Below are 100,973 nucleotides of genomic sequence, written 5' to 3' on the forward strand. Positions count from 1 at the left end.
ACACAGGGGAGACTGGCAGTGCAGGCTTAGAGCCAGAACAAAACTCTCAATAACTCAGCATGGGACAGCCTCAGGCTTGCTCAGCGGATAGAAAACACTAGCAGGGAAAATTCCTCCAGCCTACTGGAGTCACTCCCCAGCAATTTCAGAGGCCCGATTTCTTATGGGAACAGTGTCAAAATGTACAAATACGCAAGGCTTTTGCACCTACATATGCAGACTGGCAGAAAGGCAGGCTTTTTACAAGTCGCTGAAATAAGTAACGGAGAAACCTATGTGAAGGATGGAATTACGATTTGGGGAATGGGGAGAGAAAGGAATAAGTAAGGATACAAGGCTCTGCTGATCTGGGAAATGTTTGTGCTGGAAGCAAGCGCACTGCCAGCAAAGCCACAAGTGCAGAACCAGGGGGAAATAATGCCATTATATGGGAGATAGATGGCAGTCCTCTGTGCACAGTGAATTCATCTTACATGTACTTACTTTGCATGTGTGCACATCAGCACCATATCTAGACTCCTGGCAGCCCCAGGCTACTTTTAGTATTGGGCCCCCCCTCACCAGAGATGATGATGATGATGATAATAATAACAATAATAATAATAATATTGCCATTTTGAGGCCCCCTTTCTGTCCAGGCCCTGGGCAGCTGCCTGGTTCACCTATGCCTGTGCCCAGCCCTGATACACATATGCATATACATGCCCTCCTTTCTTTTGCTGGATACCACCAACACTAATGTTACTTCTTAATACTGTACCAAGTTTCCAGATGTGTACAGGGACAAGACCCTTGATCATCCAGCGGCCCTGCCAATTCTCTCGGCACTTTCCACAGGTCAAACCCGGCTCTGATGAACACCCTTGTAGCCAAATGGTGTCCAGGGTATTTTCACAGAGTGCAACTTGGCAAACGTTTCTTTGATGCCAAGAAAAAAGGGACTCTGCCTCACTTGTTTTTAATGACATTGTCAGAACTAACAGGGGCAATGTGCTATAAAAACTAGCCTCTTCTTCAGAAATGGGCCATTTAATCACTTTATCTCAGAATGACACCCATGAGTCCACTCCCTGGAGGTGTTGTAGACCACAGGCTGATGCCAGATACTTCATTATTTTGCATCGTTACTTGAGAAGTTTGGGGGTTTGGGGGGTTTTTTTGGGGGGGGGGTGGTTGCATCATTTTAGGAAGCTGCGGACCCCTTGTTGGTTGTTTGTGGAAAAGACATATTGTGTTGCCAGGATCTTTCATGAAATAGGGTGGGCCCTTGAGATAATGAATAAGCAAAAGCAAAACAGAGGGAGGAAAAAAGAGCACAGTACTGTGTTGATTGCTATGAGACAAAAGATACCACCAAAAAAAAAAGAAGCCTGTTATTGCCAAGCCGTTTACTGAAATGCGATTGCCCTCTGGTGGTCATTCATCTAGAAATACACAGGAATCACGATATTATCTAGTCTATACCCCTCTTTCACAGTATCTTATAACAGATTGAACACAAAGATCCTGCCTCTTAAAAAATGCAAATCCATGAAGCTCACTTCGTGGCCCATATTTGCAACAAGGAAAAAGGGGTCGGAAGGAAGAAAATTCAAACGTAGAGCAACGGATCTTCTAAGAACCATTGGCAAAAGCGAGAAATTCAAGTCAGAGAGCATAAGGGCTACAAGGAGCAAAAGACCCCGAGTCTGATTATTTATGTAACAGAAAAGAAAGGTGTTTAACTGCATCAAAGGCCATTAAGCAGAGAGATGGCCTTGTTAAAGGCTATGCTGTGGAATTAAAGTAGCAATAGTTCCTAAACAGCATTTATTGCTGCTAGCAGCGGGAGCCCCCTGGTGGTTAATTATGCGGTCATATCTTTCTGCAGTGCAACAAATCACCGGGGGGAGAAAATGTAAAAGAACAAAACCCGGGGGGTACTGGGAAGGTGAGAGAAGCAGCCTGGATGCAAGGCTTTTGAGCAAAGCATTGAGTTCAGCCTAAAACAGCTGAGTTCAAATGAAGAGTAACAACTGCCAAGAAGGATAATCATTCATGGCTCGGTCACCAAAATCTGAAAAGAACATAACAATATGGGATGATCACCGCATGAGCAATCAACATTTGCATCCTCATACACTGTACAGCAGACACCTGCTCCCTGCCCAGGTCTTTTTTGAGTTGCGTCTTGAATTAACATTTTCAAGGCACGTTTTTATTTCTGCCAATGACACAGAATTAGGAGGCAGGGGAGATTTGCACTTTATAAACGAGCCAAAGTAGATATGTAGGCAATAGGGCAAAGCAATATAGCACAAACTTCTGCGAGCTGAAGCTCCCTCCATCTGATGCATCTGATGGAGGGAGCTTCCGTTTATGAAAGCTGGTGCTGTGTATTATACATACACATTCTAGTTAGTCTAGAAGGTGCAAATCTACCCTGCCTTCTCCTTGACTTCAGATGAACATGGCTAACTATGCCATGATGACACGGGATTATCACGGCTGCTGTTATGCCTCCGACATCAGCAGGGATAGCCCCACCGCCCTCTTTATTCTCTTTAATCTACTGACGGGTCAGAGATTATAAGGTCAAGAAGGGACCGTCATGTATTTTTAGCGTGGACTCCTTTATAATGTGGACCATAAAAAAATGTCACCCAAAGAATCCTGCTTCAGACCTAACAAGGTGTGGATGAACCAGAATATCTCTTTTAGCAATCTGTGATGACGTAAAGCAGACAGAATAAAATGCTATTTTCAGTGAAGGTTTTCAGACCATAAGTCGGGTCGCCGAGACTAACAGGTAACAACCCTGTCTGGGGTAAGTACATATGTAACCTAGGCGGTACTCCAAGAGGTACCCCCTCTCCAACTCAAGGGATCAAAGCAGGTTCGCAAGCACAGTGGGAAGTGTAGGGACTCTCCCCCTATAGAGCAGAGCCAGATCACCAGTGGGGACTTAACCATATACCTTTTAATACTGTGAACATCACGGGCATAAATCAGAGGGTATAGTGGACACTACAATGCCCCAAGGGGGCAGGATCCAACAAAGGTTAGACACTCACCATCACTGACAAAAGACAGGGTTAACAAAATATAAAACACGAACAGCAGAAGAAACAATATGGGTTGGTGAAATATAAGAAGGCACAAAAAATGAAAAATGTCAAATGACAAGGAAATATAGGACCTTGGTACCTGGAGGGGGAGAAAACACAATTGCCCCTTTCCACTGCAAGAAGGTTTGCTTCTTGTTAGCTCACTCACCTCAGCTACGACTTGAACCCAGAGCTCCCATATGGTAGGCAGGAATGCTGCCACACCGCCACCACTGGTGGCACTGCTCCAGCCTGCCAGGGGTCTTGACCTTCCTGGAGCCCTGGCCTCATGTTGAGCTGCCTGGCCTCTGACTGGAGGAGCTGGAAGCAGGGCTGGTAATGCCTCGGGTCGCTGGTCAGATCCTTGCTGGAGCGGGAGAGCCTCTCCTGCTGGCTGCAGCCTCTCCCAGGGGATCCTGGAGCCTCTCCTGCCGGCCGCACGCCGCGCTGCTGAGGGTCTCACTGTTGCCTGCAGGTCCTGCTCTTTCAGTCTCTTCCGGGGCACTGCTCCTGCTCCGCTGGCTCAGCTCTTGCCAGCTCTGTGAAGCTCCTTCCTTGCTGTCCCTCGCTGGTTTCTCCTGAGTCAGCCCATGCTGCCCCTTTTAATCTCCCTCCAGGTGACTCAAGGGGCTAATCAAGGGACACTGAGGGTGAGTCTCTGGGGCCTGGTTGGTGCAGAAAGGGAATCCCAAGTCCTTCAATCATCTTTTGCCCTTTCAAAATCCCTGGGCCAGGTCACTGCCAGCCAGCCCATCACATCCTCCCCCACAGAACCCTTCACCGTCCCTGGTGAAGCGCACACCTCTGCTTGGGGGACTACTGGACCCAAGGGGCAATGATGGGGACCTCCCCCTGCACCGTAGGTGAAGCAACGGACTGGCCGAAGCTCCCGCTCTGGTCGCGGGGTGCGGTCTGGGGCAGGCCTCCATAAGGGCCCCAGCGGCTGAGGTTCCCTCTCACTGGAGGAGTCTGCAACACTGGCAGGCAAAGGTGTGGGGATGTTTTTTCCTTTGGTCTCGCCAGGCAGGGCCCCATGAGCAGCAGTCTCCGTCTCCCCTTCGTCCTGAGGAGTGGCAGGTCCTAAGTGCGGGTGAAAGTCAGCAGGGTACCACCAGTCAGAGTCCAAGTCCCCCAGGGGAGCTGCAGGTACAACTGCCAGCTGGGTGGCGCAAGGCCTCCATCTATGGGGAGACCTAGGCCTCTCTTCTCATGGCTCTCTCTTGGGAGGAAAGGGCCCCACCAGTTTGTCAATAGGCAGCAGGAGGTTCCGGCGGACCACGCGACTTCGACCCGGTCCAGACTCGGGGGAGATTTCATATGCTGGGAGGTCTCCCAGTTGTCACACCACTGTATAGGGTTCAGCCTGCCACCAATCAGTGATTTTGTGTCTCCCGGTTAGCCCCAGGTTTTGCAGCAGCACCTGGTCTCCTTGTAACCCTTGCTCATGCACGCAAGCATCATAAAGCCGCTTATGGCATTGCGGGTTTTTTCCATCAGTTTCGGCTGCCAGTCAGTGCGCACGACGGACACGATCCCGAAGCTGTTGTGCATATTGACCATGAGTCAAATATTGTTGGTAGCCTCGTTCTACCCCCGAGCACAAATCTGTGGGTAACCAGGGCTCCCTCCACATATAAGTGCCAAAGACCTGGCTATGGAAACAATGTGGAACAGCAAGAGGCCTTCAGCACAGAGTTTGTTTAAAATTAAATCACAAAAACCTTTAACCAGATTTATGAATCTGCACAAAAACTTTCTTGGGAATTCATAGCCAAGTAGAACGAACCGGGCTGCATCTTGTCCTTCAGAGGCCAGCATCCATTATTGATTTTGGTGGAAGCCACCTGAAAAAGGGAATGATACGGATGATGAGAAGCAGGTCTTTTAGGAACTATTCAGAATGGCAATGGCCTTGGGCATCGCAGGCTCCAAGGGGAAATAAGGATTAATTGTTGCAAACGCACTCCTTCACCAACTGCCGGCACCATCGTAGTTCTCTGTTGGCCTCACCAGTTTGGTTTTCACTACTGTCTTAATTTGTGCTTTGGGAGAAGTGAGTTGCACACAGAGAGTCCTTCAGATGTGGCCTCAGCCTTCACCTCGACAGGTCTGAGATCAAAAATCTGATTGCTGGATGCAACCGGACAGTGCAGAGAAGAGTCTGCAGGATTACTAGGTCAGAGTCTCTATTATTACTGGCTATGATTACAGGGGTATCTGGGGACCTTAGTGAGGATTGGGCCTTCATTATGCACGGTGCCATATATTGGGAATAAGTTCACTTTCTGACCCATTTCTGAATCCAACCTATTTTACAATCTAACGTATTTCTGAATGTCTGTAGTAATAAGAACCACATGTAACAACTACTAGTTTGTTTTATTGCTGAATTACCATGATTCCTAATGCCAAGTTGCAGCAAGGGAGGGAGGGAGTGTGAGTGTGAGTGTCCATTTTCTTCTGGATCTTCTAATTTCCTTTCCCTGTAAATACCAGGTGCTCCATCTCTCATCTCCATCGTGCATAAATCACACCCTCTCGATTCTTCTGCACCATCAGTTTTCTCTGGTCCGCTCCTGACCTGTCCTTCCAAATATTTCCTGTAAACCTTTCCAGCTACTTTTGAAACCAACTTGTCTGGCATGCTTTCACCTATCTTTTCTTCCCATTGCCCAGCTTTCTTTCTCTTTTCCATCACAGGCTCATCAGTCATAGGATTTCATAGATTTCATAGACATTAGGGCTGGAAGGGACCTCGGGAGATCATCGAGTCCAGCCCCCTGCCCAAAAGGCAGGAAGTCAGCTGGGGTCATAGGATCCCAGCAAGATAAGCATCCAATTTACTCTTGAGTAACACAGACAATGAAGGCTGGAAGGGACCTCAGGAGGTCACATCTAGTCCAACCCCTGCACAAAGCAGGACCAGCCCCAACTACATCGTTCTAGCCAGGGCTGTCAAGCCAGGCCTTAAACACCTCCAAGGATGGAGCTTCCCCCACCTCTCTAGGTAACCTGTTGCAGTGCTTTACCACCCTCCTAGTGAGAATTTTTCCTAATATCCGACCTCAACTTCCTTTGCGGCAACTTGAGCCCATTGCTCATTTTTCTGCCATCTGCCCCCACTGAGAACAGTTCAGCTCCATCCTCTTTTGAACGCCCCTACAGGTAGTTGAAGGCTGCTATTAAATCCCCCCTCAATCTTCACTTCTGCAGACTAAATCAGCCCAGTTCCCTCAATAAACCCAGTCGTGCCTTACTCTCATTCTCACAGTAAACCTTCAGCCATCCTGCCTGTCCCCTGTTATTGAGAAAGTGCTGAGGAGTTGGGCATTTAGGTCAAAGACTGATCAGGGGATGCACTTGGCTGTTTCTGAAGGCAGAGCAGATTGCAAGTTTGCAGCCATAGGCCGGGTGAGGCGAGATGACTTCCTTTTGTCAAGCAGGAGGGACGAGCTGTCACTCGCTGACAGTGTTTGTCCAATTCCCGTAGCCTCCCCAAGGGTCAGCGGGTTTGGAGAACTCCAGAACTAGCCACCTTGGCTCTACCATGTACTTGAAGCGTCCCAAAAGGGTATTTTCAGTCCAGATCCTCTGGCCCCTCCCACAGCTGGAAAATAAGAAAATGTTGATTCCCCCCCACATGACTGACCACACAACTATTAATAACAGCGCCCTTTGCCGGCTCAGCTGGACACACTCATTCCCTCCGGGGAGCAGGAAACCACTGCTGCCTTCCCTTCCGCAGGGAAGTGATGTGCGACTGGATGGCCAGCAGCTCGGCTTTGGTGCGGACCATGCCTGTTTGCTGACCGAAAAACGGTTCTTCCTGGGGAGCGCTGGCAAACATGAAAGGCTTGGGGTTGCTTCTCGCTTGCCTGCTTTGCATCTTCACAAAGGGTGAGTGCTGAACGGCTACCAATTCCTCTGCTTTCACTGCTGTTCCTCTCCCTGCTCCGGCCTGGTGCCCATGGGACTGCCCAAGGCAGCTAACTCCCTAGGACTTGTGAGTTCATCGTGTTGCTCTGCTGCATCCCTCAGTCCCAAGTGGCTTCCGCACTCCTGGCTAAACACGGCTCATGACCTGTGGAAACAACAGGATGAGAGTCCTGCCTGTGCGGCTGCTCGAGACAGTTGCACGACTCTCCCTGTGCGCGCTGTCACAGCCAGCTGCAAACTCAGCCATTTATAATGATCTAAGTTTCTCCTGCATTTTCAGTTGGCTATAACATTTTTCACTGCTTGTCCTGAAGTGCTGTATAGTGTTCTCAGGAACAATTGCACAGCAGAGGAAGTTTGCTCCAGAGCTGGGATCACAGCACTGCATCCAAATGCAGGCTTCATTTTAAATATGCCTTTAAATCTCATGAAAAATCAATGGTATTTTGCATGTACACATGTATTTTTGAAGTAAGGTTTTTTTTTACTGTGTCAGGACCAATACCATCATTATCAGTGTGTATGCAGATCTCCTTCTCAGGACACAAAATGAATGTACATACAGTCCTTTATCCTAGATTTGGCTGCAGAGTCTGCAACACAGCAGACACTGAAGTATAAAGCATGGGGGTGGGTTGTGGAGTATGGTTTTATAGAAATACTCACAGCATCAGATGATCTCATAATGCCATATAAAAGACAGCTCATTTAAAAATCCCAGACATGCCTTTGGAAACTGATCCACCATGTGACTTGTACTATGAAATAGTCCTTTAGCTGGTAGTTACAAATGACATTCCCTCTTCCCTATGAAAATGTGCAGTCCAGGGGCACAGCACAGCTGGGTAAAAAACAGGAGCTGAGGCAAGATTGACGTGATAGGCTGTCCTGGCAAGATTTAATTGTGAGGGTGTGTGCGACTGCACAGGGGACAATTAGTCATACACAAGACACTGACTGTTATCTACTAGCAGCACCTAGGGTCTGCAGTAGTTTCTGCAGACAGGGACGGAGCTTAGAACAAAAGAGATAAGTGCTTTTGATCACTAGTTCTCACTTTATAGGGGGGAAAAAAAGGTATACTTGCTAGAAGCACGGTCATCCCTTACCCTAAGTCTAAAACTGGCCTGTGCTAAACAAAAAGTGGTGGTATAGGTGGCGAATCACATACAGCCAGATCAGTTCCTCCATTCAAATTAGTCTGCATCTGCCACTAATGATTAATGCTCCATAGCATGAGCTACACACATACAGAGTGACCAGTTATGTCAATCCCGCACACTACAGATATCTGACACCAGATACCTAAAGAGGCGCACAATCAGTGAGGCTGTCAGTACACAAGTGAGGCTTCTTGAGGTCCCACAAACCCTCATCTAACCACACAGAAAAGAGATGATTATGTAGTATCAAACTCACTACCACAAGGCAGAGAGGCAAGTTCATTAGCATGGATATTATAGGCCCTCTCTGCTTAGAGCCTGTAAACTTTATGGACTCTCAGCTTCCCTCTTTGGTCACGTAACCTGGCTTATTGCATCAATGCAAATATTGCACCATGTTATTATACAAAACGCTTTTGCAACTGTGCTGGAGAGGTTTTAATGTGCTGGCATGTGGCCAACTATAGGTAAAGAGCTTTGCCTAGGAGAACTGAGTCCTGTATTGGCCTTTGCCCATCAGAAAGCATGCAGTACACCAGGGCTGGGCAGGATATGGCCCACCAGGCCATTCTACCTGGCCTGTGGGGACCCTAAAAAATGTAGAAGATAAATATTTATCTGCCCCTGGCTGCCTGTCATGCAGCCCTCAATGGCTTGCCAAAACTCAGTAACCAGCCCTCCACCCGAAATAATTGCCCACCCCTGCAATAAACCCATGTCATCTGCACAGTCCCAGGGACGTCTGCCAAGTGTCATGGAAGGACACCATGTGTACCAAAACTTAGATAAACCACTGATTATCTCTGTCTAGCCTTTTATCCCACATTCATCACTGTGGCTTCTGAACACCCCAAAGAAGTCAAGCAGAATCGCAGGAGCTCAGCCTTTTAGAAAACCAGGCCACTAACTTTTTCCACTTGTTCTGATGCCTAATAGTCAAGGAAAGGCTACTGCTGTAATGAAGTTGTCAGGACAGGATTCTCTGTCCTGAAAGTATTACCTGGTGCCACAGCTGTTGCAGTTGCCACCAAGGCACAGCACTTCTCAGAAGTTCACTTTGCAGAAACTAGCAGGTCTGGTGAGGACAGCTGTGGGAGATTTTGGTTCTTTCACATATTCCACAAGCAGGACCTTTTTACTCAAGTCAAATCTGATTGATGATGAGACAGAAAGATCAGATTTAGCCCTGATATAAAGGCAGTGCACTGACTGCACTAGTTTTCCAGGGTGGGATCTGGCATGTGCATCAGTAAGAGAACATTTAATACCAAAGTCATTGAATAACCGTAAGACCTGCTGGCGACTTCTGCACTGGAGAATTCAGAGCCCAGCTCATGGGAAAGGACCTGCTTATGGAAATCGGTGGTTGCTGTGGGGCGAGACAATATCCCATGCTGTGGTGATGGAGGTCTGTTTCTAATCGTGCCAGTCTCAGTGTCAGAAGCCCCACCGCCCCTTCAAGACACGTGTCCACTCCAATCTGCAGGATTCGTTGAATCGGCACAACCAGCATGTCGGGTCTAGTTTACACCACGAAGCTTTGCTGACCTAGCTATGTCAGGGACAGGTGTGAAAAGCTCGTACTCCCTATGCTGGCAGAACCCAGCATGGATGCAGCCCTGCCACTAGGAGAGGACTTCTGCCAGCTTAGTGTTGGTTCAGGGAAGTGGGGTAATTATAATACAAGAATTGTCTCTCCTGCCACATCTCCAGAGTCCCTACCATGTCAACAGAGCTATAGAAAGCGCAGCTCAAAACGTGCACAAGGCTTTACTCTGCTTTTACATCCCATTGGAAATATGTTACTTAACAAAGCTACAGGTCTTCCTGTGTTGAGATAATATCAAAAGCCATAAAATAAATATTAACAGGATTTAAAGGAATTGGGTAACAAATAGGACGACATGCCAATGCATGCATTCATACTGACCCCCCTGGGGTTAAGCACTTGAGCATGATCAAAATACTCTTCTTGAAAAAAAAAAAAAGTAATATTTCAAGTTTTAGACATTTGCAAGATAGCTTGAAGAACAAAAAAAAGAGAGTGAGAAAAGAAGTAGGCATGGATCCTACTCAAAGGATGGAGTATCCATTTGATGAGCAAGAATGGATCAGGTAAGACAATGACTCCTGATCTCTCTCAATGGTTCAGTTCTTCAGGTTTGGTATACTAGCCTTCATGGTCTGACAAGCCTCTGAATTCGATTCCTTTATTTCTAGGTTTGCAGTTCAATGGCTGGTCCATTAAGGTTCCATCAGATGCTACCGGTGAAGTTGGAAAGAGCGTTGTTCTGCCCTGTACCTTCACACACCCCCATAAAACCTTTGACCGGACTCTCACAGCCATTTGGAGGATCAAGGAGCCTTACAACGGGACAGTGGTTTTCAAGTGCGTGGCTCACAGTTCAAGCGAACTCTGTAAAACTGCAACCAGCTACAAGAACAAGTACAAACTGCTTGGGAACCCAAGGCACAACAACCTTTCCATCAAGATTGACAATCTGACGTGGAGCGACAGCAACAGATATTTCTGCCGGGTAGAGTTTTCTGGAGATCTTCATGACAAGTATGAAGGCAGAACTGGGATCAGGCTCCATCTGATCGGTAAGAAAACACTAAATACAAAAGTAGGCTGAATAACCACATAAGGAAGCTAAAGAGACGGAAAGATTTGGATAGTGGAGATGCTACTCCAGACTGGTTGCTACAGAATTTGATAGACCACACTCTGCCAAGGGTACTGGACTCTCCAACGCTGCCTAGTTTTGAGACTGTATAATACCAGAACCAGACACTTTCCTGAGGTGCTATGGAAAACCAGATACTTTCAATAGCTTAGGTACTATGGGGATGAGCATGGAATAGGAGCTAGAACAGAATGCCACGTAACAAAACAGAGTCCATAGGGATGGTGGCAAGGTAAAGGGTGGGTTTACAGCCATAAGAAGTAAGAAGAAAAAAAACAGAAAAAAGTTTACCCAAGTTGAATAGCCCACCAGGCTCATGTGGTTAAGGCACATCATTTCCCACAGCTCATGGCAGGTGGTATGTAAGGGAGTAAAGCAACTACCCCATCCTGCCACCGTGGACTCTCCAAGCCTGGAGACTCTTCAGCCTGGCCAGGCTGCAGTGAGGCTTCAAACCCCTTCTGGAGTCATACAAGGTTACTTGACCCTCTCTGTCATCATCTCTATGTACCACAAGAATGAATCAGACTGGAACTACTGGATAGCACCAGTCCTGAACTTCACTGCTATTTCCCTGTAGTGGAAGATTTGCTCCATCACCCCCTCCACTGCATCCTATCCTCTACCCCACAAAAGAGGTGTGCACATTGAGGGATTTGGTGGCTCACAGCACTCACAGTAGATAACAGAAGGGCCCTGTGTGACTGATACGGTCAGTGGACAGACTAGATGGGGCTCAACATCCATTGGGGGGTGGGAGGGTTGTCTTTGCCAGGCCTTACAACAGAGCCAGGGCAAGAGATTGATGGGTAAGAGGACCACCTACCAAGACGCTGGACAGGGGGAGAGCCAAATGGTAGTAGTATTTGCAGATGTGAACATGATTTTACACCTTAAAAAGTGATCAAGGGCATGAGGATATCCTAGATTACCAGAAGGTAAGTTGGGCTGTGAATACGGAGCTTGTCATCTACCCCATGGCAACTGCCCACACATATGCTCTTACCTTATGGTGAATGTGAGTGAGCTTACCTCTTGGTGAAAGTAGTGTTCATGCATCGACCATGGAGTCCACAATTTGTCTGGGTCCTGAAGCTATGGAGAGTATTGACAGGGAGGGAAGGAGCCATCATTGTGCTGTGTCCATAAGGTGCTTAGTCTTTTCCCAGCTGCATCCCAATACCACAGCAATATCCAAATAATGATCCTAAACTTGGTATTGGATGGTAGCCCTTCAAGCCTCAAATAAGATGTGAGGTCCATTGTGCTAAGTACTGTATTTTCCCACATACCACCCCTCTCCCCCCACAAACAACATGTGCTCCTTACTTTGGGACAGCAGAATGAAAGAAAAAAATTATTTTTCCAGTCATGTCCGAATGCTGACTGCAGGGGATCCTGACTGCAGTGGCTGTGGTGGTGAGAGGGTTAACACTGTAGGTCTGGCCCTGAACAGTAAACACCACCTCCTTCATCCCAGAGGCTAGCAGAGGGAGAACAGCAGTGTCTCCCTGCTTCTATTCCAGCAAAGAGATGTCATCTTCCCCTCTTAAGATATATGCCCTAATTTTGGAGGGCTGATTCTTGGGGAAAGGATGCATGTGGTATGCAAGTAAATATGGTACTATGCAAACACATAGTAGAAAGGGCTTTCAAGAGCCTACAATCTAACCAGACATGATAGATAATGGGTGGGATGGAGCAAGTTGTCAATGGTCACACGGCATCAGTGGCAGAACCAACGTGCAGAATCCCAAGGCGAGGCCTCACCCCGACCCACACTGCCTTCATGGAAGGTTAGAAAGCTTTCATAGCACACGAATCCAACGCAGAGAGGTCAGTGGTGTATCGGGGCTGTGTTTTCTTTCAGCTGATAATTTGGGAGGTAAAATAACGCCCTCTCTTCTAGTTCCTTCCCGTCCCTCTCTACAGTGGCTATAGCATCACTGGTGTGAAATGGCTACACCACTTTTCCCCAAAGGCTACCTAGACTTCAAACAATAGACGTGTGATCCTGCCATGGGGCGCGCACTCTGCAAAGCAAAAACAAACATTCGGTATCACGAACCATTCTTAATATAGCAAGCATGTTATAGAAACACATAGTAATGGTCACCTCTCTAATGCTTTGCCTCTGTGGAAAGTTCTTTGCAGTTGCTAATTTATTCACGCAATGCCTCCACAGAGAGCCAACTAGTAGCTCATTCAGGGCAGCAGCATGAGGAGAACCAGGCAGTCTTCACGGTACAAGCTGGATGAAATGTTCATACTGAACCACACTGCGGGTGGAAGGGGAATTTGACCATTACAATTTCCTCTATTCCAGGGGTGGGCAATTATTTTGGGTGGAGGGCCACTTACTGAGTTTCGGCAAGCCATCGAGGGCTGCATAGCAGGCAGCCAGGGGCAGATAAATATTAATTTTTTAAGTTTTTTAGGGACCCCGCAGGCTGGATAGAATGGCCTGGTGGCCAGCATTTTACCCACACCTGCTCTATTCTTTAATGAGACCAGTAACGAGGAGATGGAAAGAGAACCCAGGTCGCCGCATTCCCAGGCCAGGGCTCTGTTCAATGGGACATGATGCTTCTCTCCAAATTGTGGGCATGATGGGAAAATCTAGCAGATAAGAGAGGGGAGGGAAGGAGAACGTGGAGGGTGACAAGGGGATGGATGCCAAGGTTACAAAGTCATAACCCTGTGTGACGCCATTAAGAGCAACAGTCGTTCTCAACGCTGAGCCCGAACCAACAATGGATTTGAATCTGAACTGTGTTCTTCATCCCTTCTTGTGACCTCCACAGCTGCCCCCAGGATCATTAACATCACAGTAAGCTCCAACGAGGATCATACCTTCAAAGCCCTCTGCACAGCCGACGGGGAACCACTGCCCTCTCTGACATGGACCGGCCCTCTGTCCAGCAATTCCTCCTCTGTCACAAGCATGAACCACCAGATAACCAAAGAGCTGCACCACCTGACTCACGATGGAAAATACGTATGCACCGCAGCGAACAGCCACGGGAGGGCGGAGGGGGCAGTGTACTTCTATAAATTCAAAGGAGCAAATAGCAACTCGATTCTGATCTTGATTTGTATTGCGCTAGGAGTCAAAGCGCTCTTGCTGCTGGTGATAGCAGGGATTGGTCTTCTGTGGAAAGGAGGTACACACAGTTAGCTCTTTCCCTCGATCTCCTAAATTAGCACCATGATGCAGCATAAACATAAGGCAGGTGCTATCAGCCTAGATCATTTTTCCCTCTGGGAATAATGGCTATCATGGAAAATCAACAGAAAGAAGGAGAAACAGGAAACTCCCTGGTGACTAGTTATGGGGGTGAGGTATTGAGTCCTTATTCTCCAACGCATTTTTTTTAAATATGCAGTGGTTTCAATGCGTCTAAAGAGATCAGTTTAGGAATTTGCAGATTCCCAGCTTGAAAAGGCCATTTTTAATGTACAGTGTAAAATATTTTAAAGTAGACTAATTTATACTGCTTCATACTTGCCTCCTGTGTACTCTAGAAAGCCACTTGGGCCTTATAACTGCCTCCTCCTCATTTCATAGGTAACAGGATAGAAGCAGAAAGGTTAAAGGGCTTCTTTATGGCAACAAAGGTCCATTTAGACCAGCTATTCCCAAACTCTACACACCACCAATTCAAAACGATACGACCTTAAGTACCACTAGCAAATTTTTCAGTTCAACCTTAAGTACCATCAGCAATGTTTTGTCATATAAAGTAATTATAATAAATCTGTTAACAAATACCACTGATGGTACACATACCACAGGCTGAGAACCGCTGATCCAGACCCTCAGCATTGTAATATCCAAGTGGCCCAGCATCATTAACAGATGCTTGACCCGACAAAGCCGGCATAAAGGCATATTATCTCCATTCTGCACAATGGGAAAGACGACAAAGTGATTCTCTCGAAGTCACACAAAAAGACTGTGGCTAAGAAAGACAAGGTTCTTTGGGTGAACCTGATATCTTTTATTAGACCAACTTAAATAGTTGGGAAAAATTTTTTAGCAGCTTTCGGGTTTAAAAACCCTTTGTCAGGTTAAGGAAGTCTCTGCAGTGGATGGATGGAAGAATACAAATTAACTTGCTAAAAAGTTTTTTTTTTTTCCAACCATTCAAGTTGGTCTAATAAAAGCTATCAAATTCACCCAAAGAACCTTGTCTGCCTATGTCCTTAGACTGACACGGCTACAAACTACACCCCCGTGGCTAAGAAAGTAATTTAACACAAGTCAGCGGTAACCTGTCCTGTACAGTGTCTGTACTGTGATGCATCAAAGCTGGGATTAGACCTGAGAAATCTGGCCTTTGTCATCAGAGCAAATCATACTTCACTAATTGCTGTATGTACAATTACTGTCTTGGACCGAAAATTGGTAGGAGCCACTCTTGAAAGATAAAAGGAAATTATAAAATGACATCCAAGAATAGGGTAGAGAACTACTTTGCCTTTTATAACCAGACATGTCATTCCCACTAGCCTGGCAAGCTAATCACAACCCAAGTGTCAGAACTTCTTCTCATTTGCTTTGCTAATTGTGTACACCAGGTAGGGCAGTTTCTCAAAACTCATCTGCATTGCCAATTTCTACCCTACTCTCCCTGGTCGGAAGAGACAGAAAAACTAACTCTCCTCCTTCTTCTCATTCTACAGATTGCTTCAGTGGTCCGGGCAGTCTGTCTCGGTAAGAAGGTCAACACTTTTACCATTTAACTAAGTTCAGGCTTCCTATCGGCTAAGGAAACAACTGCATCTTTTCTTGGAATTTGCAATGAACTTGTAGTCTAAGAGCTATCCCAGACACAGCTTTACATTAACATAAAGGTGCTTGTATCAATACAAAAGGATAAGCTATACTGATAAGAGCATCGTAATAATGGTATAGCCATGTCATAGAATCATAGAAAATGGGGGTTGAAGGGACCTCAGGAGGTCACATCTAGTCCAACCCCCTGCTCCAAGCAGGACCAGCCCCAACTAGATCATCCCAGCCGAGGCTTTGTCTATCTGGGTCTTAAAAACCTCCAAGGATGGAGATCCCACCACCTCTCGGTAACCTGTTCCAGTGTTTTACTACCCTCCTCATAAGAAAGTTTTTCCTCATATCTAATCTAAGATTCCCTTGCTGCAACTTGAGCCTATTGCTTCTTGTTCTGATGCCCGCCTTGCTGGGGTCATCTGATCCCAGCAGTCTTTCCTGCCCAAGTGCAGGGGGGCTGGACCTGATGATCTGTAAGGTCCTTTCCAGCCCCTAACAACTATGAAACCTATGAAGCCTGTTATCTGCTACCACTGAGAACCAGCTCCATCCGCATTCAATCCCACCTACAGGTAGTTGAAGCTGCTATTAAATCCCCTCTCCACGTTCTCCTCTCCAGACTAAATCAGCCCACTTCCCTCAGCCTCTCCTCAGAAGTTATGTCCCCCATCCCCCAAACCATTTTTATTGCCCTCCACTGGACTCTCTCCAATTTGTCCACATCCTTCCTGTAGTGGGGGGGGCCCACAACTGGACACAAGACTCCAGATTTGGCCTCACCAGTGCTGAATAGAGGGGAAGAACCACTTCCCGCGATCTGCTGGCAACGTTCCTACTAATGCAGGCCAATATGCCATTAGCCTTTTTGGCAACAGTCACACGATTGCCTACATACAATATTCACGTTGAAGAGTTTCAGTGATGTAACCTAGATTAACAGCGAGCCAAAAAAAACCTGTCGTCCAGCCCTCAGCAATTGCCAGCTACTTTAGAAGACGTTTTGCAACTGGAGCTGCATTCACTCAGTCCCCTAACAGAGATGCTATGTGCTGACAGGAGGTCGTCTTCTGATGCAACAACCCCATTACTCCAATGACGTTGGCTAACTTCATGTATGTATTTGTGGCACGCAGGTAAAGGCGCAATGGGACCCATGCCACACATGTATGGCAGAAGGTGCATCCCACACTTGCACATTAGATCCCATGGTGCCTTCTTACCCGTGCAGGGGGTGCCTGAACCTGGGCTCCCCCTGCACTGCAAGAAGCAAGGTCCAGCAGCTGGGAGCCCCATGCACCTCAGCTGAGGGATCCCTAGCCGCAAAGGACCCCTACACACCCCTAGGGTGGGGAAATCACTGCAGGGGGGATCCTCCCATCTCAGGGATTTCACATACCTCTGGGCCAGGGTGACAGCCAAGAAGCACACTGTGGGGACCCAGCATCTGCAGCTCTGCATCCACAGCTGCTGGGGCTGAGAGGCCTAAACAGCTGCAGGACTGGCAGCTCCATCTGGGTATGGTGCACCCCTGCAGCTGGGAGCCCTGGGAGCTCATGGGGCTCACCCAGCCACCAGGACACCCTGCTACACGAGCACATTCAATCTCATAGATTTCACAGACATCAGGGGCTGGAAAGGGCCTCGCGAGATCATCAAGTCCAGCCCCCCCCCCATTGGCAGGAGCAACCAGCTATAAAGCTCTCAATAGCAACCAGCTATAAAGTTAGTGCACATTTTCAAGGTCTAACTTAATAGTTGGTTGGAGCTTTTTATTGAGTGGTAACTACTTTGCACATGGTAGCTGGTCTTGAGGTAACTACATAATTAACCACTTAATTGTGCAATACATGTAACATGTAGAGCAGGCCTATTTGATTGAGGTGCTGCCCTTCCCAGAAAGGCTCAGAGCCACTTACAAACCTTGACAAACACCCCCTTTGCCAGCCTAGCTGCAACTTCAAAAGGGGTTTTGTCCACACAGCTAGACCAGCTTAGGGGTGTGATCCTTTCACATGTTCAGTCAACACAGCAGTGCCAGGCGACACCCAGTGCTAAATTTTGTGACCTAAAGTTAATCTGTGGAATTGAATGCATTTTAACACCTGCTTTGGGCACCCCTGGAACATTTCTTCCAGATCCCAAACCAACAACTGTTCTTCACGGGAAGTTGGAGTCCTCATGTAAGCCAGGCAAGGTTGTTTGGGTAAATCTGATATCTTTTATGAGACCAACTCAAATAGTTGGAAAAATTCTTCTTTGTAAGCTTTTGGGGATAAATACCCTTCGTCAGGCTGAGGAAGCATCTGCAGGTGTCGGTGTCCATGTCGTGTCCTCCTGGATGGAATGACTAGTAAAGAAGCCAGAGGCTGGTCTGCATGCAAGAAAGCCATGCATGTCTGTGGCATGGAATAAGTTTTGGGGAGGGGACTAGTGTTAAAACAAAAAAAAAAAAAAAAAAAAAAATCATTAATTGACCATCAATTAGTCTGAAATTAAAAATTCTGTGTAGCCATATTCCAACAAGCAGGTAAATAGTTTAGGCAGTGTCTATACTAGGCATGCTTTACTGGGATAGGAATCCTGCTGGAGTCCACCAGCAAAGCCCTGCTCATGTGGATGCAGCCAAATCAACAGACTGGACTTAGTGCTGGGGAAGTAACCAACATTTTCTCAAAGAAAAAGAAGCCATAGTGATAAAGCACAATTTGGACAGGATACCTGTGCCTGCACTGGGGGCCACCCTTTTTGGTAAATGTGTCAGCAATTAGCCCTACATCCTCCCTGAGTACTACTCTGATCCCCTTCCCTTGCCTGACCTGCTGCCCTGTTTTCTGCTGTCTTCCTGGTGCTCCCTGCCCAAACCTCCGCTCTGCTTTTGGTTTCCTACCTTATCTGCTACTGTGTTGCTGCTCCTTTTCCTGATCTCCCTCATGCCACACAGACTGCCCATGCCACTTGGCCATCCCTGGTCTACACTATGCTGGTGAAAGTCTATAATGCCTCTACTGTTTGAAGGCTTGGTCTGTTCTTGAAATGTTGCTCATGTAGCTATCTATGTCACTTATCATAGAGCTAGGCTAGCAAAAACCCTAATATAAACACCATTACAATGGCAAAAAACTCCCTTCACTTGTATCACCCTAGTCAGCTTGGAGAATTGCTTTAAGCTATAGCAGCAAAAGAACTTGTACTGGAAAAAAAATCTTCCAGTAAATCAGCAAAACCTTTTACATATAGGTAAGCCCAACTTGGATGCCCAGGAAGACAGTCAAATCCCATCAGAAGTGGTTATCCGTTGGATCTCGTGAAGTCTCTTAGTCTGGGTACCAGCTTGAGAAAAAAAAAAAAGTCTTGTGTGCTCTGTGTATGAAAATGCCTGTCCTATAGCTATTCTCCTAGCCCAAGAGGTTCATGCCTAGCTATGTTCTGAGGTTCAGGAGAAAGCATCTTAGGTATAATATTACATCACGCAGAGAGTTTAGGAAATACTGTTGGAGTCTTTCGGATTAAAAAAACGTGATCCTAAAAGGAAAATTTTGGAGAAGGGAGACTGCTTCAAATACAGCAGGTTACCATCACTTTTACTCTGATGCCTTGTAAACTTGGAATGATGTCAGCTGAGTCTTCAAAGGTTATATCGACTCTGATGACCAGGTAAGTCACAGGAGCCTTTAACGTACCTCTTTTATTGCCAGGCAACCAATTCAGGATTCGACATATGAAAATCTTGATCGCAGGAACAATTGTGGGGGCATTCAGAGTTTGCCAACGCACTGAACTCTAACAACTCGCAGGTTTGAATTAGGACCATAATGCTTTCACACATTTCCCTATTTTCCCCTCCCTTTTGTTACCTTGAGAGCAAAGCAGACCACAGTTGTGAGCCTTTCATCCGGCATGTGGATGTGTAACTACTGACCCTCCAGGCCACAGAGGATGGCAGACGGGTCATGTGGCCCCTTTTGGCTGTGAAAACATAGACCTCATTGAGAGAAAAGGGGGGAAGAGAATAAAAAGAGAGTTAGAAAAGGAATGTGATATCCACAGCAAATGAGAAGAGGCGTTAACATGTCTGCACCAATTGACCCGTGTGGAGCCTGCATGACACCGCCGAGTGTTAAGCAGAATTTTTTATTGTGTTGGCTCTCTCCAGCATTTTCCAGAAGTTGTTTTAAAACTATTTCCCCTTGCAAAACTTGGCAAAGTGCATGCAATTTAGCAAAGCCACCGATGCAGTAAGTTTAGAGATTGAACTTCAGCGGTTTTTCAGATGCGTAGAAAAAGATGGTTGGAATTTTTTTGAATGGGAAAACATTGTTTGTTTGTTTTTTAACTCTTCTGTCTTAGAAACTTCTGAAGGTATTTTCTCCAGCTTTAAAAAGAAAATCTCCCCTGAGGCAGAGAAGGAATTTAAACCCAAAAAGAAGCTTTCAGAAAGGTGCGGAGATGGAGCACAGGAAATTTGAATGGAGATCTTCTTGTAACCATAACTATAGTAGTCACAATTGTTGGATATTGTGTATAACCACACACACGCACACATACACAAATGCACACATGCGCACGCACACTGAACTCATTATAATAAGTGGATGTACAGGCTATATTACAGTAAGAGTAAACTTGTATTATTTACTTATTTGTTTATATACTTATGTATTATTTATAGAGATAGAAAAGTATAGCTGGTCAATTAAATCTTCTGGTATTTCAAAGAACCACAGCTTTTGGACTAAATAGAAATTCTTGCAAAAAATATTCACACCTCCAAAAATTAGAGGGAGATTGTCAAAATACTAAGAATTGGAGGGGAAAAGGGGCAGGGAATGAAAAGTCTTTACGTTATCAAAAATAAGACTGTTCTTTTCTTTAGTGAAATCTCAAATCCTGTAAAAAACTTCAATTAAATGTGTCAGAGTAAAAGAAAAAGAAACAATCATTTGCTAACTATAATATATCTGTATTACATGAAAAGATTCCACATACTCACCCTGAAAAGGACCACAGTCAAGAAGATACAGATTTTTTTGCAGCGACTCAGATGCACCTGTTAATGATACACTTCAATATCATCATGCCTAAAAGCCTCGGATGAGAACCTGCAAGATATTCTGTCGGTGCAGGGAACCGGTTCCATTAGTTCTACAAAAAAGATACACACAGAGAGGGGAATGGTCCATTTTCAGTAATTTCTGTGGCTTTTCACTATTGACTTCATTTGCTCAATGACTATTTACCACATGCACTCCCAACATCCCCTTTATTTCTCTAGGCATATTTTATTGCCCATCTCCCCACAAAGAACTGCAATGTTTGATCATCCTATTTGGCTCAACAACAAATAGCCAGATGCACACCCTTTCTAGACATGCAAAACACGTGCACGTAGCGTGTGACAAGAGGACTAGGCCATGGATTCTGAGAGGTGTGAGATGTGCTCCAACCTGGAGAGAAGTATTGTGATTTGGGTTTTCTGCTTCACTGTATTAGCACAAATAGCTGCTATTCATACATTAGCATTAGCAAAGTCTATGTCCTTCTACTAGCTATTGAGCCTTCACAAAAGTTAAGTCTCTATTTCATTGCAAGAGAGGGAACAATTAGCTACGAATATTGTTCAGGTTTCATAGTTGCTACGGGCTGGAAGGGACCTTACAGCTCATCGGGTCCAGCCCCCCTGCACTTGGGCAGGAAGGACTGCTGGGATCAGATGCAAGGCGGGCATCAAGATGGTTTTGGAGGGTTGGGCTTTTCAAAAGCCAGAAATACTGATACTTAGTCAGAAGTGTACAAAACTAAGCTGCTTTTATTTAGAATTATATGAATATTGAATATTCAACGTTCACGCCTTCCCCACATTTCTAGCTTTATATATTTATACTTCAAGTACAGCTTTCTCCATAAAAACCCAGAAGTGAATAAGGTACACTGCACATTATTCAGAAAAGCGAGTGCTATGATTGAAACGAGCCATATGCGCGTTTGTGAAGAGGATGCCTGTAATTTCTGTGCATCTTTTACTGTAACAAAAGTGTGCCACCCATTTTGGGGGAAAATTCAGGATTGTTTTATGAAGAGGATTAGAGAGATCTCAAAGCAGGTCAGAGGTGAAACGCAAGAAAAATGCTGTGCCTATTTTTAATTCTCTGACTGATAAAAGTGCGCATCACAACAGCATCAGGAAATCTGTTCTTACTTTAGCCTACAATCATAAAGCAAGGCAAGCAAAAAAGTACACTGCGATTGTCCTTATATCTAAGTTACCATTTGCTCATATGATCTGGTCCAATAATCAGGTTTTATCGGCAAAGCATTCATTGCAACGAAATTTGCTTAAAGCACACACTTCCAACCCGACTGTGCCAGATACCTCTCCGAGTCCCGGTTCTCTCCCTGCTACCCCCATGATGGACCTTCTGCTGACTTACTCCAGGGGCCACCTGAAACCGCCCTTGTGCTGACTCCCTTACATCCTCACTATGATCCGCCAGTCCCATGCTCCTCTGGTCACATTTTGGGTGAGGAGTTATAGCAGGCAAGCGGGGCAACACCAAGTCATTGCAGTACCTCTGGGAACCCCAGGGGCATCAGAAGGGGAGCACTTATGCCTATGCTGTCTGCCAGTAGGCGGCTTGTGACCTTAAGCCCGACATCCCCCTTCACAGGGAAATTCTCATGGCCGTGAAAAGACTTCTGGCTGTCAGTGCTGAAAGGATCTTTGTTCAAACATTTCACAGCGAGTCCAGCATGAGCGTCCGATTTGCCATCAGCCACGATGTTTTGGTGGCGCTGAAGTGATAGCTGTGAAAGTCCCAGAAACATGTGCAGCAAGCATTTTCGTCGGCAACATCTTTTATTGGCATAAAAGCACAGTTGCAATAGACTTAAAACAAGCTTTTGGGTATCATTGTCACCTTTCCCTGGGTAAGCCCCAAAAGCTCATCTACATTTATCCCTACCATGGAGTTAATCCAATAAAAGATATCATGAAGAAGGGCGCGTATGCCCAAAAGCTTGCAGAGAAAGATCATTTTGTGGTGATTTCTTAGTTGGTCTAATAAAAGGTATCATATCTCTGAACCAAGAGCTTGAGTTCTGCATTTCTTTTTGTTTCAGACCAACACGGCTACCAAATAAATCCCAGATATCACCCACAAAATTCTTGCCCATCAGCCGTACGTCAGTCTGATCCATTGCTTGGACATCTATGCTGGACTCTCCTTTTACTGTCATAGGTACAAAAGCAACAAAAGTGAGAAAATAACCCCCCTTTGCCATCCTTATATGGCATAGTCAGCCTGACATCCTTTGCAATGTCCACTTTCAGGGGAAATTGAAACAAATCACCTAGCCTCAAGCACATTTGCTGAAACAAAGTTAATTATAGTGTATGTTACCACCAAGCAACACAGGGCTTTACCCACAATTTCCAATGCATAAATATAACCTACTTCCCTCTGGTCGGCTATACCTCTCACTGACAACCTCATCCAGGGGAAGGGCTATTATTATAGTAAAATCTCATTAATTTGTCCCTCCAGGGGGATTGGTAGGGGTGACTAATGATCCCTGAGTGACTAATTACCAGTAGTTAATGACGACGTAATAACTAATTATTAGTTGACTAATTACTAGCACTTAGTCACTTTCAACTTTTCACGAGATGTGTTTTGCACGCCATGTCAGGACAGAAAAAATGATTTTTGAGAGGTATAATGAAGAAAAATCTATATATTACAATTTGCACTTGGAACTGTTGTAAGCAGCCTGGCTCACCATAGGAGAATTGTGTAATTATACAGGTGGGTAATTAATGTACAGCTTCTTGCCAAAAAAATAAAAAAAGCAGAGTGCCTACTGATTGTGACTGGATGATTACGATGGAGTACACTAATTGAACATTTTTGCCTTGCACTCTCATGTGCACATTGCCAATATAGAAGCTAATTCACCAGACCGGAACAGCTATCCAGTGCTATCAAAGGTTTGAGCAATGCTACGGAGGGTGCAGGTCTGTATATTTTCAATGCGCTGCTGTATTTTCTTGCATGCCACATGACCCCAAATAAGACACACACCTTGTTTTTGAAAGGCAAAATGTAGAAGAGATTTTTCCCGTCATGATCAACCACGTGACAGAACACCTAGAAAGCGTGGTACCAGGAGACGTACTGGTGTAGCAAGACAGCGACAAGGCAAGGCCCCAGACCCTTTTCAGGGCAGAAGGAAGACTTACTTCTTTACTGTAAATAGTTCTTTATACAAGTTCCTGTAAATAGTAAAGTGTTGTTTCCATACCAGAAGCCTCACCCAGATGTTACAGACTGCACGCAGCATCTCACCTGTCCTAAGCCAGCTCAATTGCTGCTTCAGGCACAAACTCCAGTGCTCAGGCACTAGCTCTTGCAATTCCGTTGCAGCTGTGAAATGGTTAACACTGGACTCCTCCCCTTCTGCTTGTTGGACATTTTGGTAGCCATTGGAACACAGCATCTCCACGCTTCTAATCCAGAGAAGAAAAAATCAGCTTCCTTGCTTAAGACATGCACACCCCAACTTTGAAGAGCTTTTTTTTGGAAGAGGAAAAAATGTATGCGATATGCAAATAAATACCGTATTTATCAGGAGCACACATAGGCATGTATACTTGGAAGGACTATGCTTTTACTGGTGATACATTAACCAAATCAACAGGACTCCGTTGGGGAGCAAGCACCAGCAGCAGTAATGAGTTATCCTAGTGACTGCCGACCCAAATTTTACTGTATTTCTTGAATGCCCAGCCCTCTGCAGGACTTTTCCCAGCAGACCCAATCATTTTAAAGGCAATAAGTTGTGTGTTTGCTTAAAGTTCCAAGAAGTATGAGAGTTTGATTAGTTGCTTAGTGTTGAAAAAGCATTAAATTCTGAAGACAGACACTAACAGTACAATCAGCATCACAAACTCCAGGAAGACATGGAAAAACTGCAGCATTTTCAGAGCAGTAAGTCTGGGAGGAAATGAATTCTGGAGGAATGTTTTTAAAAAAGCAAACATATAGTAACCTCATTAGGTAATAATTACTCATAGCCTTCATCAAACCTGAAGGCTGCAAGTCTGAAAAAGGGAAAGGTCCTGGTTAGGATTGTGCTAGGGAATACACAGTTTAAAACGTCAGAAGACTTGGGCATTAAGGGAATATTTAGAGGAGGAAAGGGAAGTCAGGAGCTTATGGTGCGTGGGATCTAGGGGTTCCTTCCAGCTATGCAGAAAAGCTTAAGAGATCATAAAGAGATCTTAGGAGTGTACACACAGGGGAAGCAAAACTTCAGAAAGTACGTCCGAGGATGTAATAGAAAGAGACATAAGTAAGGTCAGAGCTGCAGATAAAGATGAAGCAGAAGGTAAGAAGCTAGGGATGGCACTTCTGAAGGGTGAGTGACATGACCAGTGCACCAAGAGAAAAATCAGTTCCATAATAACAGCATCTTTGATGGACAGGAAAAGGGAATGGTGGGACACAGGAAGACCAGGGTAAAGACTGCTGAAGTCAAGGCAGGTTATGAATAAGCCTGAGGTCCGTGTTCTGGTAGGGACACAGGAAGAAGGGATTTTGGTCTTAGCACAGATGAATGGCAGAAGTCAGCACATCTGGATGAGATGGATGGGGGGGGCGAAAAAGGCAAGCGTGACATCAATGAAACAATCAAGGTCTGGAGCATTTTACTGTGATGGAAAAAATAGTATTTCTGCCCTTCCATTCCTGGGCTTTTGCCACCCACATAACATAGTATTGTGTGATGTAAACGCAAGGAATAGAATACGGAAAGAATTAATCCAAATCCAGTAGGGGTACACTGACAGATAAGAGACTTGTGGGACCTATACTAATATCTGATTTTTAAGGAGGCGTATTGGCTGACACGATCCGATTTTGATACCAGAGGCAGCTCTCCACGCTGTAAGTCCGTTGTGGTGGAAGGGGAAGGGGGAAGGGGCATGGGGGACAGATCAATGCCCCCCCCAACCCCCCATGGTGTGGGAGGGGGCAGGGGCAGGTGCTGCCCAGCCAAGGTGGGGCAGGGCGCTCACGGTGGGGAGGGGAAGGGATGGCTCCCACCACTGCTTGCACCCCAGGAGGGCAGTGGGGCATGCCCCTGGATCCGCACGGGGCGGGCAGGCTGCAGCTGCGGGCTGAAGCCAGGGCTGCGTCAGGCTCTTCTCGCGGGGTTATGGGCTTGGGGCGGGGCTACAGAGGTGGCTGCGGCCACCCCAGGTTTCACCATAGCTCCCTCCTGGCGCAGCCCTGGTTCTTCCCAGCTCAATCCCCACCTCTCACCACATGCTGGGAAGAGCCGGGGCTGTGCTGGCCATGCAGCAGCAGCAGCAGCACTGGGAGGGAGCTATAGCAAAATTTAGATTGGCTACAGCCCCCTCCATAGCCCCCTCCCCGAGCCCATCCCCCAGCAAGAAGAGCCCAGCACAGCCCAAACTCAAGCCTGTCTGCTTGCCCCACACAGATTTGGGGGCACATGCCCACTCCCCTCCCACCCTCCTGGGGTACAAGCAGCAGCTGGAGCCACCTCCACCCCAAACGAGCACCCTGCCCTGCCCCCTCCCTCACCCCAGGGATGTCTTGATCTGCCCTCCCACAACCCTTCCCCTTCCACTACAACAGACTTACTAGCTGAAGGCAGCTCTCCATGCTGCTGGGCTGCAGCTGCATGCAGGCACGAGCATTTACCAGCCAAATTATCACCCCCATTGGGCTGATTTCCGATGCAGCAAATTTTCTTTATATCAGTACTTATCCAATATTGAACCGATACATCAGTGCACCTCTAAAATCCAGGATGTCAGATATCAGAAACTCCCAAAGTGCCCATCCAATTTAGTAACAAAGAGCTTTTACCATGAAATACACTTGCATCTCCTGGCTCCTTCCTGTGGCTTAACAGAAATAGCTTGAATTACTTGATTTTCAGTGTTTATTTCACAGGGTCTTTACAGACTTAATACATTATAAATACACGATTTGTAAAAACTCAACAGCTGAAACAATAGTTTCTTTTAAAAGTGCGTGTCAAATACATACATAATATTTCTGTGCTTTCACATTTGTCTGACTGATTGGAAATTGAGTCTAAAGAAAGCTATAAAACAAGTGCCTTAAGTCTAAAAAACAAACAAACAAACAAAAGCAGCAGAATTTGTTTTTCCAGTTGTGAAGCTTCCAAAAAGGTAATGTATTGATATCTGGCTAATGCACACAATGAGGATCATTGTATATATGGACTGGTAAACTGAGAATAATACTAAGTCCTTGTGGAGAGCAGGTATGGTCTAGACACTCAACTGACAGCTTGCAAAATATGGCAAGAGGAAAGAAAGGGAAATAAAAGAAATGAACTGACTAGTTTTCTAATGCTAAAACCAACCAGAAGTGCAATATTTGTCAGCATGCTGATGATCTGTGAAGATGATATAGGTAGTACATATCCTTTATCAGGTGATCAGAACTGAATGCTTTAAAATAAGATCATATGTTAAACACAAAAAGCATGAATAAAATCACAGAGTAATTGATGGGGAAAATGTGTTGAGGTTCACTGGCAGTGATGAGATTCTTAAGGCCATTTGAAACAATCAGATGCTATTCAGGAAAATAAACTGGCCAAAGTAAAGCAACCACAACCTGGAAGATCCATTCTTCGCTTCCCTAAAGGAAGGAAGCTTTTTTAATAATGCACTCAAAGAAGGCAATAAAAATGATGATCATTCATGACACTGACTGAGACAAGTTTACAGGCCCAGGGCTCATGCTTTGGCAATGGAATCTTAACGAGTAATCACCAAATTAAGAATCGGTGCCTCTCCCAGTGCCATCTTAAGCCCTCCGCTATCAATGTACCCAGCTAACAGGGGAAAAAAGAGCAGTTTCTCCAGGTTGGTGAACTCAGGCATAAAACCACCAGTCTACTCAAAATTAAGGAACTGGTGATTTAACATGAGCACCCCCCTCTTTAATTTCCTTTCTACATATCTGAGATCTAGAAACTTAAGTTCTAGAGTTTACGTGAAATAAAGCATCAGGGACTGAAAAGGCTCATTTCCAGGTAACAATATGGAAGCAGATGTATTTCTGGAAGTTGGGGAGAAATCCCAGTGCTTAGTTAACACTTTAGCCGCCACTTTTATGAAATGGGGAAAAATGCCAAAGATTTCACTCAACTGCAGAGGTCTGTGACATCACAGAGAAGTTCAATTTCTTTTTAAACACTATATTCATGGATATAGTGAGTTTTCAATTTTCGGGGTCAATAAGAGAATGTTTACAGGCAAAATGGTTAAACAGTAATCTGCAACTGCTTTACATGCAACCTTCAAGTTTGGATTGGCCCAAATAACGAACGCACTCTCAGAAGAAAAAGGCACAAGGCAAAAAGCAAAGCAGCAAACAGATTGAAGAATAAATGTTTTCGCTCGATCTGAGCCTTGAAGAGGCCGAGAAGCGATACATCTGAAACAAAGGCAAGCTATGATGTCTCTCAAAATCCATACAGCCATTCTCAAGTACATCTTAGCCTCATATTATGGACAGAAGTCCATTCCAGTGTGTTTACCAGACACAAACCAAGTAATTCCATAGGCTTAAAAAAACAAGTGCATGAGCTCACAATCAAGTTAGCTTGAGGTGAGCCAGGACCTGAATTCAGTGCACCAGTTACTCTGCAGCAACTGCTGCATGCATGTTGTTACCCTGGAATTGTACAAGGTAGCTTATCCTTAGTGGGGTAAGAGCATATCCGCACAGCACTTACCACAGAATAGCCAACAGGCTGTAAAATTCACACACCTTAGCTTGGCTCGTGGTAACTTGTCTTTGTGCCCAAATCCTAAAAGAGTCTGAAACATGCAAATGTATGTTCCCTCTTTCCTCCCCCAACCCTTTTGATTCATTTTAAGCAATTTATTTTGATTTACTTTAAATGGAGCTCAGCAAGTAAAAATTACTTGTGTAACAACAACTTCAAAATGTAAACCAAAGTAGTCCAAAACTGCAACAAGGTTTGTGATGGTCTCAGTTCTTGCTATCGTATGATGTCCAGGTAACGCACTTCTGGGTACAGCGTGTTAATAAGGAGAGCCAAGAGATTTTTTCCATCTTGAAGACAATGACCTGGATGCTTGATAAACTGGGAAGCTTGGGAGAGCTGCTCTTGATATTCCATATATTGTTTGTTGGAGCCCATAGATTCAAGAGTATTCAGTGCCTACAAGTATAGGGGAAAAGTCAGTTATAGTTGAGTATATTCTGTCCCTGTTTCTGCAGTTATAACGGGGCAGGCCCTGAGTTGGTATCAAACACTTCAATGGAACATCAGAGAAACTAAACCAGCTGAGATCTAACCCTATACCAAGTTCTTAATAAAACATTTGAAAAGCAGGTCCCCATGATTATGTAATAGTCGCATATATTGCGTGTAGTGCAGTAACAGCAGATTCAAGTGACAATATCGTACCAATGTCGCTCCCTCTAAAGCAGATGTCATGTTTCAACGTGCATTAAGCATAATTTATATTTCCAGCATGTGGCAAAGAGCTGTTCTTCACATTGGTTTTAACTATCAGTGTATACAGACACACACAGATACGTACACACCATGTGCATATCAACCGTTGTTGATTCCTTCTCAAATGATAACTGAAATATATACATTTCAGCCTTCTTAAAAGGCTCATTGGGTATATGTGATATCTTTTATTAAACCAACTAAAAAGTTGGAAAAAAGCTCTTTGCAACTTTTAGGGCACAAACACCCTTCGTCAGGCATTGGGAGACTGCTGGTGTTATATGCTCACCATGGTAGAAAAGAACACTTGACATAAGCAATCTTCCTATGCCTGATAAAAGGTGTCTGTACCTGACAACTTGCAAATGACTTTTTTCCCCAACTTTTTAGTTGGTCTAATAAACGATATCACATCTACCCAAGCAACCTTGTCTGCCTGTGTCCTCAGACCAACGTGGCTACAACCAATAGCCCTGCAGCCTTCTTTAAAAATTTTCAAAAGGACGCTGTTGAATTAAAAACCAGATACTAAAAAGAAGTCTCTTGCTTAGACTAGCAATTGCACACATAATTGATTAATGCCTGAAGAATTCCCAAACAACCACCTTCACTTTTCATTCTTTCTGGGGCAGGAAAATGGATTCGTCAGCTTCATTTTCATTTCCAGTCCATTCACTTTCCAGTTCTCATAAATTAGCACATCCATGGCAATGTAGTAAAAGATACTTCTATTAGTCTAAGCCCTTTAAATGTCTGTTTTCATAAAATATAACCACTTAAAGTAGCTGGTTCTCAGTCTTTCCCCCCTGGCACCCCCATAGCTGGGCTTGTAAACTCACATTTCTGATCTGAGCCTAACTTCTACAACTGAATTCTGATATGCTTATGGCTCGTTTCATTATGGGCTACAATGCCATACTGGATTCACTCATGTGGGTATTGCTGCTTTAAAGCAACACTGTTAATGGATTTTTTTTTTTTTTTTACCTCCTGCTACTTTATATTACTGTGTTCAAATTTCCCTCAACTCAGGGCTTGATGTTATGAAAAAGTTGCACTGCTTTGGCTAAAAGAGCCATTTCAAAACACTCTGACTGAAAAAGGCAGTGCAAATGCACTTAACTGAGTTTAATCCAGGCATCTGTTGCTTTAGCCAAATATTAATCAATTTTATCAAAACCAAAATAAGCCATTTCAGAACAAAAATAAGAATGGGCACAAAGTGTATAAAGTATCCACTGACTTAACTACAACTTGAAGTGTGTTTTACATAGGTGCAACTCTGAGAGAGAAGCTCAGAACAGCTCTAGGCTGTCAAATACATGGAAAACAGAAACATCTTTTGTACTTGAAGTCCTCTGAAGAGTTACTTTTGACTCTCATAATTTAAGTAATTATAATTATAATTATTGTACTGGTAAAACAGCTCACTTCTCTCTCTTCTCCTTTCCCAAGGAAGTTCTCTCTGTCAAGTTCCTTTGGTTATAATAGCTTACATATATTTTCACTTACGCATTTAAGCTTCCTACTAAAGGTTCTAAGACTTGTAACAAGGCAAATTATTCTTGCTATAAAACAAGGGCTGAGAAATCAGCTTGGCCGAGGAAACTCACTTCCCTGGCCTATGTCACCTTCATCCTGCTCTCTCTCAAGATATTGTTCATTTACCTGCTTATTCATTTGCTATACATGCTGTTCTTCAGAACAAAGGCAGAATATACGCTGTTCTTCAGAGAAGTAACATCAAGCAGTGCAATAGCTGGTGATACAAACATCCCCCCTGGGCCAAAAATGGGATCAGCTAATTGCTTTTAAAATTCAGAATTTAGACACTGGTGCAGATTGAAAATAACAGGAGGTCCACAGAGGGCTATATCTGAATTGGTATCCAGTTCCCATTAAAATCTGGCCTCTCAAGGGAGAATTCAGCTTGAATGCAGATTGGCAATAATTCCTACACGTGTTACACTGCAAGCTGGTTGGCAAGTACAGAGGAAGAGGGCATGCGGTGAAGCTGGTGACAATCATCTACCTGCTGGGCTTTCTGTGACAGGTGCAGTTCTGAGCCAGGCTTCAAACGGATTTGATTCTCTGTAGGAATCTGCACCAGGAGGAAGGCGGACATGCTGCGGGTGACCACGCGGAACCTTAAATATGAAATGAGCATCGTAGTTATGCCAAAAGTACCACCACCTAATTTCTTTCGTGAAAGGGGGACGGCAGAAGGTTTATTCTACTGATTATTATACTGCAACTGGTGTCTGCTTTAAAAGTATTACAGATAAAACTGAATAACCCATTAGTTTTAATAATAGCCTCAGATCACACCAAATTCCTTCTCCTCCTTCATTAACATTTTTTCGGAGATCTGTATTACTAAAAAGACAAAGTACATCCCAGACCCATTCAAGGGCATGAGAGTTTGTCACCAGTTTCAGTGGTATAATATTTCATCCAAAGAGACTCCTCACAAGCACAAACTTAACTTAAGCTTAAAGTACTCTGCCTGACATTTTTTCAAGGTTTTCTGTATATATTTCTGTCATATTATTACCAAGCTCACTCTCTCTGAAGAAAAGAAATTGCTTAACTTGTAACTTCTCTATTTCTTTGAGCCCGTTTCAAATGTATCCCAACTCCGCAAGGATAACATAGGGGGAAAAAAAGAGCGAAACAATGAATGGACACAAGCTGCTAATGAAATACTCTGGCCAATTTCTATAGACAAAGTAAGTGAGCCAGGTGCAAAAGTGTTTCCTCTTGATGGAGCTTCTGAAAATAAAATCCGAGAACCAGAACCACAACTACATTTTCCCTTCCTTTTTCTACCATAAACCAAGCTTATATCCTGGTCCTAATCTGATCCCAAACTCTCTACAGCATCTCTAAAATGGGTCCAAAATAACAATGCAAAACTTTGAGAAAGCTTGCATCAGGTGCTAACATTGCTTGCATCAGGTGCTAACATCAGGTTCTATCCATTCATAAAGCAAACAGATTCTTACCTTGGCGATAAAGGAGACCTCCTGCCCAGCCCAATGGCACCCAGTATCCCAGAACTCAGCCTCTCTTCAGCCAACTGATTCTGCCGGCCTTGTATTGAGAGCAATATCCGGATGACGGATTCGATCAGGATGGCATCATTCTGATCCGTCTGGATTAAGGACAACTGCAGGGCTTTATGCCACCAGAGAAACAGCTTGGCCTCTTCCGTCACTGAGCTTTAAAACAAGGAGGGGGGAAAAAAAAAAGGGGGAAGTAGAGTTTAGAAACTTCAATTTTCCTGTCCCCTTGGTTACAGAACTATCCTTTTCCCTGCTAGCCCACTAAAGTGTTTAGTTGAGACGTCTGGCAAGAACCATTCAAGACACGTTAGCCTGGAATCACTATATTCTTACACTAGTCACTGTACTAGTCAACCCCAAAAGTTATAGGCAGGATACAGAAGGTTCAATGGTCTGTAGGTGGTCAGATTTGATGATCAGAATGGTCCCCTTTGGCCTTAACTTCAAGAATAAGTGGAATTGCTAGTACAAAGGGTGACACCAGTATACATATTTTGTGCAAGAGCAAGAATTAGGCTTTTATTACTTGTTCTTTGCTTTATTTACACAGATTTTGAACTTTAAGAAGGAAGAGACTCAGGCTTTTACTTTAACCGCCAGCAGTGGAAACACTGAAAGCTGCTGCTGAGCAGCGCACAAATAGTTCCTCTGTGGTTATATTTTTAAGTCTTTCCCAAGTAGTCTGTGGTTGCAGCCAAAATCAACGAACTCAGATTTTCCACAGAAGGCATCACATGAGATATCTGCATCAGGCAGTGCTTAAATAATTCTGTCTAGTCCTTCTACCAGTCCTTCTACAAATCCTCAGCCAAGCTGAGAGATGTGGAAGAGGCTTTCAGCTTTGGATCAAAGACCAAACCAGCCTCTCATCCTACCATCTTTTTCTCAAGTCAGCAACAAATGACTAGACCTAGAGGGTCCTGAGGATACCACAGAGTGAAAAGACTTACTGAAGTATATTAATTACAAAGAGAGGAGCATGAGCTTTAGTGACAGAAAGTCTATCACATTATATTCTGTCTCCTTAATCACTAACAAGTTTGCCAAAAGTCTGTATATATGGGTCAAACAGCCTGCAGTACCCTGATGCATTCTACATTTGATTAAAAAAAGAAAAATGATAAGCTAAGATCTCACAAGATATAGCACTGTGGGGCACTTAACAGCTTCCAAGTTCTCAATTATTTAACTCTTATCATAAGCCTGCCACATAGCTTTCATCCATGTTTTACAGAGCTACAAGGAGAGAAAAGTGGCCTTAATTTCAGATGCCCAACCGGAAACATTGGGAGTGGATCATCTCCAATTAACATACGCACCTTTAAAAAGAAAAAAAAAAAAAATCGGCTGCATCAAGTTTAGTATTCAGAATGTGACAAATCCCCCAAAATAAGCTAAAAATCACTTGCTAAAATGTCTAGGAAAGAGGAAACTGAGGGAGGGTTGTTAAGTCTTCAATGACCTGAAAAGTGGTTATGAAAAGGATGGCAACAGACTATTCTCTGTGGCTGCCTGGGACAGGACAAGATATTATAGGCTTAAATTGCAAGGGAAATTTAGGTTAGATATTGGGAAGATCTCTCTCATTATAAGGGTAGTTAAATATTTGAACAGATTAGCTAGAGAGCTTGTGGAATTGCCACCCTTGCAAGTAGTTGGAGAAGGTTAGATAAACTTTTGTCTGGAATGGTTTAGACAGGGGTGATCCTGCCTCAAGAAGGGCTAGGGACTAAATGACCTCTTGACATCCTTTCCAGCCCTACTTTTCTATTGTTCTGTAGGTCAGAGGCTGAGCTGGAATGAGAAAGTCAGGTGATACGCTTGTACCCAGACCAAACGGCTGCACTGATTTTCTTCTCAAAACACATTGAGATCTGCTGATGAAAAAGCACGATATAAGAGCTGGGCATCATTACTGTCAACCAAAAAAATTTAACTACCTTGGATACACTTGCTCCAACCATTTGCTGACAGTCCGCAGCATTTTCAGTTCATTGGTCAGAGTCTGGTCAGTGTTTAAACACTGAAGCATGTAGACATACAGGGTCAGATAGCTCCCCAGAGACAAACACTCCTGTAGAAATTCTTCCATTGTGAGTTCAGGAACTTGAAGGGAAGCGAGTATGGGACCCCAGCCTAAGTTCTGGTTGAGAGGAAATTCTTAAAACAAAGTGAGAGGAGAGAATAAATGCAGAGTAAGATGTATTTGCTAAACTAGTTCTAGGACAGGGTAAAACTTAAAATCTGACTATATCTCTTTAAATCAAAAAAAAAAAAAAATGCACAGCATGGCAGCTGTTCTCCAAAGCTTCAAAATACCTAACTCGAGGCAGCTGGAGATGAACACAAATTAGTAGGCTGGTGGTGTTTCATCTCACTGAGGTCAAGTTGGGACATTTTCTAGCCTCACACCAGTAATAATTTAATAAATTCTAGAGACAGGGTAACAGGGGTCTAAGGATCTCTCTCAAGTGAAGTTAAAATTTAGAGCGCAGAATGGGATGGCAGTCACTCTGATTTCAAAGAAATTACTTTAACAACCTAGAGAATTTGATAGAGCACAGACGCTTAGGATTTTTTTTTTTTAACCAGCCCATAAAAACCCACAGAAGGGACGTAACTGCAGGAATAGCTGTAAAAACTTCCAGAGGCGTTATCCTTCTCTATTAAATCCCGTATTTTTTTTCCATAAAAGATTCTCTGTAATGCAAAAAATTACTCACCCCTAGGAAAAAAGAATAGATATCTATCACGTAGAACAAGCTGATTTTACTAAGTGGCTCATGGACAAAAAAGCAATTCTAAGAAAGTGCCAAGTTAAGACTAAAGGAACTTCAAAACTGAACGCCACCACTTTCCATGACTTCTCTGTCTGGGTTAGATGCACAGATGGAGAGTGCTTAAATGAAACGAAATTAACCCAAAAATTAAAGCTATTGAGTAACCTGAAGCTATGACCTGAGAAGTTATTTAGTAGACATATGAAAATGACTACTTAGTCTTAGCTCAGAACAAATCATGAATGACAGAGCGAGAAGTTGTCGCTTACCTTCATTGAAGTAAGCTGCGATACAAGCTTCGGTGGTCTCTGCCATATGGCGGACTGATGCCAGGCTCTGACATGCAGCTGTGAGAAGGGGCAACACTAAGAGACCATGCACTTTCGTATCAGTCCATCTTCGTAAGCTGCCCCGCAGCGACTCTGCGGTTGTAACGCTGGCATTGTTCATCATCATCAGGGCTTCTGTAAAGAGGCTGCTAAGTGCCATATGACGAGTCTGCATATCCATGTCTGACAAATCAGAAAAGGGGGAAGAGGAGAGAACAGGAATAAGGAAGGTCTTTTGCCTCACGCCTGAACTGAGACCCAGGCAGATCAATTTTAATTCTTGCCGTTGCAACAGATTTACTGCATGACCAAGGACAAGCTCCTTACTTCAGCTCCCAATCTATAAAATAGAGATGATAATCCTTCCCTAGAATACACTGGCATTCCACAAATCAGGGCATACTCCTTCAAGTGCATAAAGCTTGTGATTCTTATCCCTGAATTGTACTTTTCACATCAGGAAATTAAAATGTCATAAAGTCATTTTTACAAACTGATACATACTAATGCCCTGGAAGGAGTATCCCCTTCAGCCTGGTTCAGCAGGGATGCAGCCAGCTAGGTCTGGAAACACAGGGATTTCCAGCTTCACAGTGCTGTGCTCAGACCGCCACATTAAGGCACGAGGATTTTACCAGACATCTGCAAGCCGTGAGCAGACAGGAAAAACAAAGGCTCCATCTGAGCAACGTTTTGGGGCAGTCCAGCTCTCCCCATCCCAGCTGCTGGGAAAAGGGAAGGTGTTGTCATTGGAGGCTCCTCTAAGGAAGTCCACCTTTTTTCTATCGCCTTCTAACTTTCAGATGTCTCATGAATCAGATCACACCACCTTGCTTTTCACTTGTGAAAAGGTGCGTCTCTACACATATTCCAACTGCCCTTTCCCAATATCCCCTTTTCTGGTGGGTGCTGCAAGAAGTGGATATCTCGCTCCTCCTGCCTCCAATAACTATCCATGTGCGTATGTGCACGCAACCCTACCTCTTCTATGATGTCCGGTTTATGGGCTCTCTTTCCTATGCTTCTCTGCAAAGCTTCCAACCCCCTTTAAAGAGGGCAGTTTGCCTACACTAGTATAAAGTATGGTTTGCCGTAAAATGGGTAGCCAGTCCCTGGGTATTTTGCTGGTGTGGTATACCGTACAGTACTATCCACTCTCATATTGCAGATTCTTTTACATTTTCCTGGGTGTCTTCTGTGTGGAATTTTTTTTCTTAAAACTTCATCTCTTCCAGGTATGAGGTGATTGGTTATATGAGGGTTTCAGTGTTCATTTAAAAACATACAAAAAGGTAGCTTGAAACCACGAATGATAAAGGTTTGAACACCAGATAGCAAAGAAAAACCCTGCAAAAGTGCTATTTTCTACATCTCAAGGTTTTTAAGCTGATTTTTAGCTTCTCATTCACCATTTCAGCACTTAAAATTCACCACAATGTACATTTAACAAGACCCATACCAGATCATGGTCTTCTTTCAAGCTCTACCTCCAATACAATTATCTGCATCCATCTGTTATCTCCTTATATACAGACTATAAGCTCTTGGAGACAGTGACTATCCTTTTGATCAGTGTTTGAACACAGATGTAGTCCTGGTCTACTGTTAGGGCTCCTACGCACCACAGTAATACAAATAACTGGTGAAATTACACGGTCAAGAGAGCCAAACATCTATGGTGGAACTATCCAATGTACTGTAAAAGCAGTAAATAGTTTTAAAATGTAGCTACATAAAAATGACATATCCTGACAACCTTAACAGTCCTGCTGCTTTCTTAATACCTACCCGGAGGGTTAAAGATGACAATATCATCTAAGACTTTGAACATTTCTTGCTCCAGAATCGAAAGGGTTATTTTCCCATTTTGTTCCAGGATGCTGAGGAACTGGACCACCTGCTTAACATAGGCTCGGCATTTCAGTGTCGCATCCTGTTAATATTTTAACAAAAGTAATTACACCCTCAGTACTACTCGTATGGAACACAAGGCCTCACATGAGAGACCACTAGAATATATTCCCAAAGAGGCCAGAGACTTTCCAAAGTCATCTGTCAGTACTTACAAGATGTATGTGACCGTCAGAAGCCGAACCAAAGCCAGCTGAGATTTTCAAGAGTTTCACTATCAGCTCAGCTGCAGTGTCCTTGGTGAGAATGATGGAAGGAGGATAATGACTGCTAAAGTAGTTGATGACGCTCTGATAAGAGGCAATGCCCACAAGTTGCCAGGGAAGGGAGCTTGTCTGTCCAAGGAGGTTAATTAGCGGAGACTCCTGAAGATTGAAAAAAAAAAAAAATTAAGGTTATGCATTTTTTTTTTTTTTTTTAACCAATATTCATAACATCAGTAGAGTAGAAATCAATCTAAAACATTTAGATTAGATCAGAGGGGATTCCCAGAGTGAAAGTAGGATGCTATCACTAACAAGGATACTTACACCAACTGCCCCAGAACTTGGCAGAACCCCTGAGGGCTGGTTTGCATGCACCTGCTATATTTTACAGTTTAAGACAGACCTGCAAAATGACAAAATAACCAGAAGGACTGCAAGACTGTGTTTTGTTCCAGGACTTTTTTTGCAGTTGGAAGCAGAAGCCATGCTGACTGTGTAAGCCAGAACACCTCATGCCACCAGATAAATGGAAGACTGATCTCTGCAGAGAGCTGACCAATAAGCCATGACAAAACTTCTGGGAGATTCACAGTGCCCTCAAAGGTAAAGCTCAAGAGCTACAAAATGAATAATGGGTTCTGTGCAAGATTTAGCCTTACCAGTCTTAGGGTTCTGCAAGGAACCTTTCAAAACCCACTGCTGCTAAATGCAGTGCTTGCAACGCACTTCTTTTCTCTATCAGATAAATAAAGGCAACCATAAAGTAGGACGTGGGTGCTGATGGAACATCAGACATGAGAAAATCTCGAATATCAGACACAGAGTAAACTCCAAGACAGCCGGTTGGACAACATTCAAGAGATGCTGTGACCTCTGACAAAGGAGTTGCACAGGCAGCTGGGCCAGCTTGGAGATGCCAGTGGTCTTGGAAGTGCTGCATCACTGTAACATGCTGCTACTTACCCCACAGATGTCGCCTTGGGAAGAATGTTATGGTCAGAAACAAGTATTTGTAGAAGCAGCTGTATGTCTGCAGCAAAGGTGGTTGTAAATAACTTCACAGCAAACATGCCGGAGCCGAGGAGCAGATTTTTTTCTTATATCATGCTATAAAAGCATAAAGGTTGAGTTTATTTATGTCTAGCTAGTGAAGAGATCGTTCCACATTTATCTTTTATACTTCTTGATGATTACACCTTGGCTTCTACATTGGAATGGCTTGCTTTTAGGTCCTTGTTTAATAACATTCTCCTTCTTTAAGCAGCCCTTTGTCTGGGATGGCTGCAGGTGTGGGCAGTATCCAGATCTGGCAGGCTAATTAGCCTATCATGAACATACCACAGGAAAATGCAAATAATAAAAAAAGTTCAGACACATTTTTAAATGGAGTGGGGGAAGCATCTCCAAGAAGAGCCTTCTGAAGACTTGAGGAAGACAAAGATCCACTGGTGGCGCCAGGGAACATTTGAGCCCACAAGATCGGAATCATCAGTGCCTGAAAACAGAATTTTTACAGTATATGGAGCCTCTGCTTCCCCTACTTTAACTAGAATAATTGTAATCAAGAGAAGTCCTGCAGCCAGGCAGGTCTGCTGTGCAGTCGCTACAAGCAACCTGGCCTGGAACCAGCCCTCCAGGGTCATAGCAGGAGGTTGAACAAAAAGATCAATACAGACATCCAGCCAGAGGCACAGCCTTTGCACGAACAAACAATTCTACCACGGCAATCACAGGCCTGTGCATATTTGCGTTTATTACTGAGACAGCCCAGCAGGGACAGCCAGGATTTACATGACTGGTCCGGTCCCAAGCCCTTCCCTCACACGGTCACAGGTCAGGATGACTAAACATTAGGGCTCTGCGAAACGACACCGTTCTGTTCCGACTTGCGTTTTGAGGTTTCCAGGGAACAGCTTTTCATTCTGAATTTCATTTAGATTTTGTCAAAACAGTGAGGCTGTTTCGACGTTTCACCCATAGGCTATAACGGGGAAGCTCGAAACAGCTTCTCCTCCAGCAGGCAGATCAGGGGGCCGCAACCCCAGGAGGACTGCGGGGGCTGTGCCAGTCCTCCCGGGATTGCGGGCCCCTGATCTGCCTGCTCGATGAGGGAGGGAAGCTGAGTGCTGCCACCAGGGACCAGGGAACTGAGTCTGATCGCTCAGTTCCCCTCCCCAGCGCTGCGATCCATTAGGCTGGGGAAGGCAACTCAGCCCAGCTGAGCTGAGTCCTGCGCAGGGTCCAGGAAATCAGGTTTGTACACAGCTACTCAGACCCATCCTGGGGGCTGTCACTGACTATAGGTGGAGACCATTTAAGGGATTTTTTGCAGAAGAATTAGTTCCCTTCTGCAAGAAAGTTATATCAATGCCTACCAGGAAGATCTCCCTCATCCTACACTAACCTGAATACCTGTATGCCTCTCTCAGGTGCTGAAGACGCCAACTAAGTCCCTTGAAAGCTCTTTTTGAAGAGGCTTCTGTCTCCCTATTTAAAAAAAAAAAACCTGCACGAGTGTAACAGGGGGCCTCCTCGCAGCCGCTTTCCCTGCGGCCTGCCCACCTCTTCCTGGGCTACCCGCCCACGTTCTCGCCTGTCACACCTTGTTGGTAAAATTAATTAATGGATGTTAATTAAGCAGGAGGCTGCCCATTTACTACCCCGATGCCAGGGGGCGCTATCTGTGGCTCCTTTCCTCCCCTACACCACAAAGCTCACAGACGGCATCACGATGTTCTCACTACCATCGGCCCCCGCACTGGGCCCCACAATCCTCCTAACTGAACCCCACCTGGATTCCTCCCCTCAGGCGGTCTCTTCCCCCATTGTACCAGGCAACATAGCTCCCTGAGCTGATCCCCTTCAAGTGTGGTCCCCCCCAGGACCTTTGGTTCACTAGCCCTGGCCCACCTCCAGGCCAGCTGGGACCCCAGGCCCTCAGCTCTTAGGCATCCCTTGCAGTGGGCCCCCAGCCCTTTAATCCTTCTGGTCCTGGCCCCAGCATGGCCCAGTCAGGGCAAACTTAGACAGGCCTCAGTCTATGGCCCTTACTCTTTCACCATGGGGTCCACCTTCCTGACCCTCTAACAAAGGGGTAACCTACCCAGTCATGGGGGCTAGGGGTTAAGGTGCCCCAACCCGCCTTTCACCGGGGTGGTAACTGGCCAGGCATTTCCTGGGGGCTCCTGCGCCACTGGGAGCCCCACCAGGGCGCAGTTAGGTCATACCTAGGTGCAGTTAGGTCGTACCCAGGACCAGGAGCCTCCAATCCATCCCCTACAGCTCCTCCTTCACCTCCAGATATCAGCAGCCCTCCAGCCAGGTGATGTTGTTGCCTGGCCTTCAGCAGCAGAACTGCCCCGTTTATATGGGCAGCCCTGCTGCCCTCATTAGGCGTGCTTTTATCATTATTTCTCATTCGTTAAAAATTATGAATGGTGGGCTATGGGTATTCACCCCTGCTGGCTTCCCCTCAAAACAGCACACACTAACCAGTCTGGCAGCTGGACTGGTGCGGGTATGAATACCAGCAAGCAATTCCGCAATCAAAGTAAAAAGTGGTCCCTTGCCCGGTCAGCTGGTCTTTTGTGCCAGTCAGTGTAGAAGGAACTTTCTGATTATGAGAGTGATCAGAATTGGAATAGGCCACCTAAAGAAGTTCTGAAGCCTCCACATCCTTGGAAACTTTCAGAAGCAGGTTTGATACTTGGCTAGGATGGTTTAGTCGCAGATGATTCTGCCTTGAGCAGGGGGCTGGACTAGATGACACTGTGAGGTTCCTTCCACCTCTACTCTTCTTTGATCCTATGATCCCAGGGCTTCAAAACAAACGTTGCCGTTTCGCTTTCTATATATTCCTGCTGCACAAGAACTCTGGAAACGATACATTTAATGTATATGCTTGTAGGGCAAGGCACTTCCATAAACAGGGATGCAAAGGTGGAGAGAGACTCATTTAATTGGGGACTAAGCTAAAGAGCAAGACTAAAGCCATGGGCAGACATTCATTTCTCATGGTAAGAATTTCTGACGTGAAATTCCTACCACCAGAAAAACAGCTGAGGAATTGGAGCATCGAAGTTCCAGCCCCAGGCTGGACAGATACACAGGCAAGCTTTCCAGCCACAGGGCACCATGGGGCTGCTCCTTGGGTCACCTGAACCCTTAGGCTTTTCTCCCAGCATAAAGTGTAATGCCTGTCTGTGGCTTAGTATGGCTACAGAGGATCCCAGACTTCACAAGTAAGGATCCTAAAACTATAAAAAGAAAAGCAATGACCGAAGCAGATTTATACAGTTAAAGTTGTTCTTTCATCCTCTAATAAAACATACTTACGCTCTACAACTCTGGGAAAGCCACAGAATCCTCAACCACTCACTGCTTTTGCAACCACTTCTTAGCCAGGGAAGGAATAATTGTTCTCTTGTAAGCAATGCACAGTAGCCTGACAAGTTTTGGCACTTTCTGGAATACTGCTGTGTCCTACTTCTAACTGTAAAATTCATAGCTTCCCAAGTGAGAAAAATCTGCAGCCTGTCTCCTTTACAGAGGGGAAGGCTGGTGTTTTCTTCAAAAGAAGACAGACTTTTCTAGCTGGATATATCAAAGTTTGCCCCCCTCTAATGCTGTGAATGCAGGTGGATTAAAAATAATAGTAAAACTCAATTCAGAGACATCATGGGGCTTTGTACACACCACATTTTTTGCCCTTTCTTGAGCTGCAATGGCGTGACTGTTTACACAAGTGGGTTTTCCAGGCACTTTAAAAGTCTTTCTGGTACATTAAAGTAAAACTCCTCAGACATAAGTTAATTTGGCTCACTGCAAATTAAAGCGTCACGTCCATGGATATGTTGTGTGCAAACACAAAGGCACTCAAAGACATGTAATAAGCCTCAATGTCCACCAACTGGCACCAAGACTTTTTTGTACTTCATCCCTTCAAATTGCTTCCACTTTTGAATTGCTTCTGCTTTATGGGTTTTTTTTGACTGTGCCATTTGCCAGCTCTGTGCTCCCACACCTGCATGGCACGGCATAGGGTGGGAGGAGCAGCACTGGATCTTCCTGCTGTCTTGTGGCACCGGCTGGGGACTGGACTTAATTCATTTGAAAACCAAGCGTGTGGAAACACTGATGTAATGCTCCAAAGCTTAATTTGTCTGAAAAACTAGCGTGTGCAAACACTCATGCAACACTCTAAAATAAACCTGTTTAAATTTTATAAACCTATTTAATTTAATGAGGATTAAACCCCCTGGTGTGTACAGATGCCCCATGACAAATGCAACACTGATAAAATACAAAAACATATCAATACTTATTCTCACAGAACAGACCATAATAATGAAACATTCTAATTACACATGATATAGGGAAGACTGTGGGGGAATATCTGGACAGTTAGCACACCCCACTCAGTCAGACTCTTAACTCAAAGGTGTCCCGAGAGATGCTGTAAAGGAGATCAGAACACTAGCCTGCCAGCTAGGTAACCCAACTTCAACATCTTGTTCTACCACAGACTCCTTGTGCAATGGTTTGTTTCAGTTCAGTATTCAGAAGTCAAATTCACTCTGAAGTGAAACAGTTTTGACATAGTGAGGTACTTACTTTATATGATAACAGAGGACAGATAAGTAGCTACAAGAGAAGAACAATGGTGAATGGTCTAGAAACAGTTTGTAGAATTTCTTTTACCAGAACACTGTAGTTCAAACAGGTTTTGAATGCTTGCTTGATTGCTTGGTAATGACAGCTAAGGTGGAGATCAATGCATACAAGAGCTCTGTATTACTTTATCTCTGCTGAACCGCTGTCAGTGCCCTACAGGGCACATTTTCTGGTCTTCAACCATTAATACAATTACTGTTAAGTGTCCCAGTCATCATCTTCAGTGACTTCTGCGCATTTCTAATCCTTGTATCTTCAGGCAAAACCAGGTCAGCAAAGTAATCTGATCTGCTTAAAAAAATCTTTTTCCAAATTACCTCTTTGCTCAGCAGTTGCTCCTCCTTTGCTAGCAGGACCATCATATACAGCAGACAGACAATCATGCTGTGCGTTTCGGGGAGTGGGCTGGGATTCCAAGCATCTGACAGGACACTGACCCAGTTTATTTCACATAAAAGAGAACCCAAGAATAAGAAACAGCTCTTGGGACTGCCTCTTTCCACCTAGGAGAAAACAGATTGGGACCTTTATTTATTTAAAGCTGAAACAAAAAGACGCCCATGCACAGCATCAACTATGCAATTAAACAGCAGGAGCGTTAATTGAGCTAGTTAACAGGAGCTCAGCCAATCTGCTATATATATACACATGACTCCTTTCTGCCCTTTACTGTCCAGAAAGCATAGCCTCTGCTTGCAAAACTTCCCACAGAGAGATGGCCCAGGTCACCAAGATCAGGCAATTTCTTATCAAGGGGAATTATTTGGATTATTGCACACCTTCAGCTGCAAAACTGCTACTGCTGGTTACTTCTTTTTAAAGAAGGCTAAGATATGCGGTTATGATTTTAGATGTGTGGGGATAAGCCAGTACCCATAGAAACATGGTAATGCCTCAAAAGGAGATAATCCAAGCCCCTCCCACCATCTGAACTCCAATTTTATAAACACGTATTAGAGGCCGCCATCTTGGAAATGAAAGATGCCATGATCATCAGCTCAGTAAGGATAATATTAATTTTATACCTCTGTGGAATGATATTACTTGCATGGCCTGCATTTATAAAAAACAAAAATCAATGCTTCTTTTCTCAACTCATTTTAAACTACGCATTATAAATCTGGATCTTGCATTTAAAGCCAGTTCTTTCCAAAATCTTTGCTATATTACCAACATAATCTGATTACAATCCAGTGTCACATTTTCTACTTCTCATTTATCAATCTTCATTGCTGTGCTATCTGAAAGCCTAGATCTGAACTGACGGTTAAAAACTACATCTCAGTTTCTATACTGGGACAATGATTAGGCAGCTTGCGGGCTGAGGCTGCTGCTTCCCTGCATTGCATCTTTACACTCTCCTACCTGACTGCTGCACCTTTGATCTTATGCTTCAGCTGTAAACTCTCTGATGCAGGGATATTTTTTACTGTTTGCTCAGTGCCTAGTACAGAGGCAGCCCAGTCCACGACTAAGGCTCTAAGGTTGCTACTACAATGTAAACAAATAAAAACAATATCAAGGGAAATGAAGGATGTTCCAATGGTTAGAGCATTCATCTGACCTACAGAAGAACCAGGCTTCATCTCTCTCCCACCGCATCCATGCTGTATGATCTTCCATATTAGATAGGCCCACATGCATAGAATGGAATTGGCTACAGTGGTGCAAGACTTTCAGAGTGGAGTCCAGAGCTGGAGTTCAGCACCTAAGCTCCCTATAAAATGCATGGGATTCATAACTCACAGCCAAGCCTCTGAGCAGGCGAATACCTAATCTAGCCAAAGCAAAGCACTGACAAAAGCGGGCTGGCTTTCAGACATGCTCTCTCCAAAGGCTAAATACCTCCATGCAACCCTGAGCTATATATTTCATCAAGTGACTTTTCATGACCCTCCATAGCATTAGGACCTGAACCACTGTTTTGATTCGACGATAAGAACATAATCTAATACTACTACTAATATTCTACAATAAACCTAAAGGTGTATTAATTGGCCCTCATTTAATTTCAAGTCTTCATTAACCAAGTTGACACTGTTTTCTTTCAATCCACATTAGATGCTTACTTTAAAGAATTCTTCCATGAGCATCTGGTCTGGGTGCATTTCCTTCCACGGAAGTCTGGTGAATTCAGTATGGAAGGTATAAAGAATGAACTCTGGCATTTTGGGAGCTGTGCACGATTCACAGTAATGCATCAGATGTAACCAGAGAGCCCCATGATGGCTCGGCAACAGCTTATCTAGATCAAAAGGAAACAGAGCACGTAAATAATGACTCCAGGGAAGCCAACCACAGAAGGAAAAAAAAAAATCTGATAATAAGGAAAAGAACACTAGACAGTTTCTCAGCCTTTATTCTTTCAATCCATTACTACAGCTTTTCATATCCTCATTGCTCCTCTTTAAAAAAAAGTTTATTGGACCATTAGAATATGTCATGGAAAGTTCGAAAACACTTTCGATAGACCCCGTCTGGTTCTGTGGCTCCTTCGTAGTTAAGGAATTTGAAACCTCATAAAAAACACTGCAATGTTTTTTTTTCATTTCTATGATGCCAGTTTGAATCTCACTAAGCCATCCTTATGCTGCAAGTGTGTGATAACCACTCAAATAAACCGATGGCCACAGTGCCATTCATGTATTCTCATACATATAACACCTAAGAAGGCTGTGGCAAGGCTCTAGGTAGTCTCAGAGATGCTTTAAAAATGACTGAGCTCTGGAATAAATTCCCCCTTTAGACTAAGGGTTTAAGGTATATTAGCAAGATAATAACAAGAAATCTGCATTACTGTTTCCCACACTGTGTGCTGTGGATAAATGGAGGAACTGAGTTTTCAAGACAGAACCCTACACCATCTTATCAGCACTACCTGCATTAAGACTTTTAGACAAAGAACAAGCCTGTTTTGTCACTTATTCTATGGCAAATACAACTGAAATGTCTGACAGCCACAGCAAACAATTCTTAGTAAATGCCAGTATGTTATAGATCAGAGCGAGCTGCATTCACAAGTGTACACCAAGTGGCTCCCTACATACCCTTAGGATCTGCCAACCCCAAAGGCTGACCACGCTGATCCCATAAGATGGGAGAGTAATGTAGAAACCTGAACCTTGCCCAAACCTTTCTCCTTTCCAGCCCTGAAGTAACTGGACCCTCTTACTTTTTTTGCTATATCACCTTTATGACAAATGCCCAGAACCAGCTTAATGCTAAACCCTCCCAGTTCTCAGATCAGTTATAGGGTGACCATACATCCCATTTTTGCCATGACTGTCCCGTTTTAAACACCAGTCCCAGGACAGCCTGCCTATTTGTTGAGATGAACAATTCTGCCTTGTTTTCAAAACCCTCCAGCAAGGAGTAGCAATATGACGTTGCTGGTCCTCTGGCATCCCGCAATGCTCTGCTTCCCCCATCCCAACTTCCGTTTTGGCACGTGGAGCTGGGACCACAGATCAGAGAGAGCTAAGCATGCCTGAAAGCAGGGGCAAGCTTGAGTTGTGAGATGTTACAGGACCCTGGGAAATGAAGCACTTAGGTAACACCCCCCAACATACATGCATACTTTTCAGGTGTCCTATTCTGATACTCATGAAATATGGTCACCCTACAGTATTTCAGAGAACTGGTCTCCACACCCAAAACTCTAGAGCCTGCCCTCGCATGAGGAAATTCAGAAATGCCTAAATACCACTAATCTGTCAGCGGTTCAGGACCAGACCTAAGAGGTCCCAAACTACACCTGTCATTGAAACAAAAAACAGCCAGTGAAAATATTTATTTCTCTCCCCTCTTCTCTCCTCCTCTTACACCCAGGTCTTTTGCAAAGCCTTTCTGCTTTGCCTTTTAATGAGGACATTGTCAAATACCTCCAAATCTACTACTTTCTCCCTATCCATACCACCCAACCTTTTTTATTTCATGAATGAGTTTAGAGGGCAGTGAATATAACATAGTGCAGCCAGAAGCTTAGCCAGAAACGTACCCAAAAACATTTTAAAATGGTCTTAGCTGGTAGAACAAAGTGCTAGTCAGTAGAAACACCACAATTTACCAGAAGCTCGAGATCACCCACCTTTAAAGCTCTGATGTAAAATCCCAATGCAATCTGTAAACAAGTGTACCATACTGGAGGCTACTGGAGTGTCACTTTCCAACCAAGGGTAGCAGCGCTCATTACTTAAAAGCACAAAAGCAATTAAACAAGGTCAGTCCATTTATGAGTTACCAGGGGTAGTAAATATTTATGCAACTTAGCAATCTCTCTGCACAAGCCATCTAAACATATACTGGCTGCTACAAACATGGGGGGTAGGGACCCAAAGAAACAGCACTTAAAGCTCAGTGTGCCCATGCACCAAGTACAGCGCATGCACCAAAGAGGCATTGTGTTAGTTGGACCCAGCTTGCCCAATGTCTGTATAGACCAGGGGCTTCAGCAGGACTTTTTGGTGCTTTTATCTAATAGCCGACTGAATCAGCTTTAGATAAAAGCGCCAAAAGCCCTGCTGAAGTGCCTGATCTACAGATGCTGCAAAGCTGGGTTGAACTAATGTGCTTCCTCTTCCAATAAAGCACTGCTTTTTGGTTTTTCATGTGTCAGTGATAGCTGGATGGATATATTTCAGAGGCATACAAGTTCATTCAAATAGCTGTTTACATTTATTTTCTTCCTTAGAATGGATACATATGTTGAAGCCATATTTGAGACTACAGTACCATTTTGGTTGGCTAACATCTCCAGAATCCTTTCACAAGTGCCAAGCTACAGTATATTCCAGCAACATTAAACTTCCCCATTGAAGATAAAAGATGCATTCACAGCTCAAGACACTAAGCTAAGATGTTCTTCACTATGTGAAAACTCAGCTGTACTTGAAAAACAAAAGCCAACAGCAGGTAGAAGATTGCAGTTGATGCTGACCAATGTTTTGTTTTTGTTTTTTTTTACTTTCAACCAGGAGTCAAGTTGCTTACTGAAAAATGGCACACAAAGGATCAGTATTATGGAAGCTGAATGCAGAAATCTGAAAATCAGGTTCCAACCCATTTCTAGTACTGATTTCCAACAATCACACTTCCTTAGCATTATCTCCGGTCCTAAACAAGATCTGAATCAAGCTTGCAAATATCAAAAGGACTGCCCTGGTAGTGGATTATTACTGCCAAAGAGCCCTTGGTCTAGCACTGAATGTGATGGCAAACTAAAAACTAGAAGAATTTGTTTCTTGTGCAAAAAAAGTCATAGTTTTGATAAGGGCACATCTACACATATCACTATGGCAATGTTGTTACTGCGCCATAGTAACAGTCCATACTGCGCCATGTGGTTATTTTTAGCAGCTACTTCGGCGTAGTGGTACGCAATAACAGGGGAGCATGTCACTATGGTGACATAGCTGCTGGTCATGTATAGACACCCACGGACACTACACTGCCATAGCACATTGCTACAGCAACATAGCATCATGTGTAGATATGTCCTAAGTGTTTTTTCAGATTTTCTCAAAATCAAATCAAAACAGAAAATAGTTAGAATTAGGGACAGAACTGAAACTGCTTTTCTTAAATAAGAGCATTTCCTTTAAAAAAAACAAAAAAACAAAAAACCCAAAACCTTATTTAGAGTTCACGGATTATTTCTGTAATTGTCCTAATGATCTGATGCATTTTGGAAGAGGTGTTTATATTTTAAATGAAACTACTACTTGATAATTATGCTACACTAATCAAAATAAGCCCTTGGTTTACAGCAATTTAACAAGTCATTTAATTCTGACAAATGGAACTAAATTAATGTTTACCTCACATCATCTTTATCCAAGACCAGTATCCATGGTTTAAAGAGCTCAGCAATAACTGCATACAAGGACTGCAGCGCTAAGGAAAAGAACATGCGTGTCACTCAAGTACAACAGCAGCACCAAATTTACAAATTTCCAACCCAGATAAAAGACCTTAGCTTATTCCTAAAGCTAAGTCAATTTTGTATGGGAACATGAAAACTGGAAATACATTAATGAGTGCTTTGCATCTTTCAATTGATTTAAGCATTATCTCAGTATGAGTCTGGCAAGCATCATTTGCATTCTGCAGATAGGTTAACTCAGTATTGCCAACTCTCATGATTTTTGGCATTGTCCTTAAAGTCTGCACTTCGGGAATGTGAAAAACATAGCTCTTTCTTTATACATGAACAAGCTTTATAAAGAGCCACATTTTTCACATTCCCAAAGCACAGACTTTAAGAACAATGCCAAAAATCATGAGAGTTGGTAACACACTAAACTGACGCAGAAGAGGCAAGAGATTTGCTTATGGCTAGAACCAAGTAGGTCTAACGTCCCAGCTCATGGCATAAGACTGTTTATTCTGTCTGCAAATAATGAGAATGACATGAATACACCCAAGAGTAAAACATAGTGCCAAGAAGCATGCACAGACTCACTATTTTAACTGTTTCGCCTAACAGTAAGAGAGCAGAGAAGTTGTGCAGCCTTTGTGTAAAATACTGCATGAACAAACTGGTTTCCTTACCTCTCTCTCTCACCCCTTTAATTCATCAGACTTTTGCCAAATGTAGGACTGCCTCCGCTTTCTAGATTCTGGAGAAGTTTAAAGCAAGCTACGGTGCCTGTGTATACTTACTGCAGCTGCAGTGAACAAAGGCTCAGGAGCAGCATTCAGTGTGACAGTGTTCCTAAGCTTTTAAGACTAAAGCTACACTTTTCCAGTGCTCACAGATGGAGAGGAAACCTTAATAAGGTGAGGACTTGACTGTATTTGTGACTGACTGAATATTTCTTCAAGAGTACAAATGAAAGCTCTTTCTTAAAAGTATTTGCGTTTGTGTATATTACCTGATAGAATTCGGCTGCTGCCCACTGGCTCTCGCGCTAAATTGACAACTTCTGAGTCAATGAGCCGTTTCACAAGGTACTCGAGGAATATATTCATTTCAGCCACGTAAGGACTCCATTTCGAAAACAGGCCAAAGGTCCTGAAGTCCAGCGAAGCTAATCGTAGCTTGCTAAAAGAGTTGGAAAGCCATTCTATCGTCTCCATGACCTGTAAAAAGCAGAGCGCTATGATTCAATCACAGAAAATTGCACAGTACTATATTACTGATTGATGGCGAATATTAGCTCCAACTGAAAAATATTACAGATCAGCCACAAAATGGGTTCCCACCTGCTCTATGGACAGGAGAAGATTTGCAGAGTTTCTTAGTACTGCACTTTCAGTGGAGCCACTCTTCTTGAAGCTTCCTTGTTGTGAGGAACAGCAACCCAAAGTTTTAAGCGACACCTTCCAGCATTCGGGGCTCAGGAGCTGATCTGAAGAGCCTTTAGGCAAAGATAAAGTGGCTTGTGTTTTTTATTTAAACAAAAAAAGCCCCACACTTTTATAATCATACTGCCCACTTTAATTCCTCTTTCCTATATTAGCCACAGGTGTTCTAGATAGTACAGAAAATAATAAGACTGCATGATTTGAATTTTAAAACTGTACAAGCACCACTTATCAAAAATGTATCCATTTCCCAAACAGGTATTTTTACGTTTATTTTACTCTCTTCTATTTGTAGGATGAATACAGGCCTTCAACATGGCTTGTGCTAGGCACTGTGCAAGCCTAGTAAGAGAATGTGCTGCCTTAGAGTTTCTAAATCAACAGACAAGGCAAAGGTTGAAAGAAAGGGAGTACTGTCACCCCTATGTTACAAAAAAGAATAAAAGGTACAGACAGATCAAGGGAACTGCCTGATGTCAAGCAGAATCCATGGCAGACCAGGGAATCAAACCTGGGTTTCAAGGGTTCCAGTTCAGTGCTTTAAAATGCAAAACCAAGCTAAGATTTGTCAAAAACAAGGATGTTATAATTGACATTAAACTGTTCATTAATAGAAGATATTCCAAGTCTGCCAATGATAAAAAACTCTGCTTTGTCTCCTTGCACAGCAGCACAGGATGAAAGTATCTCATCACTTATCTACAGAACTTGATATGAAGCTTTTTTTTTTTTTTAACCTAGGCTAAATGGTTATTGTAGAAAATATTGCACCTACATAATATGCAGTCAGTAATCTAGAGAAAAATTTGAAACAGCATTTTATTTTCAGTTTAATTGTGCAACTGCAAATAAAATTAATTGTGTTGCACTCCTTTTCCCAAATACTAGGGCAATAAATCTTAAGGCAGTCTAGTACAGTTCAAAAGTAGCAATTATTTTAAAAAAAAAAAAATCAGTCCAAAAGATCTGTTGGTTGACTCTGATACTTACTTTGTAGAAACAGCCTTAGAAAATCACTGTAATGATCAGGAAACTGATACCGGATGAGGCAAGTCCAGTGCTTGCAGAAAATATTAAATGGCATCAAAATGTCTTCTTCAGGCTCAAGACCACATGCATTGAGAGCCAAGTGAATGGACTCCAGAAGCCTGGTGCGTTCAGACAAAGGCGGCTTAGTGATGTTTAGCCATTGTGGAAGATCAAACTAGAACAGGAGAGAGCCAGCATTCAAGTAATGGAAACTTCACAGACTTCAGTGGGGTTATCTACATCCTTAAGCTTAATTGCATGCAAACACCTTGATGAACTGGAGCCTTATAAGCATAATGGTTCAGACTGCAGGCATCTGTATGGTTTGACAAGTTTGAAAAATGGGATTGGGAACCCTTCTACCTGTAGCCTAGGTCTTCGATTCCTATCCAACCCAAGTTAATAGTAAAATCCCCATCATCACCTCAAAGTAACTTGGCTGTCTACAAGAAATATAACTGGTAGTTTAGTTATGTTTCCAAAACTATGTCACAGCTAACATTATCTGCCAGCCCTCTAAGTTTTCTGCAGAGGTTCACAGACCGAACTATCCTTTGACTCAAGGATAATCAATAAAGCATGCTGGGGTGGCAGTACTGGAAATTCAGTCACTGCTGCTGCCAGCATCAGGAAACAACATCTCCATAAAGCCCTCTGCATTGTTTTCATCTCCAGTCCCTCTGCAATTTATACACAGTAAGCACTATGCTATACTAGCAAATATGTTCCCAGAGAGCAATTTAGGACTTTTTAAAGAGTTTGATTTGTAGTTCTTTTTCCATTAGTCTGAATTCATATTCTTTAGTAAAACAGGCCATCTGTAATAGTATAGCACAAAAGTTCAAGGTTTTACCTTTGTCAGCAACATGAAGACAACATCACTGTTATCCTCACTCAGAAATGCCACAACTTTCTCATAGAAGTGCACAAACTCATTGGGAGAGGCAACTGGTGTGAAGTAAGGAGAGAGGAGATTACAGAGCCTCCGATTCTGAAGGATTGTTTGGAGAAGGAGTCTGCATTCAGATTTGGTCCCACTGATAAACACCTTGAAAGAGATACAGAATTAAAAAAAAAACTCCAGAAGGTGGTTTCCCTGTATGCAACAGGGAAATTTAGTTTGATTCGAATGCTCTCAAAAACAGATAATCTATTCAGATAGATTTCATCTGGGCTTCTACCCAAGTAAAGTTCTAAAATGAAAGTTTTAAAGATACAATATAAACTGAACCCAGCAATATCAGCTATATGAAGATTCATTCTCCCAAAATCTGAACGTGATCTGCCACCCTTAGCCCAAATGACCAGACAAACTTTACACCATGGTCTTAGCAATCAAATGGCTGCTGGGAAAATAAATCCCCATCGCAAGAACCCTGGCGGCTGGTATTATACATGTCAGTACGGGGACAGGTAGGAATCTCTCTTCCACTCTTTTCATGTGGGAGTGATGCATGGGGGAAAGCAGTACCTAGAATCCAAGTTGTGTGACATTTTATAGATCAGTAACTTGATCTTTTTTCCAGAGTACTGGTATATGTTCCCTACAACCAACATTACCAAGTAGTAGGAAACTGCTTTTCTACACTAGCTGTAGCCTCTGAGTAATCTTCTATCTAAAGCATAATGCAGCAATTTAATCAAGAGGTGGCAAAGCTATGTATGCCTGGTACAGCTCATGCAAACAAGGAAACAATTAATGAACAAAAAGCAGAGGAGCATTAAAATACCCTTCTAAATACTGCAGCTACCAAGAACTAATAAGCAAACTGTGGATCCAGACAGTTTAACTGCCTAATTCACTTATTACGGTGAGCCCAGCTAACTGTAATAGGCATCTTAGAACAACAGATATTACAGAGCAGGTATGCGAAACCCCGCTGAGGTACTATACAACGTGGTGGGAGAATAATAAAATGGAAGCTTTAGCAATGCCTTGGTCAGGCTTTTTGGAGATAATCGACTTTCAATCTACTGAACAGACAAATTGGAAGAAAACAACAAATATTATTAAGCATACAAAATCAGGAAGTTATTAAAACTTACTTGACCTAGGATCTCAATGCAGGAGGTAAAGAACTGCTTAGTCGGGGGGTGGCGTTGAGTTTCCGCACACACAAATTCTACTACTGCAAAGAAGAGACTAATTCCTACTTTCTGAATTCCAGGCATAGGTTGCACTTTGTAGATATTGATCAATGCCCTGTAGAAAAGTTCAGGGAAAACTGAAGTCTGTGCACAGATTAGAAGAAAACCAGTTGTTATTTAGGGATTCAGAAAGGCCTTTATCATTTAGGGACAATTTTAAAGATTATTCTTTTTTTGAAAAGAGACCTCAGTATGTCAAGTAGCACCTCTAAACAAAAAAGATCATCTTGTCAACCCAACTATGAGACTGAGCTAAAGTCAACTCCTTAGCATCACAAGAATCGTTTGCTAAGTTCCAAACAGTTGCTCCCTTGGTAAACCTACAGTTCGCAGACTGCACAAGTGCCATGAACAGCAACATTTGAAGCCAATGATGTTGCAACAGATGCAATCTGAGAGATTTATTCTAGCTACACATGTTTCTTAGCAATAAAGAAATGGAAAAAAGATCCCAAGGGGAGGGAGGAGAGGGGGTGAGGAAGCCAGAGTAACATTTTGGAAGAGCATCTTTTTCTTTGCAAAGCAAGTGTATTTGATATAAAATCTAACCTTGTAATGTTATTTTTACAGACGCTTTTTTCAGGATACAGCTGCAGTGAATAAAATATCTGCTGCAACAAGGCTTTTTAAAAGTAACTGAACTATTCCATCAGAAATTTTGGATTTCATAGCCGCTTTCAGTATTGTCAAAACATTTGAAAAGATGCCTTATTTGTTTTGAATCATAACGCTTACTGTCAAAGCACTGTCTTCATTAGTAGGAGCATCTATAAGCACTAACGTTAAAAATGCCCATTTAGCAGCTGTAAAAGTTCGCCATGAGCCAAAATAAGCACTGCATGTCACAGCACAAAAACAGCATTACCATTTACTTTTGCAGTTACAACCTAGCGATTATTCTAGTACAGTATACAATAAATGAATGGGTAACATTTGGTGTCTTCCTATATCTGCTCCAGGATAAAAACGTACTATTCATGGTAAGCAATGGAGTTTCTCTGTTAGCTCATATGGTAATGATATGTGCTATTAATACTGAGACCCCAAAGTTCAAACCCTGCTGTCAGGGTGAACTGTCATGCATTATAAAAGCATGTAAACAGATTTTACCTGATCATTTTCATATTAAGAAAAAAACATTAATGTATATAGCAGCAACTAAGCATCTTACGTTATAAAGTTTTCCACATGGACAGCTGCTTCCACAACACTCAGAGAAGGTGGTTTTGTGGCTTCTGCTTGTAGTTGTTTCACTTCCTTACGCAAAGCATGAAGCTGCTGATTTATTGCTTCATTTTTATGCTTCCCTTCAAACTAAGGGAGATAAAACCAGTTGCTAAACCAGAGAAAAACAGGACAAGAGCAAGATGTTTTTCCTAAAACTCTTCCCCCCCTGAAGCCAAAAAAAAAGTAGACCCCACTACTAGTGTCCTGAGTTGGGATGTTTTCCCCAACTTCAGATCTAGTTGGGGAAAACATCTAGATCCATCTTCACCATTAACTGCTCTGGTATTTTTAACAGGTATAACCTAGTGCAGCAGTTCCCATCCTGTGGTACAGGTACCACCAGTGGCACTAACAGATTTATTATAATTACTTTATATGACAAAAATTTGCTGGTGGTCCTTAAGACTGTATCATTTTAAATTGGTGGTGCACAATCTCTCAGAGTCCAGGAACCACTGAACTAGTGAATAAAGACAAAAATAAACTGCAGACTAAGCAATCAGTGATGTCACCTATAAACATCCCATCTTGATATGGTACTCTCATCGATAAGCATGATCTTACCACTTTGTGCACTGTCTTTCAATGTGACTTCCCTAACTTAAACACCACCTTTACAAAGGGACCGATCCTTCAGCTGCTGAAAAGCAGTGACATCTGGAATGATGTGTAGCAGCTGGGAAGTAGTGCTGCTGTGCAGCAGTAAAACACATAAGACTCCCAACTTGGGTAAACACTAAGTCAGTGTGGACTTCTCTAATGACAGCTGTGACTCAGAAGCAAGGATGTGGCATCCCATCTCTAACCTGGACTGTTACAAAAGCTGCCCCCTGGCAACTCTTATTGGAACCACCCCGACATTCAAGCTTGAGAGTGATCTGCTCTTCTCTATTGATGTAGAGCTTGGGAATCATCTCCAGTATTTCACTGTAGAAAGCAGCGTGCTGGGACTCCCAGAGAGCTGCAGCTCTGCAAAACATACGAGAGAAATTATCAAAATTTCTAGCTTAGGGAGAAATGCTGAAAAACCGAACAGCAAGAGATAAAATGTAGCTACGTTCTTTATCCCAAATATTTTGATTCAGACCCTCCCAGTTTCAACCCTGAATATCTACAGCAGTGGTTCTCAACCTCTTTGAATGAGGCACCCCTCCATAAACTTTTGTGAATCAAGTGGCATCCAATTTCAAAAACTAGTTAATACATTACAGTGCTTGTTCTCCTTCCAGGGAGGCCAAGCACTGGGGTGAGGGATTGGCCTGATAGAGACAAGCTGGAGCCACTCCTTATCTGCTTATCTCCTCACACCTCTCTTATCACCTCGCACCTGGAAGCACCCTTCAAAAGGATCTGGCAGCACCGGTCAGTGCCATGGCACCCTGGTTGAGAATCACTGCTCTAGTTTCATTCCTGCTAGGTGGCTAAAATGAGGAAAACAGTTTACTTCTAATTATTCTTTTTTACTTTTGTTTGGAACGCCTGAAATTCTTCAGCTACATTTTCCTATTAAAGGAGCAAATGGGCCATTAAAAACCTGTAATGGCCTGATCCAATGTCACCTGTTAAGTACCCAAGAGTGATCCATGTCCCTCTATTTGAATCTGTTTTCAGAACATGCCTGTATCTTATTTAGACTAAGTAACAAACAACAAGGAGGAAGAGAACAAACATGAGGACACTCCCACCTTCTGTACTAGAGCTTTTTAGGGGCACCAGCAGGAATAGGATCAGTCGCAGTCAGTCTCTTCTTCCTTTTTCTATATACAAGTTACTTGCCCTTAAAAACAGATTCACCTGACAGACGCTATTACCAGAAACAGCCACAGTAGACAAAAGTTTTTTTAAGCATTAAAACTGTTCTAATTCAATGTTCACATACTCTACAAGGAAAACACAGTAGACCAGTAACTGGGAAACAGCTTCTGATTTCTAATTAATCTGGACAAGCAGGCCATTGTAGAAGTCAGCTAAAGACACAAAGCAGAAGCAAAAACAACTAAATCTTACTTGGCATGTTGCTGCAAGACATTAAGGTCCATACGCATAAGCTGCATTGCTTCCTTCTGGTTTACCAGAGTGGTGGAGGAAATAACAGGCACAGGAGCTTTCACTGGCTGCAGAGGAAGAGGGGGTCTAGGAGCATCATATTTCTTCAAATTACTCATTATTCTCTCCTTGGCTAGAAGGGAAAGAAGCATTTAGGATAAAACCTAACTAAAATATTACTCCGGTAACTTCCAGTAGAAATATTTTTTTATTTGAAACACACTTTTGCTAACAAATAAATATTACAATTTTCTTGAGACAGTGTCATTTACGTTTCCTGGAGGCATTTTCCACGACCAATTTTCATGCGTCAACTTTTTTTTGGCCTAAAATCAAACCTCCAAAACACATGGCCCTGCCCAGTGCCAGAAACAGATCAATCTCGTTTCTGATCAAGGTGGCAGTTCCAATGTTCTTGGATTCTATTTTATTACGCACAAAGTCTGTGATAAAAGAAATATAAATTAAGACTGGTAAGTTAAATGTTGAGAGTTCAGGTTTAGAGATGCCTGTGCAACATTAACCCAGTCCTTTTTGAGAATGCATTTTAAAATTACCTAACAAACTACATTTTCCCACAGGATGTAGCCTCATTCAGTCTATAGGATGAAGGGTGCTTAATTAATAAGCAGCTCTGTGCAGCAGTAAATGTTCCCCACTGTTCAACAAATGGCCCCAATCCCTTTTTACTGCACTATCCATACCCTGTCCTGACTAAATTATTAACGTCTCCCCTGCTCCTTCTCTTCATTGAGTCCCAGTCTCCTTATGCTTTTCACCCAAGCTCTGTCTCCTCGAGTCACTGTTCCTAGGTTACACACTCATCAACCTGCCAAGCTCCTTTTTCAGCCTGCTTCCAACCTTGCCCCAAGACCCACCTGCATTACCCATCCCATAGCCTCACAATCCCAGGCTTCTTATCCAATCTCAAATTCTTGTCTTCCTCAGCTTTCGTCAGAGCCCCTATCCCTGCCCCAGTCCCATCTCTTTCCCCAGCACACCCTGGCTCCCCTTCTCTCCTACCAATTCCAGGTGAGTCCCAGTCTTGTGAATAACTCAATTTCTAGTCCCAACTTCCTTCTAACACATACTCCAATTCCAGCCTCTCCTCCATGTCCTAGTAAGTCCTTTCCTATGGTCTATGTAATAGGCACATGTGAAGTGCTTTTATAAAAGGAAAGCATGACCATATCTGGCCTGATTTTCACTGGATGAACAAAAGACCCATCCTTGCCAGAAAGGCCACCCTATTCCCAAAACATCAAGCCTCTGTCGCAAAGCGAGGGCAGCCATTAGGACTTCGTGAAGAAAAGGCCACCCATATTTTTAAACATGAGTAAATAGAACTAATCATTAGCCTTAGCCTTGAACACTTGAACTCTTTTCAGGGATATGTTCCAAAAAGTTCAGCCTATGTTGGATACCTGAAACAAGTATTTCAGACCATAAAGTTTAAGCACATCTCAGCCACTTTACTACTTCTCTGCTAGAAGCCCTGCCCATAATGTTTTGATGTTTATACTTTTGGAAACAGTATAATTGTAACAGTATAATGATTAATGTTTATACTTAAAGAAACAAAGAAATGCATGTTTTTAGGATAAAATGACAGGGGAATAAAATAGCACACAGCAACACAGCCAGCACGGTGGCCCTATAAAAAGTGAGACATGCTGGGTGAAGCATTCAAATTATTTGTGAATATGCAAGTCAGTCTTCTTTGAAACCGTTACTTCTTATATTTCTTAGACAATATTGGTCTTTAAAAATATTGCCACATGGTCATACAAGAGAGGCCCCTAAATTTAAAATCAAGTGGACTAAATGTGGCCAAATATTCAGAAATACTGAATATGGGGAAAAAAAGATTTCACTGAAGTCACTCAGGAACATTTGAAAAATCAGGGCGCTTATTCAGGTGTCTGAAGACCCATGAAAATATCCTATTGCAATTCAAAGTAAAACAAAACATAGGATGTTAAGCCTTTTTTTTATATAACCGACTGCACTACATTCACAAAGCAAGCAAATGACAGCTCTCACCATATAATAATTCTTTCTTCAATAACTTTTACCACGTTCTGTTTCTCTTACCTGATGAAGGGTTAGTGAAATCTATCTGTGCTGATGAAGTGCTGGAGGCTGCATGCGATTCGAGTTTGACTTGAAGCCAGAGGTTTAGAGATTCCTGAAACTCATGCTGTACAAGTTCAATATTGACATATTCCATCCACAAATCCTACAGTATAAAAGCAAGATTCAATTAATTGTGGGCATTTGCACAGCTGACAAAGTACTACCGTCTCTGGTGTATCCATCTCTAGGGGCTGCATCCAACATATTAAAAAAAAATTCCAATGAACAATGACCCCTCAACAAAAGACAGAGTTGGGGGCGGGGAGGGAGAGGCAGGCAAAAATACACTCAGTGACACAAATAAACCACTCACTGGAAGTACTCATGACCCTAGTGGAGGAAGTCAGACAGGGCTCACAGGGACTTCTAAAAAGATAAAGGTCAGAGCCATACCTGGGTCCCATTCAAATATAAACCAGGACAGAAAGGGCATGACAACTATATCAAACAACTACTTGAAATTCACAGAGGGAGCTGCAGTTGCTGACTTATGTGCACAAAATCAGTGAAAAAACCCCTAAGCCATCTTCTACTGATCCTACATATATAGCCATTAAAAAAGTAATAGAAAAATGCATTTACATTACTAGAAGCAGCCTTCAAGAATCTGCCTAATCAATGAGCTTTCACCTGGTAGTATCACACAAAACTTAAGTACACAGTGAAAAGAATAATGCAAGCTTCCCTCTTGCTCATTTTGGTGTAATGAGGAAATACTTCATATCCTAGCAATGCGAGCAATGTGGCCATGAATGTCTTGCATGCCACTGAAACAAGTGATTTTGAGTAGCAGTTTGTACTCGCTGCATCAAGTACGAGATCTGGCTCAAACACAGAGAGAAGTCATTTGGATTGGTAGGTAAGCTTCTAAGAAAGAAAAAAAAAAAACAAAAAACTTTTAGGACGTTTATAGACATACACCAGGAGGCTGGGGGCGGGGGCTTTAATCAGCAAGCGGCACTAATTAATTGTGCCAGAGCATCATGTGCATCAGTGTCCCTGTGCTGAAAAATAACGGTGGGGCACTATGGACTAAAGCTCATCGAATCAGCTTTAGTTCAAAATGTTCCACCACCACTTTTCAGCACAGGGATGCTGATACACGAGAGGTTGGAGGCTGCTGGAGCTCATTAATTCCCATGCTCCAGCAGACTTGATTAATCAGATCTTCTCTAATGCACTGGATTTGTAACATGTTGGAACAGCCTCGCTCTAAGTCTCTAGAAGCCCTTTGTGCTGTTGCAACTGTGCCATATGGACAATACTAAAAACTAACAAAGCCTGGAGCATCCCACAGTATCAGCAATACCAACTGTCTGCAGTATCAAGCAAACTGCACTTTGAATCCCAAATTGTCCCATTCCCACCCTTCCCATCATGCTGCAGTTTCACCTGCTGATTCTGCATGATCTTTGCAAGTCTGTACGCATCATATTGCTTTGGTAAAGAAGGAATGTACGTGTCTCCTTTCTGAAAGCTCTCTTCCTCCAGCCACAGAACAAATACATTGAAAAGCCTAAGAAAACAGAGAAAATAAATCAAGCTTATTTTGTGCATTATTTCTTTCAATCACACAAAACACATGCCCACTGGTTTGGCTGTGGACTGTAATCCACAGATCTCGTGGAGAAGAAAACATGTTACATATATACTAACCAGGCAGATGCACCAAAACCCAACCCAGACGTGCTGAGTTCTCTGCAACGTTCTACCATAGCCTGTCAGCTTAGATTGATGAGATAAAGAGCAAGGAGACAGACTGAGAGTTAGTTTTCAGAGGTAAAACATGGGAATGTCCAAAGGTTACTAATTTCAGACTAGACTCAAGTACACACAGTGGGAATTCAAATGATTATGGAAAGAAGTTAGGGTGATGGAAGAGAAAAGTAGAAGTAATGGAATGAAGTTTAGAACGGGAAAAAATTATGCTCATACTAAGGATTCTTACAGGCACATGTGGATAGGTCAGGGGTCCCATACCTTCACACCCCAATCAATACAGGCCAGGTGGTACAGTTCTGTCGTGCAGACATAACCTCAATAACTGCACTAACAAGCTTAGCAGTGTCACCAAGAACTGAAACAGTACCTGACAAGTTCTTTATGCAGTTCTGGGGAAGTCAGGTAATCTGGAGAGCAGCTTCCCTTTTCCGATGACCCTTCGCTGCCATCCAAAGGACCTTCTACTCTCAGCGCTTTACTAGCAGCATGGTGGAAGTCTGCCACCTCTATCAAACGCTGCTTCATTTCATTCAACAGATTAACTTGAGCTGGGCTCTGGAAAAACCTTCTTCCTATACAGCCATCCACAGGAAGCCTGAAACAACAGAAGTTTCATTATCAGACTGATATCTACACAATACACTGATCTTCTGCTTCTGTAAAGGACTGGCAAATAAACCTGTTTTCAACTGAGCTCTTGGCTCCACAGGAAAAGGATTATACAAACGAGATTACCAGGTGTTGTGTTTAAAACATTAGTGCGCGCCATTAATTATACAATAACCTTTATGACTAAAGCTTACCCATACTGAGGCCCTGGTCGGTGAAGGTAAAGGAGAAAGAATTTTTGCCAGATGAGGGGAAGGAGAGGGTGGTCTGCTGGGGTTGCAAAAGCTTGATGAGCCCACCGATAAATCATTAGTCTCTGAAGAGAAGGTACAATGGGCAGCTTCAACTGAGTCTGGGCTTTCTGCAAAAGCAATGAAGGAATCATTTCAAACAAGTGCATAGGATCATAGGAAAGTAGGGTGGAAAGGGACCTCCTAAGGTCTTCTAGTCCAGTCCCCTGCAGGATCATCCCTGACTAAAGCATCCTACTCAAGTCTCCGTCTAAGCCACTACTGAAAATCTCCAACGAGGAGATTCCACTATTTCTATCCGTAGCCTGCTCCAGTGCTTGACAACTCACGTAAATCAGAAAGTTTTTCCTAAACTCCAACCTAGATTTCCACTGCTGCAGTGTCAAGTCATTGCTCCTACCCTAGTACGCTACAGACAGAGAAAAGGTTATCTCCATTCCCTCCATCATCATCCTTAAGGCATCTGTTGAAGATTTACCAAATCCCCTCTCAGTCTTCACTTCTCCAGACTACAATAACCCTAGTTTTTTTCAGCCTTCTTTGTAAGTCATACTTCCCAGACCCCCTAATCATTTTTGTCACTTGCCACTGGACTCTTGCCAGTCTGCCCACATCTTTCTTGAAGCATGGGGCCCAAAACTGGCTATAGAACTGCAGGTGAGGCCTCACCAGTGCTAAATAAAGATGGACAATTTCTTTATGAAAATTTACACTGCAGAAGTCAAGATGAAAGGTATTCCACTCAAGAAAACCGAGTTAAATTACATGGCATTGTCAGAACTTCCTACACAACCCTGGATTCAGGGAGCTATGCAGAAAATGTTAACCCATGATTCCACCTCTTTATGGTCTCAGCTCTGGATCTGTTACACAGTGACACTAGCACTTTCCCAATTCACAGCAGTATTTGTAAGAAACACACTAAAGATCAGATGCTACCATAATATGACATAAGCATGTTAGTTATTTTACCATGAAAGGACGTTAAAAATAAGTCATTAAAAGCCAGGCCTTCAGCAGGGTCATTTCCAAAGAATTCAAAAGAGTCTATAGGAAAAATACCAGCCAGCTGACCAAATAAAAACTAAAAAAGGGTTACACTGGTGTCTGTGAAAGCAAAACTACAAGAAATAGAACTACAGCTGCTTGCAGACGTTAAAAAAAAAAAAAGTGGTACTTTAAATTCCACGCGCTCCCGCACGAAGCCCGGCACATGCCCAGAAGAGACAATGCGTTAGCTGGACCCAGCTTGCTTGACATCTGTATAGATTAGACGCTTTAGTGGGGCTTTTGGGGTTGAATCAGGTTTAGCTAAGAGCCAAAAAGTCCCACTGAAGCACCTGATCTAAGCAGACGCTGCAGACCAGGTCAATGTAACACTGCTGCTTCCACTAAAGCATGCGGGGGGTGGATTTGTTTGTCTTTTTGACATCTACAATCAGCTTGTATGCCCAAATAGGGGGGTTTTTTTTTCCTTTTTTTTCTTTTAAGGGCGACTCTTCTCTTACCTTCAGAGCCTGGTCAGGAGTTAAAGCATTGATTACCAACTCCCCCTCCACAACTCTGCGGAGCTGAGAATCTTCTTCAAATATTGACTCCATATTCAAAACTGTCCATGAAAACCAGACCTGCATGACACAGCAGAAGAAACACTGCTAACAAAGAAAAACCTGCCATTTTCCAAACAATCAAATATCTTTTAAAAGATCCTCACTTTGAAACTCCAATAGCTACGTTACAGGAAACTAGGGAACAAATAAAATGAAGTTTCCGTGAGCAGAAACATTTCACCTGACCCATTTTTCTATTTCACTGAAGACCAGTTACAACTGGAAAGCTCATAGGTGAGGAAAAGCAGCAGGTTGGTATGATCTGTAGCTAAGATCATCAATACAGAGAACTCCAGATATCAAAAACTACCCAGATTTTTCTTCTTTACTATTATAATTGAGTCTCTTCTCTCACAGTCTTAGATTTTTTCTGGTGCTTGAGTAAGATGCATCTTGTATGTGGAAAGGAAGTGGCCAGTCTCAAAATATTTCTTAAAGACTCATCTAACAGAAATTTCAGTACCTGCTCGGTCTCACTCACTGACAAGAGAATGAGCAAGAAGGATTTATTAACAGCTGTGTTAAATGAGTTCTTAAATTAAGATTTAGGATAGATATTATCAACATCCACATCCCAAAAGGATTGCTGCAAATGGGGCTACAAATATTCAGTCTGGATTAGCATTTTAAACCATCACAATCAGCCATGTGAAATAAGGAAAAAAAGGAATGGCACAAAGCAGTAGACGTTATTCGAGCAGGTGACAGAGGGAACCACATCGCACATTCAAGTGATCTAACAATTCCCTACCTGAGAGGAATTTGCATTGCCCTCGATGAAGGAAGGGGTCACATTGCCTGCCACAATCCAGCTGACCAGTGAAGACAGCAGACCTTTGTCCGAGTGATAACCTAAAGCATTCTGCATGGGAAATATACACTAAGTAAAGAATGCAGGACAGACTAAGAAGTTTTACAAAGCTCTGGACCAGACCAGACCCTTCTCTCCAGGATGCCCCTTATGTGTATAAACAGACTCCCAACCCTGATTCAAAAAGCTACCCATGAAGGGGCAACCTGTATCTCTTTTCTTCCAAGCTGGAATATTGATCATTAGGAAGTTGCTCCTGTTTGGGGGTTTCCCCAAGTATCCTCACCTTGGTGTCTGTCTTTTAAGGCCAGAACACTGTTTTTGCACTGAATATGTTCTAAAAGCAACAAGTTTATCAATTAACTCCATTGAAACATATTGGCATTTAAATTAAAACTGCCCTTTCATTCATATGCCAGTCCTGTCCCACGCAGCACACCAAAATACACAAGCTCCATTGTACACGATTGTAACAAGAATATCAGCAACATTTCAGATAAACAGGATTATGTTCTAACAATCCTAAAACTAAACTTTAATACATTTTTCAGGCTGCATCAATACACCTGTTTTACCTTATGCTGCTGATAGAGCAGTTTTTGGAGACAATCCTCTTGACCATACTGAAAAGCTGCTTTGCATAAATGATCCATCAAGAAGAGCGTTGCTCTATCTCGGTTCCACAGCTGTTGGCTAGTGAGGACCTGAACCCAGAACTCCAGCACAGCTACCTGCCCCACTGTGTTAGGCTGGCTGCTTATAAAGATGTGATGCTGCCAAATTAAGAGGTGCAATTAGAAAACAGCACACAGTCCGCATTATTACAGCTAAAAAAAGCATACTGAAGAGTTGCAAGTCTCATATGTTTTCTTGACAGTGATCACAATCCCATCTGTCTAGTTTATGGTGCTGCGCCTTGTATCTGTAAAGTATTTGCTGTTTTTGAGGTCTCTGATCTCAGAAATTCTGTGAATAAAGATCTGATGGGGCCAAGGAGTCTTTGACATTTATGAACACTCTCCTGAAGAAGACAACCACTGAAGCCACATGCTAAAAATTCAGCAGGCTTCACATGACAAGGTCTATTTCTGAATTTATTCTCCTCTCTCTGCCAGGCAGATCTCTCACAACGTTACTACAGGTATTAGCTTCTCTCTTTTCCTAAGTTTGCTAGTCTATCGAATTCCACAAGGCCTAAATCTCACTGCCAGTACTAGAAACACTCCGGAGGACCAACACCAATGCTTTCTAAACCAGTGACGTTTCCTAAATGCAGTCACAAACCAGTAATCAAAAAGGAAAACTTTCTGACATCTGCCAGATCATTACTTAATTACTGCCTTAGTCAACTTTAATGTCAGCATGACAACAGCTTTGCATCATCTTGTAGGCAACTTTGACGATCATTCACCCTCTGTCCTTTTAACAAACAAAAGACTTGACAGTGGTCTAGAGAATCTGCTTTCTTAGAAAGCTGGCCAGTGCCTCTCAGTCATGTACTTAAGGTCTAATCAATCATCATGTTTTGGGACAGAAGGCAATTCTCTCCCCAGAAAACTCAAGGGTCCTTCGCCTTCCTCTGCAATAAGCAGCATGGTTTATTCTCTAAAAACGTGTGCGTGCCATCTGATCACACCCATGCCATTGTAGAGCGCTCAAATTAGAAGCACCTTTGTCTCTTCTGTCCTTTACCTGTAGCATGTAGCTTATTTTCCTGACAACTGAAATGCTTTTGTAAAACTAAAGTCTTCAGATACAGTATTTTCGTGCAATTTGGTAGCCTGCAGTATGCTCAAGATTAGACTAGATGAGCCCTACCGGTCTGGATGCCTATGTTATATATTATAACATAACTGTTATATTAATACACACACACTCATGTATATGAGTATGTATATACATATATACACACACACACACACATATACACATATATACGAGCATGTGTGTATTAATATAACAATTATATATTTACCTACCTCACACACTTACTTTAATATATATACACATACACACACATATAATAACATAAATGTTATGTTAATATTATATGCATTAGCATTGCAATAGTTTGTTTATATTTTAAAATATGATATACACTCTATATAATATATACTTTAATAAGACCTAGGCAGAGGAGATGGGTTACAGCATTAGCATACTACACTGTGAAATCACCACACTGATGCATTTTAGGTATACTGTCCATTCATGCTTCATCTTCTGACCTGGATCATGCTGTTGAGAAGCTTAATATTTTCTCCATAGCTCCCTCCTGTCAAGTGCTGGGCCACCTTGTGTGTAACCTGCTGAGTCATTCCTTGGGGAACTCCACTATCCACATGAAGGAAGAGTTGGATGCAAGACAAAAACCTGGGGGTCATAATAATCACAAATAAAATACACTCCGTTTTAAGATTTTGTGGTGTAGCAGGCAAATAGAGTCTGGCTTTTTTTTTTTTCCCAAGGGGTGCGGGGAGTGGTGCCAGTCTCCAGAGCCTGATCCTGGTATGCAGGGGTCTAGCTACCCTGTAGACCAGCCACACCCCACTCATGTCCCCACAAGGCCAAAAGGTTGAGGACCACTCTCTTAGCCTTTTACAAAGTCCTAGCTGCTGAAATACAGAACATCTAAGGTAAAAGGTGCCAGTCACCAAGCAGAATTTGTAAGACGTAGACATTGTGACCAGGAGTGTCCACTTCTAAACACCTCCAGCTCTTTTCATAAATGACAGCAAGGAGCAGATGGGAAGTAGGTTTCTAAGGTCTCCTCTGGTAGACCTACTCCCAACTTCATGGGACCCAACTTATTATCCTCCGGCATCGGAAAGATCACATCTGAACAGTCTGAGACAGGTCGAGAGGAAACATTCTCTCTAAAATGTACAAATTCATATCAAAGCACTTTTTTTCCCAAATATTTTTTACTTTCCGATTCCAGATTAACACTGAACTACTTGGTAAAAACAACATGTTTTCAAAAGAATGGCAAAAGGAAGGATGAATGATCCAGGGAAAGAAAGAAGGATCTCCAGAAAAGGCATGAAGATGGGTATGGTAAACAGCTAGCAAAATAATGTGACCAGAGAGAGTCACAGTAACTGTGTACATGGCTCTTTAGTGAGATCTTAAAACCTAAGGTCCTCTCTGCTCAGTATGGACATGCCCTACTGTTCCTCAACCAAGTTCCTCACTGCCCGCTGATGTACCATATGCCAGTGGACTGCCACGCTCTATGTCATTTTCTTTACACAGAGTTTCTACCACTTTGTGGGGAGCTGTGCAAGCCTCAGAATATTTGCAATTTGCAGATTTGCCAAGGGACACGAGAGAAAAGTCAAAACCAAAAATGTAAGCCATCATTCCTGGGAAAAGAATTAAGGCAGAAGACGTGCATCTTGTTACAGAAGCCTGATATCACTTCTCAGATGGTCTGGGAGATGTGAATGCATAATCAGAAGCTTGGAAAAAAGATGAAGAGCCCTCTGACTACATTTATTTTACTATACACAGTAACTGGCAGAAAGGCCTATGGGGACACTGATGATACGAGTTGCCTATAATTCAGGTTCTTTGCTAAGCTATCTTGCCAGAAGAATGTGCTCTTTGAGGTATCTGCTGATCTGGAGGGAAAGGGGAAAGAAAAGGTGGAAGGAAGAAGTGGGGGGGGGGATGGGGGGAGGGCCTGCTCTGTAGGACCCTGGCTACCAATTCAGCCTCAAAAGCATTTGAAACCACAAAGGATTTTCAGTATGATGGCTATGAAAGCCTGGCAGGAGACTGATGTCAGACAACCTGTATAGTGCATCTCAATGATGTAGCAATAGGCCAGGGGTTCTATGTGCTTGATGCTGCATCCATTCACTATACAGTATTTTTTTAAGATGGTACATGAACCATTCAGTTTGGAGAACCATTGCAACAGGTCCTGGTCGGATGCTACACTAGTAAGCTACAGCAGCAGACACTGTGGATACTGGAATGGGAGATTATAACATGCTCAACAGTAACAGCATTAACAGTTTGCCAGTGACAATGTCGCCTGCTTATATAGCTTGCTCACCCACAGGCATGACAGGCAGGCTGTCTGGAGACTGAAGAGCTGTACAAAGAGCAACAGCAATATCCTCAACAGAGAGAGGCATGGTGATGATAGCAGTGGGTGGTTTTGGCCACTGCACTGTAATTGTGGTCAAAAGATTTCTTAGCAAACATCCGTTGTTTTTCCAATCAAATGTCAGCAAATGCCACGTTCTACTCCTTCTACTCAGATCACATTCAGCAAATGGCTGAGCATTCGATGACCCTGACAGTTAACATGAATTATCCCTCTTGCAGCACTACATGCATTACAGTATTATCATACTTACTGATCATTCTTCAGAAGGTAATACTGGCAAGGGTAGAACAAAGGCAAGGTTTTATCCAGCACATGGACCACTGTTCTCAGATATCTGGACTGCACCAGTATGCCCAGCAGAGGGATGCCTTCAGTGCAGAACTTCTCAATGCTGTCAAGGAGAAAAAACAAAACCGCCAGGAAGTGTCAGTTTTTGTGAACTGTTCAATGCAATCAACCATGTTCAAACCTCTTCCCCCCCAAAGATGTTTAGTGCTAGTGAAATGCCCTGTCCCGACAGCCGGAGACAGTAAGTCCTCTAAGCTATTAGTATTTGCTGCAGACACACACAGCTTATTTAATGCCTGATAGAAGGCAAGAAAAGGTGGGTGACAAACTCTTTTGAGATGCTGTCCTCTCATCTTACAGAGTCCAGGGACACAGAATCAGTTCTAAAAGAACCAATTCATACTATTACTAGTCAAAAAGTATGCTTACGTATGACCTGTTGTAGTCATTGCCAGTGCAAGGTAACAACCAATAGGGATGCCTCCTTTAACAGCCTTCAGTAGTGGGTGAAGTGAGACAGACTCTGTCATATCAAGCACCATGCTGGAAGCAGGAATAGCAGGCCAGCCTTCCTGCACACCACAGTCATTTCTGTGCAGCTTTAACCTCAGAATCAAGCCCCATGCCCACTGATTAAAGGAGGTCTCTGGTGTCTCTCCATATCGGACAATGCTGGCCAAGTACGAGACCTAAAACAAAGGGACAGCAACATGATTGAAGAAATAGCCAAATGATCAGGGTGTGCACTCAGGTATTAGGACAGCTTGTTCAATTAATTCCCTGCATGACCTTGGGCAAGACACTGGGTCCGTTCCTCATCCAACAAATAAAACATACCTCACAGGGCACTGGGACAGAACACTGAATGTGACGACAAAAATCAGTACTATCGTTTTGATACCAATACCCTGGCGATTTTTTAAAAAAAATGTCTTGATGCCCATCTTGCTGGGATTATTTGACCCCCAGCAGTCCTTCCCACCCAAGTGCAATGGGGCTGGACCCAATAATCTGTAAGGTCCCTTCCAGCCCCTAACATCTATGAATAGGGCAATGTTACAAGTGCAGCTGGTAGTACCACCTTTTAAATTTCTCCAAAACATCCCATATATTAGGTCCTATTTTCAGTTGCTTTTAAAAATCTGGCCAAACTTTGAAGCAGTTGAGCTAGGTTTCTTTATGGCAGGTGACTGCCACAGGCCTTGCATGCATGCAAATAGCTAGGTAATCACCTAGCCAGGGTCGTTTGACCCCAGCATTCTTTCCTGCCCACAGCAGGGGGTTGGACGTGATGATCTGCTCAGGTCCCTTCTGACCTGACCAACCAGGAAACTATGAAAATTTCTTCCCAAACATTCAATTCCTTTCACAAATTTTGTTCCTGAAAAAAAATGGACCTACTTTGGAGAAGAATCAGGAATGTAGCTAAAACAAGTGTTTGTGGGATCTCTGCCTCATTTGGTACAAATATTAGAAAGTGTATAAAGAAAACAAGCCATCAGGCTGCAGAAAAGAGGCCCCATGGGTAAGGTGGGCCGAATGTCTTCCTCTTCTTCCAACCCCACTGTCTGCAATACCTGGATTCCATCTCCGCCCTTTAAAAAAGTGTTGCTATGTGACTGGAGTCCAGCGTGATTTGCATCTGTGCTGCGCACTCCCAGCCATAACTAAGGTCAATAGGAGCTACAATCTGAACTCAAATCACTAGACAGTGCTAAGATAGGGATATCTCTCTGACCTGAAACCTCTCTGTGCCTCAGATAGGAGAGAGCATCTTGCCAGCTCACGAAGTTGATTAATCAATTTAATAAATGTGTGTGAAGAGCTCAGACACAGCAATGATGAGAACCGTGGAAAAGTCCATGGGGAAAATCATTCTATCTTCAGAATGACACGAATATTGGGCAGTGAATAAGAACTTGAGCCTCAGACTGAACAGTGAGAGGACACCAAAATATTAAACAGTCACTTGTTGATTGTTCGCTATCCAATTCTGTGCATCCGCTAATCCACAGGCCTTTAGAAAACCTAATTAGACTGAATCATAATATATTATGTACAAAGGAACCAGATTAAGGTTGCATGGAAAATCTTGATTCTGCCATTCCTAATTATTGTCTGACATTTTAACATAAACAACCTTCTCTCATTGTTGTATTACTGTATTAAATATACTTTATGTTTCATAACATGGCCATAATTACAGCACGGAGGTTGTTTAATGAAAGATTTTCAGGATGGGACTCTTGAAGGTTCATCTAGCACTCTCAGCAGGAACAGAAAAAACAGTCACTGCAATCAGAAAAGAGAAGTACCTGTTTTATGCTTTCAGAAAGCAATCCACCATATGGCTTCTGAGGGAGGTACTTCTGATATGCTTCCAGGACCATTAATGCAACTTCAGCATGGACAGCAGAATCCAAATGAAGAGTATCCTGTTGAGGTAAAGTTTGATTAGTTTTTTTAATTAAAAAAAGGCTTTTGAATTTGCACCCTAATTCTATTTGCATTGTAACCAAATAACCAGTGATGCTGCACAATAGAAATAAACATCAAATCTGAATAGAAAAAAAAAAGTAATGAAAAAAAATTGCATTTAAATGAGCCAAAGGCCTGGTCAGCAGGAGAAGCTTTTGGCCACTCACTGAAGGACAATGCTCCAGGGACACGGCTCTGGGGCTGGAAACCCTATCCTGGGTCAGTGATCTCCCTATAGTCATCATGTGATATTAATTCACTTCTAAATTTGCCAGCTCTAATCCTCAATGAATACAACTGTTTCAAAATTAAAATGTTTGTAAAATAGATCAAACCACAATTCCAATGAATAATTTCTAGTTTCCCCAGAACAAGTAAAGGACTCCAGCCATATCATAATATAACAAAGGCCTCCCTTAAATTGGCTCCATTTCCAGGCTCGCCACCTAGAATTCACCAGCTTCTCCATCTTCCCCCTAGAAAAGTAAGCTATGCACTGTGCACCTAAGCATGTGGGTGCAGGCAAACGCAGGGCAGAAGTTGTCATAGCTGACTGGCCAAAAGGGACCACTGTGATCACCACTGTGACTCCATCTAATAAACACAGGCCATAAGACTGCCCAGAATAAATCTTTGTTTGGACTAAAGCATCGCTTTTCTGAAAGGTATCCAATCTCAATTCATAAACTGCCAATGATGGAGGCAAATCCATCGTAACCTCTAGTGAGTTGTTGGAAAACTAGGACTGGCAAGACAAGACAATTGACTAGTTAAATACTGTCAGTTGACCGGTTAATTAACAGCACTTTTTTAGCTAGTCAAAAATCTTAGAAATTTTACAGAAAAAAACCCTACCTTTTTTGTGGTTTTGACAGAAATATAATTTTTTGACACATTTCTTAATAGAAAACTAGTGAGGGGTTTTCTGTGTATTACTCTGACCTATTGGCAATTAAAAAAAAATGTGACTGATATTTGACCAGTCAACTAACTGAACTTGATTTGGCCAGCCAAATACCAACTCTGTGGCAAATGCCCTGTACCCTGCCTCCTCCTGTTTAGGAGTGAGCTCCCTACTCAGCACTTGAGCTCATCTCAACTATGGCAGTACATGGGAGAAGAGAAGTCTTCCCTCAGATTGGATGATCAAATGATGATGGGAAGCCTGTAGTCTCATGCCTTTAAATGCATACAGACCAACCCAAGACAGTGCCAAGGAATCAGACATCTTGTGCAACTACAGTCCACTCTTGCTGAAATTGAGGATTAATTGAAGTACTGAGCATCACTTTTTCTCTGGTTTGACTGCATGACAGGCCTTTCGTTTTTAATACATACATGCTCACCAAATCCCCAGTTCAGCCCTTCCAGGATAATACAGGCTAGTTTATTCTCCACAGCAGTCAGGTTATAATTTAATAGCCAGTCGCGAATCAATGCTACTTCCGACGAAGAAGGCTTCCACAAATACAATGGCAGCTCTTTAAACAAGTATAAGGAAACCTTTGGGAGAAAAACAAACGCACGTATACTTTGACTCAAATGTTACAGAGACTTCCATTTACTGATGAGAAAGCTCTCAGCGTTATGCAAGACACAACAGTAAAAATAAGGCTAAGAAGGACAGACCATTCCCCAACACCAATCCCAACATCCCTCATTCCCCCCCAGTATATTTACTAAGCACACTTGCTACCAGTCACAGCACTGTTGTTATCTACTTCCACCACTTCGTAAAGCCCTCCAAACCAAATTCTGATACATATACACCGATAGAAAACAAGAACACAGCATTCAATTTCATTTAAGGTCTAAGAACTGGCTGCTTTAAATGAAAGATCAGCTCTTACCATCCCAACTTTCTCAATGGTCTCTCTCACTCGATCCAAAAGTACAGAAATAATCTGAGTATGGACACCTGCAATTGCTCCCAAGAGTTCGCGGCCAACTTTTGAAAATGCTTCTCTTGTATAAACGCTGACATACGATACCTGAGGAAGTGAGAAGTAAAAGGTCTGCTGGAGAATACAAAAAGGAACACTCTTTTTCTTCTGATTCCAGATACTCATGTCCATAAACTGCAAACCCTAAGAGAGTTAACTGATTATTCTGTCACACTGTGAAAAGATGATGGACCGCTGTGCCAAAGCCACATGGAACCTCCCAAGGCTCAGACAACTAAAAGGGAGTGGACATGCATAGCAAAAACAACGCTGGAGAGTGACGGCTAGAAAATGGTATTTAGAGGTTTGCTTTTGGGAACTAGCTTATAGGTAAAGTTGATATGCATTAGAATATGGTCCAGGGCAACAGCAAGGGTTAACTGATTTCTAAAAAGCCCGTCTGTGACAAAGTTTCCTCAAGGCCCTCTGTATCTGCTACAGATGAGCAGAGAGCAGATACTGAGGCTGGGAAATCGAAGACGTGTTCCACACTATTCCATAACACGAAATAAAGTGGTACCCAGTCAGTGCCCAACCGCAGGGCCCTTGAGATTTCCAGTTTTGGGGAACAGACCAAATTAGGATGACACCAGTAAAGCCCAAATTAGGATCTGTGCATGTGACGGGTTTGTGAAACCGGAATACACTGACATAACAAAATGTGAACAGTATGACGACCACAGAACGACCAATAAGCGATGGCCAGAAATGAAGAGTCATCAGAAGGGGAGAGGAATAAAAAGGAGGGATTTCAGAGCAACGAAGGCTCCCTGAGAGGGGAACCTGAGGGCCTCATGGACAAAGGGCATACCACCAGCCTGTCTCACCCACCCCACTGGGGGAGATGGGCCTTGGCCTCTGACCTTCAGACTGCTGACATCTGACATTTGAGAGAAAGCCTCTGGGTGAAGTTTGTGTACCTTGACTCTGGTGACAGCTCTAGGACTGGTAGATATAGAATTGTTTGCATTATTCCTATCTGTTATCACTGTGCATCAATAATATTTTCCTACTACTGAATGAAGAGGACATGGTCAGTCTGAGGGTTTGGGTCTGCCCAGAACAAGGCATCTGGGTCATAAATCCAGTGCCAACACAGCGCTGGAGTGCCATGCTTGCTCTGTCCTGATGCACTACAAGCCAATTACAAGGAAGGGCTGGCAGGTTAAGGACTGAGAAAAGGGAAGAACTGCTTTCCTACATTCTGACTTAATTCATTCCAACTTGACCTAGAGTAGTACTGTTCATTTGCAGCAAAATATCCAAGATGTTTTAATTCAGTCCTACAGCATTCAACAAGTAAGCCAGATAATGAGAACAGCTTACTGAAAGTATATACTATAAAATCATAAACCACCCGATGAGGCAACATTGTCCCTAAACTTTCCATTGGAATTAACAATGGGAATCTACTCAATACCTTGTGGAACCAACCCCTAACACTGCTCACCTCATATATCTCCAGAACAATGACTCTGACAAAGTCCTCATCCAGATCAGCCCGTTTTGTTTGTGCCATCTGAGCAAATGTAGTGAACAGATAAATGTCTTCTGAGCAGTTTACTGATATAAGAGACTTCTGAAAACTCTCAAGATGTTCTGGATCTACAGATCACATGGAGGGAACACAGTTCAATATAAATAGAATATTTAATCACTTCAATTAACAATATGTTTTAGGTTGCATAATTGAAAGAACTTTCCAACTGCAAGAGTAGTTAAGCACTGGAACAGATTACCATCTGTGGAAATTTTAAAACGCAGGTTAGACAACCATTTGACTGCAACAGTTTGACAGGGCTTACTTGAACAAGCCAGTGGGCTAGATTAGCCTCCTGAGTTCCTTCCCAGCTGTTCTTCAATTTTTAGTTTCCCTACACAGTCCAATACTACGCAAAGCAGTATAGCAACATAGGAAGTGTAATCATGGAACAGATGGTCCTCTCCCCAAAAATGGACAGTACCAACTATTTTGGAACGTGGAATGACCTGCCCACAACAAAGGGTTGTTCCTAACTCCAGCAAACAGTGGCTGCTAAATACTCTGCAGCATAAGGCTTCAGATCCTTCCTAGATTTGTCCTTATATTTACATTCTGAATATTGATAATACATTTATTTTTAAAGATCTTATCATGCTCTTGGCCTCAATATTGCAGCAGCAAGTTCCATGGGTTGACTCCAATCAATATGGAGGGGAAAAAAATATCTTCTCTCAGTCTTAAATGCTTATCTATTGGTCCAAGAAAGAGAAACGCTGAGGATGGCCAAGCAAAGCTGCCAGGTTTTGACCAAGTTCTGCTAATTCCATGTACTGTGATCTTAACCAGAAATCTGGCTAACGAAGTCATAGATTCATAGATGCTAGGGTCAGGAGTGACCTCAACAGATTCACAGACATTCGGGCTGGAAAGGAGCTCGAAGGATTATTGAGTCCAGCCCCCTCCCCCGGGGGCAGAAAGTCAGTAGGGATCACAGGATCCCAGCAAGATAAACATCCACATGTCTTGAAGGCGTTCAAAGTGGGTGCTTGAACCACCTCCGGTGGCAGTCTATTCCAAACCTCGGGGGCTTGGACAGTAAAGAAGTTCTTAGTTTCATAGTTGGTAGAGTTGGAAAGGACCTGAGCAGATCATCAAGTCCAACCCCTTGCTATGGCAGGAAAGAGTACTGGGGTCAAATGACCCCGGCTAGGTGCTCATCCAGCCTCCTTTTAGAGACCCCCAGGGCAGGAGCTAGCACCACTTCTCTTGGAAGTTGGTTCCAGATCCTAGCCACCCTGACTGTGAAGCAGCGCCTCCTGAGGTCTAGCCTGACTCTGTCCTCTGCCAGCTTGTGACTGTTATTTCTTGTCACTCCTGGTAGTGCTCAGGGGAACAGGGACTTCCCCAATGCCTGCTGATCCCCCCTGACTAGTTTGTAAACAGCCACTAGATCCCCGCTCAGCCTTCTCTTGTGGAAGCTGAACAGGTTCAGGTCTCGTAGCCTCTCCTCGTAGGGACTGCCCTTCTGACCCCTGATCCTCTGGACCCTCTCCATATTGTCCACATCACTTCTGAAGCACAGCACCCAGAACTGAACACAGTACTCCAGCTGCGGCCTGACCAGTGCCACATAGAGGGGGAGTATCACCTCCTTGGACCTGTTTGAGAGGCATCTGTGGATGCATGACAAGGTATGGTTGGCCTTCCTCTGTCCCCACACTGTCAGCCCATGTTCATTTTGGCATCTATAATGACTCCAAGATCCTTTTCTGCCTCTGCACTCGGACCCCCTGCCTAGGCAGGAAAGAGTGCTGGGTTCAGATGACACCAGCCAGATGCCTATCCAGCATCCTTTTCAAGACCCCCAAGGTAAGGGAGAGCACCACCTCCCTTGGAAGCCCAATCCAGATTTTGGCCACCCTTACCGTCCTTCTGCACTGACTGCAAACTTGGAGCAAACCTAGTCCCAAGACCAAGTTGTGTCCAAAGATCATGCTACCAAGCAGGGAGGCTTCGTTTCATCCACCCAGACTCAACATAACAAAAATGATTAAGCCTTGCACCAAACTGAAGAGAACACCATTCTCTTGACTTGGCCTTTTCATTGTTTTTGTTGATCTTGAGCCCAGTCTTTATGGCAATTTCTGCAAGCACTGGCATTCTCTTTTTTACTACAGTATAACCTCATAAATCTGGATACCAACAATCCGGGATTATCAAAAATCCAGGACTTCCCCCAGCCGCTCCGGGACTAGCCGTCACTCCCCCTCACACCCATCATCCTACATGCAGAGAGGGAAGCTTGTCAAGCAGTGGCTGTGATCTTAGAGTCCACACTATTACTTCCATACCTGCTCCTCAGATGGCAAAAAATTTGCCAGCAGCCAAGATGCTACTACTTCCATGCAGTGCAAACTGGAAAGGAAAGCTGACACGGATTTTGGTAATCTACTCATTCTCCTTCTGCAACTAGCCCTGAGAGCAAACACTTTGATGCAAAAGGATAACAGCCCCTTTTTCATTAGTTTCTCTTTCTGACAGATGCTGAAGCACCTTGCAAACTGAAAGGCTTCAGGCAAGAATGCTGGCTTCTTTCATTTCCTCCCATAAATCAACTCCTCTGTTGATAAAACACTATTAGTGCTCCCACAAAGATCTAGGCAGAACAAATGTCAAGGAGACTCAAAGAAATGGCAAGAAAAGCAGGGAAAAAAGAAAAAAAGTGAATGGTGGAATCAGACTGGAAGGACAGCATCTATAAACAGCCAGAATGAGGCACTAAAATGTTAATGAAAAAAATACTAAGGCCAAGAACTAAGTGAGTTAAAAAAAAAAAAATACCGGACATTTATGCAGATAATAAGAACAGGCAAAATAAGAATAGGTACTGCTCACAGAAATTCTGGTAGGGATACACGATGGCATTCTTTAAGACTAAGATCAGGGGGAGGACATATTATCTTGTATCTGCCTACTGCTCTAACACCTTCCTCCAAAGCAGCCAGTGCTGGCTAATGTTGCAAATAGATAGCTGAATTAGACGGACAGTTTGGATGCAAGACGGCAATCACTATTAAAATGAAGACTTTGTTTGAGAAGCTGTGCACTCAACCTACCTCTCATGAAGTTTCCTTGCACATTCTAATACTTATGACCATGTTTTCTCCCTCTGCCATAAACGAGGCAGAGAATAATTATTTTCATACGATTTCTAAATGAACAAGTGGAATAATGATACTGCTCTAAGTAAGCCCAGATGAAGAGAAGAGTCCTGTGTTTGGCTCCAAGGATGTAAAGGCAAGCAATCAAATTAGATAAATAAGATCAATTGGCATCAGTGAACAATTTAATCATAAGAACATTTTGCCATAGAGAAGATGGGAGGATGGCAAATCTCCATCCTACCATAAACTCACCCACAGCCCTGGGGGCTAGAAACATGAATCCCACTTTTTAGTTCACTATTCTTCACAGGCTTGCACAATACTGAACCTCTTTTCTTTTGTTTTTTAAATGATCACATGATTAGCATTTTCCTACTTCAGCATGCCACACTTAGTGGCAGCATTATACGTCCATCGGGTTTGAATGAGACATTGTGATAACCGTTGTCAAGCAAACTGCATGGAGAGAGAACATGGCCACTTTCTTTCATATATTTTAACATGCAGCATTCACATGGACATACACAGAGACTCTCTTTCTTGCTCTTTGGAAGACATGCACATGGACACTGGAAGGTGGGATACAATTAAGAAAGGATGCAGAACAGAACCAAGTGTACTCCCAGGGTTTCACAATTCATACCTTTGAGTTTCTCTTTGCAGTCAGCAAGCTGTACAGTAGCACAGAGCTGTTCTAGGTGCTCACTTTTTGCACAATGCATGATGAAGAACAGTTTCCAAAGCATATTGCTTGATAATGTTCCATAAGGCATCTCAGACATGAACAGCCAGACTCCCAACCTGATGGATTTGAAGCCAAGTTGAAATAACTTGTGTAGTGATAAAACCCCAATGCCTGAAAAGACGTTATAGGCCCAGATCATTTCTTCTAGCTTAAGTGCCAACATCTCAATTGGGAGAGAAGGTGCTGCCATCCTGTCTCCATTAACACAAAAATAGTAAACACTACCAATATATTCAATCACAACTGCAGATCAAAGGTGTCCACTGGGATTCTCCAGTCTGGAGGATCCAAACAGTTTATTAGGCCTCACCTCCCATCACAACTTCATACCTCTTTCCCTTCCCCACGGACCTCCAACCCCTTTTCTAAAGGAGTTTTGGTGTCAATTCTCAACTTGCTACACTTTGGAGTTCCTACCTTTTTGCCTTCAGTACATGTAGAACAGCCCTAAGAAATAGCTCATCAAATTCCAGTTGCAGCTTCTCCACTGTGTATGGATGCATTATTGATCCATATTGCTTATTGCAGCTGATGTATTGGGCCCAATGGTCACTCACATAACAAAGTGTCATCCTGTACAATAAGGGTTGAGAGAAAAGAATTAAATAAAGTCCATGTACTGTAATGCCGCTGCAATGCAGAAATAGTGACTTAATAATGACAAGAGGGACAAATACAACCTCCTGTCCTCTGTTTTCTGAGTCTTGAATAAAAATATCTTACACTACTAACAGTTCAAGCCTTTCCTTCTTCAGAGAGTCTTAAAGCTCAAATTCCTTGGTGTTGCAGGTAAGACGTCATTTTACTAGACAAAACCGGTTAACACACAAAGGCTTGTGTCAAATATGAATTACCCCCTTCATGAGGAATTGTAAGTGAGGAAAAGTCCCTGTGGGCACGTGCGCGCATTTCTTCCAACTATGCTTTTGAGCACTGCCATTAAGCGGGACCCACCTGCTTGTTCCTGTTCTGTACACACTAAAGGCTGAAAAATACATGAGACGTAGCTACTGTTATAGCAGCACAGTAATAAATACAGAAATTGCAATAAGACTGAAAACACCACTGAGAGAGCAACAACTGTAGCCACCTTTTTTTTTTTTTTTTTTAAATGGGTTGCCACACACCTAGAGCTAGTAAGCCATTCTCCCTTAGCATGGTCAGAGGCAGAGTAGAAATGACTCCTAACTTTAATAACACAGCATCATCAAACTGCTTAACAAAATATAAAGAGAAAGCAAGATCCAGCATTTGTCCCAAGATTACTATCTCAATCCAATGCTAAACCACACAATCCAACTACAGTGCATAGAGTGAACTAGAAGAATTGTAAAACTAAGATACAGAGAGCATTTGGCTTTCGGTTATGTTCACTGACTGCAATAATGTACAGTCTTTCACGTGGTTCAGTGAATTAGATCTACAAGAGCTCTACACTGCAGTAGAAAATATGAAGACTAAAGGCATTATTAACAGACACGATCAAAATAAATTCTACCATAATAATGGAATCTGCCAATTAAAATGGACACAGTCTGATTTCAATGGCTATGAAAAGCTGCTGGGTTCTGATGGAGACCTGCCTGGCTCCCGTCAGCTCGCTTGTATAGCTTCTCTATAGCCTTGCTTTCCAGGTCCTGTGCGTCCCCACCACCTTAAAAATCAGAGGGTTCATAGATTTCATAGACATTAGGGCTGGAAGGGACTTTGGAAGATCGAGTCCAGCCCCACCCCTCAAAGGGCAGGAAGTCAGCTGGGGTCATAGGATCCCAGCAAGATAAGCATCCAATTTACTCTCGAAGGTGTTCCATGCAGGCGCTTGAACCACCTCCGATGGCAGGCTGTTCCAGACCTTGGGGGCTCGGACAGGAAAGAAATTCTTCCTTATATCCAGCCTGAAACGGTCTCGCAGTAGTTTATGACCGTTCGACCTCGTCATCCCTTGGGGCGCTCTGGTGAACAAACGTTCCCCCAGATACTGGTGGTTACCCCTCATAAACTTATAGGTGGCCATCAGATCACCCGAGCCTGCGCTTTTCCAGCCCCACAGCTCTCAGCCTGTCGTCATAAGGTCTGTTTTCCTGACCTCTGATCATGCACGTGGCTCTTATCTACACTCTGTCAAGCTTCTCCACATCCTTTTTGAATTGTGGAGCCCAAAACTGGACGCAGTACTCCAGCTGCAGCCTCACCAAGGCCAAGTACAAGGGGAGAATGACGTCCCAGGATTTGCTTGAGAAGCATCTATGGATGCAAGCCAGTGTTTTGGTCGCTTTACTAGCCGCAGCATCACACTGAAGGCTCATGTTCATCTTATGGTTAATAATAACCCCCAAGTCTCTTTCTTTCGTAGTGCTAGCCAGCGTACCACTGCCGAGCCTATTAGGATGCTGCAAGTTTTTCCTCCCAAGGTGGAGAACCTTGCATTTTTCATTGTTAAACACCATCAAGTTCTCATCTGCCCATTTGCTGAGCCTGTCCAGGTCAGCCTGGATCATTCACCTGTCTTCTGGCATGGATGCTTTGCCCCAAAGTTTGGTGTCATCGGTGAACTTGGCCAGTCCATTGCTGACTCCAATGTCCACATCATTAATGAAGATGTTTTAACAATATGGGTCCAAGGACAGAGCCTTGGGGGGACCCCACTGGTCCCAAAACACCACGATGATTGACTTCCGTCAATTAGTACCCTCTGGTTCCAACCATGGAGCCAATATCCCAGCCAGTGGATCATGGTGGACCCAAGGCCACAATAGGCCAGTTTTGCCAAGAGGTGATCATGGAATACCAGATCAAAGGGGTTTTTGAAGTCAAGATCTATGACATCAATCTCTTCTCCCTTGTCCAGGTGATAGGTCACCTGGTCGTAAAAGGAAATGAGATTGGTCAAGCAAGACCTACCCACAACAAACCCGTGCTGGCTGTCCCTTAGGATGTTGGCGTCGGCCAGTCCATTAAGGATGGCCTCTTTAATAAACTTTTCTAAGATCTTCCCCGGGATAGAAGTCAGGTTGTTGGGCCTATATAGTTTGCCGGATCCACTTTCCTCCCTTTCTTGAAGACAGGCGCCACATTGGCTGCCTTCCAGTCTTCGGGCACTACACCAGAGCGCCAGGAGTTCTCAAATGTTCCAGACTCTCATGCCAGCTGGTTCCTTGAGCTGGCAAACTTCAAAGCAACAGGCTACCTAGGTAGATTTACTGCTCTGACCAGCATTGATCTTCAGCCCCAAAAGGAAAGGCACAAATGAGAACATGACTAAAAACTGCATTTTATATGGTGGTTTCCAGCCTCTCTTGGTGCCCTTTGGAGAGACAAACACACATGCTCCTGGGTGTACTGTGCATCAGTAGAACTGACAGACAACAGCCTGTTCTCCGTCCACATCCTGCTTGCTTTCCTTTTACATTCTGCTCTCACTTGGTGGTCTCCAAGATAACAAAACAATACATACTTCACAGGGTATAGGAGCAACACTGGTGGCTCAGAAGGGGTGTATTTTTTTTAGGAAACCCTGTGTTCCATAATGCTGTGGAACCCACCCCAGCCAAGGAGGGAAGGCAGGCACCTCTCAACTAAATACCTGCTGTTTAACTACTAGTAAAAAAGGATTAAGTCTGTATTACTCAGCTTTCCCCTTGTCTCTACTTCACCACCCCATGTTGTGAGCTGGCTGCTCCATAGGGTTTCAATTACTGAACAGGAGGGCTTCAGTAACTGAACTTACCACTGAAAAAAGGTGCATTGCAATCACCTGTGTAACAACTACATTCTCTCACACAACTGAGCACACCTGCAACGTATGGCACATCTAAAAAAGTTATTCCCTTCCCTCTTATAACCAAAGATAAGAAAGAGTCTCTGAAGACTGACAACAGAGGAAAGCAAGCAGTTCCTCTTACTTGATCAGATGACCAATTCTTTTTACAAACTGCCGGTAGCGTGCTCTGTTAAATGTTTCCAGCCCCACAGCTAGAAGCTCCACTAAGGACTCTGCAAAGGCAAAGATCTTCATCATCTCCTGGGGAGTTGTTTTTTCAGGAAAATAATCACCTAAAAAACAACCAACATGCCAAGCCATAAGCTTCAAAGAAATCTGTAAGTAACCTAAAAATCTTAATAAGCAACAGAAGCAACACAGGAAGGATCTGTTTTCTGCCATCTATTTAAATTTAGTTCATGAATACTAGCATATCGCAGATGGATTCACTGTAAATTCTAAGCATGCACATATAAATAACCTGTATACTGTATATGAGAGCTCCTGCAAGCACTCCGAGTGTCTGGACAAAGATAGACAAGAATAACAGAGCAAACAAAAACCTATGAAAATGCAAGAGCAAGATGATATGTCACAGTCCAAGGAAAAAAAAGAGACTAGATCTGAAAAGTGTAACCAATAATAGAAATAAAAATCACTGAACAGATTACAGTGGAGGAAATCTAGTCCTCCGCAGTAAAATGGAGGATGTCTCTTAGACCCACAACCTGTTTGGTAGTTAAAATCATTCTGTATTCACAATAAAGTCCACTTCAGTCATGTCTATTTAAATAAGGATTTTTTGAAACAAGAACTGTTTTCAACTCTGCACACAGTGCCTAGCACAAGTGTGGGACCATTTTTAGTTTACCGTTAAGCACTACCACAATAAACACAATTAATAGTAACTCTTTAGCAACTGATTCACCTTTAGAGTTAAACCCAAGAAAATGCTGAAACAATTCATGAAATGGGAACTGTGACAAAAGGACAATCAAGTCATCTTCCAAAAGCAGAATCCAACTTGCTTCAGGATCTTCATCCTATAGGGAAAGAAATTGAGAAAACTGAATTAGCTTTCCCCAGGAGAAAAAGATATAGTAAACAGACCTAACTATTGTACAGCCTAATGCCAATCTTCTTTTGATGGAAGTCAAGGAAAGGTCATACAAAAATACTTTGGTCATCTTCCATCACCTCATACATCCATGCTTCTATTCCCCTTTCCTGTGCACTCATATATAACATAAACTATCAAGAATGAAGAAAGGTCTGAAATGACCATCAAGGTACAAAAAGAAACCAGGCTGGCCTGCAATGCATAACAACCAAAAAGAAACAAGTATTCAGATCTATTTCCCTACTATTAAAGAAAAGAAGCAGTGTTCACAACTATTCTTAGAACAGTTATTTCAGCTAGAATGCCTCAAGCAACTGAAATCACTGATGCATATTCACTACTGGAGATTCAATAATATATATTTTACAAAGGGGATAGAGGTGAAAATGTTGGTTAAAATGAAAGTCTGTAACAGAAGATCATTCAGTTTTCTACCCTCCTTGCCCCATTGCTTCACTCAATCTGTAAAATATGGATAAGCCAAAGCATTAGGAGGGTTTGTTTCCTTTTAAAGTACCTCTTCTCCTCCTTCGTCTACTAAAGTCCAGTTACCAGATTCTTTTCCTGATGAGGAAGTTCTTTCATATGGCTTCATATGGCACATATAGTCTGCTCGATTTCTGGGGAATAAAAATTCATTACACGTGAAAGTCGGTCTTTGATAAATTAGAACATTTTATTTTAAGGTCGCAGGCTAATCATTCTTTTTCTTTTAAAACCTTTAAAAAACAAATACAGGACCAAGAAACTAACAAGCATGGCCAACACTTCTAGTGCGGAAGCAGAGTTATTGGGTGATAAACATTCACTCCCAAGCTGGTTACAAAATTTACGGTACACCGAAACGTGCAAGTTGCTATTGTCCCTGTATTACGAAACAGCTTATTTTCCAGAATCTGGACACACATCAAAACGTGTTCACCAATTTCCAGATTTTCAGACCCTGACATGGCTTCCTAGGCATCTCAGTAGGACTACTGCACAAGTCATTATGTACTGAAGTCAAATCTCTGATAGACCTTCAACTAAACAGGAGCATCATATAAGTTCAGACAGATGATCTACACTCAACTGAGACAACTTCAAAAATATCTATCACCTGTATGAGAACAGAACATTTTAAAATATCTTTTATCAGACCAACTGTATAGGTGAGAGACATCTGATAGTTTTTCAGGACAAAGCACCCTTTCTCAGTTTGTGCCAGAAAGCTTATCTAACCTGTCTCCCCAACTATACAGCAGTCGGTTCAATAAAAAAAAAAAAAAAAGAAAATCTTAAAAAAATCCCCTTGCCATTCAGGAATTTCCTGGATCATTACAGTTACAATACCACATATCACTTGTACTTCCTCCTTAATACACTTAGAAAAATTCCTACAAAACTGATTCAGTTCAGTTAGCTGCATCCAAAGACCCAATGGCTTTAACTCCCATAATGCAGTACACACACAAATATGCTCCATTAAAACCCTGTAATCTTTGTTCTTCTTTGCTGTTTGTTACCGTAGCAGAACACTTTAGCTCAACATTAATAGGAAAAGCAAGGTATGCATCAGGCATATGCCATAAATCGCTCTACATATTTGGCACCTAAAAAGATGCAAAACAAAAGATGCACTAAAGGTCCAAAAGGTGCAATACCATGCTTATTAACTTTCTTAAATTGGAAAGAGATCATAATAAGGGGTAAGTTAATAAAAGGTTTGGGACTTAACCATTTATACGCCCATTTTTACATTTATTTTGTGGGTCACCCGCTCCACACAGTTAGAAAACTGAATGTGTTTAGTATTTATCTGTGTTTTCAGAATAAGTTTCCAAATTCACCTCTTCCACACTTACTTGACAGGAGACATAAGCAAGGCAAGGGACTGCATAAAATGAAAGACGCCTGATGGTTTATCCAAGACTTTGATCTGAAATTGAACAGAGATTTCAATCAAAGCAAATCCAACTTTCGTTTCAGCTAAAAATTGGGTTTTCATATATATGGATCTTATCATTTTTAACTGTCTAACATGATTTGTGTCTCAGTACAACTGATCCAAGGTAGAAGTAGGTCAAATAAAAACAAGACAACTCCTGCCCTTAGCTGGAGATGTTGCTATGATGCAGGCTTGGGAGGACCGTCTCCAACAGAAGGATATGCTAAAGAAGTTGGGAGGGGGAAACACACCACTATCAAACCCTCAAAGAAAGATCTGATGCTTTTTGGGGCTGCCTTCACCTACTAGTACCCCTATGTGGATAGAAGGAAGGGGAAAAACTATGGTGATTGCCTCAGTGCCCCTCTGCTGGTGTTTCACATCCTCCCCATGTGGTACTTCAGTTATGAATAACAGTCTCTCCTTTCCTGGAGCAGCCAAGCGTATGGCTAGCTCAGAGGTCTGCACCCTATTTGAGGGCTGAATGTCTCAGGACCGGTAGGGTCTGAATGCCCCAAATCTGCAAGCTCTAATAGCTGGAGTTGCTAGAGGAGCCAAGTACAGTCCTTCCCTCTGGGTGCCAGCCCCCAGGACCTGCCCAAGCAAAGAGAATTAAACAATCACACCTGGATGAATGGAACTGCCCACTTGCTGACGCCTGCTGGGCATCGAAGGATATGGTTCAAAAGGAAAAGGTGGTCCCCTGGGCAGCCCACTCTCTGCAACACTGACACCTAAATAACAAAGGGAATTTTGTCAGAGGCATTTCAGCCACGGCTCCTTTACAACCTTGTTTTATAATCAGTTACCTTCTGACTCCGACACACCTCTGGTCCCTATACAGAATGCCAGATCACCAATACTTTGAAGAGGACAACACTGAAGGCCTACTTGCTAGATAGGCAAGGTTCTTTGGGTAGATGTGATATCTTTTATTAGACCAACTGTGTAGTTGGAAGAAAGTTCTTTCCAAGTTTTTGGGTGCAAATCACCCTTCTTCAGGCATAGGAAGTCTCTCTCTGCTGTTCACCATACAAAGAATTTTATACAAATGTACTTTCCACAAGAAGGAATAATAGTGAAAATGTCAGACTGACATGCCTTAAGACCTCTCCCTCCAACATAAGTAAAATCAACCAAGAGACTCCTCATGTTACCCTCTTCACACAACTGGACCACTTTCGGGTTCTCCAGGTTCAAGGTCTTTACAAGGCCTCTCAATCAGAAGCACCGATGAGGCAGTCAATTTGCAATACTGTTTTTAGGAATGTGGGCACTCTCTGCTTATTACTGGGAAAAAGTCACAAAACACATGCCAGTTACATTATCAGAGGTAGGTGGCAGGACTTAGTCAGCTTTAAGAAAACAGCTGCAACTCCATGCATGCTCCCTTACCAGCCTCTGCAGCCAAAGGAGAAGATCACTCTGGAACTGGGGATCATCGACAACTCTACGCATGAAACTGAAGAGGACACTGATGCATTCTTTCAAGTGACCCAAGTCTGCAGAAAGGTTTTCTGGGTGCTTTGGAACTGAAAACCAGAAACAGAATTAGACCTCCTACGCCACCTTTTAGAGCCATGCCATCTCGGTTGGGGGAAATAAATTGTTTGTTCCCTGTCCCTCTCTATGTTGTATACAAGGTATTCAGATCTACACAGCTCCTTTCTAAAATTATAGTTTAAAAATATAATTATTAAAATTATTAGAAAGCTACTTCTCAAAACAAGTGTCGTTTTCCCTTTCAGGAAAATAAAACTTCTGTACCTTCCCTCCCCCCCACCACTGAAGCATGTCATTTTCTCTTTATGGATATGGAGTTAATAAGAAGACATGAAGGAAAATGAATCTTCTTAGCTCAGAAAGATTGGACAAGAATAACTTGACACATTTCTTCAGAAGGTGGCAGATTTTCTAGACAAAAGAAAATGCTGTAGATCTTGAACTTCAATAAATCATTGGTTGTATCATGTGTTACATTGGGAAGTACAGTATAGATTAAAAGGGCAACTAGCGTGAGCATGGTAAGGAAGGTAAAGAACCTGGATAAAAGGAAGTCAAATGCAAATTATCCCCCACCACTTCAGTGCAGCTGGCACTGCCAGTCTTCAGGCTTCCCTTTCCTCATCCCTGAAGGTACGACTAGAAAACCCAGTTGCAGGACCCCATAGCAAGAAGACCTGGGAGACCTGGCACCAACGGTGCAGCAGCTGGGGGTGAGGAAAGACAGTGCAATGTGCAGGGGATGGGGTCTGGCACAGCCCCATCACATAGCATGGTGAGGGGATGCCCGTGTGGTACAGTTCAACACAGCATGCAGCTACAGCTTGCAGCCACTCAGACATTGGACAGTCCTGACCTAAACGGTCCTTTCCAGTCCTGTGGTCCTATACAAGTGAAACTAGTGGCACTGCATGCATGCACACGCATGCACACTCAGTTCTGACACGAAGGACGAATACTCTGAAATAGAGAGTCCAGCCACAGAACTCCAGAACGAAAACTCAGCTACAGTATTCTGCATTTAATGGACATCACAGGCTGATCCCCAGATACTGACACACCTTGCTCTTGCTTCTGAAGAGCCACAGATCTCAGCAGGGAGGAGCTGTTGAGCAATCTGTAGATATAAGACTCCACCTGCAAGCAGGACAACACTGAAGTGTACAAGTGCAGCGCAAGCGTCTGATGTATGTGCTCTGCTTTGGCTTCAAACAATCTCTTTAGTTCTCCCAAGACACTTTCATTCATTTCTACTGTCTGGTAGCGATGATAGCCTGACACTTTGCATTGATCTTCACACACACCCTGCAAAGAGAAAGAGGTTTACATACAAAGGATTTTTTTTTAGTGTTCTTATAAGAATCTGTGCTTACACACAGCTTTTTTGCTACAGATTTCAAACTTTTTTTTCAATAGTATACTCATTTCAGACAAGAAAAAAAGGAAGCTAAGATCCATTCTTGAAAGTCGATTCTGATTTTGGCTGTCCCACTTAATTTTCAGTGATGGCTGACACCAGAGTGGATGGGTGCCCTCTGCCTCTGGGAAATCAAGCCCTACAAACATGCCAGTACTCAAAAATTAGGATAAATTTGGGTCTGACTTGTTCAAAACCAAACAGTAAGTCAGTGGCAGAGGTAAGAACAGATAAGGATCAAATCCCTTTATTCACAGCTTCAATCCAGTACAGGGCACCTGCTTCTTAACAAACAACAAATTTCTATAAAGACCCAGAGCCTCTTTTAAAGCTACAAAATGCACCCAAATACTTACAGTGCTTTGCTACACTACAGCCCTGGCTATTCACATTAAGCTGCTACGGCATAGTTTAAAACTAGCTAAACAGCACTCCAACTTTTTTCAAACTGAAAAAATTGACTGGGGCCTTCCTCTATTACATCCCTAATTCTTTACTAAATTATTCTGCCCATGTCATTCTTTCATCCAGCTATGCAATAAGCCTCAAAGCATGCACCGAGCAAGGCTGATTTAGACCTGTTCACACTACCTGTGGTAATTTGCATTAGCTCATTAGAGCAGAAAATCATTAATTAATTGATATGAACAAGGTATAATTGTTCTGTACATATGCGATACATTTGGGACAGAGTGTATTTTCCTTGAATGAGCTTCTTGGTATCAAGGATGCGTGTGTTTCTTTCCCTCGCGTTTGCCTGTAGGCAGCCTTATTTGTACATAGCAGGATCCGAAAATAAGCTGTAAACCAACTGGTTCAGCTAACAGCATAACAAGTAATAAGGCTGTGAGGATATTAGGAGTGTAGATGAGGCATGCTGAACATAAATACAAATGCAGTGTCAGAGCAAACCCAGTATTTACATGTCTACTTACACCAACAGCGCCCAACCTTTTTGCCCCATGGGCTAGATGTGTAGTGTCCAGCCTGATTGTGGGATGGAACTGGCTGGCAGGCTAGATCTGGTGCACAGAGCAAGCATAGCAGGGCCCTGATCTGGCTGTGTAGAAGGAGAGGTAGGAGCATGGCCTGGCCCAGATCCAGCTGCCAGGGAAGGGGGACAGCGGGATGGGAATTTGGCAGAGGGGGAAGGATGGTAGTATTAAATTAACATGGTTTCCCTGCCACCAAATTTTGTAATCTGTGAAGACCCCTAACTTGCACAATATCCCTCTAAGGACCCTGTCACATGAGGCATTTATCACATGTTTCATTTCAATCGTAGTAAGTACCGTGTTGTAATAAAAGTTGGTGCATTCCGAGTAGTCGTGTAGCAATGCTTACTCTGATCTCAGCCTGCTCGGGACAGAACTGGAGAAAGCTGGGCCCAACCTCCCCACCACCGCACCACTGGGCCCAACCTCCCCACCACCGCACCACTGCCCCTAGAATGGGGTATGGTAGCTCACAACATATCTGCCCGTGAAGACATACAACCCCTACACCCAGGGCCTGTGCCCTCACAGCCACATGCCCAGCCTGCTGGGCAACTTGGGTCTCTGCTGCTTGCAGAGGGAGTCACAGAGAGAGGGTGCCGTGCCTGCCACTGGATCTGCAGGGCAAGCCAGGTCTCTGCCACTAGCAGTCTAGACCTACCTCTGGTGCAATGGGTTGGGACCAATAATCAGCTAATTGTTGGTCCTAACCCCAATACCACAACGGAATCTCAAATTTGTATCATCTACACGGAGCAATTCAATAGCTAACATGTGTTACTTAGCAGGCTCTGGAGATACTCCTCCTATGGACTGTCATAAGTTTGCTATGATATGATCACACTCAACACATCTTACTGCCTGAATGTGCAGACATTGTCACTTTAAGTGCAATAATCTGTCATAAGGGTAACATGTGACAAACCTCTAAAAAGAGAATGGCACCTTTACAGTTAGACCCTCCTGAGTTTCTCCTTCTACAGCAAGAACTGGAGAGAATTCACAGCCATGCAGCTCAATCCATGAGAGAAATAGTGAAGGCTGTTGCATGGAAGAGCCTTGGGCACCTGTGCTCGCTCTGGGCAGAATCTGATAGCACAGCAGCATGAGCACCTCTACCACTCCCGCTACAACCTCCACTACTCTTGAATATCTCCACTTTTTCCTTGCATAGTAAAGGGCCTATACAGTCAAACCTTGCATACCAATGCACAGCTGGAATACCAAGTTATGGGACAGGGCTGTCTCTGGAATATAGAGGGAAAATAAAAACCCTCTACTGCCAATGGCAACTATGGAGCCACAAAGATACTGCAGATCTAAAGTAACAGTCTATGAAAACAGGCATTATCCCTCCTTTCCTCCTATGCTGAAAAACTAGACCGCATTGTTTCCCCACAACCTCCAAGACAACCAAGCCAGTTCCAGTGCATATGGAATGAGGGTGACAAAAATTATCAGGATAGGCGGAATTCATGTGGCTACATCCAGGAGTTTTAGCATCATAGGTCACCAAGAGGGAATCCCGTGCTATACTTTCCGGACAAGTTTAAATCAGATATGCACAAATATATCTATGTAATGAACATGACTTAAAACAACTAAGGGTTTATTTTCCTTCATACAGAAAGAGACACCAGCCAAGGTCACTCTCTCTTTGAACAAACACACTGAAATATCAAACATCCACATTCAGCAGAGCATACGCCTAGGACAACGGCCTTGCTGTATTCAAAAGCAACTTCAGGCACAACACCTGGACAGCCTGCTGCTCCTCCTTAAATGTCCATAACCTGCCCTTGGCACTTTGGCAGTCCGATGTCATAGCCTGTAGTCCCGCCTCAGCCAACAGCAGCTGCTTCCTGCAGCGCAAATAGTTCAGGAGCAATTCATGAAACTCGTGTCTCTCCTGGTGAGCAACATTCTCAAATTCTTCCACGTAAGAATCAATATTCTCCAACCACGAAAAGGGCTCAAAAATTTTCAGCTGCTCTTTGGTAAACGGCACCAGTTCCAGTTCAGTTAGGATCTCGGGATACAGCCTTTCGCTACGTAACAGTGGTTTAACAGCGATGACGGTTGGTTTCTCATGGGACAATTCAGCTGATAGGTCTGGATACAGAGTTTTCAACTTTGAGTGTTGAACACACTCTTTGGCTTCTTTGCAAGGCTGAGACACAGCAGCAGGTAACTCCTCTGAAGGATGGCCATCAGGTTTTTTAACACCTTGTGCCTTCTCAGTTTGTCCGTCCTGAATAATTCCCATCAGCATCTGCATGCCAGTGGCACTGGATTGAAAAGTGCTGGCTGACAGGCCACAGTCTGTAGATTCATTAGCAGCTATTCCCCTGAAGCTCTGGGGTTTGTCCAATTTACTGCTAGTGTTTTCCTCAGGGTCCTCCCTGCATTCCTCATGCAAAGGAATGGCTTCAGATTCTTTCCTGTGGGTTGGAGACCCTGGTTTAGTTGTCTGGGATCCTTCCTCTGCCAAGGTTAATGAAGCCAAGGGAACATCAAATACATGATTCACATTCTGTCCATCCGCTGCATCATCACTGAGGCAAATCTCTGTAAACTCTTCAGTATGTTCCACCTGTGCTGCACTACCGTGAGAAGACACTTCTTCGTGTCTGGCTGGAGCAGGGATGAAGACGTCATCCAAATCCTGTTTCCGGGGCTCTTCGCTACACGTTTTCTTTTTTTCCTAGAAATAAATTAACAGGACATGTCAGGCATCTGGCACAAAGGAATGAGTAACCAAAACATCCAGCATCTGCCCTGCACTGCAGGAAGCCTCCAGCATACATTACCAGGCAACGTGCCACACTCTTAAATATAAGAAATGCACACTTCAATTAAGAGGTATGCCAACTGTAGTTACTCAGCCACTCTTTTCAATTACTGCATCCATACTATGGAATTCAACTAAGCACATAGATTTGAGTACATAAGATTTCCACTCGCCATCCCAAACGTAGCAAATATTACACACGACTTTCAGTGCAAAATTTGTTACAATTTGTGCTCAAGACTAAATAACCTAATCCCTCCAGTTTTAAGTCTCCTACTGGGATTCAAATTTTTATTTAGAGAACAGTTATGTGTTGCTAATAACTCACATAACAGGAACATGGAAAACCTTAACTTTCAGTCCCTATTGTTCCTGACATCCCTCCTGAGCCTTTAGCACTGCCCTATACTTCAATGGAAAGCACAGTTCCCTGGCATTTTCTCACTCCTGTTTCTCCTATACACCTGATCTCCAACTGTGGTCTGCAGACTGAAAACAAAATTTAAAATATTGATTCTGACTGTGATAAGTTTGTGGTAACATTTTACAAGTCTGATGAGAATATGTTAAGAATTTATATTCATACACCTAAATTTGGAGCCGATATCAACCTTGCAGGGTCCATCTAACACCCACTGATTCTGTCAAGCTACCCATACTGCGGCAATCTGACCAGGAATTATCCAACCTAAAACAGTCAAAAAGCTAAATAAAGAGAATAGACATGCTAGTTTCAAATTAAGGGTTCTCCTTTAAATAACCACTAGTTCTTACTGAATGGAGGGTTTTATGCCTCTGAGGATCCAAACAGCTAACCCAGCAGCTATGCTCAAGAGTGGTCATGTTACCTCATTGCTGAAACACAAGTATGCAGAGTGCTCACACCAAACAGGAACAGAAAGTGATACAAGCACCCCTTCCAGAAGCTGAAGTCCAGGAAGGAAAAGACTAAATGTGGAGTGCGTAACTGAGGAAATACCAGGAAAGTTTGTTTACGCAGTTTATTATGCAATAAAACTCCAGAATCATCATGTGACAGAAGTTACAAAAGGAAGGACCGAAGAACTCTCAATCGTTGCAGAGCAGCAGAAAGAAAAATGAGGCAACTGCCACAAGGAATCAAGTTTCCAGCACTTATTAACAATTTCACACATTCCTTAGTCAAGCAAAACCACATATCAGCTGCTTGATCAGGCCTCAGATAAGAACAACGTCAGGATCTGGGCCTCAAATGTCCTAGTATGTTTGCTTTCCCCAAACCCTTTGACTTGCAAAGCGGCTGCAAGTCTGTGTTTCAAGAACAGAACAGTTTGCTTTTGTATCCTAGGGGTCCTAAGGATCTGTTCACTTACAGTCCAACATCCAACACCCAGTACGCAACCAAGACAACAGGCTGCCTGCCCTTCATGCTCACAACTTAAAGCTCCATCACACAATCTTTGTTCACATGAACTCCCATTGTCCCGTATCAGTGTATACAGACAGAAAGATAGATATCCCTCTCATCTATGTGTCTAACCATCCATGACCTACCTATCTAAAAAGCCAACTAGAATTTCATCCAAGAAAAGGTTGCAGCACCAGGCATTGCACTGAGACACCCCCTGTTGCTTTATCCTGCTTCAACTGGAAACACAGAACACAGACCACCTTCTTATTGGGCGCTTGTACAATACATGCTGCAATGAGAATGGCGTCCCCAGGCACTACTGCAGTAAGCAACTATACAGGACAGGGGCAAGGAAAAGATATCAGTAAGTGCACGAGGGAGCGTAGCTGAGGGAGCTGGTTAGCATTCCTGCTGGATACTTGGGGGTGTAAGTTCAATATTAGGTTGACTACTGCCAATGTTCTTGCTGTGTGAAAGATGGACTTAAAAGGAGAGAGACAGTGACTGGTATAAACGATTATGGGGCTCAGGGACCGCATGGAAGAAGGCATAAAGACAGGAACGAAATGAAGATGCATGCGAAGCAAATAAGTGGAAGGCTGCGGTATACCAAAGCACTGTGTGTAGGAATCTGAAAGCCATGAAATGCAAGGAAGCCACAGAGGAAGATGAAGCAGCTGCTTAGTGGGTATGGGGCAGAGCGGTGTAGAGGGCTGCTCGCGTAGGGTCACTGCTTATTAAATTACTACTAAGCCAATTCTCACCATCTTATCAAAGAAACATAGGCAGCAATTAAGATTCACACTTGCCCAGACTTCATCTCCCCAGCAACACTCAGGAGCTTTGCCACCTTGCTGCATTTCGTTTCACATTCCCAGCAGTGCAGTTGCTCAGCTTTGCCCATCGTAGCCTTTATAAAAAAGCCTTTCCCAAAACCTTCAGACTCAACTTCTCAGTTTCACAACTGAGACACTTCGGAGCTGGGTATTTCAGTTTGGGGTCGAAGAACGCTGCCTGTCCTGCCCCTCGAGGATCCCTGCAGTTCGGCTGGGCCAAACCAGAGCTGTCCCTGACATGAGAGAGCCCCAGCTTATGCTTGTGATAGCCCAGGCTGAACACAGCCACCAAAGGGTGCTACAAAGCAACACCTCGCATTCACAGTGCTCCTGGTTAAAGGGAAAACACCCCTGCGTCCCATGCAAACTGGACCTCGCGTCTGACCTCACACCTGCTTAACCAGAAAGTGGGTGTAAATATGGATCACCAGCAGCATTCTCACTGCACAAGGAGGCTAGTAATTACCTCCTTCGGCATCCCGTTTGTCAGGTAGTCGCCAGAATTAGCTAAGTATCTACTTGATAGCATTCGGATAGGAAAAAGCCCTACAGCTTATCCACCGAGCACAGAAAAGACGATCTAAATAGAAGGGGAGGGCTGAGGTTTCCACAACCTCCCCGTCCCACAACATCACTTCTGAATGGCCACACGGGACAGGAGCTAATCCTCTGGTGCTCCAGTCACCTGAACAACGAAATGCCCAACCATCAGGAGAGACAGCTGCTGATCACTGTCGGCAAAGCAGCCCAGGGCATGTGAACCCTTCCATGCTGGCCACAAACACTGAAGAGTGAAGGAACAACACCCTCCCCCCCCCACAGCAGGAGGCCGTGCAGGCTGTAAACAAGCCGCCCCTGGGTGCTATTAGAGAAGAGCCGTTTCTGTGCCTAGGCCGCGGCGGTGACCCGGGCCCTTCGGGAATACAGCAGGTGCTGGACGTCTGTCGTCTTTCCTTCTCCACAACATGGCTTTGGGAGACGCCAGGGCCTGGCCCCGCGCCAAGATCCCACCCGCCGCCCCGGCCCCACCCGGCACCCGCCGCCCCGGGGGCTTCCAGCGCGCGATGGACAGACCCGTCCCCGGCAGCCCCGCACCTTGGCCTTGCTGCGGCCGGGCTTGGCGCGGGCCCGGCGGGCGGGCCGCACGGCCTCCGCCATCCCTTCCGCTCCGCTCGGTCCCAGCCGGATGCGCGCGGCGCCCGGAGCCTCTGCGCCAATCAGCGCGCGGCGCTACGGGGGCCGAAGAGGGACAGGCGGGGGCGGCGGCAGGGAGCGAGCAGCGCCCCCTGTGGCGGGAGGGGGGAGTGCGGGGGAGCGGCGCCACCTCCCGTCCGGGCACATCTCTCTGCACACGCACACGTACACACCTGTGCATACACCCCTGCCCACCTTCACGCGTGCGCACACACACTCACCGCTGTACACACACACCCCCACATACCCACCTGTGCATACACACTTGCACATGCACACATGCCTGTGCATACACCCCTCCATACAACCATACACACCTGCACTCACCCCTGTACACCTTCAAATGTGCACGCACACACATCTACACCTGCACACACCCACCCACATACCCCTGCACACACACAAGGCCTGCACACACCCCTGCGCACCTTTGCATGCGCGCACACACACACAAGCCTACACCTGCGCACAGCCACCCACACACTCCTGGACACACCCCTGCACACCTCTACGCATGCGCACACAGACATCTCTACGCCCACACACACACCTCCCTGTACACCCACATACACACACACCCCTGCACCTACCCACCCACCCACACCGACACAAACAGCCTGCACACCTTCACACATGCATACACACACCTCTGCACCTGCAATCACCCCTGTGCACACAAACACACATTTGCACCCACCCACTCACTCTTGCACACACATACACCCCTGCACACACCCCTGCACACCTCTGCACTCCCACATACACTCACCCCTGCACACCCACGGACAGGTGGATCCAGCGGGGTGGGGTGAGAGGGCAGTGGCAGCCTGGGGGCTTGTTTCCGAGTCCCGGAAGCAGGTAAGACACCCCCGCCTCCATGCTTAGAGGCAGGTCCCTTCCCCCCTTCCTCCTCCTGCTGCTGCTGCTGCTGTTTTTCCCTATCCCAGGACCAGGGAAGCTCCCAGACCAGGACAGTTTGGTCCTGGTGTTTTCCAAGGCCCCCTCCCCTCCATCCCCTACCTGTGCTGCTGCTACTGCTCTCCTTGCTGTCCCTGCCAGGGAAGCCTCCAAACCCCTGCTGCCTGCTGCAGCCAGTGCTGGGCTCAGCTGGGAGCAGCAGAGGGGATGGATAGCGGGGTTCTCCCTTCCCATCCTACACCTGGGGGCCAGGGAGGGTGGGGGAAGGGAAGGCCTCTGCCCATTGCTGCTGCTGGCCCTGTCCCAGCTGAGCCCAGCACAAGGGGCTTGGAAACTTCCCTGGCCTGGGACAGCAAGGAAAGCAGCAGCCAGAGGTGTGAGAAGGGGAGAGTGATTCACAGCTGTTGTGGGACTTTAAAAACATCTGCAGAGGCTCTAGCTAGCATCGTGGTCTTCCCTCACCAGTGGGTGAAGAGGGAGGAGGCTGGGAGCAGGGTGCAGCCACTGCTGCAGTGAGGGTGGCTGCTCCCACACCTCTCCTTTGCCAAATTCTGGATCTGCCCCTGCACACGCACAGTCCACACCCCGCAGGCTTTCGGGGGGGGCGGTTATTAAAAATTGGTCATTCTAATAAAAGGTAGAAAACAGCTGGTGGAACATGTTCAATTGACATTTTATTAATTCTCCAGGAAGAAAAGAAGCTCCAGCAAGAACCGGCTTCGCTAGCATTACACGGACAATAACAATGTGCAGCCCAGAGACAAAGCAGCCCCCGAGTTGTGAATCGGTTGTGACACCCAGCAACTGACCCGTGAGAGACAGCACACGGGTAACGGGCACAGGCCAACTCAGCCGTTTCCTACACACAACACTCAGTCCTGTGCAGGTATAAGGAACTCTGCAAATGGTTTGGTTTAGGCCCCCCCACAACCCCCCCGGCACTCGTATGGCTCCATGGTTACAATATTATTGGTCAGTATTGATTTTAATCCAGGCGCTCTCTCATTGGATCATTGGATCTAGCTGCGCTGGTTGAATGGGATCCAGCCGGCAGTTGAAAGGATGTCAGTGTACATGGCTGCAACAAGGCCCATTGCACCAGGCCTAAAAATCCTAGCCCGGCAGGCAGTGGGTATAATAAAGGCCATGGATGACTGTCTGTTCTTAGCATGCCCTGGATCAAACAGGACCTTCCCACCATATTAAAGCAAAATTTATCAGCTATCCTGTACATATGCAAACGTGGCTTTAATTAGCATTAATGAGAATTACACTAACAGAAAAGAGGGGAGGGGGCAGATTCCTTCTCGTTCTCCTTCAAGTGCCTTGTTACAAGAGCTGTATTTGGTAACCATCCGTGTTGGTCTGAGACAAAAGAAATGGAAACCTCTAAAACTCTTGGTTCAGATTTCTTAGCTGCTGTAATAAAAGGTATCATCTCTGAACCAAGAGTTTTAGAGGCTTGCATTTCCTGTTACAAGAGCAATGCATTCACTGATGGGCTGTTTTCTGGTGCCACAGCTTAGCTAACCAAAAACCCTTGCCAGTGACTAAGATTTTCTCCTGAGTCACACTGCAGTCACTTACCTGACACGAAGGTCTCTGCTACATTCTGCATTAATCACAGCGGTGGAAATTATAGTGATGTCAATTAGAGTTGATGGGATGAAAATAAGGAATACACCACTGCAATTTGCAATGCAGACCAGAATGAGCTGTGCTATTTTCCAAAAGAGCTTATGTTCTCCTTTTGTTTGATTACCCAATTGATGTGTGTGTTTCCAGCACATCGCCAAAGAATCTTTGTATTGCAAGGTCAGTATAATATTCAGAAAGGTTTTGGTTTTTGTTTGTTTGTTTTATTAAAATGATTGCTTCCTCTAGCAGCCTGTAAGAATATCAGGCTTTGGGCTCACATACATTGAATGAGAGGTTGTTCTGGTGATGTAATACTCGGTATTCTCAAGTGAGGGGGAGGAAATCACAGTGGAGTTGGTCAATGATGAAGTTTTGCAGATTCAGACCAAAATCTCCTTTCTATCTATAGCTAATCAAGTTTCACTTGAGCCTGATTATGCTAAATCTCTAAATAAATACAGTTCAAGTCTAAATTTTGCAGGCACTATTTGCACTGCCCAGCCTTGTCATTTTTAGTTTGAAATGACCCATATTCCCCAGTTTTGTCACAAAATGAAAATAAAGTCTTTACACATATGCCAATCTGACCAGAAGAATTTAGATATCAGACCCATCATTGAGGGGTCTTAGCTTCTTGCTGTCAATGGTTTTCTTAAACATCTTGCAAGATACAATTCAAAGAGTGTGGATTTGGGCAGGGGTGTAGGCAAAGAGGAATAACAGCTTGTTTCCCTTGAGGTTAAAGGTAAGGAAGGAAAATATTTGATGATTTGTACTTTACAATTTCTAGCGGCTTTATGTCAGAGTGTAAATGGAGTGAAGGAATGTGCAGCCAACAATCTCAACAAACTTGAAACAAAGGGATTACATTGACTTTGAGTCCTCACGAGTGGGAACGTGCATACTCCTGGGGACAAACAGCAACAACAGTGTGTGCCGCTGCTACTTGTCCCCGGGGAGCACCTGTGCCACGCATGCTCCGGCACACAGCATGTTGCCCCGGATTGGGTAGGGGAGACGGGCCAGCAGCTGTGTTGGCCCCATCAGCCTTACGTGGGAGTCCTGGAGGCCTCTAGGAGCTGCAGCCAAGGCAATCCAGCAGCAGGGAGCCTGGCCAATACCTGGAGTGTGGCTCTGGATGGCCAGGCTCCAGTTTTGGACAGGACACACTATCACCTCCCACTTTTTTTAGGTGTAGGGTTTTTTGACCTCAGGATCTTATGACGTCAACCTCCACTTTTCCCCCTGCTGCTGCAAATTAGCAGCACAGGGATCGCCTGCACATGTGGCATGCAGGTCTGCAGTGCCACATGCTGTACATCCATACTCATCTGGCTGTACCCTAAAGGTCCTTTTGAAAAACACATTAACAAACCCTGCTGCATTTATTGCAGAAATGGAACAACAAATAGTAGTAACTACCAGTAATACTCCTTTTTCTCCCCATCTATTTTCAGGACCAAAGAGACTGTCAAACCCTTTGAACAAGCAAAGCTGAGGTGCATTTAATCCCTCCATCTTTCAGAAGGGGTTCAAGGGTCCTGCTGCATGGCCTCCATTAAAATCTTACTGTTAACAGCCAGAAAACCACTCCATTGTTGTGGAGGTAAAAAGCTTTTTGGAGACGAGCAGCTAACTCAGGGGTTGTCAACACGTGGAATTATTCCAGAAAAGCTCCATGTGTGGACGCCCCTGTTCCAAAACAAGAACACCTTGCTCTGCTTTAGCTTAATCCAAAGGGCTTGCCTGGACATAGATGTAGTATACAATAGCAATTCTGAGCTAATCATTCATGCAGACACTTGGGGAACTAGGGTGGAGTGACTATGACACTTCAAATTTAGTCTTATTCTTTAATCACTTCCTCATATAGACAAGCCCAGGCAAAAATTAGTGTTCAGATGAAGTTACTTAATGTTAGCTATTGCTGTTTAACTTCATATCCTACCTTCATACAAACTAAGTGTCAAGTATAAGCGAGCCTTAAAACCATCTATTGACCTCAGGTGGCCTAGAAACTCCAGCAAAAAGGAACTTCTTCAGAACATCGATGCTTATACAAGAGATTTGACCTTACTCCAGTGACACCTCCATAATCCTGAAAATAATGTTTTACATTTAAATCAGGGTTCAAATCTCTTTCTATACCTATCAGATTGGAATGACTTTCGGTCAGTTTTCAGCAGGGTAGATCCAAAATGCTACTGTTTAAAAATATACATTCATTCCATTATATCAGTAGGTGTGTTGTATTAAGATATACTGTATTGTTCTGATTTTAGGTCTACCTTTTTTAATCCAAAAGAACCATTTAAAAAAAAAAGTTGTGTTCAACATATGGGGAAGACTGACCTATAATCAGAAACATATACTGTGCAGGGGTACGAGCCCCCTCCCCTCTCCCCCCCCGCCCTTGTACTTGCAGTATTTTTGTGCATGTAGAAAACCTAAGACTTTTTTTCCCATGTAATTCTTATGTTAGTAACGTTAGTCAATTTAACCCATCAGGTACTTTTCTTGGCTATCCGATTCCCATGTGGGTCTTGGTAGTGTTATAGTGGTGTTGCAGTTGTGATAGTCCAGAAATTATGCAGGAGGCAAAGAGTTCTTAAGGTGATATCTTTTGTTGGCCCATCGGCATAGCTGGGATAGTTAGGCAAGTTTCAAATGCAAGACATTCTTCATCAGGTCTAAGCAGTAAAAGTCATCACAGAATAGTAAAAAATGGTTTCTCTCTTCTGAGGGGGGCGGAAAATAGGCTAATAGTAATTCAAGGTCTTTATCTGTAGTTACCATATTTGCAGGGTAAAAAAGTTGTGTCTCCTAAAGCTGAACCAGAAAATGCTGGGTCAACTTATAATCGGAACAGTATGGTACAGCGCTTGCCATTAGCGACTAGAACCAAGAGTCGCTGGAAAGCAGAAGTCCATATTCCATCAAAGTCAAGGTCAGTGCTTAGGTGCAATGGGAGGTTGGTGTGGGAGACGAGGCACAGCATGGAGGATTGCCTGCGATGGCCGTCTCGCATCGGAGCCCCAAACAAGGGAGTGGTCCAGCTTAGCACCTCATTGCTACAAGGAACAGCACTGTTAGGTATTAACAGAGAGAGCCCTTGTGGGAGCATCAGCAGAAATATCAAGAGAACAAGACTTGGACGAGTAGAGGGCTATCGGAAGAGGATTGCAAA

At 43.7% G+C, this 100,973-nt stretch overlaps 2 protein-coding genes across 3 annotated transcripts; one reads left to right on the forward strand and one right to left on the reverse strand.

The window, feature by feature from the left end:
- Positions 1 to 2,772: 2,772 nt before the first annotated feature.
- SIGLEC15 (sialic acid binding Ig like lectin 15) lies at positions 2,773 to 20,413 on the forward strand. Its single transcript, XM_090037208.1, has 5 exons — positions 2,773 to 6,983; positions 10,406 to 10,789; positions 13,677 to 14,036; positions 15,559 to 15,589; positions 19,360 to 20,413. The coding sequence occupies exons 1-5, from the start codon at positions 6,932 to 6,934 to the stop codon at positions 19,439 to 19,441; spliced, it is 909 nt and encodes a 302-aa protein (XP_089893334.1). The 5' UTR covers positions 2,773 to 6,931; the 3' UTR covers positions 19,442 to 20,413.
- A 6,058-nt stretch (positions 20,414 to 26,471) lies between these two features.
- Positions 26,472 to 95,248, reverse strand: EPG5 (ectopic P-granules 5 autophagy tethering factor). 2 transcript variants are annotated; one of them, XM_090037730.1, is made up of 44 exons: positions 95,132 to 95,248; positions 90,776 to 91,723; positions 87,669 to 87,912; positions 86,500 to 86,636; positions 85,731 to 85,838; positions 85,022 to 85,095; positions 83,695 to 83,797; positions 82,986 to 83,100; positions 82,200 to 82,350; positions 78,715 to 78,870; positions 78,196 to 78,353; positions 74,356 to 74,510; positions 72,813 to 72,953; positions 72,301 to 72,465; positions 70,800 to 70,919; positions 68,914 to 69,173; positions 68,447 to 68,587; positions 66,305 to 66,449; positions 64,652 to 64,849; positions 64,017 to 64,127; positions 63,164 to 63,283; positions 61,599 to 61,765; positions 61,163 to 61,390; positions 60,466 to 60,589; positions 59,032 to 59,176; positions 56,899 to 57,070; positions 55,698 to 55,860; positions 54,836 to 54,978; positions 53,563 to 53,719; positions 52,370 to 52,564; positions 51,478 to 51,691; positions 50,386 to 50,540; positions 50,055 to 50,262; positions 48,999 to 49,074; positions 47,270 to 47,373; positions 45,252 to 45,427; positions 43,500 to 43,685; positions 37,459 to 37,668; positions 37,181 to 37,325; positions 35,333 to 35,575; positions 34,224 to 34,443; positions 32,224 to 32,439; positions 31,251 to 31,365; positions 26,472 to 28,918 (listed from the first exon to the last, which is right to left on the reverse strand). In XM_090037730.1, the coding sequence occupies exons 1-44, from the start codon at positions 95,192 to 95,194 to the stop codon at positions 28,736 to 28,738; spliced, it is 7,758 nt and encodes a 2,585-aa protein (XP_089893856.1). In that variant the 5' UTR covers positions 95,195 to 95,248; the 3' UTR covers positions 26,472 to 28,735. The 2 variants fall into 2 exon arrangements, with proteins under 2 accessions (XP_089893856.1, XP_089893857.1); XM_090037731.1 differs by lacking the exons at positions 26,472 to 28,918; positions 31,251 to 31,365; positions 34,224 to 34,443 and having other exon boundaries at positions 32,297 to 32,439.
- Between the last annotated feature and the right edge of the window lie 5,725 nt (positions 95,249 to 100,973).

This window comes from Crocodylus siamensis, chromosome 3, assembly GCF_052110815.1.
Source record: "Crocodylus siamensis isolate JL-2025a chromosome 3, ASM5211081v1, whole genome shotgun sequence".
NCBI lineage: Eukaryota > Metazoa > Chordata > Crocodylia > Crocodylidae > Crocodylus > Crocodylus siamensis.

What these genes read in the sequence shown, in the direction of transcription:
- EPG5 (XM_090037730.1), bottom strand. Translation starts at nt 95,194, where the DNA reads ATGGCGGAGGCCGTGCGGCCCGCCCGCCGGGCCCGCGCCAAGCCCGGC. An exon ending in GCAATGCAAATTCCTCTCAG is followed by an intron (nt 63,284 to 64,016) that starts GTAGGGAATTGT and finishes TGTGTCATGCAG; the next exon opens with GTCTGGTTTTCATGGACAGT. An exon ending in TTGGAGCAAGTGTATCCAAG is followed by an intron (nt 32,440 to 34,223) that starts GTAGTTAAATTT and finishes CTTGTTTTAAAG; the next exon opens with CTCAGTGACGGAAGAGGCCA.
- SIGLEC15 (XM_090037208.1), top strand. Translation starts at nt 6,932, where the DNA reads ATGAAAGGCTTGGGGTTGCTTCTCGCTTGCCTGCTTTGCATCTTCACA. An exon ending in TGGTCTTCTGTGGAAAGGAG is followed by an intron (nt 14,037 to 15,558) that starts GTACACACAGTT and finishes CTCATTCTACAG; the next exon opens with ATTGCTTCAGTGGTCCGGGC. An exon ending in GGTCCGGGCAGTCTGTCTCG is followed by an intron (nt 15,590 to 19,359) that starts GTAAGAAGGTCA and finishes TTTTATTGCCAG; the next exon opens with GCAACCAATTCAGGATTCGA.